The following is a 144179-nucleotide window of genomic DNA, read 5'->3' on the forward strand; positions in this document are numbered from 1 at the left end:
GTCAAACACAAGGCCCGCGGGCCAAATCCGGCCCGCCAGGCCTTGCAATGTGGCCCGCACCGCGCTGTCATCACTGCACGCACGCGCAAAAACATACCTTCTTCGTCAGCGCCAGCGGCTCCTTCTCTCTTATGCCGCGGCAACAGGCCCTTTTATAAGGTTGCACCCGTGCGTATGACGTCACACGTCAGCGACGAGGCGCAACCTTATAGTAGTGCCTGTTGCCGCAGCATAAGAGAGAAGGAGCCGCCGACATCACTGGTCTGTTGGGGGTACTTTCTGTGGGGGCTCTGTGTGTGCGGGCTGGCTACTGTCTTTGGGGGGTACTGTGTATGATGAGGCAATTGGGGGTACTTATTTTTGGGGGCACTGTTTATGGGGCAATTGGGGGTACTTTGTATGGGGGCACTGTGTGTGGGGGCTACTGTCTATGGGGGGTACTGTGTATGAGGCAATTGGGGGCACTGTGTGTGGGGGCTACTGTCTATGGGGGGTACTGTAAATGAGGCAATTGGGGGCACTTTGTGTGGGGGCTACTGTCTATGGAGGGTACTGTTTATGGGGGCAATTGGGGGCACTGTTTATGGGGGCAATTGGGGGTACTTTGTATGGGGGTTCAGTAAACCATTCGGCCCGCGATTTAGGCTGGATTTAAGATTTTGGCCCCTTCTCTGATTGAGTTCGACACCCCTGGCTTATAGGCTTCCGTTTACTAAATTGACATAGGTGACGATAATGACCCGGCAGATTTTTGTGGCAATCAATTGGTGCACACATGTGCTATTGCCTATTATGAAATCTACACTACATAAGCTCTTCTGCAAGCTTTACTTAAAGGAACAGTAACACCAAAAAATGAAAGTGTATAAAAATAATTACGACATTATGTACTCTTGCCCTGTGTGCTGGTACAGCTGGGGTGTTTGCCTCAGAAAGACTACTATAATTTATATAAACAAAGCTGCTGTGTAGCCATGGGGGCAGCCATTCAAAGGAGAAAAGGCACAGGCACATAGCAGATAACAGATAAAGCCCCATTATATTCTACAGAGCTTATCTGTTATCTGCTATGTAACCTGTGCCTTTTCTCCTTTTTTTCCAGGTTGAATGGCTGCCCCCGTGGCTACACAGCAGCTTATTTATATAAACTATAGTACTGTTACTTTAGCAAATACACAACACAATGCCACAATTGTCACCTATTACTGGAATTATTTGATAAAACAAAGAAAATGTATGAAAGTGAATAAATTATATCACTTCAAAGAGCTCTCCACTACAACCCCTGAACAAGTTACCAGATTTACTGCCAAATGCATATTTCCCCCTATTTCCCCTCCCTTTCCCACTGCATCCTCATTCTCCTGTTTCCTAACCCGTCAACCTCACAGAGCTTCTCTGTATATTCAATGTGATCACACCAGTTATGTATATAAAATACATTCTGTAACCTTTGAGCTGTGAATATTGGCATAGCTATAGAGGAAGCAGGCCCAGCTGTCTTGGAGGGCCCCGAGGGACAAGGGGCTGGGACCATGGGGTCTGCTTAATAAATACTAGCGATAGAAATCCCCCCTCCCAAGCTGCTCTCATACCTGTGGCCGGGAAGCAAGGGAATCAGAGGGGCAGGGATACTGGTGGGGGTGGGTGCAGAGTTCTCGGTAGTAATCGTTGTGTGCCAAATTCTGTTGGGGAATGATGATACTTAGAAATATAACGTTAAAAGAACTGATCACTGATATTAATGTAACCCTTCCCCTTGAAAAATATTGTGCTATTAAATGTCACCTAGAGGTTCCTTGACCCGTGCCCTCACATTCCTTAGTCACTTCTAGTATCCATAGATTTTACAATAGGGGTACATTATTACCTGTATAATACCTATATCATTTCCATGACACATATGTAATTGCCATTTTTGAATCTCAGTGCTTTTTTAAACAATCTCCTAATTATTTATGATGAATTAAAAAACAATAAACTTTCTAAATTATATTTGTGTTTACTGAATGTATATTTAACTCTTTAAGTGAGTAACTATAATGAAGCAGAAATTAATGGAGCACAAACCATGGTCCAACTTAATGAAACATCTTGGAATGTCACAAGAAAGATGCTGCAAGAGATTCCAGTCAGTAACAGGCAAATCCAAGGCAGATTAGTGCTCTGATGAAATATCCAGTGTCTGTAATAGCATCGTGGACCACATGCCTATTATGTAAGGGGTTTAGTGAAATCTCTGTTCAAGGACCCCGGGGGATATGATGTGGGCAGCAGCCAAATTCACTTCCCCCTCAGTTAAGGGCAGTGAGTAGCACACATGGTGTGGGAAGGTTGAACACTCATTGCAATTTATCAGGAACAGGGGCACAATCCACCCAGTGATCCATCTGGCTAGTATGCTGCCTCTGACAAACAGCTGATTCAATGAGTGCACCAGTGTGGGCTGTCACCGCTGGAATATACAGCAGAGCAGATCAGTTTCTAGCCACTATGCTCAGAATTCCTTATTCTTTCATGCTCCTGGGGTTGATTTTCTGTCTCGTACTTGCAACAGAGAGCAGAAGGCACAGGAAGAGGAGATGGGCAGGACAGCTGGAGGTGCAGCATATGCAGGCCAGGTAAGCACCATTACACCTAGCACATGCGTACTTCTCTTGCTCACTTGGTGCTCTCGCTGTTAACCTTGGATCTCACTCTGCAAATTTTATTATGCACAGCTTGATTTTTTCATTTCCAAATTAACCTTAACTGTCTAGCAGCTGTTGAACTGCAACTCCCAAACCCCCTGACAACATTAAGTGGCATATATTTCAGGTCAAATCTGAATTCATTTCATACTCACCTGATACTATGGCGTCTACTAAATATCTAGTATAACTAAAATAAAAGGTAAAGTGAAGCTTTAAATTATTGGAATGGCTTCAGGAAGTAATATATATATATATATATATATATAGCAAGCCTGTTTTTCTTGGTTATTGTTTACCATGCAACCACCTATTTTAAGCTGTTAAACATGTATTAGTATGTATTTAAGTAAGTATGTATTAGTATTGTGTTATAAGTGATGGCAGAATTTGAAGCTCTTGTTTCATCTCTTTTTATCTGCTATCTGCTAGGATACACAGATAACAGTGACAACATAATGAGAGTTGTAATATACTGCAATTTTGTTGCAGTCGGAAAGCAGTTTGTTTCCACTGATAGTTTGCATGTGTAATTATAGAAGTGTGTGTTTATGTGTCTGCTTATTGTTTCCTTCAGCTGGAAACTGAAACAACGTCATACAAACTAGATGTAAGAAGGCAATCACAGTATTTAAGACCAGTCTGACACTGTTCATGTTCATTTCCATCTAACACAATACTACAACATAACTGAAAACTTCTAAAGGTTATATAGAAAACCCCAAAATGTCACTGCCAGGCTCCCCAAATACATTGGCTTTACCTTTTTATTTAAGTGTGTGTGCACGCACATCATTGATTCAACAAACTGTAGCTGACAATGATTTGGTAAATATATAATTTGTATGTGAATAACTTCCATATGGAATTTTTGTGGAAACAGGGTATCCCTGGCCTGCCTGGCTTGCAATTTAATTCTGGTGCTTTTGTTATGGGAATTATATATATATAGAGAGAGAGAGAGCGAGAGGGAGAGATAGAAATATTTACATAGTTACATAGGGTTGAAAAAAGACCAGAGTCCATCAAGTTCAACCCTTCCAAGTAAACCCAGCACACCCAACCCACACCTACCAATCTATACACTCACATACATAAACTATATATACCAACATCAATACAAACTGTAGATTTTAGTATCACAATAGCCTTGGATAAATGATAGAGAGAAATTACACAGAATCAACCCTACAGTTGCTTTTGTTTGACTGTAGCACATCTTGGCAGTATATGGTTTTTAGCATTCCCTTACTGAATACAAAATAGATGTATCACAGTGTGCAAACTGGCTTTTCGTCCTGTAAAAAGAATAATGCAATCCATTAGCCTCAATTTCCCTAAGGATGTTTCCTTTCTTCTCAAACATTCACATTTGCCTTTGGAGAGATTTGTTAGTGTTAGGGCTCTGGTACACGGGGAGATTAGTCGCCCGCGGCAAAACTCCCTGCTCGCGGGCGACTAATCTCCCCGTGTACCAGAGCCCTTAGAGGTTTGTCATCAGAAACAGAGGAAGAATATAGTTTTATATATATTATATGGCTTATTTTTATTTACAGCCAACAGCACAGAATCATTTTCAGGCCAAGCATGTCACACTTGTCACATTCAGGGGGGTTGTGAATTACTCTCCAACACCAAGCTTTCTTAGCTTCTGTGAGCAAATGGAACTTGCATGGCTATTTTTCTGTTTTACTCATGGTTATTGTTTTATTACTGCATATAATACTGGAAAATGAGAAAAACATTTGAGCAATAACACTGTAATTACCATTACCTTCAATAAACACAGATGAAGGTCCATTTCTATTACGATGTTTGGATTGATGCATTGCAATATCTTTATGTAGTATTTTAAATCTTATCTATTGCTAGTATTTCAGGGGTATGTTTGCTATACAATGGAAGTGTGTGAGTCATGCTTACTTGCCATAAAGCTTTGTAGGGTTACTGGAATGTCTATTATACTTTTGCATAATGCTTTAGGGTGAAAACACACAGAGCTACTAGTAGCAGCTACTTGTCACGGCTACTAAAATAGACAATGCTGATCATTCACTGATAACTGTCTCTTCGTGTGTTTTAGCAGAGGAAATTCTCAGTATTGTCTATGGCAGGGTATTTTCTGGCATTTTGTAGCCATGACAAGTAGCTGCTACTAAGTAGCTCCGTGTGTCTTCACCTTTTACAGAGATTTTATATTGTTAAGTTGTTGCCCATTCACAAAGACACAGCACACAAATTGGGGTCACTTTGATGGGAACTATCCTGCCTTCACGCTTTTGGAATCTGTTATACTATGGCTCTGTGCAGCATCCTTTAGTAATGCAGCAGTTTTGATAATACAGTACCTGGCCAGCCTATGGCACAGGGCATTTCGGGAAGGTTTAAAAACAAAACTCTACATTTAACTCTTGCTTCTTGCTTCATTTTTCCTGGGCATTGTCTATTAAATCCACAACTTTAAAAGCTCCATGCAAATGTTCAAAACCAACACTACTAAGGTGTGATTAATCACCCATCTAAATAAACACCTTGCACCTCGATCAGCCTTTAGCTTCACAGTTCTAATCTTACAGCATCACAATCTGCAGGGGTGGATAGGTAAGGCATTGACTCCCAAGACTGCACCCCTTTGTAGGAGTTGGCCAGTTAGGGCCAGATGTGGGTTAAAGTAATTATATATAAATAAAACATACACTATTGGGCTTATTTAGCAATGTTCAAGTTTGTAAATTTTAGAGGTTTTTCTTCTACTTTTTTTACATTCAAGTTTTCTGATTTTTTGCACACAATAAATATTAAACATTCAACATTTTGATATGTAATTAGAATATTGGGAGTTTTAACGCAAAAAAAATTGAATTGCGGAAAAAATTCAACCGTTGATACCCCCTGTGTATATGTATCATATTTAAAAGCAGGAATATCTTTATAGAAAACCAAGAAGCTTTGTTTTTTATTCCATAAATGATTTAATGTATGTGAGATCCCCCGGTTTCATAATGTCTCTGCTGCAAGGAGATTAGAGTTGCCACCTGTCGGCTTTGGTTTTAATGTTCTGAAACAGATGCACCAAATACAGTTTTGTGTATGATACTGCCAGCGCTCCCAGTAGCGTTGGAGTGCTGAATTTAACATTTTCTGGGATACCCCGTAACTGTGTGGGGTAATTAATCATGCATTTTTGAGCCACTGTGCACATACTGCCACCCTAGATGAGCTGCATACTGCAGCATGTGCAGTTCCATGGGCTAAGCTAGCCACTTCTATCTGCTCAGTTTATGGACATTGCTACAGGAATATTTGTTATAATCAGACCATGGGGTTTTGGGATCCAATATCACAGAAGAAATAAAAAAATTGTATAATGCAGGAGTCAATTCACAATCTTACCTGAGGTACAGGTGATTGGGCCTGATTAGGAGGGGGATCCCCACAGAGTTCCCCATCTCTATAAGACTTTCAAGGACCTAATTTATAATGGGTAAGTGAAGAGGATCTGTACTAATTACAAACTGGATCAAGAATCATGAATCTTCTAATCTTTTGTATGTCTGTATACTGTATGGGGGCCATGTAATTACACTGTAGTCAGCATCAGGCTTGTAGGAAACTGTGTTTCTCATTTATTGGGTGCAATGTATCAAAGTGCAAAAAATAATACACAAAGCAAAGGCACAAACTCTTTGTCCTCCAATAATGCAGTGCAAACAGTTGGGCCCATCTCTGTATGTAACTGGCAACATCTGGCAGTGCTGCATACGTCAGGGATGGAAAATAGACAAGATGTAGGCACCCCCTGCCACACCCCTTTCTTTTATGTTACGACTTGAAGCACCAGGTGACAGAAAAAGCTTTAAATCCCTTTACCTAACATTAGCTTAGGGCTTCCTTGTTCCCGTGCACTGTGGCATGCACTTGATATTCTATTGAGCATAGGGCATAGAGCATAGCTTGCACTTCCCATGGGCTGGGCAAGTCCTTAGTGAAAGAGCTCTAGCACTTGAACTCGTATCCAAAGTACATGTTCATGTTCGGAACTATGGATGCATGCCATTTATTCGGATGTATTTATATAAACTCCACAATATCAACCACACCACACATATAACATGGACACCTGCACCTGAGTACTCTCTCATTTAATCAAACCTCTGACCCTAAAGCTGTTGGACTACAACCTCCAGCAGTCCCCTGATAGTTGAAGGCTGAGAAGGGGCATTAGGAGCTGTAGTTAAATAACATAAGTAAAGGTAGAAGGTTCACAGGTTGAAGTTTATTGGCCAGGATTCAGTATATCTGTGTTAACTGAGGTAGCTGGAGAACCACAGGACATTCCTAATGTACCTACTGTATATCAACCCCATATTATGAATTAATTTAATTAACCTATGTATACTTTTCTAGCCACGTGTATAAGAAGAACCATGATATCACCAAACTACGAAGGAATAAAAATGATCAGCTTCTCCGTGTGGACGAACATGATTTCACCATGAGACCTGCCTTTGGAGGTAAGAAAAAGAAGCCTGATACTCAGAAATGATTGGGTGGTGACAAAATATCATCCCACAGTTCCAGGCAGCTTGTTATTCGTTACCTAAATTGTGTGGGGAGGGGTTGTGGGGGACCTATGATTTTACTTCCATCACTGGTCATGCCCCCACACGACTCCCCTGCACAAAATCGCATGTGATTATTGACCTCCACTGGGCCCCCTGTACCCCTGTTTCTGTCATAGTACACTGCTTTAATAACTGTTGTATCTGACATGTTGTTAATCTGATGCTGACTGATATCCTTGGCATATATGCTATGATGATCATGATGTTCTAAATACTAGAATAAATATTCACTTTCCACTGATGTCCTGACAATTTTAAAAAATCATTTTAGTTGCAACACAGTCAGACTTACTGTGCTGCTTATTGAACAGTATAGTAAAACTACACTATCACAAGTCAGTTCCCCAATCAGTGGACACATTTGAGGTACAGAACAGCAAAGGTGGCTGTAGCTCCAGGGTTACACCAAGAAAGTGGTATGCTGAAGAATAATTAGCATTTGTGAATCCAGGGTTTCCAAAGAAGGCTATGTCAATTGGTGCAGCGTATTTGTGCCTAAAAAATGTAATTCCGACATTAAAAATCTTCAGCAAAATTGCGCAGTATTGTCGAAACACACACAGTTGATCACTTTCTAATGCATACAATGCAGCTTCCTTTCACAGCCATTATTAAACTGGAATTATTCGAAAAAATGATGCATTTGGGGTAAAAAAAAACAAATGAAATTACATCCAAGCTTGCACTTGTCATCATAAATTATGGTTATTGTGAGGCAACAGAGATTTTTTTTAATGTGTTTTTGTATTATTTCCTGGCAGAAATCCATGGCCATTTTTTCACTATTTTTTCAATAGTCATGTTGGTTGAAATTAACTTCAACAAATGTATCCTAAACCTCACAGCTTACACATTTGCAAAATCACACTGAGCAGCACTGGGCTAGACCCACAGCCTTTCCATGTGAGGACCTGCCAGATGAACAGATTTTAGACATTTGAGATTTGAAATTACCCAAATGCCAGTTATACAGCCCAATGGCCTTAGAGATTATACTGTAGAATGATCTTGTTCTTGGCTCTTTCCAACACTTTTAGGGTAATCAGTTTAGTCTTTTCAGTATGTGTTAAGAATGCAAAAAGAATAACATGCAAGAGTCAGCACAGAGCAGTCGCTATACCAGTCACTGAAAAAAAAATACAGGTTACAAATGATGTGCTTAACAACAATGCACACACTGCAACATAAAATTGTACTTTTGCATTCAATTTGTGCATCAGTACCAGTTGGTGTAACTGCAGATGAATTGATCCCCCCTTGGGGGACCCAGACTGTTTGAATTTGCACACGTGCAGTGGACACACACAGGTGTGTACACAGGGGGGAGTTGGAAGGGCTTGCTGTGCACACCAGGTCAGTCTGGAGATTTTTTTACAAGGGGCCCCTGCGCCATATAGATAAGCCACTGTTTTGGGCACTGATTTCTGTCAAAATACTTGTATATAGTTTTGTTTTCGCTACTCTCCTGAAAGCTTTCCTACCACCCGACCCAAAAAAACTCATCTATGCTACTTATTCATGTCTCACATATGTCAAATTATTTCTTCCATTCTCTGTCTAGGACTTCATCTAGGCTAGGAAAAAGAAACATCAGCTGCTGCAGAAATCCTGCTCCCGTTTTTCTCAGCACAACTCCATGCAAACACATGAGGAACTAATGGGCTACATGTTCCTAGTCTGTTCCACAAAAATATCCTCAAAATTGTATTTGAGACCAAGCTGCCCCCAGACAGTGCTGTAATATGCTACAGTGTTATTCAGGAATTTATATTCTCTGTACACATGTATAGAATATTCCTGCACAGGCAATAGATAGGGATTAAGCATTCTATGGGGAATGGGATGTCACTAGTTTTGGAGAAAGCATTATCAAGGGATATAAAAGAATATTTGAAAATGATTTTAATGGCGCACGTGGATAATAAACATCTGGAGCGGTAGAGCATGTGTGGGTGTCTTTGCAGGGCATCAGGATTAACTGTAGAAGCTTCCTAATGATCATACAGATTAGTGAAGGCAAACAGCAGGCATCTCTGTGTAAGTGATCAACAGCTGTTTAACTCTTAGTGAACCTGACCAGAAGCGAATGACCCTAGACTGATTTTAGCTTATCACTGTCCCTGTCAGACGCTTGCTTATGTACCATACATACTTAGATATCTTTATATAGGCTAAAAAAATTCCTGTTACCCCATGACTATCCAGCAGCTGACTACATCACAACATCAATGCCTGGGGAACCTGGGAGTTGTAGTTTAAAAATAGCTGAAGTGCAACAGGTTGAGGATCCCTAAACAAGAGCAGAATGTTCAACTATAATTTAATTATATAAATATTCTATGGGCAGTAAGAGATTAATGACTGATTAATGCCTGATGAAACACTGATGTGAGGATTAGTGGGTAATTTGAAAGAGAGAGCTTTCTCTGCATATGTGGTTGACAGCAGTCACTTGCTCAGCCAGTTATAGTTGATACACGTGTTGTGTGCATGAACTCAGGAGCCGATCTGATACAGAACCCTGTAAATCCCTTTTAATGTAAATTTTTATTGCTGTTCTGTATTGGTAAACAGACTAGAGCAAAGTATGCGGCTGGCAAAAGCCTTGTAAAAGGTACTTTAGATAAGTGGTGTCTAACCAACTCTCTGACTACTGTACATACTCAAAATATCTTGCAAGCGCTACATGATTAATTCATTTTTTAACACAAGCATTTCTGAGGGAATTTCAGGGCCACATAGCCACTACTGAGCCTAATGACCCACAACAAATGATTTCTCTGCTCTGCATTAAAATTACCCCTTAGTTTGATCAGTTATGATAAAACTTGGTTTTATCAGTTAGCACCTTAACAGAAAATCTGATTGGCTGCTATTGTGAGTTGCACACAAATGGTGCAAGCCATTTTACTGATAGTCCAATCCACTGTCTAAGGTTCATATGGACTTATTTGCTAGCATGGATGCAAAACTAGAATGTTATTTACCTTGCAAAATTTTGTTTTAAAATTCAGTAGGTTGCAGTTACGCTGAAATTCTGCAAAATATACTGCCTTGGGAGGAAAAAACAAAGCAAATAGTGCCAATTTTTTGCACCAAGAGTATTTCTTGGTGCAAAACACTATTCTAGGGGGCAGATTTATCAAAACACGAGTTTGAATCCTGAATGGGAAAAATTCGGATTGGAAACAAAAATATCACGAAAATGCTTATGAAAAAATCGTATTAGTCACGATAATATTGTATTGGCGATCCGAAAGTCACAAAATTTTCGTACCGAACGATAGTAAACAGCGGCAAAACCAATCCGATTTTTTCGCTATAAAAATACAAAAAAGTTGCGCAATCGGCAAAGAAGTCGCGAAAGCGCCAGAAAAGTTGCGCAGGGTACGAAAAAGTTGCAGAAAATACGATTGAACTGATCAAACGAACGCTCGGAGCGTTCATGGATAAGTAAATGTGCCCCTAAATGTTTGACTGCTGCTGGAACCATTAGTATGCTCTGTGTTTTGAATTACTGAATGATAAATTTAACCTCAATATGTCCCTAAAACTAACTTTACTGACATTTTTTCTGCAATAAGGCAGAACTGTGAAAATATACTGTAGGTAGTCCAGAAATGCACTGCTTTGTTGGGTTGCATAGTCCTTGCTGCTTCTGTCTCTTACACTCAGGCACGGCTTGCTCATGTCACACTCAAAACTATGGGTATGGAATACTGTGTCTGCATGGCCTACTAGGCTATGGTACCTGTGTAGTGAAGAAAGGGTGAATATAAAATATTTCCATTTTTTATTTGGGACAGTTGAGCTCAATAACTGAGAAATAGTTATTTTGTACTTTATCCACCTTTATTATTGACCACAGATCCTTGGGTACTATATGCACTTTTCAAGTGTTTGGTTTTTCTTGTTGTTTTATACAGGGAAGTGTGGAATTCTAGGGTCAAACTTAACAGTTTGTATTGCAGATATTTGTTAGCAGCCCTTTTATTTGAACCATCATGTTTTGGGATTTAATATATTGGGGCTTGATCTAAATAAACTTTATTATGGAAATACAATGGAATTAGATGCGATTCAGTATTCAGTCTACTGTATTGTAGTTACATCACAGACTTGCATACAAAATATGAATAAAGAAGTGGTGTTTTATCAACATTTTGGCAATGATTTCACTTTCTAGCCATTATTGTTGGCTACTTATGCATATAACAGGAACTGGTACAATAGGGCTTGACGCAAGCAGAGATTAGCCCTGCATGCATCAAGTCCTGTTGTGGCAGTTGTTTCCTGTTATATGATTAGGTGGTGCCATTCTCCAATTCTGTGCACCAGGCTAATATCGCGGAAGAGGCCAGAGAGTGTTGGAAATTCACCTTTATGGGTGGTTTATGCATGCCATAATGCAGTAATTCCCACTGACAAAATTATAATCAAAGCCCTCTTTCGGCCCATCAGTAAGTGGTTTGCAGGGAAAACCTGGCATTTTATCTCCAAGTTGCTTTTTTATTTTCTCTGTAAAATGCATTAATAAGATTAATAAGAAATAATTGCAATTTTGCTCCACAAACTGTGGAGTTCTCATGTTACATAATTACAAAACCAACAGGGTTAAAGATGATAAATATTTAATCTTTTGGAACATTAGAAGAAGTGGATTTTGGAGAACTTAAAGCTGCAATGTTACAGTAAGAGGTCTGAGGCAAGAGAGAGAGAGAGGGATTAAAGAGGATTACAGTAAAATGATGATTCATGTGATTCCTGTTAATCAGAATAGTTTACCTTCTTCATATCTTCCTGTTATTCAGGAGTGCAGACATCCTAGCATTAAACTTCCCGTCATTGGACTACAGGTTCACTCATAGTTGTATTTATAAGATTAATAAGATTATTATTGTTAATTAATAATATTATTACTCAGAGGTCTCCTCAAATTAAAATTACATCTTGAAGGGAAAGTTCACTTTTCAATTTTTTTAGCAGATGAAAGTAACCTAAGTAGGCAGCTACTTAGGTTACTTTCATCTGCTAAAAAAAATTGAAAAGTGAACTTTCCCTTCAAGATGTCTTTATTTTTTTATGGTAAGTGGTTTTTCAAATGTTTGAAAATAAATCTTAACAGGATGCTAGTCAGATATTTATCAACCCCTCCATTAAAAAGCTAAACACAAGACTAGAATCATCTCCACCTGACTGAATTAACCAGCAGCAATCCATGGGCTGCTGCCACCAAAGGCAGTAGCCCCAGTGCCGCCCCCTCTCTCCTGCTCCGTGTTGGAATAGGTGCAAAGGGGGCCGCATTGCAAAAAACAAACAAAATGTCACCTTTTAAAGTTACCAGAGGTGGCTTTTTGATGTTGGTGAACTGGTCGCCCACTGTCATCTGAAGCAAGGTTCTTACCTTACCTCATGGCAGGAGCATCCCTGGAAATAACACCTACTCAAAGTGAACCTTATAAAAATGAAATAAATTACCTTTCCACCTAAACCTTCTCCCCTCTTTAATATTTCTACTGATGGCATGCTTCTTAACCATGTCAACTCAGCATGTTGTCTAGGGGTAGTCTTTGACTCCTCTTTTTCCTTCTCTGAACATGTTAAAGGACAAGGAAAGGCTAAGTCACTTGGGGGTGCCAAAATGTTAGGCACCCCCAAGTGACTTTAATCGCTTACCTTGTACCCTGGGCTGGTGCCCCTGTTAGGAGAAAACAGCACCGGGGTACCTGTAGCGAGTGCTTCCTCCTTCCTGCCTTGTTCTGCTGGCAAGTTCATTTTTTTCACTGTACTGCGCGCGAGCGAAGCAGGAAGGAAGAAGCGCTGTTCTCTCTGAACAGGGGCACCAGCCCGGGGTAAAAGTAGGCGATTTAAGTCACTTGGGGGTGCCTAAAATTTTGGCACCCCCAAGTGACTTTGCCTTTTCTTCTCCTTTAACACCATGGTCAAAACCTACACAATATTACCAAAAGCCATACCTTTCTTTCACAAGCAACAGCTAAGACATTCATGCATGCTCTCATGTTCATCCTATCCCCTTTACACTACTGTAACCTGTAACTGGCCTCCCAAATTCTCTTGTCCACTACAATCTGTATCTGCAGCTATAATCCTCCTCCTCTCATTTAAGAAGGAACAGGCCCCATCACTGATGAAGTCCTTATTTTGGCTTCCCATACATGAAAGGATTTAAATTTCTTCTTATGACTTATGACTGAAGTCCTTCACCCTATACCTCACTACATCTCTTCACTTGTGTCTTATACATTCCTGGCCAACTCCTCTGTTTACTGCCTGGTCGCACCTCTACTAACACTACCATTTTCTGCCTTGCTACCCCTTACATTTGGAATGCCATCCGTAAATTCCTCTGGAAAAAAATCTTCACTTAGTCTCTTAAAAAATAAGCATAATAAAAAATAACATTTGACTCAGTACTGGCACTTTCGAGGCAGTGACAACCATGGTAAACTGTTATCCTTATAATGGTGTCTGTAAGATACCCACCCACTTAGATTTTAATCCCTATGGGAAGGGAGCTCTTTCCTCCTATTTCTTTAATACTATCTGAATGAACTATATTTTGTATTTATCTTTTATTAATGTACTGACCCTTGTTTTCTCTAGTAATACATTATTCTACTGTACAGTGCTGAATACACAAGCTTTAGAAATAAATATATACATACACACATGCAATAAGTACAAGGCACTGTTTTTATTGAACAAATAGGAAATAATTACAAAAATAATAATATTTGCTTAAAATGAACTCTATAGGACAGCAGACTTCCAAATAAGAGATTCCATACCTGTGGTAAACCATTTCTTACCACTCTAAATTATGGTGCTTATTCCACTGGTTAGTTGGTTAAGCTGCAGCAGCTGCAGACTCACAAATCCAATTATTCCTCCAATCACCAACTTTACTCAACATTTTTGCACCTCTATTGATTTAAATGTAATTTTTCCATGACGTTTAAACCAAGATGCTGCTAAGCAAGATCAGTGATTCTTAGGGGCACATTTACTAACCCACGAACGGGTCGAAATGAGTCCGATTGCGTTTTTTTCGTAATGATCGGTATTTTGCGTTTTTTTCGTATTTTTTGCGAATTTTTCGTTACCAATACGATTTTTGCGTAAAAACGCGAGTTTTTCGTAGCCATTACAAAAGCGTAAAAAGTTGCGCTTTTTTCGTAGCGTTAAAACTTACGCGAAACTTCGCACCTTTTAAGTTTTAACGCTACGAAAAAGGCGCAACTTTTCACGTAAGTTTTAACGCTACGAAAAAATCGGGCGATTTTACGCAACTTTCGTAATGGCTACGAAAAACTCGAGTTTTTACGCAAAAATCGTATTGGTAACGAAAAATTCGTAAAGACGCCGAAAAAATCGCAAAAAATACGAAAAAGTCGCAAAATGTTCGTTTTCAAGTCGGAACTTTTCCAATTCGGGTCGGATTCGTGGATTAGTAAATCAGCCCCTTAGAGTCTCTCACTCTAGGTATTGTTTTCTTTTGAATCAATTCAAGTTAGTTAATGTTGCAGTTTACTCACATGACATTGGTACTGACTGCTTTAAAGTTATCACCTTTAACTTATCTTTTAGTATATTGTAGACAGTAATATTCTGAGACAGTTTGCAATTGGTCTTCATTTTTTATTTGTAGTTTTTCAATTAACTTTACTTTTTGTAAAGCAGCTCTCTAGTTTGGAGCTTTACCAGCTATCTTCCTAGCTACCAGGGAGTGGTTTGAATGATAGACTGGTATATGAATAGGAGAGGGCCTGAATAGAAAAATAAGTTCTAAAAAGTAACAATAATAAAATGGTAGCCTCATAGACCTAGAGTTGTTTGGCTGCTGGGGTCAGTGACTCCCATTTAAAAAGCTGCAAAGAGTTAGAAGAAAATGCATATCATTCAAAAACTATACAAAATAAATAATAAAAATTGAAAAGTTGCTCAGAATTGGTTATGCCATAACATTCTAAAACTTTTAAAGGTGAACCAAACCTTTAGGAGTTCTGAATGGATAACAATGGATGAGGCAGAAAAAAGCATAGCTAAAGTACAATCTCCATCCTGCACTGCCTGGGCTGTTGATCTGTGGATAATACAGTGAGGAACATAAGTATTTGAACACCCTGCAATTTTGCAAGTTCTCCCACTTAGAAATCATGGAGGGGTCTGAAATTCACATTGTAGGTGCATTCCCACTGTGAGAGACAGCATTTAAAAAAAAAATTCAGGAAATCACATTGTATGATTTTTAAAGAATGTATTTGTGTTGCACTGCTGCACATAAGTATTTGAACACCTGAGAAAATCAGTGTTAATATTTGGTACAGAAGCCTTTGTTTGCAATTACAGAGGTTAAACGTTTCCTGTAGTTCTTGACCAGGTTTGCACACACTGCAACAGGGATTTTGGCCCAGTCCTCCACACAGATCTCCTCTAAATCTGTCAGGTTTCGGGGCTGTCGCTGAGCAACACGGAGTTTCACCTCCATCCAAAGATTTTCTATTGGATTTAGGTCTGGAGACTAGCTAGGCCACTCCAGAACCTTGATATGCCTCTTATGGAGCCACTCCTTGGTTATCCTGGCTGTGTGCTTCAGGTCATTGTCAGGTTGGAAGACCCAGCCACGACCCATCTTCAATGCTCTAACTGAGGGAAGGAGGTTGTTGCTCAAAATCTCACAATACATGGCCCCATTCATCCTCTCCTTAAAGGAACAGTAACACCAAAAAATTAAAGAGTTGTAAAAGAAATATAATGTGCTGTTGCCCTGCATTGGTAAAAGTTGTGTGTTTGCTACAGTAACACTACTATAGTTTATATAAATAAGCTGTTGTGTAGCCATGGGGGCAGCCATTCAAGCTGGAAAAAAGGAGAAAAGGCACAGGTTACATAGCAGATAACAGATAAGTTCTGTAGAATACAATAGTGTTTTATCTGCTAAGTGCCTGTGCCTTTTCTGCTTTGAATGGCTGCCTCCATGGCTACATAGCTGCATTCTTTATATAAACCATAGTAGTGTTTCTGAGGCAAATACACCAGTTGTACCATTGCAGGGCAACAGTACATTATATTGGAATTTCTTTTATACACTTGAATTTTTTGGTGTTACTGTTCCTTTAATACAGTGCAGTCGTCCTGTCCCCTTCACAGAAAAGCACCCCCAAAGCATGATGTTACCACCCCCATGCTTCACAGTAGGGATGGAGTTCTTGGGATGCAACTCATCCTTATTTTTCCTCCAAACAGGGCGAGTGAAGTTTAGACCAAAAAGTTCTACTTTGGTCTCATCTGACCACATGGCTTTCTCCCATGCCTCCTCTGGATCATCCAGATGGTCATTTGCAAACTTCAGACGGGCCTGGACATGTGATGACTTGAGCAGGGGAACCGTGCAATGCATGATTTGAAACCATAACGGCGTAGTGTTCTACCGACCTTTGAAACTGTGGTCCCACCTCTTTTCATGTCATTGACCAGCTCCTCCCTTGTAGTTCTGGGCTGATTCCTCACCTTTCTTATCATCAATGATACCCCACGAGGTGAGATTTTGCATGGAGCCCCAGTCTTAGGGAGACTGACAGTCGTCTTTAGCCTCTTCCATTTTCTTTCTGATTGCCAGATTCAAATACTTATGTGCAGCAGTGCAATACAAATACATTCTTTAAAAATCATACAATGTGATTTCCTGAATTTTTTTTTAAAATGCTGTCTCTCACAGTGGGAATGCACCTACAATGTGAATTTCAGACCCCTCCATGATTTCTAAGTGGGAGAACTTGCAAAATCACAGGGTGTTCAAATACTTATGTTCCTCACTCTATTTACCGCTATATTTTCTGGCATAATGTGCAGGAACTGCAGGAGGGGACAATGGCATGTTGCTCAAGGTCAGTAACAGATTAGTAACCGGAGATAAATCTGATTATTTTTATCAAAGGTTGACCATTAATTTTAAAGAATCCATTTCTTCAGTAAATTGCAGAGAATATTGTTCAGGGAAAGGGTCAGTAACCTGGTCAGATAGAGGAATATTATCTTTCCATGTGCATGCAAGTGCAGTGATGAAGATATTGCAGCCCTTTCACTGTGATATGAAGATTAAGTCACATATTAAATCAGTTTGCAGAGATAAAAAAAAAGAGATTCATTGTTTGAAATAATTTAGAAAATGAGAACATTGAGCATCTCATTAACCAGCAGTTACCAAAAAGCTTTGAAACTGCAGTAAATAAGGGCTCTGATTTTATTACGAAAAAATCCTCTTTGGTGATAAAACTATGAGATGAGATAGTCCCCAAACTCAAGGTAAACACAATGAAAATAACTCTACAGACACATCAAACAGAGTAACGTAGGGCAGAAAGTACATGTTGCCTATATTTGGCTGTTGCAGGCATTCCTTATCCAGATCCCTCGCTCTCCTATTAGGCACTGTATCTGATATAACCAAAATGTTTTTTCATCTTGTGTTTCCTTCAAAAACAAGATGCAAAGACAAAATACAGCAATTTTAAACTACTCCTGTCTTCAAATAGCTCTGTAATTGCAGTGCAACTGAAGTTTGCCCAGTAGCAGCAACCCATAGCAACCAATAAGATGGTTTCTTTTTAAGGGCTCTGGCACATGGGGAGATTAGTCGCCCCGTGTGCCAGAGCCCTAACAGGTGACCAGGAAATGCTACCTGTTTGCTATGGGGTTCTGCTCTTGGGCAAACTTAGTGCCTTTTATTACATAACCCCATTAATGTCTCATCAGCTGTGGTCATCCATTGGCTTCCTGTGCATACTAGGAACAGAAGTAAAACTGCCATTGAACCAAATTTGATATCATTACTTTTAATTATTGTTTTTTTGTAGTAATAAGTAAGCAGAAATCATTGTAAGAAGTCTGTCATCTTTCAGGAGTTTTCTATTTTTTTCAATTAAGTAATGGCTATATGAGGCCTTCTGAGCCTGAGGAAAACAAGTTGATACCGGGATACAAGAACAAAACATAGAAATATTCATCTGTGCTTATTTCGATTGTGGGCCTCTGTTGCTTCAAGTGTGTTCATATCTGTCTGAATCCCCATATAAACAAGCCAAGCGTAATATTAGGAGATGACATGCTTTACAGTAATAAGATAGACCATTAGTACAATTGTGTTTCAGCTCCAGTGATTTTGCTGCAAGAGAAAAGTAACCCTATTATTAATATGGATGATTTTGTTAGCTACATAAAAGTAAATAGCATTAAAGCTCAGTCAAAGAAGAGGCTGTATTACACTAAATAAAAGTATTCCCATGCATTACATTATTTATAGTTTGTGTTGGCATGCAAACACGGGAACACGTGTATTAAGGACAAATAGGTAACGGCAGAATTATTCATCGTAGCAGATTCTACACTGTGGGAGCTATTTCTGAAGTGTTGATAAGTAATAAGTATGACTTGGTCACACATCAACATTATCACCCATTTAGAAAGCTTAAACACTTTCCACTGAAGTTAAAGGAAAGCAAAATACCAGTTAAATTAATAAGGAAATTATTATCTTGGCTCACAAGAATTTTTTCAGCCATAGTAAATAGTAATGGGATATCAGCTAGTCTGAGCTGGTAGTATACTATATGTATAGAAAGCAGAAAACTTGTGGTTTTAAAAATTAGGTAAATCTGTATACTTGATTATTTTTTTCAACATTATCACTTAATAACAAGGCCATCATAATGAGAGCCTTGTGGCTATGAATGACCCATGCAGAGGCAGACATGCCACTTACCATTTTGTGCTACTTATATACTGGCCATAACAGAACTGAGGCTGTGGAATCAGACTAGCTGGCAACATAAAAAATATTTTATCCAGACCCAGGCCATTTGCAGTGGGCTGCCAAGCTTGCTCTCAGTGCCATCTGTGGCTCACAATTTAGTTTTTTAAAAAACATTTCCTGATCCCTTTCATGCTGTATTCTAAGATTGTTGGCAGCACAGTTGCTGTGTTTTAGGCAGTTTTATTGCTATGTAAGGCTAAGGGCTCTGGCACACAGGGAGATTAGTCGCCCGCGGCAAAACTCCCTGTTCGCGGGCGACTAATCTCCCCGGATTGCCATCCCACCGGCAAAAATGTAAATCGCCGGTGGGATGGCATACGTGGCGGCCTCAAGAGGAAACTTGCGCAATTTCAGTGAAATCGCTCCGCCGCGTATGCCATCCCACCGGTAATTTACATTTTCGCTGGTGGGATGGCATTTCGGGGAGATTAGTCGCCTGAGACACAGGAGATTTGTCGCGGGCGACTAATCTCCCCATGTGCCAGAGCCCTAAAAAAGGGTCAACACTGATCAGGCTAGGATACTACAAGTGTAAATGTTGTTGTACAGTGGCTAAATAATGTGCAAAAGCCTGACAGATGAATTATCCCTGGGGATCAGGAACTAGACTGGAGCAGAGAAAAGCTCGAATAGGATATTATTGCAAATAAACTTGGAAGAGGAATAGAAAAAAGCACTGATCAGAAGCAAGATGAACCTATAATAATGGCCAATTCTGGGGTTATATGATACCCATGACTAGAACAAGAAATCTTGGCACCTTGTTAAACCCCACAGAAAACCATGACCCTAACAAAAAAAACTGTGATGCTCAGCCTGCACAACATCCACATACTGCACCAAATATAAGATGGAGTAAACCTCATAATATACATCAACACAGCTGGATTGTTACCACTCTTAATTTTTATCTAACCATAGAAAACAGAACCTTCAGAATCATGTGCAGACAATAACTCATGTACAGATAATCACTGCCTCCCTTTTTTACAACTTGTCCCTAGTTCTCATATTTATTCTACTCATTAGGGAAATAAACACTCATGTTCAACATATAACCAAAGGCAGGGGTCATTGTACTAGGGGAGAGAAGTGGAATGGAAGGAGAATTATTTACTTCTAGTATCCATACTTATGAAATACAACTATAATAAGCTTTTTTTTCTCTGTTTGTTATCTCAAGCATAATAAAAACAAGTTTGTTCAAAATTAATTAAACTCACATAGCGAATGCTTGCTTATTTATTAATCTGGTAAACACGTGTGAATAAAAAAAACTTGAATAAGTAGGATTTTCAAGTTTACAAACCCGAATAAAACTCAAAAACACAATTTATCCAAATTGAAAATATGGCTTGATTTTGCCTACCACAACTCCCATTGATTTCTATAAAAACTCGCAAGCTTTTAGATGGCATTTTTACATTTGAGTTTTTGTGGTTCTTGCACTAATAAATACCAGACATTCGAGTTTTTTTATCCATAACTTGAATTCAATTTATTTTAGCACAAAAAAAACTTGAATAGAGGAAAAAATCAAACTCAACCATTGATACATCTGCTCCTAAATCTTACTCTCCCTGTTGTGGAGATAGAAAATAATACAATTTTCATGCGCTTATTTAGTTTATACAGTACCTGTGCACACTGGTTTCTTCGCTCAATAAATCTTTATTATACCTTGTGTCAATGTTTTAAAGGCCCCCCCCCCAGTGATTATAATCACTTACCTGATTAGTTACCCTGGATTGGTGCTCCTGGGCTACTCCTTAACTGGAAAATGTGGTCTTTTAAATATTATTTCTGGTATGGTCCTAACCTCTAGCACTCTCAATCTAATGTATGGCCAGCATTACTAAGTTGTGTTTTGTAAGTGTTCATTAGCGCTACAGATGAAAGATGCATTTTGGCGGCTTAGAGGTAAACTATGTGCTAAATGTAAAAAATGATGTCTAGTTGAGCCAAGTTGTACGTAATGCACCATTAAAGCTTGGTTCATCTATATTTTAGATATGATGGTTCAGACTCTATGTTTCCTAACCTCAGAACAGGTCTAGAAGAATCTTAAATAGTTCCATGCTAGATATTATACAGGAAACCAAACCTAGACTAAACTGATTTCACAATGTGATTGGCTTGAAGTCCCACTCCAAGAAAGTGTTTTAGACTGTATCCATAGCCATCTATGTCTAGTATAAATAAATCTAAAGCAACTGGACTTGTTAAGTAATCATTGAAGATTTTTCACTACTCATCCGAGCAGCTTCTTTAGTTCAACTGACTGGTATGGGAAGTCCTAAATTTCTTCAGTTCAACTGACTGGTATGGAAAGTCCTCAGCATATGTACTCTTCCACTAATCCAATCCAATCACATATAGATATACCATGACCTGGATGAATGAAAATCTTCATAGTCATAGCCATCTATAGTCACTTAGAAACATCTAATTTTCTTTGCTGCAGGTCCTGCAATTCCTGTGGGTGTTGATGTACAGGTTGAAAGCTTGGATAGTATTTCTGAAGTTGATATGGTACGTTTTATCAGCATTTTATTACTCTTAAACCATAAAGTCATTATGTTAAATGTGTTGCTATGTAATGGATTTTAGGCATCAACATTGAGTAAAGGATTTTCAGTTATTATGTAAAGAACTGATAAGTATGTGGTCAAAGACACGGGGATCTCTATATATAATTGTCTGTAAGCTCTTTAAATTGGTATCCTACTTCTTAGTGTATTCTAGGGGATGGTCATTTAATGTCTAATATAGAATAATTAAAACAGGTTATTCCCAGGAAGTAAAAAAATAAAGACAAGGGGATGGGGTGAGAGGTCCCTGACCTCCACCTTTAACATTATTATTAAATCAGCCTCACATTATTTAAGGCTTAGAATACTCCATAGATTAGGGATACATGGGTAATAGGCATAATATTACTGTCTCACCTGGTTAAAATGACGGCTTCATAAATATCTGCGTTTAGATTTGCACTGATTGCAGCAAAACAGATGCCCTGCTTTGTTGTCAATAAGCAGAGTCGTCTCACATCTTTTCAGTACCAGTTGTCTTATTGATGCTTTTGGCCTTTATCAGAGCAACCATACTGACAGGTACAATTCCCAGCCTTAAACTGTTCCTTCTTTCACTTTCAGAAAAATGTACTACAGGTATGGGATCCATTATTTGTAAACCCATTATCCAGAAACCTTCGATTGCAGGAAGGTCATCTCCTATAGACTCCATTTTTAATCTAATAATTTACATTTTAAAAAATTATTTCCTCTGTAATCAGAAAACAGCTAATTTTACTTGATCCTAACTAAAATAGAATTAATTCACACTGGGGGCAAAACAATTGTATTGGGTTTATTAAATGTTTAAATTATTTTTAGCAGACTTAAGGTATGGAGATCCAAATTATGGAAAGACCCCTTATCCAGAAAATCCCAGGTCTCAAGCATTCAGTATAACAGGTCCCATACCTGTATCATTTCCCAGTTATTGTTCTTCTACAATAACGATTTTAGATATAATCTGTATCTTAACAATTCTGCTAATAGGTGACTATTTAGTTTTCTTTATAACGCTATAAATACTAAAATCCTTATTTATGAGTTATGAGGCATATAGGAAACCTGTAGCTTAGCTATTGGTAGATGTAGGCTTCATAATTGTCTATATTGGTAAATCTCATAGATTACAAGTATTATTTGCCCCATAGTAAACAATAGCACTTGGGACCCTAGCATCTAAAGCCAGAGATCCATAAAATCAGGAAGCAGTTTTTGTAAAACTATAAATTGCATTTTGAAACAACTTACATCCATTGCCATTAAACCTCTTTCTTGAAGCTTTGCCTGTTTGTGATCGATATATTATTTTTCTGATCCCTCAGGTAAGAGTACTTGTGTAACAAATCTCTAGGGTGGAAAGAGATAAGCATAACACAATGTACTTGAAAAATGTGGGCAGCGCAATATATCAGATAACAGCATTTGCCTACTAAAAACATCCAGTATTAACAGACTTAACACTATCTCATGTCTCCCCTCCTGGAGATTTCCGTTCTCCAGCTTTCTTTGCCAATTTTTTTTTCTGTTGACATATCCATAGCGACAAGTCTAACTATGTTTAAGCATGTATGATAATAGATCAGGGTATGACTAGGAGACAAATATATACTATTTTTGAATACTCTCTTATAGTCACTCTAATAAGAATATTTTTTATGACATTTAAATCAAATGGCTTTAAGCAGAATTTACTAATATAGTCACACTGAAGGTCAAGAAAGCCTTAAGGTAATGGTAAAACAACTTGCAATGAGCGAGATAGCCCTAGGGAAATTAATTTTTGAATATGATTTTGTATTTTATTCAGGATTTTACAATGACATTATATCTAAGGCACTATTGGAAGGATGAAAGACTGTCATTCCCCAGCAGCACCAACAAAAGCATGACTTTTGACAGCAGGTTGGTAAAGAAGATATGGGTACCTGATGTCTTCTTTGTTCACTCCAAAAGATCCTTTATTCATGACACAACTACAGATAACATCATGCTCCGAGTGTATCCAGATGGACATGTCCTGTACAGTATGAGGTAAGTTTTCACTTTTTAAAAACATTTAAAATAAGCTTAAAATTTGCATAAAAACAAATGAGAATTCTATTCATTAATAAAAGGTCAATGCATCTAGGATGTTGGCATCTATTGCTGTGAGACCCCCTTATGGTGGTTGCTCCATGGTTCCCCTGCATTAATATGTGCACTTGCACATCATTTTCAGGACAAATGGGTACTCAATGCATCTATGCAAAAATGCAAGGGGAAGTCTTAGACATAAGTAGCTTTAACAAATGGCACATACTGTATTCGTGCAATGACTGAAGCTAATTTTGATTGGTTGCAACTATAATTAGTGGCAAATGAACCCGTTTGTTTGAATGCAGTATTTAGTACAGATATGAGATCTATTATTTAGAATTGTTGGGGACCTGAGGTTTTCCAGATAAGGGATCAATCCATAACATGGATCACCAGCCCTTAAGTCTGCTATAAATGATTTAAAGGAGAAGGAAATGTAAAAACTAAGTAAGCTTTATCAGTACGGTCTATGGAATTACAGCCATAAGCAATCACAGTCCTCTATCAAAAGAAACACAGTATTTCTTGTCTCCTTTTTTGGGAACATGTTCTGCGAGATCAGACTTCCTCTCTTTTAGGATTCCTTCAGGTTTGGGCCTTGAGTCTGCTCAGTTCTCTCCCTCTCCCCCTCCCTTCTCCTGCTCCCCCTCCCATAAGAATGCATAAGAACTCAGTTCCCCCACCCTTAGGAATGTGTGATCTGGGCTTCCAACGGCTATAACTGCAGCAGGAAGCTACCAAGACCAAGCTAAAATGGCAGCTGCTATCAGAAGGAGCTTCTCGGGCTCTTTACTCAGGTATAGTAAAGCTTTCTGCTGAATAAATATAGCGTTCTAGGTGGCACTAATGTGGCAAATCTATTGGCAGTAAAATGCCAAAAAGACTTTCCTTCTCCTTTAAACATTAAATAAACCCAGTAGGCTTGTTTTGCAATCAATAGGGATTAATCTAGCACAGTCACAATCAAGTATACAAGCAACTGCTTGATTTTTACAAAGAAAAAGGAAACCACTTAATAATTAGAATGATATGCTTAAAATGGCCTGCATGGGAGTTAGGCATCCCATAAGTCTTTCTGGATAAAGGGTTTCTGGATAATAGATCCTATACCTGTTCTAATATATTTCCTGTTTAAACTGGCATTTACTAACTATTCTGATTTTACAGTTGAACATGTTTCAGCTTTTAATGTTTTAATTAAGAGTATTAATTTTCCATACAGATAGAAGTCTAATAAATGTAATGGAACTTATTTTTGGGTCTCATATATAGGGAAACTATTGTACTAGTTGCCTGAAGGTTAAACAGGGAAAACGCCTTCATGTAAATGCATTTATGTACTGACTACAACACCAGGGTAGTAACACAGTATTTAAATGGGTTACTCTAAAACATATATAGATTGTGCGCCTTTCTTTGGATTTCCTATCAGAATATGTTACTGAATTGTATTTCTACCCTTAAGTCATAAAAGAGGTTCCTGTCTGCTGGGCCTTTAGGCCACATGCCACCTTCAGGAGCTGTCTGCATGTGAAGCCAGCATGTGACATTGCTTACTCACACTGCTAAAAAGAGCCATAAGCAAATTTCAGAATAAATTCAAAATCTACAGCTTCTGTCATGAAGTATCCTTGACGGAAGAGAAGATGAACAGTGGCAGATGCAAATATGACATCTACATTTCATCTGCAATAGTCAAACATAATTATTGTTTTCCATATGGTTCATTGCTATTACTTCTTTTTTTTTCCAGAATTACAGTGACAGCAATGTGCAACATGGATTTTAGCCGATTTCCCCTGGATACTCAGACGTGCTCCTTGGAGCTGGAAAGCTGTAAGTGTAGCCTATACCCTTCTGGTATCATTTCAGCAATAATATATGTATATACTCGAGTATAAGCCTAGTTTTTCAGCACCCAAAATGTGCTTAAAAAAAAGTCACCCTCGGCTTATACTCGAGTCGGGTGCCATGGGTCCCTCCAGACTAGCACCCTCTGTCCTTTGTGTGCAAATTAGGCCACCCGCAACCAGACCCTCCAGTGAACATCCAATAAGAAATATCACAGGAATAGCAGTGGTTGTAAATATGTAGAATCTTACCCCCACATCAGGTGGGTCGAGGTGCTCATGCCCCAGACCTTCAGCTTACGGAGCCATACAGGAATACACAAGGGAAAACCTTCAGTGCCCTGGCCGCTCCCAAATTCATCTTCTTCTACCATCCACCTGTCCCACTCTGCACTAGACATTGCACTTTATACAGGGCCGGATTTCTGTTTTGGGCGCCCCGAGGTCGCCCCCTCCCCACCCATGCGCATGCGCGAAAGCGCCCCCAGTGCGCATGCGCGAAAGCGCGGCCCCCAGTGCGCATGCGCAAAAGCGCGCCCCCCCCCCCCGTGCGCATGCGCGAAAGCGACCCCATCAGTGCGCATGCGTTCCTTAAAACGCCCATACGGAGCAGTGGGGAGAGGTCCCGACTGCTCCGTATGGGAGCCAAATTTAAATTTTTTTTGGCAGCGGGGCGGCATGCCGCCCCTAAACTTCTGCCGCCCCTAAACTTCTGCCGCCCTAGGCCCGGGCCTTTGTGGCCTCTCCACAAATCCGGGCCTGACTTTATATTCTATAGAAACTATACATAGCTTTGAAGGACTTTAACTCTTTGTGTTTTAGCTTGGTTGCTGATTGAGCTAAGGGGGTAGTACTCTTTGTTGATACCATATTGTTTTTGTTGACCCTCTTCTCCACTTACAGAGCTAGTTTACTGTTTTTCTTTGAAATAAATATTTAAAAACATATACCCCACAGATGCCTCATTTAATGTAATTTTATTGGAATTTATTTTGATCATTGAAACTTAGCAGCACCTGCTGCATTTCCCATGCTAGGCTTATACTCGAGTCAATATATTTTTCCAGTTTTCTTAGGTAAAATGAGGTACCTCGGCTTATATTCGGATCGGCTTATACTCGAGTGGTATATTTAAAACTCAGTCCCTGTGTATAATGTATAATGAAGCCATGGGATTCTTAATAAATCAGATAAAAGTGAGTGTAGGACTGGCCAGACCGAGGATGACTTTGACATAGTTGGCGAGCTTGAAGTATATTGCAATATATGAACAAACAATTCCCTGTATGTTTAAAGGGGAGAGCATTTCTTAGTAGCTTAATGCACAGAATGTCTTTATGTTCCATATATATTGATAATGGGTGGGTGCAGAGGACTTCTTGTTTTGTCTATATGAATTTTGTGGTTACAGTGTCATTGTACCCCTGCTTATAAATCCACACAACCCAGCGAAGTTAAACTTTATATTTGTAAAGCTGTCTAAAGAAGCTGAAGGGATTAATAATATTAAAATAAAAAACAGTACACAAATTAAGAGCAAAAGCACAAATGTAATGGAAAAAGAGCAAAGCAAAAAAGAACAGTACAATAAAGAGAATAAGAGATAGGAACATCACTAAAAACAGATAAATATGATGGACCAATAAGAAAGGGAGGATAAATATAAGGGAAAGATAATACAGGGTGAATAACTAAGGCCAATAGAAAATTCAAACCGTTGACAAAAAGGAAGATAACTATGCAGAATCATAAGGATATAGAATTTAAAAGTAAAAGATAATTAGAACTGGGTATCAGGAATTGAAAACAGAATACATGGTAAAAGCAAAACAAGAGAAAGTAAAAAACAATATGTAAGGGTAGAGATAACATTCTAAAATATGCTTCAAGACGATTTTGCCTGTGGTGATGTTGGCTTTTCTTCCTTTCCAGATGCTTACACAGATGAAGATTTGATGCTGTACTGGAAAAAAGGAAATGAATCTTTAAAAACTGACGAAAAAATTTCCCTATCTCAGTTTTTGATTCAGAAGTTTCACACTACATCTCGACTTGCATTTTACAGCAGCACTGGTACCATTGCTAAATTAATTTATCTTGCTCATTCCAAGAGTTCTAATTTTGTGAATTACTTTCTAGAACTGGACCGTGCATCTTTCGACCCACCTATTATTTAGTAAGGAAAAGCTTCTCATAGTTGCCCCTTGCACACATTTGTGGTTTATTATGTGAGCTGCAAGATTCATTAGCGGGTACCCTTTACCAATTTCAATTTCCCCCCTCCCCGCAAAAAAAACAAAAATAAAAAATCAGACCACATATTGTGATCACACAAATCACAAATTATTCAATATATGAATGCAAATGCTGTACCTGACACTACACACACCTAGAAGGCTGCATGCGCACTACAGGTAATTCAGAGTTGTATGAGACCTATTTCACACTAGTTACTTCTCATCTGTGCTGCAAAACTGTCCATTCATTTTGCAGTGGATTGATGACAGACCAGGACCTACTATAAAAAATAAATTTTGTTTCTATCAAAAGAGGATAAACATAATTCAATTCTTCTGTTACTTACAACATGAATAAAATGAACCAGTGGTTTTCATAGCACCAATTCATTTATATTTCCCCAACCAATGGAAATTGTGATGGTGGTGGTTTCAGCCTTGTCGAAATAGGCACAGTGTTAAGTGTAGAAACATTCAGGATATAATATCCCACCCTCTTTAAGAACATCACCTATTTATGGCTAATTCATGATGGCTACATTCAACTTGGTTATCAGAACTATGCCTACAATTTACAATTACTTTCAATGCTTTTTTAACTATTATAATGCTGGGGCCCAGGTTTCACGGTAATGTTTATTGAGGAATAAAAATGGTTGCCTGAGGTAAGCAACTGGACAGCATCAGTGCTACGCTTGAGCAAAACAGTGTTTGGTATTATGCTGACAGGTACAATTTGTATAAAGTGCAATTCCAGCATCTTGTGCCTTAGTAGCCATAAAAAAAAATCAAAGAAAATATGTCCTATTTTTCTCCATGTCCTTTCTAGTGAGTGTTATTCATTTCAATGTATCAGGACAATGCATATTGTTGCTTCAGGGATATGTCAATCAGCCTTTGCCAAACCAGCAGTTTATTTTGTAGTGTCAGTTTAACCTGAAGCACCAATATGCGTTCTCTTGATGGAACAGATTTACTCTGAGGCAAAGAACCAGGGTTAAGTAAGTTATTATAACAGAGAATCGTAGCTTTAACTTTTGCCTCATCCCAGTTTTTGAAGTAAGGTATGGAATCTTTTATCTGGAAACTTGATTTCCAGAAAGTTTAGAATTGGTAGATGATCATCTCCCAGAGTGCTTTTTAAGCAAATAATTCAAATAAGAATAAGGGAATCTATCTTCAAATTGAATATGTAATATATGCTTCATCTAAGCTTCAAATAAGAAACTTTTTAAATATAATCAATTTAAAAAATAATAAAGTTACTCTTCATTCTGCCCATCTCAGCAATCTTTCTCTCTCTACACAGTAGGTGGACTCAGGTTTTGATAGACAGTTAGGTCTAATGCACCCTTTGGGGGGGGGGGGGTTGTACCTTCTGCCTAGAACATGTATTAGAGCTCACTCTTTCAAAATAACCAGCTCATTTCATTTGTTGAGTCACCTAATATGTGAAGAGCAGCTGAACAGAGAGGGGCTGCATGGGGGGCATTACTATTACCAGGCCTGGATTTGTGGAAAGACCACAAAGGCCTGGGCCTAGGGCCGCACCAAAATGTAAAACTTTTCTTCCCATATGGAGCAATGGGGACCTCTCCCCCACTGCTCCGTATGCGAGCATAAGGCCCAGTCCGTTCGCGCATGCGGGGGGCAATGGACGGGGGGCAGCCTCGGGGCGCCCAGATTACAAATCCGGTACTGACTATTGCATCTGCATTTTTTTTCTCTTTATTTAGCACATAAGGCTGTGCAAAATACAGCATCAACAGAAAGAAAATAAAGTTGTATATATGTCCCAGTAACTTACATGTGTGATTTTCTTTACTCACAGGATGGTATAATCGTCTTTACATCAATTTCACATTACGGCGTCACATCTTTTTCTTTCTGCTGCAAACATATTTTCCGGCGACCTTGATGGTTATGTTGTCTTGGGTGTCGTTTTGGATAGACCGTAGAGCTGTTCCTGCAAGAGTCTCTCTGGGTATGATGTCCTTTTTAATAGCGATGAGTGAATCTATCCCATTTCACTTTGCTGAAAATTTGCGAAACGGCAAAAAACTGTCAATGGGCATCATTTTTTATTTGCATCAATTTTGTCTTACGTACTCGCAACTCCTACAGCACAACTTTTTTGGTGACAAATTTTCTTTATGTGCAACAAATATTTCTTAAGTGTGACAAATTTTTCTTATGAGCCCACCTGTCATGGAAAAAAGTTTTCTTTTAAAACGCATGAGCTAATAGAGCTTACCCAGCAGAATCCTGCATTGAAATCCAGTTCTGAAAGTTCAGAATCAGGCACAATGCACTGAGATGGCTGCCTACATACCAATATTACACCTATACATTTTTGGTTCAAGAATAACATTTTAAATGGTAGAGTGAAATATTTGCTATGGAAACAGTGTAATTTATTAATAAAAAGTATTTTTAAAGTCAATGGGTGTTTTTTTTCTCTGCAAATTTTTTGTTGCAACAAATCTTTACACACTTTCTGGAAAAAATTTGCCAATGGCGAAATGCAGAATTTTGCTGCAAATCCATGCCTGGCAAAAAAAATTTGCTCATCACTATTTTTTAATATGTGCAATAATATGTGCAATGTAATGAGTGCTTCACTACTTTCTTATACTTTGTAAAGTGTAATATGTATTATAATTTCTAGCTTCTGGGCTGTATACCATCATTTGGGTAATTTCAAAGTGAATAGAACTGTAACTTTGGAGTAATAGCAGAGGTGACCAATCGTATGAGATGTAGAACAAATTTAGCAGCGTGGTGTACGGTCAATCATTGCTGGTCCCACTGTCATACCATGAGTAGTTGATGATAATGTTGTGATAGGAGTAACAGACATGTTACTTAAACTGCTATGATTTAAATGTGCCTGAAAAGAAACCTGACTTTTTCACAGGTATAACCACGGTGTTGACTATGTCTACCATCATAACGGGAGTAAATGCCTCCATGCCCAGAGTCTCATACATCAAAGCCGTGGACATTTACTTGTGGGTTAGTTTTGTGTTTGTCTTCCTATCGGTGCTGGAATATGCAGCCGTGAATTATTTGACCACTGTGCAAGAGAGAAAAGAAAGGAAAATGCGGGAAAAGGTAACATTTAAATTACTTAACCTAATTATTTCTATTCACCAATGATTCATTTGCTTCATTACCCTAATCTGCTACTTTTCAGCTTCATCATCAGTTAGGGGCCCATTTAATAACCGCTGTTTTTTTCCCCGATTCTAATTTGTAGCAAAAAAAAGTTACAACTTTTTCAAGATTTACTATGTGTCCAATCTGAAAAATCTAAAAATCTGAATCTGACAATTCACCAGCCAAGATCATATAGAAGTCAATGGCAGATGTCCCTTCCCTTTCCTGAAAGGTCCGTCTTTTGCCTCGGAACTTGCTGATTTTTGTGTGACAATTTGAAAAATTCAAGTTTTTGGGGCGACAATTCGAAAAGTTTTCCCGCACAGACTTTTTCAGTTTGGATTTTTTAGTAAATGTCAGACTTCATGGAAATGAGTTTAGTCTAATTTTTTTTAAATAAAAATATGAGAAATGTTAGAGTTTTAATAATCTGCCCCTTAGTTTCTTTTAACTTTGTGATTTATAAAAGGAAACTATACCATCAAACATTGCAGGTCTATAACATTACATCACATAAACAAGCTCATATATAAAAAAATGCTTCATATAAAGACTTTAAATGAAAAATATACTTTCTAATAGTATGTGCCATTGGATAATCACTTACAGAATAATTGCCATTTGAATTACTAAAAGCTTCATTGCTAATTGCTAAGCAGCAATATTTACTGATATGTATTTTGCATTTTAGTAATTTAGTGAGATTTCCAGACCATTTATACAATAGTGAGTTAAAATTTTTATGATAAAAATGATATGTTGGTTATTTGAAATTATTCTAGTATACTGCAATCTCCCTGCCCTGTATTTACATAAGAATGGGACCATGCCTATAAAATGTGCTACACTTTTCACCTGGAGCTAGAACTAGTAAAGGGCTATGCACAGTTAGCTATCAGAAAAGCAAATAAGAGCTCATAGAAGGTTGTTTGTTCAGGGGCAGAACTAGGGGTAGGCAGAAGAGGCACCTGCCTAGGGCGCAATGCTGGGGGGGGCATCAAGAAGGTACCTCTCCTGTGTACCCCCAGTCCATGCTCCAATTCAACCACTGCTTGTCATTTCCCACCCCCCAGGTCACTGTGCGCATGGGTGAGGTGGCCGACCAGGCTGCCTAGGGCAGTCTGATATAGAACGTTTTTTCCTGTCTTCTTCATCTTACATTGGCCATAACAGAGAAAATGTATTTATTTCTTTTTCGTTTCAGTTCCCATGCACATGTGGAATGTCCCACACAAAAACCATGATGTTAGATGGGATGTATGGTGATTCCGAATCCAATAGTCTGGCTGGTTATACCAAAAGCCAGATTGTTACAGAAGATATTGAGAAGCAAGACAAGATGGTTGTGCACTTGGCTATGAGTCCAAATTCTAACACCTCTCGTAAAAAAGGACTTAAAGGGCAAGTTGGCTTACGCATCGTGGCAAATAACCATGCCATTGACACTTACTCTAGGTTGATTTTTCCTGCATCATTTATATTTTTTAACTTAATATACTGGTCTGTGTTCTGCTAGATACAAACAAAATTGAATTCTTTCAAGCAAAAATTTTTTCATGACTGCATGGAGAGCAACTGCAAACCACATGGATATATGGTAATTGCCTTTCCCAGTGTAATTAATAAATACTTCTTAGAAAAACAGCCATTATTCAGCCATTTCTAAATTATACAAACAGTATATATATATATATATATATTACACATCCATTGTAAAGCTGCAAGAAAAAAATAGCAAAATTGATATTTATGTCTTTAATTTATGTTAAATTACATTACAGAAGAGTATTAATCTTTGCATGCTTTCTCTGAGCACCTGTATAGCACTTTCAGAAATAGCGATTACATGTTCTTTTATCTGCAATTTTTACATATTTCAAATAAAGAATATGGCAATTCACAATGTAGAAAGTGGGTACACTAGATGGAAGGCTGGCTATGACTCTTGTGCACCTTCTTTTTGTGAATTAACGCTCCCTTTAACTTCTTTTGGGATGTGTGCACAAAAATGATCTTTTGTGCTACTGTTGTGTGTGGGCAGAGGTGGGTCGGTTAGAAAAAGTGCTAAATTATGTATTTTTATATAAAAATTCTCAAAGACCAGCACGCATCTTAGAGACAGCATTGTATATTTATATACTAAAGAAAGGTAAAATAAATATGTTCCCCAAATATCTTAATCACCTCACAGTCAGCTAGAACGTATGTTAGACCATACAGGTATGGGAAACCTGTTGGAAAACAGATCTGTCCAGTTTAAAAATGTCTGCTGCTAGTTCACTACGTTGGCAGGTAAACAGGAGCCAGGTCTTCCGTTCACTTCTAGCAGTCCCTATCAGTCCACTGGAAAGTGTTCGTGCTTGTGTATGGACCATGTCAATTCCGCTACCTTTAGATGTAAAAAAAAATGGTGTTTGCTAAATGTGCTAACTATTTAATTTTAAATTAAAATTAGAACAGAGATATATATATATATATATATATATATAAAACAATATTTGATTATTCTTAAAGGAGAAGGAAAGGTTAGTAAAGAGTTAATTTCAAAATGCAGGCATACCTTCAGTTGTCTCAATAGTGCCCTTAAGTCTCCCCATATTTCTCCCGTTCAGAGGATCAGAAGCCAAACAGTAAGGAAAAATGCTGAGCTGGGTAGAAAAGATTCCCATAATGCATCGCTCATGCCCAGACTCAGGGACTGGGGACGGCGCATGGGCAGAAACAGGAGGCTCCCCCTAGCGTCTGCAGCGGCAGCATGAGACACAGGTGTTGGTAGGGGGGAGAGGCAAGGGGGACGTGAGCGGCGGTGCTGGTAAGGGGGAGAGGCAAGGGGGACAAGCGGCGGTGCCGGTAGGGGGGAGAGGCAAGGGGGACATGAGCGGCGGTGCCGGTAGGGGGGAGAAGCAAGGGGGACAAGCGGCGGTGCCGGTAGGGGGGAGAGGCAAGGGGGACAAGTGGCGGTGCAGGTAGGGGGGAGAGGCAAGGGGGACAAGCGGCGGTGCAGGTAGGGGGGAGAGGCAAGGGGGACACGAGCGGCGGTGCTGGTAGGGGGGAGAGGCAAGGGGGACACGAGCGGCGGTGCTGGTAGGGGGGAGAGGCAAGGGGGATGCAGCTCCAGACAGTTGCTGTGGAGAGAGAGGCACAGTGAACGTAGAAGCTGGCGGTGGCCATGTTAAAGAAGGCGGCGCTGTTCACTGAAACAAGTATGTAGAATGTAGCAATGTATCTCAGTAAATCTTTCATTAGGCAAGCTAGAAATATAGCGTTTTTTCACAGCAATAGTAGTACTATTTAATAGTGTGGTTAATAGATTTTGACTTTCCTTCACCTTTAAGGGTCAAGGTTTAACCTTTACATAAATTTTTATGTGGCTAATTCAGGTGCTTATGTTACTCACATAATCACCTTGACACTTTTGCACATGCCTCTTCCTTCTTTTGTCTTCGTGCCACTTGCGCAGAAGACAGTGAAAAGCCAAACTTTAATAAAAAAACTTTTTTTCACTCTACTGTGCGTGCGCTGGTCCAGGAATTCCTAAGATAGACAAGAGAAGGGAGAATATTGCACGTTTGCAGCTACCCTGGGCTGGTGCGGTTTTCTCATAACAGGAGCACCAGCCTGGGGTATAAGGTAAGTGATTACAATGCCTGGGCACCCCCCCAGTGATTGTACCTTTCCTTCTCCTTTCAAGTTTATTTTTATACAGTGAAAAAAAGATACATGGGTTATAAAAATATTATCCTTGGAACATTTATCAGTGGAAGGAATATTTGTAATCTAATAATTTTTGATAATATCAAAATAATAACTATGGATAATGCAAGTTCCAAGGCTAATGACATATAAACCACCATACATTAATTTTTATACACCACCTTGTAACTAGTAAACTGTGACACATTATTTGATTGATTCTTAACTTTTGGTATGAAAACATTTATTTATGTACATGTGTACAATTGTATTAGTATGTATATATGTATATATTTTTTATATTTTTTTCTCATGTAATACTTAATGTAAATGGGAAAATGTCAAAGCTACAGATTAAAAGCTGTAAATATTTATTGTTTGATCCGTACACCTTGTCAGAAGCCTAGGTGTTACTTGTTTAGAGCCACCAATAAAGTTCAATAGAAATATCTCACTTGTGTTACTTCTTTATGAAAAAGCTAAGCATAGTGTCCCAGATTTCATCATTTTTGTGCATTCATGTGACATCACTGAACATGGCCACCCTCCTGGTGTGGGTGGCAAAGTGCTCGTATTGGGCATTTATAAAAAAAACCTATGATTTCCCCCAGCCAGAGTAGGGTTCCATTAGCCTGCACTCGAGTGGGGGAACCTGCACCTTGCATTCATAAGGAATCATACTTGCAATACCAACAGATCATGGTGCTGAATAATTTACAGAAGAACCTTGTGCATGTTAAAGGAGAACTAAACCCTAAAAATGAATATGGCTAAAAATGCTATATTTTATATACTGTACTTACTGCACCAGCATCTCAATAGCAGCAATGATCTGGGACTTAAAACTTGTCACAGGAGCTCCTCATCTCAGAAAGCGACTGTTGAGAAGCTAAGCTTAGGGGTGATAAATTATTAAGTAGAAAATGAGGTTGGCCTGTAATATACGCTGATGCTACAGGGCTGATTATTACATTTTGATGCTATTTGCGCAGGTTTCTGAGCTGCCATGTAGTAATTATATGTATTAACTACTAGTCAGCCTTATATTGTATCATACAAGCTCCCATAAACAGTATGGCCACAGTTTATTGCTGTTTGGGCCAACAGCCAGAACAATCAGAACAGAACAAGAAGTAAACAAGTTCTGTGGCTCCTAATTTTCAAACCTGTCTGGTAGATGAACCAATCAATACGCATAGTACATAAGTACAGTCATATGAAAAAGTTTGGGAACTTCCTTTTAATATATAACATGCCTTATGGAAACAGTAGTATTTCAGCAGTGACATAACATTTATTGGATTAACAGAAAATATGCAATATGCATCATAACAAAATTAGACAGGTGCATAAATTTTGGCACCCCAACAGAGATATTACATCAATACTTAGTTGAGCCTCCTTTTGCAAATGTAACAGCCTCTAGACACCTCCTATAGCCTTTGATGAGTGTCTGGATTCTGGATGGCAATATTTTTGACCATTTGTCCATACAAAATCCCTTCAGTTAAGTTAAATTTGATGGCTGCCGAGCATGGACAGCCTGCTTCAAATCATCCCATAGATTTTTGATGATATTCAAGTCGGGGGACAGTGAAGGCCATTCCAGTATATTGTACTTCTCCCTCTGCATAAACGCCTTTGTAGATTTCCGACTGTGTTTAGGGTCATTGTCTTGCTGGAATATCCAACCCCTGCGTAACTTCAACTTTGTGACTGATGCTTGAACATTAGGTTGATATTGGGTTGAATTTATCTGACCCTCGACTTTAGCAAGGCCCCAGTCCCTGAACTAGCCACACAGTCCCACAGCATGATGGACCCTCCAACAAATTTGACAGTAGGTAGCAGGTGTTTTTCTTGGAATGCAGTCTTCTTCTTCCGCCATGCAAAGCGCCTTTTGTTATGACCAAATAACTCAATTTATGTCTCATCAGTCCAAAGCACTTTGTTCCAAAATGACTGTGGCTTGTCTAAATGAGCATACAACAAGTGACACTGTTTGTGGCATGAGTGCAGAAAGGGCTTATTTCTCATCACCCTGCCATACAGATGTTGCACTGAATTGTAGAACGATGTACAGATATACCATCTGCAGCAAGATGTTCTTGCTGGTCTTTGGAGATGATCTTTGGGTTTTCTGTAACCATTCTCACAATCCTCCGCATATGCCACTCCTGTATTTTTCTTGGCCTGTCAGACCTGGGTATTACAGCAACTGTGCATGGCCTTCCATTTCCTGATTACATTCCTTACACTTGAAACTGACAGTTTAAACCTCTGAGATAGCTTTTTGTAGCCTTTCCCTAAACCATGATTCTGAACAATCTTTGTTTTCAGATCTTTTGAGAGTTGCTTTGAGGATCCTATGCTGTCACTCTTTAGAGGAGAGTCAAACAAAAGCACAACTTGCAATTGGCCACCTTTAATACCCTTTCTAATGATTGGACACACCTGTCTATGAAGTTCAAGGCTTAACAAGCTAATCCAACCAATTTGGTGTTGCCAGTAATCAGTATTGAGCAGTAAAGCTGATGCCACACGAGGTGTAGGGCTGAAATTTTCGGCAAGCGGAAAACCGCTTGGCGAAAATTCAGCCCTACGCCTGCTACTTGTGCCTGCACCCGAATCAATGGAATACGCTCGGGTGCAGGCACATGTAGCCGATATATGCATGAAAATGCGAGAGAATGCAGTCTGGCATTTTCATGCATATATCGGCTACATGTGCCTGCACCTTACATGCATTCAAATTAGCAAAATTACAAGGGTACCAAAATTTTTGCACAGCCAGTTTTTCACTGGCTTCACTAAAAATCTTTGTTCAGGAATCACCCCAATACTCAGATGCTGCTGGGAAATTAAAGAGATACCACTGTTATTTTTCTTGTTGAAAGTGGAGTAAATTATTATGCAGGCTGAAAGGGGTTCCCAAATGTTATCATATGACTGTATCTCTCTGGATTGTAGGGCCGGCATACAAGCACTAAATATGTTATCAATACAGGTATGGGACCCATTATCCAGAATGCTCAGGACCAAGGGTATTCCAGATAAGAGGTCTTTCCATAGTTTGGATCGTCATACTTTAAGTCTACTAAAAAATCAATAAAACATTAATTAAATCCAATAGAATTGTTTTGCCTCCAATAAGGATTAATTATATCTTAGTTGGGATCAAGTACAAGTTACTGTTCTATTTTTACAGAGAAAAAATCTGCTCTTTTCTGTTCCTTAAGTTTCGCTGACTCCCTGTCCTGTTTTTTTTAATTGCCCAATGCTATAGAAACGAAGTGCTACTCCACATGCCTCTTTCATACATATAAAGTAAGGTTGAAAAAAGACACATGTCCATCAAATTTAACCTTTTATGTCTATATACAGTGGATATAAAAAGTCTACACACCCCTGCTAAAATGTCAGGTTCCTGTGCTGTACAAAAATAAAATCAAAGATAAATCATTTCAGAACTTTTTCCACCTTGGGTATGAGTCTATCAGCATGGCACATTTTGACTTTGCAAGAGTTGCCCACTCTTCTTTGCAGAAACACTCCAAATCTGTCAGATTGCGAGGGCATCTCCTGTGCACAGCCCTCTTCAGATCACCCCGCAGATTTTCAATCGGATTCAGGTCTGGGCTCTGGCTGGGCCATTCCAAAACTTTAATCGTCTTCCGGTGAAGCCATTCCTTTGTTGATTTGGATTAAAGGTGGAAAAAGTTCTGAAATGATTTATCTTTGTCTCATTTTTGTACAGCAGGAACCTAACATTTTATATGCACTTTATGCCTTACCACTAGCTCGAGATCCAGAAGAAGGCAAAACCCAATCTCAAAGCCTCTCCAATTTGCCTCAGAGTGGAAAAAATTCCTTTCTGACTCCAAGACCAGTCCCTGGATCAATTATGGGAGCTATCTCCCATAACCCTGTATTCCCTCACTTGCTAAAAAAACATCCAACCCCTTCTTGAAGCTATCTACTGTATCAGCCAGTATGACTGATTTAGGGACAGAATTACACAACTTTAAAGCTCTCACTGTAAAAAAACCCTTTCCGAATATTTAGACAGAACCTACTTTCTTCTTATCGGAATGGGTTCCCTTGTGTATGCTGGAAGGACTTACTTATAAATAAAGCATTAGAGAGATTGTATGATTCCCTTATACATTTATACATAGTTGCTGCATGGAATTGCTTACTACTAGGGATGCACCGAATCCACTATTTTCGGAATTCTGTTGAACCCGAATACTGAACCAAATCCTAATTTGCACATGCAAATTAGGATATGGAAGGGTAAAAGAACATTGCATGTGCAACACGCAGAAAAACATTTTAAACTTCCATGTTTATGTGACAAAAAGTGATTTTAAAGGAGAAAGAAAGGTAAAAACTAAGTAAGGTTTATCAGAAAGGTCTATGTAAATACAGCCATAAGCACTCATAGAAACGCTGCACTGACGTCTCTGTCAAAAGATACAGGATTTCTTGTCTGTTTGTTTTCCTCTGCCAGAGACACGCAGCTCTCTCCTCCCTCCATTCCTGTTCCCCCCCTCCCTCAAGAATGCTAAGAACCCGCCCCTTAGGAATGTGGATCTGAGCCAATCAGCAGAAAGCTGACTCATAGTCTAACTAACTGAGCATGTCACACTGGTCTGGGTCTCGGGGCAGGAGGGAGGCATTATGGGAACTTAGTTTACACAGCTGAGCTTTTTTTCTTCCTGTTTGGCTCCTGATCATCTGAACAGGTGAAATAAACAAGGCAAACCTGGCACCAGGTAAACAAGGCACCTGGGCCAGATGGAATACACCCTCGGGTACTGAGAGAGCTAGGGGCAGAATTGCAGTGGCCCTTGTTTCTGATATTCTCAGACTCTCTTTCATCAGGTATGGTACCTAGGGATTGGAAGAAGGCGAATGTCATTCCCATATTTAAAAAGGGAGTAAGATCTCAGCCTGGCAATTATAGGCCTGTAAGTTTGACATCCGTGGTGGGCAAGTTATTTGAAGGCTTGTTAAGGGATCACATTCAAAATTATGTAGTGGAGAATGCCATTATGAGCAGTAATCAGCATGGCTTTATGAAGGACAGGTCATGTCAGACCAATTTAATTGCTTTTTATGATGAGGTAAGTAAGAAGTTGGACAGTGGGGATGCAGTAGAAATAATTTGGATTTTGCCAAAGCATTTGATACCGTTCCCCATAAACGACTGCTTTCTAAGCTAAGGTCTATTGGTCTTAGTGAAGTTGTTTGCACATGGATAGAAAACTGGCTACAGGATCGGGTACAGAGGGTGGTTGTTAATGGTACATTCTCTACTTGGAATAAGGTCCTCAGTGGGGTCCCTCAGGGTTCTGTACTGGGTCCACTTTTGTTTAACTTGTTCATAAATGACTTAGGGGAGGGTATTATGAGTAATGTATCAGTGTTTGCAGATGACACAAAACTCTGCAGACCAGTCAATTCTATCCAGGATGTGACATCCCTGCAGCAGGATCTTGACCAACTGGCAATCTGGGCAGCTAAGTGGCAGATGAGATTTAATCTGGATAAGTGTAAGGTCATGCACCTGGGATGTAAAAATATGCAAGCCCCGTATACCCTTAATGGGACTGCACTAGGCAAATCCATAATGGAGAAGGACCTTGGAGTCCTTGTAGATAATAAACTTGGCTGTAGCAAGCAATGCCAGGCAGCAGCTGCAAGGGCAAACAAGGTTTTGAGCTGTATTAAAAGGGGTATAGATTCACGGGAGGAGGGGGTTATTCTTCCCCTTTACAGAGCGCTGGTAAGGCCCCATCTAAAATATGCTGTTCAGTTTTGGTCTCCAGTGCTCAAACGGGACATTATTGAGTTAGAGAGGGTCCAGAGAAGGGCAACTAAGCTGGTAAAGGGTATGGAAAGTCTCAGTTATGAAGAAAGACTGGCCAAGTTGGGTCTGTTTACACTGGAGAAGAGGCGCTTAAAGGAACAGTAACACCAAAAAATAAAAGAGCTTTAAAGTAATAAAAATATAATGCACTGTTGCCCTGCACTGGTAAAACTGGTGTGTTTGCTACAGTAACACTACTATAATTTATATAATAAGCTGCTATGTGGCCATGGGGGCAGCCATTCAAGCTGGAAAAAAGGAGAAAAGGCACAGGTTACATAGCAGATAACAGACAAGTTCTGTAGAATACAATAGTGTTTTATCTGTTATCTGCTATGTGCTTGTGCCTTTTCTCCTTCGAATGGCTGCCCCCATACTACACAGCAGCTTATTTATATAAATTATAGTAGACTTTCTGAAGTAAACACACACCTTTTACCAGTGCAGGGCAGCAGCACATTATATTTTAGTTACTTTTATACACTTTCATTTTTTGGTGTTACTGTTCCTTTAAGAGGTGACATGATAACTATGTATAAATATATAAAGGGATCATATAATAACCTTTCTAATGTTTAATTTACCAGTAGGTCCTTCCAACGGACACGAGGGCACCCACTTCGTTTAGAAGAAGGGAGGTTCCGTTTAAATATTCGGAAAGGATTTTTTACAGTGAGAGCTGTGAAGTTGTGGAATTCCCTCCCCAAATCAGTCGTACTGGCTGATACATTATATATGGGGAGACTTAAAGGCACTATTGAGAGAACAGAAGGTATGCCTGCAGCTTGAGATTAACTCTTTAGTAGCCACAAGGATGTTACATTCTGGTTGGAAAGGTTAACAATTCTACCATCACCCCATCTTCCCAGGCCCGGTGCCTTGGGGTTATCCTTGATTCTGCCCTGTCCTTCACTCCTCATATCCAGTCACTTATCAAATCATGTCACTTTCACCTAAGAAATATTTCCAAAATACGATCATTTATCACCCAAGATGCTGCCAAAATTCTTATTCACTCTCTTATAATATCTCGGCCGGACTACTGTAACTCCCTATTAATTGGCCTTCACCTCCAAAGACTGTTCCCTCTCCAGTCCATAATGAATACTGCTGCCAGGCTCATACACCTCTCCAACCACTCCTCCTCTGCCGCGCCACTCTGCCAATCCCTGCACTGGCTTCCCCTACCATCCAGGATAAAATTCAAACTAATGACTCACATTCAAAGCAGTTCATAACTCTGCCCCACCCTACATCTCGGAACTTATGTCTAGACACCATCCAACCCACTTATTACGCTCCTCTACTGACCTGCTCCTCAACTCCGCTCTCATTCCCTCCTCACACACTCGCATTCAAGACTTTGCAAGGGCTGCCCCCCTTCTCTGGAATTCGCTCCCACAAACTGTCAGATTTTCTCCCAATCTCTCTGCCTTCAAGAGATCTCTAAAAACACATTTATTTAGAGAATCTTACCCTAATCTATTTTAACATAACCTCAGAGTGCTGCTAAAAGCAATAACCTGTGCCACACCTCTCACAACTCTGGTCATGCCCATTCCCACACCTTGTGTCTCAACCCTTTCTCCTTGTAGATTGTAAGCTCTTTTCAGCAGGGCTCTCTTCACCTCTTGTATCGTTTATTGATTGCTTTATACAGTGGCTTGCAAAAGTATTCGGCCCCCTTGAACTTTTCCACATTTTGTCACATTACAGCCACAAACATGAATCAATTTTATTGGAATTCCACGTGAATGACCAATACAAAGTGGGGTACACGTGAGAAGTGGAACGAAAATCATACATGATTCCAAACATTTTTTATAAATAACTGCAAAGTGGGGTGTGCGTAATTATTCAGCCCCCTTTGGTCTGAGTGCAGTCAGTTGCCCATAGACATTGCCTGATGAGTGCTAATGACTAAATAGAGTGCACCTGTGTGTAATCTAATGTCAGTACAAATACAGCTGCTCTGTGACGGCCTCAGAGGTTGTCTAAGAGAATATTAGGAGCAACAACACCATGAAGTCCAAAGAACACACCAGACAGGTCAGGGATAAAGTTATTGAGAAATTTAAAACAGGCTTAGGCTACAAAAAGATTTCCAAAGCCTTGAACATCCCACAGAGCACTGTTCAAGCGATCATTCAGAAATGGAAGGAGTATGGCACAACTGTAAACCTACCAAGACAAGGCCGTCCACCTAAACTCACAGGCCGAACAAGGAGAGCGCTGATCAGAAATGCAGCCAAGAGGCCCATGGTGACTCTGGACGAGCTGCAGAGATCTACAACTCAGGTGGGGGAATTTGTCCATAGGACAACTATTAGTCGTGCACTGCACAAAGTTGGCCTTTATGGAAGAGTGGCAAGAAGAAAGCCATTGTTAACAGAAAACCATAAGAAGTCCCATTTGCAGTTTGCCACAAGCCATGTGGGGGACACAGCAAACATGTGGATGAAGGTGCTCTGGTCAGATGAGACCAAAATGGAACTTTTTGGCCAAAATGCAAAACGCTATGTGTGGTGGAAAACTAACACTGCACATCACTCTGAACACACCATCCCCACTGTCAAATATGGTGGTGGCAGCATCATGCTCTGGGGGGCTTCTCTTCAGCAGGGACAGGGAAGCTGGTCAGAGTTGATGGGAAGATGGATGGAGCCAAATACAGGGCAATCTTGGAAGAAAACCTCTTGGAGTCTGCAAAAGACTTGAAACTGGGGCGGAGGTTCACCTTCCAGCAGGACAACGACCCTAAACATAAAGCCAGGGCAACAATGGAATGGTTTAAAACAAAACATATCCATGTGTTAGAATGGCCCAGTCAAAGTCCAGATCTAAATCCAATCGAGAGTCTGTGGCAAGATCTGAAAACTGCTGTTCATCTAATCTGACTGAGCTGGAGCTGTTTTTCAAAGAAGAATGGCAAGGATTTCAGTCTCTAGATGTGCAAAGCTGGTAGAGACATACCCTAAAAGCTGTAATTGCAGCAAAAGGTGGTTCTACAAAGTATTGACTCAGGGGGCTGAATAATTACGCACACCCCACTTTGCAATTATTTATTTGTAAAAAATGTTTGGAATCATGTATGATTTTCGTTCCACTTCTCACGTGTACACCACTTTGTATTGGTCTTTCACGTGGAATTCCAATAAAATTGATTCATGTTTGTGGCTGTAATGTGACAAAATATGGAAAAGTTCAAGGGGGCCGAATACTTTTGCAAGCCACTGTATGTTACTCTGTATGTCCAATTTATGAAACCCACTTATTGTACAGCGCTGCAGAATATGTTGGCGCTTTATAAATAAATGTTAATAATAATAATAATTAATTGGGCTGCATAGTTTTGTGACATCTACAAACACTCATACATTACTTACAATACCTTCCCCTAATTGCATTTCACAAGTTAAGTAAAAGTGGACCCAATACTGAATCTTACTCCAAGTAGGGAATGTACCATTAAGAACCACACTCTTCACTAAGACCAACAGACCTTAGTTTAGAAAGCAGAGGTTTGTGGGGCGGTGCATCACATGCTTTGGAAAAGCATAGCTTGCATGGTATCCATGCATTAGGGCTGTGGGCTGGTCAGATACTGTACATAATTGCCATGCTGATTACTGCTCAGAATGCCATTCTCCAACACATCATTTTAAATGTGATCCCTTTACAAGTCTTCAAATAACTTGCCCAGCACAAATGTCAAACTTACTGGGCATACGTACCATACCAGATGAAAACTAGCGTGAGAAAGTCAAAAATAGAGGCCAGTCCAAAACTGAATTCAGCTCTCTCAGTACCCAAGGGTGTTTTCCATCTGACCCCAGTGGTTGGCTCCTCAACAACCTGTAACGTAAAATGATCATGCAACAAGTTTATTAGCTTGTTCCCATTTACTGTTCTAGCAGTAATGTTGCTCCAGTTAATCTGGGTTATTAAAATCCTCCATTATCATTACTTGCCCCAAACCAGCTGCCTTTTCTATCAGCCTCTTTCTCTTCACTTACATTATGGGATCTATAGCATACCCCCTCAATTCATTTGCCATACTATCTGTGCAAAGCTCCACTCATAAGGCTTCAGCTCCCTCATTTTTCATTACTTCCTCATTAATATTGGCTTTTAAATCCTGCTTACAAGAAAACATACCCCTGCTCCTTTTCCATTGCCTCTGTCCCTCCAAAACTATATTTATTGCCCAATCATGTGAGTCATTTAGTCATGTTTCAGCAACACCAATTACCCTTATCCCTTACTATGCCCACTACCTCATCTAAACTATCTTCCACAGAATTACTCACTGCTCCCCATGCCTGGTTTAACATTTCCTCCAACCTCTAACCATACTCCACCATACCCCAAAGCAGCGGCACCATCATCACTGAAGTCTTTCTCTCTACACCAATCTCTCGACTATATTATTTCATTCCATGGCACAATTAAGCCAATATGCGAATTACAACATTTTAATTTAAAGGGATTGGCATGAAAAGCCCCACTGCATGACTAGTCTTCCTTTTTCCTCCATCATATGGGCAGGTTCCACTGCCTCAAGGACAGGGTCATTGACACCCCTCCAAGTCTCAGGGTCACTAAGATAAATGCCAAAAGCGTCAAAAAATATTTGCCATGGTAAATAGCTGGGAAATTCAAAATTCATAATTATAAAAAAACAAGATCAATAAAAAAGACGCTAATAACAATTCCCCATTAAGATATTTAGGTTAGCTACATGATTAAATGATTACATTACTAAAAAATGTATTTCGAGCAATTTTCAGTTATCATCAAAACACTCAAATAAAATTCTAGCATTTGTGTTTTTGTCTAAAAAAATCGATTTCCTTATAAGCAACAAAGAGAGCGACTGTATATAATTCGTCAAAACAGAAAGGCAAAAGCCCTAATACAAAACTGCTTAATGTGCCATAAATTAATTGATTATATTTTAGGGCATCCTTTCACAGTTCCGCCAGTCAGTATTTCACAAGCGCAATACTATATTTTATTTCCGTGTTTGCGTTCCGCATAACCGGAAATTACGTCACAGCAACTAGTCGGCGCCTAATAACCTAGCAACGGCGGCTTTTCAGTCGAGTTCAACAGTTTTATGAAGAGAAAGGTTCGTATGGTCGCGGTGGGGTAGCGTAGATCCCGTACCTCGCTTTCTCCCTGCTGATCTTTGGTCTGATATTGGAGAAACAGTGGTATGGGAGTGTGACAGTCATTACTTAGTGCCGATAGCAAGGGGGCACTAATGTGAAGTTTAGCTGCTATATCTTTATGCATATAGCAGTGGCCACTGATCTTAGGTTTTATGATTGCATCAATTTGCGAATAATAGGGCCAATAATCTGAGGTTCACTTTGGGTTTTAATGGTCATATCCTAATGCAAATACTGTTGGCCACAAAGAGATTTTAGTCTGATTGTCTTTACTGATGTGTGCGCTAGCTATCAGTTATGCTGCCTGGCCCCAGAAGCAGAGTTCTCTCACTCCCAACAAGCAGGTACTACAAGCATTCTGCAATCTGTGTGTAATCCCTTTTTGGTACATTGGTCAAGACAGCACCACTGCATTCATGTCCTTTTTATTCATCAGCGCAAGGTCTCCCACCCACTGACTTACACATTAAATATGCTTGTTGTTTCTTATTAGTTATTGCCTTTGAATGTGTAAGGAAAAAACAAGCTCGGAGCAAACATGGCCTATCGGATGTCCAAAGAGGAGCTGGATGAACAGTTTGAACAGTTTTTGAAAGAGGTAATTTGAGTATTTTGCTATCCTGTCATTGTTTCTATTGTATCTTCATTTTTAACATTTTGTAAAGGTTTATTGTTGATTAGATGCTTTAGGGCAATGGCATTTGTAGAATATGTCACCTATGTAAACTGCAGTTATAGGCAGGCAACAAAATGCCTGATAATACTATGTTGAATAGAATTTTAATCACGCTTTCACTACTGCATTTTGAAATGATACTAGTCTTGCCAAGGCATGGGCCAAGTGATTACGATCATATTCTATGGCAAGATATTTTTGGGCATTTGATCAATCCAAAGGTTATTGTGTTTAGGCTTTTTTGAGATGAGTATATAATAAAGATTTTTCCTTTTAACTATTGGAAAGGCCTGTTTTTGGATTATCAGAGTGCCCTTCCCCTGGTTTTCTTTGTTTGATGTTAAAGGTTTGTCCGTTCCCTGGAGCTGAGGGTTTTGGGGTTGGAGCACCTGGACCATTTTGTTTACTTTGTTAAGCTTTCTACAGATTATGAGTGCCCTTTTGCTAAATCTATATATGAGATTTTAGGACAATGGCACACAGGGTATTTTCTCCCCTGCCTGCCATCTCATGGCCTTAATTTTACACAGGTGACAAAAAAAGCCCTGTATGACATTGCCCTAAATATAGATGAGGTTAAAAAAGGCACCCATCCATTAACTTCAGCCTTTAAAGGAAAAATAGGAATTCAAATGTAGGAAGGCTGTAGATGGTCTTAAAGGAGAAGGAAAGGCAAAGTCACTTGGGGGTGCCAAAATGTTAGGCACCCCCAAGTGACTTTAATCGCTTACCTCGTACCCCCGGGCTGGTGCCCCTGTACGGAGAAAACAGCACCAGCCCAGGGTACCTGGAGCGCAGCGCTTCCTCCTTCCTGCTTCCTTTCTGAGAATGCCAGTGGTTGGCGCATGCGCAGTAGAGTTAAAAGCAAACTTTTCTGTTAAAGTTCCGCTTTTCACTCTACTGCGCATGCGCGCGCAGGGAACCCGGAAGGATCGCTGCTACCCCGGGCTGGTGCGGTTTTCTCCGTACAGGGGCACCAGCCCGGGGTACGGGGTTAGCGATTAAAGTCACTTGGAGGTGCCTAACATTTTGGCACCCCCAAGTGACTTTGCCTTTCTTTCTCCTTTAAGTGTGACTTAAAATATATTTTATGAATTCTAGCAAACAGGGTTGTAACCGTATTCTTTAACCAGAAGTTCATTTTGTATTGTTGATACTGATAAAGGGAGAAATGCTGCCCCAGTCACCATTTCATTTTCAATAATGGTTGACTTAGTTACAATCTATTTGATTGGGTCTGCCATGTCATGGGGACTATACCAGATTCTTTTTGGTTGAAGCCCACTCTGTACTCCACTTTTCTTAAAATAACAATGTTGTCTTTCAATTATTCTGCTATGGTTGAATAGAATATATATGACAAAACATTAGTATTCACCCTAAAATCGGTACTGCGTGGACTTGAGGGCTTTTAGGGGTATCCAAAACTGTAATTGTGCAGTTGTGAACTTATGATCATACAGTATGCTCTCTCTGCCCCTTCTCTAGTGGTGTAACTACCATCCAGCAAAGCCCGCCAGGGGACGAGGTTCCCAGATCGTGGGTTCTGTTGTATGGTAGTTCCCCCTTTCCAGCCACTTCTACTCTTTAAACTTTACTGACTGCTCTCTTCTTTGCTGTGGCCGGGTTGTGGCTGGGTTTGTCCAAATAATGGAAACAGGGTAAAAGATGAAGCAGTGAACTATTTTCTTTTTTCATTGATTGGCAAACCACTTTTACCAATATATGCTGCACTTCTGAGAACTTCATTTTTTTCATGTGTATTTTAATATTTTAATAATTTTTTTATGTAGTAAGCCAGTCACTTATTGAGGTGTGTTGTGATAAATGTAAGTATATTACATATTTGATAACTTCAGCTCATTCACTCACATTTTTTATATTAGTATTGTAGCATGGTAATAGTTTGTATCTATCCAAACAATATATTTTTATTGTCTTTCTTGTACATAAATCCTTAGTTATCTACGGCATCATCAATTTTATTTTACTGTAGTTGGGTCTAGTTCGGTGAACATAAAGTTCTAGAAAAGGGACCCGAGTTACATTAATTATTTGAGCAGTGTTTAGCGTCCTGATACTTCCTATTTGTTTTTGTGTATCCACAGAAAGAGCATATCAGAAACCTTGCCATTCCCTGCGCCATCTTCAAAGCAATTTTTTTTTAACATGCATATGAGCTGGTTTGCACATGTATGCTATTGTGTGTGTTGTTTTGGGCACTAAACTCTTTACTGTGAGGGCCATTGTGTTTGATTTGGGGTTTGAAATCTTTTTGCAGGGAATACTTTGCTGATTCAAATAATACATTGTCATTTTGCTTTTTATAAAGTGTTCTTGATACTTAAAATTTGCTGCTGTTTAGTCTCTTTCAGATGATTCATTTGAAGGTTCCAAAAGGTCTTCTGTGCTTGAAAATCTTGGAAAACCCAGAAGTAAAAAAAACAACAAAAAGGACTCTTCCCCTTGGTGGACTGCTGAAGATGATTCTGATGATAGAGGTAAATATCAGAAATCAGCATTTGCAATGTTATGACATTTATTACTTCAAAACCCTAGAGAGGACATTTATCAAATCACATGCGGCAAGTGATACTGCACAAAGGGGTGCACAATAGTGTTCCTTAGTGCTCATTTGCAGAGCATTAGCAGAGTATTTGAGTACAGCCTGCACCATGCATCTTGCACTAAATCCAGACCAAGGTGCAAGGAGCAGTGCTGTGGGCACAACACATTTGTAGCCACTTGCCCTAATTGGTGCTCCCTAAGGCTAATGTCAGACGAGGCGTAGGGCGGATATTTTCGGCAAGCGGAAAAACGCTTGCCGAAAATTTCGCCCTACGCCTTCTACATGTAGAAGGCGTAGGGCGGAATTTTTGGCAAGCGTTTGTCCGCTTGCCGAAAATATCCGCCCTACGCCTCGTCTGACATTTGCCTTACTTATGTATCTGAATGAGGCAAGCTACAAAGTGCTAAAGAAATAGTGTGAGTCTTTGCATAGTCAATAAGGCCTTAAAGTTATTTAATGTGAAGGAAAATTAAATTGCTACATATAATCAGAAAAATGGTATGTGGTTTCAATGAATATAGCGCATTAAAATGGTATGTGGTTGTTCAATGAATAAAGCGCAAAGAAAACATTTAAAACATCACTTGCTGCCAAAAATTACTGCAATCAAATTGTGTTATATTTGCCTATTGCCTTGAAATGCTCTTCTAAATGTACTAATAACTAGTCTGTTTGCCTGGTGCTAGGGTTCGGCATGTGGTGGAACGAGTGGACAGATTGTTGGGAGGGGCTGGGGAAGACCCGGCGGTCTTGGTACACATAGGTACCAATGACAAAGTTAGAGGAGGGGGGGAAGTCCTCAAGAATGATTTTAAAAAGCTAGGTGCGAAGTTGAGGGCGAGGACTTCCAAAGTAATTTTCAGATATTACCTGTGCCACGAGCAACATTAAGAAGGCAGCGGGAGCTTAGGGAGATTAATGCGTGGCTGAGAGATTGGTGCAGGGAGGAGGGCTTTGGGTTTCTCCAGAACTGGGCTGATTTCTCAATCGGCTACAAGCTCTTTGCCAGGGATGGGCTGCACCTCAATGATGATGGGGCAGCTGCTTTGGGGGAAAAGATGGCTAGCGGGTTGGAGGAGATTTTAAACTAGGAGTGGGGGGGGGAGGGTGCAGCGGGAAATTCTGTGGTAGACAGGATAGATGAGGTAGTGGGCATAGTAAGGGAAAATGGGGTAGGAGACTTGCTTTGGGATACTGATAATGGCAGGGAGGCCCATAAGTTGTTTACACGTCATTCTCACGCCGGAACCAGTATTAAATGTATGTTTACCAATGCAAGGAGTCTGACTGGTAAAATGGGAGAGCTGGAGGTACTGGCGTTGGAGCGGAAATATGATGTGATTGGTGTTGCTGAAACTTGGTTGAATGAGTCTCATGACTGGGCTGTTAATATTGGGGGGTATACATTGTTTCGGAGGGACAGGGGCAATAGAAAAGGAGGAGGAGTGTGTCTGTTCGTTAAGTAGGAATTAAAAGCAAATATTAAGGAGGAAGTGATGGGGGTAACAGAGGGAGCTGAATCCTTACGGGTTGAGCTTCTCACAGATAGTAAAGAATCTACCAAGCTAATTGTAGGGGTATGCTATAGACCCCCTAATGTAAGCGAAGAGGAGGAGGCCCAGCTCCTGTTGCAAATAGAAAAGGCTGCTAGTTTGGGGCAAGTGATAATAATGGGGGATTTTAATTACCCTGATATTGACTGGGGCAATAGTACTGCCAGGACAGTAAATGGGAACAAGTTTATAAACTTGCTGCATGACAACTTTATGGCACAGGTTGTTGAGGAGCCAACCAGGAACCATGCTATACTAGATCTAGTGATCTCTAATGACCCAGAACGTTTAGCAAATGTGCAAGTGGTTGAACCCCTGGGTAATAGTGACCATAATGTTATTTCATTTGATGTTTGGTGCAGGAAACAAATTTACACGGGGGCAACTAAGACACTAAATTTTAGGAAGTCAAATTTTAGCTCCTTAAAGGCAGCGCTTCAGGGCATAGATTGGGGCATTATGTTTTCTGATAAAAACACAGAGCAGAAATGGTTGTCATTTAAAATGATATTAAATCATTACTGTTCTCAATTCATTCCATTAATAAGAAAAAGTAGAAGTGTTAAGAATCACCCTATGTGGCTTAACTCTGAGGTAAAGAAGTTAATAGGGAGAAAAAGGAAAGCTTTTCAGAAATATAAGTCAGAGGGGACAGTAGCTGCGTTTAATGATTATAAACACTATAACAAGTGTTGTAAAACAGCAATCCGGAAGGCAAAGATAGAAAATGAGGAGTGCGTCGCGGCCGAGGCCAAGACTAACCCCAAAATAGTTTTTTAAGTATATTAATAGTAAAAAGATGCAGGTTGAGGGTGTGGCCCCATTGAGTTATAGTAACAATATGGTTACAGCGGATACAGAAAAGGCAGATGTGCTTAACCAGTTCTTTTCTTCTGTGTATACAGTAGAGGAGCCAGAGGGCTAAGTCCCACCTAAGAGCTGCACTGTTGCCTCAGCTCCAAATACACAGTGGTTGGCACAGGATATGGTGCTTAAAGGGTTACACACGATAAATGTAAACAAGGCACCTGGGCCAGATGGAATACACCCTCGGGTACTGAGAGAGCTAGGGGCAGAATTGCAGTGGCCCTTGTTTCTGATATTCTCAGACTCTCTTTCATCAGGTATGGTACCTAGGGATTGGAAGAAGGCGAATGTCATTCCCATATTTAAAAAGGGAGTAAGATCTCAGCCTGGCAATTATAGGCCTGTAAGTTTGACATCCGTGGTGGGCAAGTTATTTGAAGGCTTGTTAAGGGATCACATACAAAATTATGTAGTGGAGAATGGCAATATGAGCAGTAATCAGCATAGCTTTATAAAGGACAGGTCATGTCAGACCAATTTAATTGCTTTTTATGATGAGGTAAGTAAGAAGCTGGACAGTGGGGATGCAGTAGATATAATCTATTTGGATTTTGCCAAAGCATTTGATACCGTTCCCCACAAACGACTGCTTTCTGAGCTAAGGTCTATTGGTCTTAGTGAAGTCGTTTGCACATGGATAGAAAACTGGCTACAGGATCGGGTACAGAGGGTGGTTGTTAATGGCACATTCTCTACTTGGAATAAGGTTCTCAGTGGGGTCCCTCAGGGTTCTGTACTGGGTCCACTTTTGTTTAATTTGTTCATAAATGACTTAGGGGAGGGTATTATGAGTAATGTATCAGTGTTTGCAGATGACACAAAACTCTGCAGACCAGTCAATTCTATCCAGGATGTGACATCCCTGCAGCAGGATCTTGACCAACTGGCAATCTGGGCAGCTAAGTGGCAGATGAGATTTAATGTGGATAAATGTAAGGTCATGCACCTGGGATGTAAAAATATGCAAGCCCCGTATACCCTTAATGGGACTGCACTAGGCAAATCCATAATGGAGAAGGACCTTGGAGTCCTTGTAGATAATAAACTTGGCTGTAGCAAGCAATGCCAGGCAGCAGCTGCAAGGGCAAACAAGGTTTTGAGCTGTATTAAAAGGGGTATAGATTCACGGGAGGAGGGGGTTATTCTTCCCCTTTACAGAGCGCTGGTAAGGCCCCATCTAGAATATGCTGTTCAGTTTTGGTCTCCAGTGCTCAAACGGGACATTATTGAGTTAGAGAGGGTCCAGAGAAGGGCAACTAAGCTGGTATGGAAAGTCTCAGTTATGAAGAAAGACTGGCCAAGTTGGGTCTGTTTACACTGGAGAAGAGGCGCTTAAGAGGTGACGTGATAACTATGTATAAATATATAAGGGGATCATATAATAACCTTTCTAATGCTTTATTTACCAGTAGGTCCTTCCAACGGACACGAGGGCACCCACTCCGTTTAGAAGAAGTGAGGTTCCATTTAAATATTCGGAAAGGATTTTTTACAGTGAGAGCTGTGAAGTTCTGGAATTCCCTCCCCGAATCAGTCGTACTGGCTGATACATTATATAACTTTAAGAAGGGGCTGGATGGATTCTTAGCAAGTGAGGGAATACAGGGTTATGGGAGATAGCTCTTAGTACTAGTTCATCCAAGGACTGGTCCGATTGCCATCTTGGAGTCAGGAAGGAATTTTTTCCCCTCTGCGGCAAATTAGAGAGGCTTCAGATGGGGTTTTTTGCCTTCCTCTGGATCAACTAGTAGTTAGGCAGGTTATATATAGGCATTATGGTTGAACTTGATGGACGTATGTCTTTTTTCAACCTAACTTACTATGTTACTATGTTTTGAGACATTTCTTTCCTTTTTTTTAAAAAAAAAAAAAAGGTAAATTTTTTATTGATTTTACAACAACACAAAATACAAAACAGTGTTTGATATACTGACATTGGAATGGTGCCAAGTCGAGGATACTATCGCTAGGCATTGCAGTTTTCACTATATAGGTGATTGCGTTTAGTTATGTCAAGTTGGTCACACTTGTTCTAAGTATCTAAGTTGTCTTTACTGCGTGCGTGCGTGCGTAGCCTAACTCTGGCTGCGTTGGTGGGTAGTGTTTCATCTGTGACTCCAAGCAAACAAGTTATTGGGTCCACTATCTGTGGCATACTCAGTTTGCCTGCCAGAGTCTGTTTTGGGACATTTCTTTCCTAACACTTCTATTGACATGATAGCTCTTAAATATTATACAGGTTTGGAATTCATATTTTCGGAACACGTTATTTAGAAAGATCCAAGTTATGGAAAGGCCATCTCCCATAGACTACATTTTAAGAAAATCTCATTTTTAAAAATGATTTCATTTTCCTCTGTAATAATAAAACAGTACCTTGTGCTTATACTTACTAAGATACAATTATTCCTTATTAGTGGCAAAACAATTGTATTGGGTTTAATAAATGTTTAAATAATTTTAAGGTATGGGGATACAAATTACGGAGAGATCCCTTATTCGGGAAACCCCAGGTCCTGCCAAAAAAGCCATTCTTTCACAATGGAAATCCTTGGCCCCCCCCAACCCTACCGTTCTGGAGAACTCTAGTCAACAACACCCTTACCAACCAGAAGCTGACTTACCTCGCACGGAGTTGTCCAAAAAAATTTCATGCAATATGGGGCCCCCGGTTGATCTCTGAAGAAAGTGGCTCGCAAAGCATCATGGTCAGCCAGAGAATGGATAAAACTTGAACTTTATTTACATTCTTAAAAACCCAGAACGCCTGGTTGATCTTCCATGAAACCCCAGAAAACTCGCAGAATAGTTATATCAACACGGGAGCACTTACCGTCACTCATCCACGTGTTCTACTCACGGACCAACTCCCAATGGCCCCAAAACAAATAGATAACATCCAGAAAAAGCGGAGCACCACGTGGTGAAAAAATAAAATCAGTCTTTATTTTGTCACATTAAAACGGCACATGTACAGCATCAGGACTTACGCTTAACGCGTTTCGTGACCTCACGTCACTTCATCAGAAGCTTAGTAAGCTTCTGTAAGCTTCTGATGAAGTGATGTGAGGTCACGAAACGCGTTAAGCGTAAGTCCTGATGCTGTACATGTGCGGTTTTAATATGACTAAATAAAGACTGATTTTATTTTTTCACCACGTGGTGCTCCGCTTTTTCTGGATGTTAACCCCAGAAAACTCGACAGACTGTTTATCACAACAATGAAGATAAACTGGTTCCAATCTCCCCAGCTCTACACTCTGCCTTTCTTTCCTCTTCCTTACTCTTTCACCCTGCTTCCCCTCTGATTATTGTCCTTTTGTACTTTTATGTTAAGTTGAAAAATGCAAAAATAAAAACTTAAAAAAAAAAACAAAAAAACCCAGGTCATGAGCATTTTGGATTAAATGTCCCATACCTGTACAGTACTGGATTCTCTTTTAACCTCATAATATTCTGTTTTCTTGGTGTTTGTCTTTGCTTATGTTTCTTTCAGGTGAGGGTGGATACTGCTTATCTGCATGTTTTCTCTTCTAGATTTTTGTTTTTTTTTCTGTATTCTCTTCCTTCAGTAGTTTATTTCCCCTCTTTCTTAAGCAGCAAAGCCACAAAAATATTTAAAGAAGCAACAAGAGAATAAGGAATCAATTCTTACTAACAAAACTAAATGGAATATTGGCAAGACGCGTTTCTCAAGCTGCCATGCTGGTACAAACTTACTGTGTTTTTCAATGTATGATGCTAGTATATAATAAAGAGGTATTATTACAATATTTACAGTTATCAAAGGGACAGTTCATGTTTACCTTTTAATATGATGCAGTGACTATTTACAGTTGGTCTTTATTTTTATTTTTTGTGTTTTTTTTTTAGTTATTTAGCCCTTTGTATAGCATCTTTCCTGATTGTAAATTCAGCAGCTGTCTGGTTGCTAGGGTCCTGTTTTCTGCAGCAACCAAGCAGTTGTTTAAATGACTGGAATATGAATAAAGGGGGCCTGAATAAAGAGATTAATAGTAAAATGTAACGGTAAATTAATACAGTGGGTATAAAAAGTTTACACACCCCTGGTAAAATGTCAGGTTCCTGTGCTGTACAAAATTGAGATAAATCATTTCAGAACTTTTTCCACCTTTAATGTGACCTATAAATTGTACCACTTGAAAAACAAACTGAAATCTTTTAGGTGAAGGGAAGAAAACCAAAAAAACTAAAATAATGTGGTTGCATACGTGTGCACACCCACTTCTAACTGGGGATGTAGCTGTGTTCAGAATTAAGCAATCACATTCAAAATCATGTTATATAGGAGTCAGCATACACCTGCCATCATTTAAAGTGCCTCTGATTAACCCCAAATAAAGTTCAGCTGCTCTAGTTGGTCTTTCCTGACATTTTTGTAGTCGCATCCCATAGCAAAAGCCATGGTCCACAGAGAGCTTCCAAAGCATCAGAGGGATCTCATTGTTAAAAGATATCAGTCAGGAGAAGGGTTCAAAAGTATTATCAAGGCATTAGATATACCATGGAACACAGTGAAGACAGTCATCATCAAGTGGAAAAAATATGGCGCAACAGTGACATTACCAAGAACTGGACGTCCCTCCAAAATTTATGAAAAGACGAGAAGAAAACTGGTCAGGGAGGCTACCAAGAGGCTTACAGCAACATTTAAGGATCTGCAGGAATATCTGGCAAGTACTGGCTGTGTGGTACATGTGACAACAATCTCCCGTATTCTTCATATGTCTGGGCTATGGGGTAGAGTGGCAAGACAAAAGCCTTTTCTTACAAAGAAAAACATCCAAGCCAGGCTACATTTTGCAAAAACACATCTGAAGTCTCCCAAAAGCATGTGGGAAATGTTGTTATGGTCTGATGAAACCAAGTGTCACGATCAGTATCCCAGAACCCAGAACAGACTCCAAGGACCCGGTCTCGGCTCACGCTTCTGCCTATAACCGCCGCCTTTTACGTCGGGAGGAGCCCTTCGCTACTCGGATGCCGCCAGGACTTGTTGTGAGAGACCCGAGGAGAGAGTTCTGAGCAGGCACGGGAACCAATTGTATGACAGGAAGGTGGGGGAACACAAGCGTAGTCAGGACGGGCCGGGGTCAGCAACAATCGGGCAATGCAGTACAATGTCAGGATCCAGTAGAATAGTCGGTCAGGCAATGGTCGGTCCAGGCAGCAGGCAAGGTCAATACAGGCAGCAAACAAGAGAAGGTCGGGTACAGGCTAAGGTCAAAACACAGCAGGAACACCAGAGAAACACACCCAGGAACTTACAGGAAGCAGAACCTACGTTGGGCAATGATTTCAAGCTAGAAGCACCTTAAATATTTGAATTTGGCGCAATCGTGACGTCATATGCACGCGCCGAGCGTAGATGCGCATGCGTAGAGGCGCCGGACGCGAGCGCGCAAGCGCACAAGGCAGCGGCCTTACAGGGCCGCACGTCGCGCGTGCCCGCGCCTAGGGAGAACCGGCGGGCGTCCCCGCAACGGAGGAGGCGGCGGCAGGCGTCCCCGCCGCCCCACTAGACCACCAGGTACCCTTACACCAAGGTTAAACTTTTTGCCCATAATTTCAAAAAATTGGCGCAAAAACAATGCTGCACATCACCAAAAGAACACCATACCCACAGTGAAGCATGGTGGTGGCAGCATCATGCTTTGGGGCTGTTTTTCTTCAGCTGGAACTGGGGCCTTAGTTAAGATAGAGGGAATTATGAACAGTTCCAAATACCAGTCAATATTGGCACAAAACCTTCAGGCTTCTGTTAGAAAGCTGAACATGAGGAGGAACTTTATCTTTCAGCATGACAATGACCCAAAGCATACATCCAAATCGACAAAGGAGAAGAAGAAGAAGATTAAAGTTTTGGAATGGCCCAGCCAGAGCCCAGACCTGAATCCGATTGAAAATCTGTGGGGTGATCTGAAGAGGGCTGTGCACAGGAGATGCCCTTGCAATCTGACAGATTTGGATTGTTTCTGCAAAGAAGAGTGGGCAAATCTTGCAAAGTCAAAATGTGCCATGCTGATAGACTCAGACCCAAAAAGACTGAGTGCTGTAATAAAATCAGAAGGTGCTTCAACAAAGTATTAGTTTAAGGGTGTTCACACTTATGCAACCACATTATTTTAGTTTTTTTTGGTTTTCTTCCCTCCACCTAAAAGATTTCAGTTTGTTTTTCAATTGTGTGGTGCAGTTTATAGGTCACATTAAAAGTGGAAAAATTTCTGAAATTATTTATCTTTGTCTCATTTTTGTACAGCACAGGAACCTGACATTTTATCAGGGGTGTGTAGAATTTTTATATCCACGGTAATAAGCTTGAAATAGTTTTTCAGCTGCTGAATTTGCATTGGCGAGCTGGAAAGAAAACGTTCTTCTAGTATCTTAGTGCTAAAACATTGCACCAATTAAACAACACAAAACAAAGCACATACTAATGCATGGGATGATTATTGTAAATGTAAATCTGTATTGTTTAATGATATAAAGTACTTAAGGAAAATGTGATCTATATGGATTTTTAAACGGTTATTAACTTTTGTGCTTGCTTTTAAAATTGTAAATGTGAAAAGTGTAATGATGATGTGTTTTCCAGTTTTAATTACAAAACAGTAGTTATGCTGTCCTTTTGACTTTGACCTCACTGGTCCAAGATCCTGTTTGGAAATCCATCATTTATCTTCGTGCAGGACTCTGCATTTTTAATTAAGAAACCTTAGCAAGGCAAAGGAAACGACTCTATAACAGTTTTAAAAAAAAATTCAAAAAATGGTATATTGCAGAAAACCGCTGAGCATTATTTAAATATTCATGGAAGTGAAATAGAAGTATTGGAAAATGGGTGAGGAATAATTAGTTGGGATATTTTACTTATGAACTTGGTCATTTTGTAGTTGTTTGCTAGACTAATCAGCTGATTTTCTTATTTGTCCCTTTCCACTTTCATACAATATCCTGCTGTCCTGCATACCTTTCCAATAGTACTAGAACCAAAGCCCTCTAGTTTGTCTCTCAACAGGACGCTGGATAAATGTTTAAAGTTGGAAAAATATTACAAGTCAAAAAAGGAGGCTAATATAAGTTTACAAGATGATTCATGTTCTTCTGACAGCACTGAAAGTCCTGATGGTAAAATATTTTAACATTGCAGTATATGAAATTATTAAAGAAATCTTAAAGTAAAAGTAACACTAAAAATTTTTAACTAAAAAATCTATTCTACCCTCCCCCAATAATTGCCATATCCTACAAACCATTTATTATTTTGAATGCTGTGGTACAAAAAAGAAAGGCGATACGGCGATGCAGGGGAAGCGTCTACTATGCAGATCGAGCCTAGTCTTCCTTCTGTATAGGAAGGAGTCAGGCTAGACTTGATCAATTGATCACCGCATAGTGGACGCTTCCCCTGATACTTCACCTGCATCACCGTATCGCCTTTCTTCAAATGACCGGAAGCCAAGTTTTAACAGGTATTTTGTACTACAGCATTCAAAATAATAAATGCTTTGTAGGATAGGGCAATTATTGGGGCAGGGTAGAATAGATTTTTTTAGTTAAAAATATTTAGTGTTACTTTTCCTTTAAGTCTTAAAACTACAGCAATGTGCTAGATATTAATGTTTATATATGTGAATAATATACACCCTGCTGTAAAATGGATATTATAAGTCTCTGAGGGATTCCATGACCATATAAAGACACAAGGCCAAAGATCGAGTACTTCTATACCGGTCATGGAACTCTGAGGTGACTTCCGATATCCTCATATTTTACAAGGTGGGGTATTTTATTTATTATTTTATTTATTATTTATTATAATACGCAAGTTTCAGTGAGTTGTGTGACAGAAATTAAATCACTAAGCACTAAGTATATTCAAATCCAACTGATAGATATGCTACCATCAATATTCAAAATACTAAGAAGAATATAGAGCTTAAAGTCTAAGTAAAAAGCAAGATAAACTGAAACAATTACTGGTCAGCAATTCTTCACCTCAAATGTAATCTGTAGAGATACTTGAGCATTCCATCTTGTATTGAATTACAACTGTCACAAATTAAAATCAGCTTTTTTTCTACTGGAAAATTTTACATCTTGCTAATATTTCTTCCTCTGCCTCTTTAGAATTGCTTTCTACATCTCGAAGCTTTATAAAATCAAAGAGAACATCCCACCCAATTAAAGAAGAGGAGGAGGAAATCGAATATATTGAAGAAATTCAGTCAAATCATGACCGTGTGTCTGCGTCAATTGATAGAGACAGCCTAGATGTTGATGGTAAAAAGCTTTCATTATTTACTATTAAAGGAACAAAACAAGAGTGTTTATATGCATTTCAATAATATACCTTTACCTAGCAAAAGAAAAAATAATGAACTCTTTGGAAACAGTACTGAACTGTAAGGGTAATGTGTCACTGAGAAATTAGTCGCCCACGATAGATCTCTGCTGCCATGAGCGAGTAATCTCTCTGAAATGCCTTTCCTCTGGTTTGCCTGAGGTAGCAGAGATCTGTCGCATGCGACTAATCTCTTTGTGGGACATTAGACTTACTGTACTGTAAATAACTTGCTGTGTAGCCATGGGGGCATGCATTCTTTCAAACTGAACAGTACAAAAATGTAGCACCGTGTGTCGGATGGATATCTGGCTAAAAATTAGGCAGATATCTATTGAATAGGTTTAAATGTTCTGTCATGCGAAGACAACAGTGGCTTGTTGATTCAGTCGTTGACCAAAATTTCTCCCTTGGCCTGCATTATGATTTGATAGCTGTATCAGCCTGATTTGGCCTGGCGCATTGGTGACCAACCACTTGTTTGGCCTGTAGATTAGCAGGGGTCAAATCTCAATTAATACCGTAATTGATAATTAGGTCTGAGCTACATGCTAACTATTATGTAGGGAAATATAACAATACCTTTCTTTGCTATAGTCTGTGAAAGCCTTATGTTCTGTTATGTTGGAAAAATCATTAAAAACTTGACCACGCTTTTGCTTTGGTATTAAGTCCTCACACGGATATATCGCAGAGCCATATTTTGCAGTAATAAAAGATTTTTGGGAGGTTATGTACAAGATACTATATTAGAACATAAGCAAAAGTCAAGATATGCAGGTTCACCTCACTACTGACGTACATAAGGGTATTCAGCGGTGGTTACTTCTTCTCCTATCTGTTACCAGGTCACTGGATCCTTTTACTGTTTTCCAAAATGTTATTTAAAGCAAAAAATTACCACTTGAGTCCAGACAGTTCTCAGCCTGTAGATATAAGTTTACAATTTTTTTTCTGTACTTTTTTTTTATTTTGCTGCAGCAGTTGCTTATAACACTGCAGGGAGGTGCGACTATGTGAGATTGGTGTGTGTAAAAATATGTTAACAATTAGCTTACTAATTATATTATATAGCGAGTGACCCATGCAATTGTTAATTTTCTCTCTGAGAAAGCAGCTTTGTTACTGAGGTGTAAAAGATATAGTACAAAGGTTTAATAAGGGTATCAATCTACACAACTTAAATTTCTTTATGTAATGTGGACTTGGATGAGCTAAGCTATTGACTAAGCTGCTTGCTCACTGCCATGGAGACGTCAGGTTGAACAGCTGCAGAAAACAGTACCTGACCCATTTAACCCCTGGTCGGGGATTGATCTGTGGCTTGGAATGCTACTATATCATAATCTGTAGCTCAGCTTTAAACCAGATAAGGGTTTTTTTTTACTCCATGGGCATAAAACAATGATTAAAATAATGTGGCTTGCTAAAATGTTCTCTACAGTGGTACTTTTCTCTAAAAATATGTTTCTTCCTAAATTGGGTTTATTTTTAAACCCCTTTAGAATCTGTTGTTGCATCTGGACCAAATCAAACTGTTCTTGGAGTTGGACTGGACACTTTAGAAGAACAAGAAGAAAAAGAGCGTTTTTTTGCTAGATTTGAAAATGGAGCCTCATCTACAATTGATTATTCTAAATTAAACAAAGAACTGGATTCTACTGATTCATCCAAGCTTACAGCTTTAATATGGTATAAGTTACTAAATGTTTTAGAATCATATTATAACAATTACAGTATCTATGAAGTAGCTACCAACAGTAGTGTCACAATAGCTACTTCTGTTACTAATAAATGACACTGAAAATGACCCCAGATATTAGTGTTTACATAGATTTATAACTTTATAAACTAAGGGAACAGTGCATCCAATTACTATTAACTACTATTATTAGTATTAATATTATGAACTTATAAGGATGATTAGTAAATCAAGTAATTTACTGTCTGTGATTCACTTTGCAATTTTAATTGACCTTTCCCCAGATGTAGATGTCACATTTCCAGGCTGTCTTCTGCCTTTCTTTCCCCTTTCTTAAAGAAGAAGGAATCACTGGGGGGTGCCAAATGTTAGGCACCCCCCAGTGATTGTAATTGCTTACCTGAAACCCGATTGGCCTGGGGAGCGACCCTCTTTCTTTAGCAGTGATCCCTGGGCCCTTGCATGCGCAGTTAAGCGAAAAGGAACACACACTCACACGCTGGGTGTTTCAGGTAAGCGATTACATCCACTGGGGGGTTCCTAACATTTTGGCACCTCCCAGTGATTGTAACTTTCCTTCCTTATTATGTGAGGTGCTCCATATTATAGTTCCCTTCCCACCCATCCCACTCACTTGCATCACATGACATGTTAAAGCAGGTTGATGTATGATATGGTAGGGTCTGTTTTGTAAGGGCACACATAAATACCTTTGGAGCCCAGCCTGTATGTTTTTGAAAGGCAGATGGACTACCTGGAGGAAACCCTTTCAGGCTCTGTGATTATGCCCTGATCATAATCTAATCCAGCACTGCAAGGGAATAATACCCCACCATGCTGTCCTACATCTACTTCAAGTGTTAAATGCATGTAGCTGGTAGTAAATCTTGTTTTTATTTAACCAAAACTTGCCACAAAGTCAGGAATTCAAAAATAACTTCTTGGTTTGGGGGCACTGAAATCAACATCCAAGGGGTTGGTGAGCAACATGTTGCCCCCGAGCCACTGGTTGGGGATCACTGGTGTATGAGAACAGTGCATCATACAAGCCAGTACTTAAAGGAACAGTAACACCAAAAAATGAAAGTGTATAAAAGTAATAAGAATAAAATATACTGCTGCCCTGCACTGGTACAACTGGTGTGTATGCCCCAGAAATTTATATAAACAAAGCTGCTGTTTAGCAACGGGGGCAGCCATTCAAAGGAGAAAAGGCACAGGCACATAGGCGATAACAGATAAACACTATTGTATTCTAGAGAGGTCATCTGTTATCTGCTATGTAACCTGTGCCTTTTCTCCTTTTTTCCAACTTTAATGGCTGCCCCCATGGCTACACAGCAGCTTATTTATATAAACTATAGTAGTGTTACTGTTGCAAACACACAACTTTTACCAGTGCAGGGCAACAGTACATTATATTTTAATTACTTTAAAAAACTTTCATTTTTTGGTGTTACTGTTCCTTTAATGTTTCACTAAAAAATATCCAACAGCATATACTTTTAGAACAACTGTTTTATACATGAAATGTTTTATGTGATTTATTTATTTTTTTCTGTTTTGGTTGTAGTTTTCCTTTAAATGGCGAGAAATTGGCTAATTAAAATTTTTTGTTTATTTTATCTTTATTAAACAGCCATAACGAAGAACCAAAATCTGTACAAGATGATAAAAAGGGAGAACAAATAGATTGTTCAGGTAACAATTACTATATCTGTAAAATTTCCTGGCAAACAATAAATAAATAATATATGCAGGCAAGGAAATTATTTTGCCAGATTTAATGAAATAGTAAAAAAGGAGCAAAAGTATCCTTGTAGGACTGTCATGAACCAATTTTGCCCCTTAAACTGGGATCACCAATTTATTCTGATATAGATCAGTTCTACTAGAGTTATATAAAGATCTCTACTGACAAGGCAGAGGTGCCATGGGAAGGTTTGTATTATCAGTGACCCTGCAGCAGTGAATTAATAAGGTATAATAAGCCTGGCAAATGTATCTGTTTTTTTGTTTTTTTTTCAACAAATATCTCTGGTTGTTTCATCTTGTCTACCTATAGTTCTTACTATAAATTTTGTGGTTTAGATTAGCTGAAGTTAGAATTTATATATGTAACATAAGTACAAACATCCATAGAAGATGGATGGCCTCAAGCCAGTACCAAGACTGCCCATATTTTCTTTAAAGATATATTTTTGTTATTGTTTTAAATGTTAAAAACAATTAACAAACATAACATAGAAAAGTGTGGCAGACTAGACTACTACATATATTTAGATATTGGTAACTGTTGGACCGCTGCACTGGTTGTTTAATACAGCCCAGTGAAATAACTTGCCACACCTCAGAAAAATAAAAAGAAATACCATGATTGTGGTGATATGGTGTCACAGATCTGCAGACATAGCAGTTAAAGAATCTGGAGGATATTATTCAGTAAGTTGGGGAAAACAGACTCTCCAGTGGCATACCACCATGTATAAAGTGCTTCCTGGATTAAAGACCAGTATCTTATCCCATTGTTTTCCCCTGGCATGCTTTATTTATTGCAGTGTTTTTCAACCTTTTTTGGGCAAAGGCACACTTGTTTCATGAAAAAAATCACGAGGCACACCACCATTAGAAAATGTTAAAAAATTTAACTCTGTGCCCAGCAGCAGTGCCCCCCTAGTACATTGGTGCCAAGAGCAGTGCCCCCCTAGTACATTGGTGCCCAGCAGCAGTGCCCCCCTAGTACATTGGTGCCAAGAGCAGTGCCCCCCTAGTACACTGGTGCCCAGCAGCAGTGCCCCCCTAGTACATTGGTGCCAAGAGCAGTGCCCCCCTAGTACATTGGTGCCCAGCAGCAGTGCCCCCCTAGTACATTGGTGCCAAGAGCAGTGCCCCCCTAGTACATTGGTGCCCAGCAGCAGTGCCTCCCAGTACATTGGTGCCAAGAGCCAGCCCCCCTAGTACATTGGTGCCCAGCAGCAGTGCCCCCATAAGTCAGTGTGCCCCGTGGCCCCCCCTAATACATTGGTGCCCAGCAGCATTTTACTCTTCGGCGGCTTCAGCAGCATCTTCCCCTCACGCGCGCCGCCTCTGCACTTCTGCCTACACGCGACCGCACACAGGCCCTTTTATAACGTTGCGCCCCGTGCGTACTCACGTCACCCGCAACCAATGACAGGGCCCGGATTTTTTTTTTGAAAGTAAAAATTGCGGCCCTGCCTACGGCACACCAGGCAACATCTCGCGGCACACTAGTGTGCTGCGGAACAGCGGTTGAAAAACGCTGATTTATTGCTTCCTTGGTCAGAGTTGGCTATGAGCATTAATTTGTCAACAAATGTAAGCTTTCCTTCTGATTCAAAGTAAAAGTATTGGTATATGCAAACTTTCAGAAAAATGTAAAAAGAAATGAAATCCACAATAATCATTCCTTTTATATTGTATGTCTCTCTCATAAAAATGCTTTACTAGCCTACGATTGCTTTATATGTTACTCTGTATGTCCAGTGTATGAAACCCACTTATTGTACAGCGCTGCGGAATATGTTGGTGCTTTATAAATAAATGTTAATAATAATAATAATAATACAGGTACAGCTGCAGTACATGAGAGAATATTCTTTTGGTTTGCCTACTGCCCATGTGAGAGACCAAGAGCACACTGATATTAGTGGGTTGGAGCCTTTGGTAACCAGAGGGCCTGTTTATATCAGAAATACGTATTTGAAAGTGCTAACCTGCCTGCCTGATGTTAAAATGTAATATCACTGTTTACATCTTACTTAAATTAAATTTTAAGGCGAAATACCCTTTTTAATGTATAAAACATCCTTAGGTGTCCTCACGAACTGTTTGTGGCTTTTGTTTTCAATTTGCTATGTAAATATTATTTTATTGTGTTTCAGGAAGCTATAGTGAAGACTTTGAAGATGACAGGGATTCTGGCCATTATAAGAACAAAGAGGAAACAAATTTTGGCTTAAAAAAAGTAAGTTGACTATTGTATTGTGAGAAGAATAATCATAAAATCAGCTTCAGCAACATTTAGCCTAATGAATACACAGATACTTCAGTCTTTCTCTGCTGTGCTGAAATCTAACTACCATTAAAACCATGCTCATCATGCAGGCACATTTCTCTGCAGTCAGATGCTCAAAATATCCCAATAAAAGTATTTACGTCAACGTGCTCCTTGTACTTGTGTATATCTACAGACAGTGCAGCTGCCTTCCAGTTGCCTTCCATGCTGCTGTACTTAGAGACTTGGGAACCCTGTAGCTTCTGCCACCTCTGCCCAAATACTGACCGATAGCTTTAATTATGGCTTTGCAGGTATATAGTCAGACTCAAGCTCCTTAAACGGATAGCGAGCACAATACCATATGTTATGATGACTTACACTGACTTTTTAAAATGTTTTTTTTTCTTCTGCAAACTAGAAAGCGTAATTATAGTATAAGTTTATTTGTTGGTATGTATTGTTTTTTACAATGTGTGTTGCTTGTCCTTAGTTATGTATTCTTTCTTTCCAGGAAGAAGATAAACCTGGAATGTTGGCCAAAGGTAATTCTTCCTTACCTTTGTGCTATGGAGAGCTTATTTATTTGTATTTATAATAGTACTGAAACACGGCAGATGGGCAAGAATTTTTAAGTGTGAACATGTTTGAATTTCTGTTTTAGTAATGTTACTAGATTCATTGGATTCACCAATGGACACTCAAAAGAATTATCAGCAAGCAACAAGAACTCACATGTCACATGGGACCGGAGAGGTAATGGACACAGGTAAGCAGAATAAATTAATGGAGCTATTGTGACGCTTAGGAAACAGAAGACTGCATTTGTGACCATGTATGTGTCACTTACTTTGAGCATCTTCACAAAAGAAAATTTTCTATGCTCTAGGTTTTTTTTGTTTTCTTAATGTGGTGGGTAGAAATTTGATCAAGTCAGTCCAGATTGGTCATAGTACAAGCAATTTGCATTTGTTAAAGTTACTGATGTGAACAGTGTCAAAGAATTTTAAAATATTTAGCATTGTAAAATAATTGAAGATTAATGTCTTTATATTATTTATATTCTAAGGCTGATGCCACAAGGCAAGTCGAAAAAAGCTTGCAGAGAATACACCCCGTTACTCTACCTTGTACCTGAATGAATGAAATACGCTTGGGTGCAGGCACATGCAGCCGGTATCCGCCAAAAAACCCAAGACTTCATATCTTCGGCAGATATCGGCTACATGTGCCTACACCCGAGTGTATTTTATTCATTCCGGTGCAGGCACAGGTAGGAGCGTATGGCAGTATATTCGGCAAGTGATTTTCGGCTTGCCACAAATATATACGTCATACGCTCAGTGTGGCACCAGCCTAAGGGCAAAGGCAAACAGGGAGATTCCTAGCTTTAGGCTGATGCCAGACGTGGCGTAGGGCTGATATTTTCGGCAAGCGGAAAAACGCTTGGTGAAAATACAGCCCTACGCCTGCTACTTGTGCCTGCACCCGAATGAATGAGATACGCTCGGGTGCAGGCACATGTAGGCGATATATGTATGAAAACGCGAGATAATGCAAAGTCTCTCGCTGAAAATATCAGCCCTACGCCACGTCTGGCATCAGCCTAACAGCAGTGGCTGGATTTTGGCCTAATTGGTAACCAGTCTAATTGCCTGTGCAAGTCAGGTGATTAACACTCAGAAACGCATCAGTAAGGCTGATGCCACACGTGGCGTTTTTACGCTGCATATTTTCTCAGCCTAAAAACGCCGCACAAAGCACACAGGCCCTGACTATGGCGTTTTTCAGCCTAGTACTGGTGACGTAGCAAATCCCATTTCCCATGGTGCTAATAGTGCGAAATAGTAAAAACCGCAGCGTATTTCCGCTAGGTCTGGCAGCTGCCTTTGTGTATACGTAGGAATAGGTTGCTGTGCAAATAACGGCGTATTTCGGGAAACGCTTGAAAAATCCATGGTAAGGCGTTTTCTAGCGTATTTACGCATCATCTATGGATGATGATATTGTGCGTTTTTCAGCCGCCGAGAGAATTAGAAAATACGCAGCGTAAAAACACCACGTGTGGCATCAGCCTAAGCTCCTTGTGCCATCGCCTTAACTAGATTTTGTAAGGAGGATCCCTGGAATAGCTGCATGTTTTGTTTACACAATCATTTTAATCCTACAGGGACAGAAAGTCATTTACATCTGACAAGCTCAACTGTGTGGTTGTAAATGGCCCTCAAGGGTTTTATTACCTCTTTTCTATTGGACTGGGGTGATCAGAATTATTTTGGGATATTATGAGAGGGAGTAGCCTTAAACATAAACCTGTTGACTGAAGATATATATACACTGATTGATTAATTTTTCAGACCTTTTAGCAGTGGTTCATGTATCACTCAATCTACCACCATAAATGTAACATTATTTGCTTGCATGCCACATATATTCAGTGTTCTCATAAAATGATCTGTCTGTGTGTGTGTGTGTGTATGTGTATGTATATATATATATATATATATATATATATATATATAATTTATTTATGCTTTGTCCTTAGTTGTTTCCAATGCATACAGTAATAGTGATGTTGAAGCATTGCAAATAGCATACAACCGTATACAGTCAATGGAAGATACTGACGAACACAGAAGTGATAAGGCAATAGAACATACAAACACAATCCTTGAAGATATCCCAAACTCAAATGAAAAAAGCCTCAAAAAATTATCCACTGCTGAGTCAGGTATGTGGTACAGTGACCTAATTTCCCTTACACATTTCTTGCCTTTGCTTCACTTTATATAAGATCTTCTCCTATGACTTAGAGTAAGTTTCTGGTCCAACACCTTCAGGCAATATGGTGTAAATGAGTATCTCTTTGATTCAGAGGGTGTATTTAGAAATACAGCAAGTTAAAACTACTGTAGATTTGTGAAAGAAAATGATGCAGTTAAAAAAGTAACTAAATATACAGACACATGCAAGCATTTTACTACTACAAGTGTTGTCCAATACATAGGGCTCTTCAAGTTCTGTGAATGTTTATAGCAATTCATATACTATATGTATGCAGTATTTCTTAATCAAATAACGTATAATACAAATGTCTAGATATACCCACAATGGATGAATTGATGCAGCCTATTAGAGGGAAAACACCCAGCGAGCTTGACTATGATGTAAATTCTTTATGGTAAGTTTATGATAAATAACTTAATTTCTTTTTTCCTGTCTGTAGTAATGTACTTGAATTAGTATCCACTACATAACTTTCATCTGATTCTTGCACAATGCCTTAGTGATCTATTCCCTATTCACCTTTGTTATGGGAATCCGTTGCTCAGAACAATCTGTTGCTTGATCTTGTCTTGCCTTCCCTAGATCATCAGAAGCTGTACAATTAGTTTAACTACAAGACATAGGCAACACTCTTTCAATGCCTAAACATTTCACAGCAGGCACAGTATTGTCCCCCTCAGCATTTTGCCCTTTAGGCTAAGGACCCACAGAGCTTTTCAGTCACCAGCGATAGATCTCTGCTATTGCAGGCGACTAACCGCTCTGAAATGCCTTTCCACCGGCAACAGTAGGAGTTGTTTCCTTCTGCAGGCAACATTGCACGACTTTGGAAAACCGAAGCGATGCAAAGAACTTTCCACCGGCTGCTGCTATTGTTGCTGGTGGAAAGGCATTTCGGAGCAGTTAGTGACCTGCGATAGCAGAGGTCTGTCTCTATATAATAACAAGTGACTAGTGATATGGAGTCTTGAGAGGTGAATGCAATAAGAAATGTGCCGGTCATAGGCAAAAAAAAATGTTTTTTGTAAATGTCTGCCTGGCTTTTAACTATATGCAGGGCAGCTTCTTTCATCTCCAGAAAAGTTTCTACACTTCAAGCACAGAGATGGAGAGTAAAAACATACCTGCAGATGAAAGAAATTGCAAAATGTGCATGTTCTGGCAAATTTCATAAGATCTGAGCCTAATCTTCATTTAGAGACATCTGTTGGTTATCTTTGGTACTGAATGGTTTTGAGTTACTCTGAATATTACTCTGAAGGTGATATGAGACCACATTGTTTAGTACCATCTGTTGGTTAGATATCTTCCTTTAAATAAATATGAAAGTAGGCAATTTCTCTTTGTCTATTAAACTAAAATAGCTCTTGTGCAGCTATACACAAAGTGAGTTATATCTGCAGCATATTTTATGATTTTCACACTCAACTGTTTCCTGAACGATCAAGGAACTTGGACATGGACATTAGCTATTTCTCTAAAGTTCTGGTGCTCTGTTCTGAGCATTGCCTGGCTTAAACAAAATGAGTGACAAGGTAAAGAAGGTTTTAAAGGGGGGTCTTTGAATGCTAGAATGGTTTTTGCACTGAGAATTTGTAATCAATGTAATTCCTAACACCACCTTGTCCACTATTAATACAATTTTTTTTTAAAACAAGGTAAATTTACTGATTTTCATGTAACAAAATTTTGTTGATATGTTTGTGAGCAGATAATGGGGACACGTTGAAAATTCTTGTGTATATGTTTATAGTGGCTCCTTATAAACAAGATATGTATTATTTTCCATTAGCCGCTTGAAGACAGATTACAATACACACCAGTACACAGCTAATATGGTTCAAGATAAAGATAAGTTACACAATATTCTACAATGGAATGCTGAAAAAATGCTAGAGAAAAGTTTGAGTTCAGACAGTGAAATCCAATTTATAAACAGCAGAGATCCACTGACTCTCAAAAACTCAGTTGGAGAAGAAAGATTGGGTCATCAGGCTTATACCATTCATCAAGATGAAAGAAATAGCCATGTAAGTTCTGTCTCTCATTCTTTAGAATGTAAAGCATCCTGATTTTTGTTTAGTGTGAAATGCTAATTGTTTGTACACATCATTTTTGGGGAAAATTAGCTGTAGTAGGCATGTAAGCACAGTATCCACATCAGGCAAAAACACAGGTGGTTTATTTAGGGCAAATTCTTCCCAACATAAAGCTTACAGGAACACAGTTCATCAAGAAACAGTTCAGCAAACTTGTTCAAAACTTGTCCCATCCCCTTTCTGGGACTCTCACTTTTAGGGTAACTTCCACACTCTGGATCCTTTTTGGGGTTTCTCACCATCCCCAGTTTTGCACATCCACGGTGACTCTCACACTCGTGAACACTCTGGCTTCACCTTAAAGCTAATGCCACACTGGTGTATTCTTGGCAAGCCGGAAAACACTTGTCAAGAATACACCCCGCTACTCTACATTTACCCTACCTTGTGCCTGCACCCGAATGAATGAAATACACTCGGGTGCAGGCACGTGTAGCCGTTGTCCGCCAAAAAACGGGAGACTTTGTATCTTTGGCGGATAACGGCTACATGTGCCTGCACCTGAGCATATTTCATTCATTTGGGTGCAGACACAGGTAGGAGCGCATGACTGTATATTCGGCAAGTGATTTTCGGCTTGCCGGAAATACACGCCATACATTCAGTGTGGCATAAGCCACACTCTTGCTGACTCTTCTCAGCTCTCACACCTGGTCACAGCTCCCTCTGCTCCTTGCAGCGGCAGGAGGCACCCCCAGCCCCTCTGGGAGTTCCTAACACAGGCAGCCTTCCTGCCCTGTGCCCCGCTCTGAGAGACCTTTTCTCTGGGTGACCCTTCACTTGGGTATTTATCACTTCTCTAGGTGACTCTCCACTTGGTCATGGCTCTCTGTGCTTCTTGCAGTGGCAGGCGGCACCCCCAGCTCCTCTGGGAGTTCCTAACACAGGCAGGCAACCTTTCTGCCCTGTGCCCTGCTCTGAGAGTAAACCCCTCTCTGTGAGTAACCCACTAATCACCAATGCTGTGTAATCCCACAGCTCTTTTATTTGCTGCTCATCTGCAGTTTAAAGGAGAAGGAAAGGCTAAGTCACTTGGGGGTGCCAAAATGTTAGGCACCCCAAAGTGACTTTAATCGCTTACCTTTTACCATGGACTGGTGCCCCTGTTAGGAGAAAACCGCACCAGCCCACGGTACCTTCTTCCTTCTCTGCCTAACATTTTGGCACCCCCAAGTGACTTAGCCTTTCCTTCTCCTTTAATCAAGCAGCTACCTACAGCTGGCCAGCTAAAAATACTAACTGGAGTACAAAATGGGGAACCTGTCCTACTAACCCTCCATTTACTGCAAGACTAACTTATCTGGCTTTTCCTAAGCCGCTTCCATGAGCATTAGCTGCTGCAAAACCAGGCATTATCCCTGGTGCTACATGTTTCCCATCTTTTACACTGGTGGAAAATACACCAAATAGTGTTTTTATTCCTTGTATCTCTCACAGTAGCTAGATTAAACATTTCATAGAGCTAACTGTAAAAAGGCAATGGTATAGTTTACGCTTTGCCAAAGAACTGGTTGTGAGTGTCGTTTTCATATTGCACGTTTATGAGCTAATTATGAAAAAAAAAATTATTTCATACATTTTATAAATTGTCTGTAATCCATATCTTTCTAATAGGACTTGTTGAATCTTGATCATAATGTAAATACTTTTGCCAATGTGCCTGGCCTCAAACTGAATAAGGACAAGAGTCCTACATCACTTCCAAAAAGACCTCAGAATCTGTATGCACATGTTCGAAGCTCTGGATATGGGAAAAGCAGCACACGATTAAAAGCACCTGCACTTGCTTTGAAATTCAATTCAGGAGAATTACCTGTTGAAAGAAAAGATACATCACCTAATAGAAAACATAAAGGTACTGTAAAGGTTTTAATTTTTTCTCAGTGTAATAAAACTCTTCATGGAAAACCAGATTTTACAAAATGTTTTGTCCCTTTCTCTCTACTGCAACTGCTAGGCTGCTCATGCATGCTCTCATCCTATCCCGACTTGACTACAGTAACCTGCCACTAACCGGCCTCCCTAACTCCCAACTATCCCCCCTACAGTCTATATTAAATACTGCTGCCAGAATTCTCCTCCACTCATCCAGGAGAGTTCAGGCCCTTCCCCTGCTAAAGTCCTTATCGTGGCTTCCCATTAAACAAAGAATATCTTACAAACTCCTTCTCTTAACCTTCAAAGCCCCCCATTCCTCTGTGCCTCTCTACATCTCTTCTGTTGTGTCTCCATACGTTCCTGGCCGACTCCTTTGTTCCTCGCAGAGCAAGTGCTTGGTTGCGCCCCCCACTACTACTGCTGTTTCCAGCCTTAAACCTTTCTGCCTTGCTGCCTCTTACATTTGGAATGCCCTCTCTGAGTTCCTCCAGAGAGAATTCTTCCTCAGTTTTATTAAAACTAAACTTAAAGACTACCTCTTAGAGCACTTGCACAGCACCTGATCTGGGAACTAGCACTTACCGTGTATACTCGAGTATAAGCCGATCCGAATATAAGCCGAGTTACCTAATTTTACCTAAAAAAACTGGAAAAACGTATTGACTCGAGTATAAGCCCCTCAATTTCATCGACCAACCAACGACCGTATTGCATGTAGTTTGAGTACACTCTTGATAAATACAGATGAGAGGACATATCTGAATGAGCCTAGATACCCTACATGTAGCATTTGACACTATCTCCATCTTTGCTATTGGAAGTGTGGGACCTAGGTGGAGGCAGGAGTTTAGGGGACCTACATAAATAGCAATTTCAATATATATGTTTATAGGTAAAACAAATCACATTCTGGACGTTTTTTGATGGACAGCTGTGAGGCCCAGGAACATCTTGTTATGGATTCTGCTAATCAGCACCTAATAAACATGTCTCGCTTACCACAAACATTTGAGCAAACCCTTAGCACACACGATTCTGCATTAGAATAAAGTACGTACGACAACGAATTTGAGGGCAACGCATCCCTTAACGGCTCACTGTAACACCAGGGTACATTTCCACAGCTGTAAAGAGCGTGTGCCTGCCAATCCTACACTGCCCCCACAACTATCATTCCACTTCATGGCAAGCGATTTTCAAGCTACAGGTTTGAAACCAATGCCCATATTTGCTGACTATGTTTGCTACGCGCTTACAGTTCAGCGCCATCTAGTGGCCGCAAAGCAATAGCACCAAGACGCCTCTCGGTTGCGTCACGCTAAGCCGCGGGCCCTGCTGCTGTGGCAGCAGACTTTTATTCTACACATCTTTAGGCTAGAAGGCCGAGAAAGGGTGTGTGGTGCAGCGATCAACTCGTCTGTTACGGAAAGGCAATCACTAGCGGCCGAGAGGGCGGGCACTGCAGCTCATTACCCGGGCAGTGAGACGTTACGGGGTGAAGGAATATCACGCATGCGCGGTATGTGACCTCATGCGACTTTAACCATTTGGGTCTGGCGGAGGCGGGCGCCACACAATGGAGTCGGACGGGTGGGTTAGTAGAAATCGCGGAAGGAAGCTTTCACATATTGGTTATACCGTATATACCCGAGTATAAGCCGAGGGTCACTTTTTAAGCACATATTTAGGGCTGAAAAACTCTGCTTATACTCGAGTATATACGGTATATTGTAGTGTCACCTACTGTGTCCTACAGCACTTATATTTGCCTATTTGTGTCTGTAAGTTACCCTCCCATCTAGATTGTAAGCTCTATCCTCTTGTGTCTTTGACTCTTAATTTATTGCAACTGTATCTTGTATTTATTGTTATACTTTGTATTTATCTATTATTATCTTAATAACCCCCTGTTTGTATAAATGTAGCCTCCATTGAAGGCTATGGCCCTTTTCCTTTTTTCAAAGCTAAACCTGGTGAAAAATGTTGCTCATCACTAATGTTAAAACTTACATAATGAACATTAAAGGAATAGTAACACCAAAAAATTAAAGTGTATAAAAATAATTAATATACTATGTTCTATTGCCCTGCACTGGTAAAAGTTGTGTGTTTGCTTCATAAACACTACTACAGTTTATATAAATACCCTGTTGTGTAGCCATGGGGGCAGCCATTTAAATTGAAAAAAGGAGAAAAGGCACAGGTTACTAAGCAGATAACAGATAAGTAGCATAGATTCCCATTGTATTCTACACAGTTATCTGTTATCTTCTTATGTAACCTGTGCCTTTTCTCCTTTTTTCAATTTAAATGGCTGCCCCCATGGCTACACAACAGCTATTTCTATTAACTACAGTAGTCTTTCTGAAGCAAACACACAACTTTTACCAGTGCAGGGCAACAGTACATTATATTTTAATTATTTTAAAACATTTTTATTTTTTAGTGTTACTGTTCCTTTAATGTTCATTACAAACAAGACACTAGGGGGCACATTTACAAAGGCACGAATGCTCCTAGCATATTTTCGCCGATTTTTTCGGTGTCTGGACGACTTTTTCGTACGCCGCACGACTTTTTCGGACGTTTCCACGAAAAAATCGGAAAGGTTTTACCACTGTTTACAATTGTTCGGTACGAAAATTTCGTGACTTTCGGATCGCCAATGCGATATTTTCGTGACTAATACGATTTTTTCGTAAGCATTTTCGTGATATTTGCGATCTTCAGACATTTTCGTTTCCGATCCGATTTTTTCCCATTCGTGATTCGGATTCGTGGATTAGTAAATGTGCCCCTAGGGCTCATTTTTAAAGACTGTGCAAATGTGTTCTTTTGCAGTAAACCATGGCTACCAATAAAATGTTTGCTTTCATTATTCAACCTACAGCTACATGAAAAAAGCCATCACTTATTGATTGGCGAGGGTTACTACCCATATGCAAATTTGCCGACTGTTTATAATTGAACCCCACCTGTTTAAAATTTGATACAGATGTAGTACCTTGTGTATTGAGGCATAGGTCACAAGTTCCAAAACCTACAATTAATCCACCATCTCTATAAAGTCTGAAATAGGACAAATTCGTTTTCAGGTTGAAGTTTGCCGTAATGGCTTATTACTTACTGTGCCTGGCATAGATCCACTTTTTTTGTAAAATGTAAAGGCCATAAAATGCACTTAAATTTGACTTGTCCAAAGCATAAGGTATGTTTGGTGTGCATCAATTTGAAATTTGTTTGCTTTGAAATGCAGGTGCATTATCTTCCACCAGGATCCTAAGGTTTGCAGGCACTGAAACTATTCCAAAGCAAAGCAGAAATGATTATACTGTACAACACAAAGAGAAGAGTGTTCTACAAATGGATTTCGATAAAACAGAAACTGTGCTTCAGCATGATATGGTAAGGAACTACCTATATTTTATAGCTCCAGGGGCAAAAAAATAGGGCTTATTTACGACCACAACTGCAGTTTCAGCTGTGCAAAAATGTATACAGTCAGTGGGTGTATTTATACCATTCATTAAAGGTACTTGCATTCAAAGCTGCACTTCCACATAATTGTGCTTAATGTTTGCATCCTCTTCTGATAACTAACAAGTCTACGTTATAATACAGGAGGCCCTCAAGCTGGTGTTAATTCTAGTGTTTCCACAGTGGCCTGATTCAATACATGCATGTCAGTATAGCACCTACTGCCAAAAATTACAACATCCAAACTTAGACTCACAATTTTGCTTGTTTTTTGACACACTGGGTATAATTTTGTGATGAAAAGTCCAATAAATAATGTGTATATCTCTGCACAGACTCACCCCTTCTTATGTGCTCTCACAATATCCAGGGAAAGAATTAGAGATGGGTGCTGGTCATATTCATGAAGTGCTCCACTGCTACAGTATAACACCTTAGGGAAAAGGATAAAAGCCGCACTCCTTTCTCTGAAAAAAATTGTAGTTATTATGTCCTGCCTCCTGGTGGATGGAGCTTTACCCCCATTGGCCTCCTGTGTCCCCCAGTCAACTGCAGAGAAAGTCTCTGCTACATAATTAGCAAAATTAATTTTTTTTATCATGGTGCAAATTTAAAGTTCCAAAAAAAACATTAATTTCTTTCTTTTTTTTTTTTTTTTTTTACTTAGGTTTTGTTGTTTTGCAGGTCAAAAATCTTTTTTTGCATATCATTAGATGTTAGTGTTAGTTAGTAGATGTATGCTACTTTAAAATCATTGTGTTTCTTTGCAGACTGATTCTTTTAGAAGTGCATCCGGATTCCATGTAGATAGCAATGCTCCTCAGTCCTTAAACATGAGTGATGCTGAACTCAATATGTTTTTGAAACTGCAGAACATAGAGCAAAAATTAAACTCAGATCAAACACATTCTAACATTCTTAGAGAAGAGTTCTTAAAAAAAGAGGAAGAATTTCTGGAGAAAATAGAAGACTTAAAAACAAAATATGAGGTAGAACTTCAGCAGCATAAACAGGAAAATTATATCCTTCTAACAAAGGTATGTTTATTTCTAATAATAAATATATTAGAATAATAATGTCTTTTGTCTTCAAAAGAAACTTACAGGCAGCTTTGTTTAAATGTATTCAATAATCTGTGCTTCATAGCCTACTGTTTGCCTTGTACCTTAATATTTTCTAACCACAGAATTATTCTTATCTGTTCTTAAGGGTGTATGGGCACATGTGACATTTTGTCATGTTTCTCAAGTCTAAAAACAAAAAGATTTGCCTTTACAAATACGGTAAATGGATTTTACAGATTATGACACACTTGCTCATTTGTTATTTGAGAGTTGTGGCTGTTTCCTGAGAGACTGTGTGTGTCATATATGCCCCACCAAAACAATGACGAAAGGGGGAAAAGGCATTTGCCCCTGCAAAGCCCATAAATACTTAATATGTATTTTCACTATACCCCTATAAAATATAGAATGCATAATGTACACATAATATATACAGTAATGCTAAACCAAGTGTTTTTTGGGGGGAACATCACCAATTTTAATTCACTACTGTTGCAGTATTTTTGTACACTCGACAGACAGAACTAAAAGTATTTTAAATTCATTTATAATAAAATTGCTGTTAGTTAACCTACATTTTTCAGTAGTTGTTATTGTTTGTAACTTTATGCATTTTGTTTAGTTACACGCTATGGAAGATAAAAGCATAAATAAGGTAAATCTTGGTGACCCAAAGGATCCTGTGACAGATGAGAAGATACAACAAATACGCAAAGAAATAGAGGAGCAGGAAAAACTCCTCCACGGTTATCAGCAGGTATTTATCCTACATGTTTCTGTGTCTATATCAGAAGCAATACAAGTATGTCACACACAAAACATTGGAAGGAATGGGAGCAAGGGATCTGGAGTTAAGATAAGAGGCAATTTTCCACATTTCATCTTCAGTCAGGGAAAAGAGAAAATAAATAATTTGGCAAAAGTTTTTTGAAAGCTAAATTCATGAGTGCATTAAAGTAGGTTGTTAATGCTGTGCAAGGTCTAGTGTTTAGGTCCTAAAGGGGTGTATTGGAATTATAGGCCTATATAGGAGTATAAAAAAGGCAGATTGTCTCTAGGTGTAATTTAGACTTCATATGTCACGGTATGTGTATGTCTGGGGGGCTGTTTGGAGGAAGAGAGGGAGGTAGTATGAGTTTGAAGGTGAGTTTGTTAATATATCGAATATTCCAGTGAATTAAGTCAGCCCACAAAGAAACTTGAATCAATGGACACTATTATACCTATATATATTATGTAGCTTATAAATATTGAGAACATAAACCTGTATTTGGATTCTATGCAGTTAGAGAGTTCAGGGGAGCATTTATATTGATATTATAAAAAAATGAGATCATAGCTCCACACTTGGGCCACACTTTATAAGCTCACATACTTTAAGGCCCCTCGTTAGCACTCTACCCTTTCCTTGACAGCAGTTGCCCCTGTTCCTTTTATTGATTTCCTGTGATTTGTTGCATTTATATGTATAAAGTGATCTTTTCAGTCTTCACTGCCATTCCTCCCTAGCAAATTTTAAAGGAATTCACAAATACCATTTTTTTATGTGTTTTTTTTTATTATGCTGCCTTTTGCTGTCTGTTTTTTTTCAGGAGAATGAAAGACTGTATCAACAAGTCAAAGAGCTTCAAATCAGAAATAAGCAAAATGAAGAATTAATGTTCCAAGAAAATCAGTCATTAAAAGCTAACCTTCTTTCTCTAAGGTATATTAAATGAGAGCTAAAAAGAAATATGCTCCTTGCTTTGTTTTTGGCTTTGTATTGGAGTGTTCTAGCTGCTTCTTTTGGATGCTATTCTTTGCTCTACTGGTTCTGACTACACAGACTACTGAAACAATGTAGAAAGATCCATCTCTTCCCGAGCCACGACTCCATTTCCCACAGTAGCTAGCATGTTATGTGATTAACAGCCCTGTAAAGGAGGGTTGCAGAGGTGTCCAACACTTTGTTACAAAGCAGTCTTGGCTGGAGGAGAGCTTGACTGTAGCTACATTAATTCAGGGGTACATGTATTCAGAACCAATAGTTCCAGGAATAGCAATGGACAAAGAGATACTGTTGCTAATAGAAATTACTTTTATAAATAACTTTAAAGTGTTAAAAATGTGCAATATTTATTGCAAATGTGCTTAGAATTAATTATCGTTTTTATCGCAGTTATCATGAGTAATCAATTTGAATTGTATTTGTTTTAGAGAGCAGCTGAGTAAAGTCACAATAAGCCACCAGCGTCCACAAGATAATTCTGAAAAATGTAATAGTCAGAGCTTTACAGACTTATTGGTTGAACTGCGTACTGTCCAGGTAAATGTCTTTTATTCATATTATGCATCATCTTTCCTACATACTTAGTAAAACTGTGTTTTAATTCCTGCCTGATCCTGAATATAAACACTTCTCTTTCTCGCTAAACCATTAAAGTTTAAGATCACACCAAGGGATGCACTTGACTTCCAGCATAGTTTCACTTCTTGGGCTCACATAATGGAACCAATTGGTTTTTATTTAGACCCCCTTCTATAATATATGTTAATATTAGCATTATTACATGACACGTCATGTTGATATTTATGTTGTTGTATATTCCTACCAGTGAACTTTTTGTATTGGCACTAACAAATTACATTTGAATCCCAAAGAAGCGAGAAGCCAATTTGCTTGATGAGATTTCCAGGCAGAAGCAAGACAAACAGGCTCTGGAAGTAGATTTGATGCAGATGAGGAAGGAAAGAGACAATGTAAAAACTCTGCTCTCTCACACCTCCGGTAATTTTTTTCCTCTTTTTTTCTTAGAAAAGTATTCCCATTACCCATTCACTTAGTCATAGGGATCCACATAAAACACATTAAAAACTTGGGTCAAAAAATCCTACAGATCTCTACAAAATAAAATATATTTTCTTAAGGAAGATATACTTTCTTAAAGCGGACCTGTCACCTAGACATAAAAAACTGTATAATAAAAGTCCTGTTCAAATTAAACATGAAATCCAAATTCCATTTTTTATTAACGCATCCATAGCCATTATAAAGACATTCAAAAATCCCAGCTGTCAATCATATATTGCTTGCCCCACCTCTATGCCTTAGGCATAGAGGTGGGGCAGACAATAACTTTAACTTTCCATTCAGCACTTCCTAGATGTCGCTGCACTCCTCACTCTACCCCTCCCTCCTTACCATCTAATTGTGTAACGAGTGCATGGGTTTGAGCATCTGGCCCTCAATTCAATCACATAAACAAGATTTTGGCATGATGTAAAGCTTCTCTAAATAAGTGTCCACAAAATGGTGCCTGCCTGCTTGCTGGAATTGTGTAATTCCAAGACTGAAGGAAACAAGATTTAGATTATTTATATAGTGTAAGTGAAGTTTATTTTGCTCAACTAACATGGTAGAACTAAATTTGGAATTATTTCTCAAAGTGACAGGTCCCCTTTAAAGTTATAAACAGTTTCGAAGCACACCAGCTGACTATGGTAAAGAGCAATGTCATTTAGGATCTGTGATTTGGAATGCTTGGGACCTGTGATTTACCAGAAATGGATTATAATGTAATTTGGATTTCTATACCAAAAATTCTTTAAAACGTTAAATAAACCAAATTGATTTGCCTCCAGTAAGAATTCATGCAGCTTAGTTACCATCAAGTACAAAGTATAGGTATGAAATCCGTTATCCAGAGACCCATTATCCAGAAAGTTCCGAATTACAAAAAGGCTTTCTCCCATAGACTACATTATAAGCAAATAATTCTATATTTTTAAAATGGTTTCCTTTTTCTTTGTAATAATAATCAGTGCCTTGTATTTGATCCCAACTACGATATAATTAATCCTTATTGGAGGCAAAGCAATCCTATTGGGTATAATTAATGTTAAAATAATTTTTCAGTAGACTTGAGGTATGGAGATCCAAATTACAGAAAGACCCCTTATGCGCAGAGCCCCAGGTCCCGAGCATTCTGGATAACAGGTCCCATACCGGTAATAATAAAACAGAACCTTGTACTTGATCCCAACTAAGATATAATTAATCCTTATTGGAGGCAAAACAATCCTATTGGGTTTATTCAATAGTTAAATGTTTTGATATTGTGTCACAACACCACTTCAGACTATATTTACTATTTATCTGTTGAACAAAGCCACCAGTGATAATTTGTGCTGTAAAGAAAACTGATGTTTGAACTGTAAACCTTTGAAACTACAGTTGCTGGGCTACTTTAGGGCTCTGGCACACGGGGAGATTAGTCGCCCACGACAAAACTCCCTGTTCGCGGGCGACTAATCTCCCCGAGTTGCCATGACCCGCCATCCCACCACGAAATCGCCGAAAAAGACTCGCAAGGCTTTTTCTGCGATTTCGGGAAATCGTGCTGCCGCATGTGCCATCCCGCCGGCGACTTACATGTTCGCCGGTGGGATGGCGGGTCATGGCAACTCGGGGAGATTAGTCGCCCGCGAACAGGGAGTTTTGTCGCGGGCGACTAATTTCCCCATGTGCCAGAGCCCTAAAGGGACAGTTTACCCTCATTTCAACATGAATAGGACTTATGCTGAACCTACATTATTTTTTGCCTATTATTTTAGTTGCTAAAAATGTATAAGGGTGTTTTTGTTATTTCTAAATTGAAACAGGGAAAGCTAGTCCATGTTTGTTCCTTACAATTTAGATAATTTGATGACCGATGCTCAGATAATCCTCCTTCCATGTTGCAGTTTCTATGAGTGATATGTTTCTTCCTCTCCTGGTCCAATCATATTTTATTTGTAATGCTTTATTACTGTATACATTTCACTTACTTGCAGGCTTTTTGGTGTTTAAAATAATTTTTTTAAATTGAATTAAAAATATTGAAAAATAAACAAAACTTCAAAATTACTTTGTTAGGTGATAAATCTTATGAAATGAAAATGATGGAAGAAACTTATAAACAGGAAATAAATGTCTTAAACAAGAAACTTAAGTGGTTTGCAGAGAACCAGGAACTTTTGGATAAAGATGCCAATCGACTCAGAGATGCCTATGAACAAATAGAGATTCTAAAGATGCAGGTATTTTGCTATATACACCAGATAGGCTACTGTTTAATCCCATGAAAAATATATAACGTATAGCAGTATAATGTTTAAAAGAACAGCATGACTTTTAAAAATGTAGCATTCTTATTGTGATTTTTTTTTTGTAGGTTGAAAAACTTAAAAATGAAACTGGAAATCAGTCTGTACAGCAACAAAAGCGTGCAAAAGAAAGAGCTGCTGATGCAAAGCGCATTCAAGATCTTGAGCGACAGGTGAGGTTTTGCAGATATCTAAAGTGCCCTGTAAAATGAAAAGGTCATTCTGAAATACAAAAGGTAACTTCAGAAATGCATTAGAAGCTAGTAAATTTTACAGCAATGATAACAGTACATGTTTCGAGCTATGCTCTTTTTCAAGTTTTAAAAAACACTTGAAAATGATCACAGCTCAAAACATGTAGTTTTACAATAAAACACATTGGGGCCGATTCACTAAAGGTCGATAAAACAAGCGCTATTTATAGAATGCGTATAAAATTTTATCGCTTCTTTTTTTGCGACTTAAAGCTCGGTTCACTAAAAGGACCGGCATCATAATTAAGACGCAATGTTCTTTGCGTTATTTAACTTGCAATGAGCGTTTTTCTTGCGTTATTTCTCGCTGCGTGCGTTATTACCCGCTGCGCACGAGCTGTATTAGTGCACGATTTTACACACGTATCCATTACTTTCGGAAAACTACTGTTCTGAAAATTACCATTTCCCTGAAAACTGGAGGATGCATCACTCCACTGCAAAGTCCATATTGTGTTGCCAAAAGCTCACGAACCACAATTTTCTTTAAGTACCGCCTGCCCCAAGTAGGTGTTAATCTTCGCACAGACTAATGCAATATTTAGTGCGTTTAACGCTTCATATGTGTTTGTGAATCATGCGTTAGTATTATTTCTATGCGAGAATTAACGCAATGCGAGGTAAATAACGCATTGCATTTTTTTGTGCATGCGATATGCATCTTAACGCATATGAAATTACTTTGATGAATCGGGACTTAATTATTGCATGCTTTTTAACGACAAAAGCATGCAATAAGCTTTGACTGTTTTCAGAGGGATTGCATCCAATACGCACCAAGATGCAAAAGAAATTGAAGCTGCAGTCTGCTCCTTGGATTATGGGTGAAGACACACAGAGCTTACTATTAGCAACTACTTGTTGTTACATGAGGCAATTATCAGTATTGTCTGTGCAGGATATTTTCTGGTGTCTAGTAGCCGTGACAAGTAGCTGCTACTAAGTAGCTCTATGTGTCATCACCTTAAGGGTTTGGCACAAGGCAGAGTGCTGTCAGACACTCTGTATTTAATGGAAAGAGGTCTGGGTAACATTACTAATTTTTGTGTGTGTGCCTTTCACAGGTTAAGGAAATGGAGGGAATTATTAAGCGAAGACACCCTAATTCAATCCCTGCTCTGATTTTTGCTGCTGCAGCTGCTCCTGAATGTGATGATAAGGATTCAGCCAAAAAAAATACCATTGCATTTTTAGAAAGAAGAGTTAAAAAGTTAGAAACTGATCTTGAAAGTAAAGATGATGAATCAAAGAAAAGTCTGCGCACCATGGAACAGCAATTCCAAAAAGTCAAGGTAACTTTCTTAAATGTTGTCTTAGAAGATGGGTAACTCAGAAAAGCGCCCAAGCACCATAAGACCTGTTCCACATACTCAAATTATCTAATAATTCTTTACTAATACAAATGCAATGCAAACTCAAGAATATGTAGAAATAAAGGGGACCTAGAGCTTTTTGTAATACATTCCATCTTACTTAAAATTTCATCAGTGAACTGTTTCCTTGTTAACTCATTTGATAAAGTAAGCTGTTTTCAGTGTTTTCTCTCAGTCCAACTGAGTTGTGCCCTGAAGATCTGTCACTGAAAATGGTCACTACTTGAAAACACCCCCATACCTTGTATTCTGCTTTCACTTGTACTTGCAACTCTGCAGTTTGGGTCTCATCGCCTTTTTCCTTTATATCATCCATTGTTTTAACCTCAGTGTCACTGCCTGCTCTTGGTTTTATTATTATTTTTATTTTTCCATACATACTTTTATATTTTGTATACTGGAACTTTTATTCTTTATCCTTACCAAGCATGGACTGGGATTAAATATAGGCCCTAGCATTTCAAGCACACAGTTGCCGAAACAGCCCCCAACCAACACTAAATAATGATTGTCTATGGCAGCCCCTCTGACTTTTCCAGAATTCACACATTGCCAGTCTGAGCCTGATCTTTACCCTTTCCTCTTATGTGGGAGTGGTTAAAACTTTTAGTTTACTACATACATTATCATTTTGTAGAAATATATAGGATGTATATATGTGTCTGTGCAGAGACTACAGCATAGCAGAGTTGTTAGGGACTGGCAGATTCATATTTTGTCAACTGTCATCATTTGAGTCTCAATGGAATGTTTAGTTTTTCTGTGCATGCGTATTACTTTCTCACACTTTTTATCTTTAGATTCAGTATGAAAGTAGAATAAAAGAACTTGAAGAATTGCTTACTCACAAACTTATGAATCCCCCTCAAAAACCATTTGACAATTCAACAAAAGCCCAAAAGTTTGAGGATGAGCTGCTGATATGCAAAGAGACTCGCCAAACAACAATACAAAACCTTCAAAGGCAAATAGATTTGCACAGGAAAAAAAATTTAGTTTTAGAAAAAAATGAAAGGAAGAAAGAAGCCAATTTGTCTGACATTGGTACTAAAGTAGAAGAGCATTCTAATAAAGATCTACTTGCAAAGATCAGCCAAGAACTGATTGCCAAACGTATAGAGATTCAAGACCTCACAAAAACTGTTGAAAGACTTCAGAAGGAAAGAATGATCATGCTTTCTGTAAAGAACCCTTTAATCAAAGCTGCTGATAAGAAGAGTTCTCAAGCGAGAACTGATATCTCTGCCCTTGGTAAAAGAAGTATTAGAGACAATATGAATTTTCCTGGAACTTTAGATGAGAAACAGTATCATCCAGGGACATTTGCTGATATTCATATCTCTGATGCACAAGCAGAAAATACAGCATTAAAATGTGAAGTGGAAAGACTGTCTTTAAAGATAAATGAACAGAAGGAGACATTTCAAACCTTGTTATCTCAAGCAGAAAACACTATAAAGAGGTTTGTAAAGGCATGAACAGTTTGCTATACTTATTAATATGTACCATATATACTCGAGTATAAGCCGATCCGAATACCTAATTTTACCAAAGAAAACTGGAAAAACTTATTGACTCGAATATAAGCCTAGGGTGGGAAATGCAACCGCTACTGCTAAGTTTCAATAATCAAACAAATAGATAAATAAATAGATAACTTTAGGGAAAGAAAAATGCTACAGCAGCAGACAAAAGCAAGTTTGGGAAGGCTAAGGAAGCTGCCATACTAATTATCAAGTACTTGGACCCCAGTGTACAAGTCCCACCACAGTACTACAATAGTAGTTACAAGGGCAAAATAATTCTTGATGCTGGACTTAGTACAAATTTAATTTTTGTAAATAACAAGTTATTGTACCAATTACTTAATCTGGCTCGTTGTGCAGATGGATGTGCAGATGTAACGCACTCGTTGCACGCACCCACCCTCCCTCCCTTCCTCCACTTGTGTCCGTTCATACCTCCCTCCATCCACTTGTGTCCGTTCATACCTCCCTCCCTCCACTTGTGTCTGTTCATACCTCCCTCCACTTGTGTCTGTTCATACCTCCCTCCACTTGTGTCCGTTCATACCTCCCTCCCTCCACTTGTGTCCGTTCATACCTCCCTCCACTTGTGTCCGTTCATACCTCCCTCCACTTGTGTCCGTTCATACCTCCCTCCCTCCACTTGTGTCCGTTCATACCTCCCTCCCTCCACTTGTGTCCGTTCATACCTCCCTCCCTCCACTTGTGTCCGTTCATACCTCCCTCCCTCCCTCCACCTGCGTGCATACCTGCCGTTGCGCGCGCTCTGGAACACTGAATGGAAGCTTTGTGGATAAGTGGCATGTTGTGAAACTCCAGCACATAAATTGTGAGTGAGTCACACTGGGTACATTAGCAAGTTACCGGGTAATGCCTTTACTCTTCATGAGGCAGCACTGACAGACTTTTCCAAGCCTTTGCCTCTGTTCATGGAGCTCTAACCAGGCTGAGATGACATTTATTATCCTATCCATAAAATTTTCAGTTATTCAGCTTGTTTCCTTCTTACTTCCTGCAATGGGTGGTATGGGGGTGCTATGTTTTACCAAAAAAACCTACCTACATCACACTGAAATAAAAGGGAATACATGATCGAGCACTAGCTGGAGGCTGGTTTCTAGGTTCATACCTCCCTTCCACCCTCCACTTGTGTGCATACCTGCCGTTGCGCCTCTGGCTGACTCTGGCGGGACGTAAGTGCTGGCTGACTCTGGCCAGACATAAGTGCTGGAGGCTGGTTTCTAGCTTCATACCTCCCTCTCTCCACTTGTGTGCATACCTGCCACAACAAACCGCAACAAAACAGTAGGGACGCTCACAATGTTGTGCACAAAATAACCCTGGCGTGCTGAATGCGATTGGTGCGCACCCCCCCCCCCCCCGAGGCCGGACGTCAGTGCGTGCTTGTTTCTAGCTTCATACCTCCCTCCCTCCCTGCACTTGTGTGCATACCTGCCGCAACAAAACAGTAGGGACGCTCACAATATTGTGCACATATTAACCTTGGCGCACTGGACGCAATTGGTGCGCACACCAAACCACCCCCCCCCAGGCCGGACGTAAGTGCATGCGCACGCGCGCGACCAGCCCTCCCTCCACTTCTCCACTTGTGTGAATACCTGCCGCAACAGACCGCAATAAAACAGTAGGGACGCTCACAATGTTGTGCACAAAATAACCCTGGCGCGATGAACGCGGTTGGATGAACAGCGAGAGTCAGCCGGAGTCAGCCAGAGGCGCAACGGCAGGTATGCACGGACATATATACTCGAGTATAAGCCGAGGGTTACTTTTTCAGCACATTTTTAGTGCTGAAAAACTCTGCTTATACTTGAGTATATACGGTATATGGCTTTCCTAATCAGATTTGCTGAAGCTTTACTTTAGGGCTCTGGCACACGGGGAGATTAGTCACCCAAGACAAATCTCCCTGTTCGCGGGCGACTAATCTCCTCGAAATGCCATCCCACCGGTGAAAATGTAAATCGCCGGTGGGATGGCATACGCGGCGGCGCGATTTCACTGAAATCGCAGAAGTTTCCTCTCAAGGCAATGCCTTGATTATGCGTAGGCGTATGCCATTCCACCGGCGATTTACATTTTCGCCGGTGGGATGGCATTTCAGGGAGATTAGTCGCCCGCGAACAGGGAAATTTGTCGCGGGGGACTAATCTCCCCGTGTGCCAGAGCCCTAAAGGTAAAGAAAAGTGAACTCACTGTATGATGCTAAAATATTAGGCACCCTCCGGTGATTGTAACCGCTTACCTGATACCCCAGCTCCTGTTAGGAGAAAAATGCACCAGCCTGGGGTAGCTGTGAGCGTTCCCCTTTCATCTGTCTTTGTTCTTCCAAATCCCGGGGTCAGTGCATGCACAGTAGGGTGAAAATGTTGCCTTTCTTGTTAAAGTTCAGCTTTTCATTCTACTGTGCATGTGCAAACATCGACGGCAGAAGAAGGAAGAGGATCACTGTCTCACAGCTACACTGGGCTGGTGCGGCTTTCTTCTGACAGGAGTTTTAGCCCGGGGTTTTTAAGGTAAGAGATTAAAGAAGAAGGAAGGGGATCACTCTCACAGGTACCCCAGGCCAGAACAGAACCACAAGACAGAGAGAAATCAGCTGGTCTGCTTCAAAGTGGAATGCATACAAAATTGGCTGCAAGTCATTGTCGCAGGCAGTTTGTGACTTTTAAAAGTGTGTGTTTTTTTTTTTTTTTTTGCTGTACTATAAATGGGAGGTACTTGAGTTTCTCCCTAGCAATAGAATTACATGTACAATTTAGCTACTGCTACATGGTGCAGAGCAAGGGTGGCTGGTAAAACATATTTCCAAAGTGCTTAGCAAAATAGATGTTTATATAATTATTTATTGGGTAGTATTTTCTGTTTTTCAACAAAAATCTTTATATTTTTAGATTAAAAGAAGAAGGTTCTGAGCAAGCTTCTGCCCTGAAACTCTTACATCAGAAAGAGGTAGAAAAACTTATTTGTCAGCATGCCATTGACCATTCATCATCTAAAGTTGCTGAATTAAGCAGTAAAACATCTACACAGGAGGTAAAGAATGTTATTCAATTACAGTCTTGGTTACAATCTTGTTTAATTTATTTTTGCAGCACTATGCATGTTAAGTAGGTATGTCTTGTAGGTTGTCACAGTTTTCCCCTGATATCTGCTGCTCAGGTAAATTACCCATTAGCCATAGTTACTAATTTTTACCAAATGTTTTTATCTGCAGAGGTGTTGTCCTGGTCTGTGTGTTGTAAAAGAAAGTCCTTAGCACAGTTCTAGCAGTATCTGACATACAGCACAGGGTTCTCTTTGCGTATTATGATCATATGAAGATATGTACATGCAGTCGAAGGCTGTGTCAGTGTATGTCTTAATTTCTTCCACAATATATATATATACAAAGTATTACCAGGCTGGACCTGCCTCTTCAAAATCTCATTTAAACATAAAGGTGAAGGTATGAAGTTTAGTCCTCTGCCTTTGCTTTCTGGAAGGCTTTCCATTAGATGTTAAAATATTGTTTCTTCAGTTGACCCAGAAGAGTGCTAGTGAGGTTGGATGCATGGCTCGCTGTTAGTATTCCAATTTCTACTACAGAGCTTTTTTGGGTTGAAGTCAGTGCTCAGTGCAGATTAGTCAAGTTCTTATCTCTGTGTGACAATTTCACCTTAAACTGTTATAAAGCTCACAACGTATGTAATTTCTGCTTCAGACCTAATATTTAAGTTTATTAACAGATTTTATATTTTCGCTATTTATCAGATTGAGAATAATTTAAATTATTTTAAATTAGATACTCATAAAGCATCTTCAAACACAAGTGAAGGAGCTGCAGAAGGATAGAGAATCACTTTCTATTTACCGAATACGAGAGGAAACTCTTCAAAAAGAGGTACAGTACATAAATTTATTTTTTTATTTAGGCCAAGTACTACTCCCTGTGATACCCGCTGCAATTGGTGGAGTTATGTGTAATCTAGGTAGTACAGCACCAATGTCAAACTAACAGGCCTATGGTTTTTAGAAATATGGGGTCTCTTTTTGAATAACGGCACCACATTAGCAGTTCACCGATCTCGGCACCATGCCAGATATCAAACCATCCTACAATAATAGGTAAAGAGTATTTGTATTTCCTGGTCTCTCTTAAATCTATTCCTGAGTCAACCAGCTTTCAGTAGGGTTTATTAAAAAGGAATCCTTCATTAGCTGGTTCCCTGGTTGTGTAAAACAGATGAAAAATAACATTACATTACATTAACATTTATTTATAAAGCGCCAACATATTCCGCAGCGCTGTACAATAAGTGGGTTACATACATTGGGCATACAGAGTTACATATAAAGCAATCAGTAACCGATACAAGAGGTGAAGAGGGCCCTGCCCAAAAGAGCTTACAATCTACAAGGGGAAAGGGTTGAGACACAAGGTGTGGGAATGGGCATGACCAGAGTTGTGAGAGGTGTGGCACAGGGTATTGCTAAACTAGATTAGCGTAAGCTTCTCTGAATAAATGTGTTTTTAGAGATCTCTTGAAGGCAGAGAGATTGGGAGAAAGTCTGACTTTTTGTGGGAGTGAATTCCAGAGAAAGGGGGCAGCCCTTGCAAAGTCTTGAATGCGAGCGTGTGAGGAGGGAATGAGAGAGGAGTTGAGGAGCAGGTCAGTAGAGGAGCGTAACAAGCGGGTTGGATGGTATCTAGAGATGAGTTCAGAGATGTAGGGTGGGGCAGAGTTATGGACTGCTTTAAATGTGAGGGTCATTAGTTTGAATTTTATCCTGGATGGTAGGGGAAGCCAGTGCAGGGATTGGCAGAGTGGCACGGCAGAGGAGGAGCGGTTGGAGAGGTGTATGAGCCTGGCAGCAGTATTCATTATGGACTGGAGAGGGTATAGTATTTGAAGGGGAAGGCCAATTAATAGGGAGTTACAGTAGTCCAGGCGAGATATTATAAGAGAGTGAATAAGAATTTTGGCAGCATCTTGGGTGATAAATGATCGGATTTTGGAGATATTTCTTAGGTGAAAGTGACATGATTTGATAAGTGATTGGATATGAGGGGTAAAGGACAGGGCAGAATCAAGGATAACCCCAAGGCACCGGGCCTGGGAAGATGGGGTGATGGTAAAATTGTTAACCGTTATAGATACCTCGGGAACAATGTGGGCGTTGGATGGGGGAAAGAGAACCAGTTCAGTTTTAGAGAGGTTTAATTTAAGGTAACGTTGGGACATCCAAGTGGAGATAGCGGACAGGCAGGAGGAGACGCGAGTTAGAAGCTCTGGGTTGAGATCAGGAGAGGAAAGATAGATCTGAGTATCGTCAGCATAGAGGTGGTACTGAAAGCCAAAAGAACTGATTACTTTGCCAAGTGAGGAGGTATATAGAGAAAATTGTAAGGGGCCCAGGACAGAGCCTTGAGGAACCCCGACAGAAAGAGGCAAGGGAGAAGATGATTCCCCATTGTAAGAGACACTGAAGGATCGATCTGAGAGATAAGATGAAAACCAGGATAAGGCAGTGTCACGAAAGCCAAGAGAGCGGAGAGTCTGGAGGAGAAGAGGGTGATCCACAGTGTCAAAAGCAGCAGAGAGATCGAGAAGTATTAGTAGCGAGTAGTGTTTTTTGGCTTTAGCCGAAAGGAGGTCATTTGTTAGTCGGGTTAGAGCAGTTTCGGTGGAGTGTTGTTGTCTAAAACCAGATTGTAGGGGATCCAGGAGGTTATTGTCAGAGAGGAATAGCGTCAGTCGGTTGTATACTAGGCGCTCAAGCAGTTTGGAGATGAATGGGAGTAGAGAGATAGGTCGGAGGTTAGTAGGATTGGAAGGATCAAGGGAGGGTTTTTTCAGAATAGGGGTTACCAGTGCATGTTTCAGTTGGGAGGGAAAGATTCCAGTAGAGAGCGAGAGATTGAATAACATTTCCAAAACTTGTTTTTCCCCTATTCTTAACCAATTTACCTTTCTCTGATACTAAGGGTTCTATCCATTCCTGCTTATTTTTTTATTTACATACATAGGGCTATGACAGGTGTAGCTATTGTCACCAACAGGAAATTGCCTTTGTAATGCAAAGGAATGGGTCTCTCCACATGTAAACCAATTTTAATGCAAGGATTCTGCTAAAAAATATGGAGTGCATTTTCCTGTGATTAAGCCAGCAGTCCCAATTCTTCGGCATTATATTGTGAAAATCTTCTTCGGTGACAAATACAGTAGCTACATCTGTCATTGGTCTAAATATGTAATTAGTAAATAAAAAATAAAATTCAGAAAGGGGTGCAACCCTTGGTACCAGAGTAAGGCAAACTGCTTACTGAGAGCCTGTGTTGGCTACACAGAGAAGTTATTGGTGTAGAAATGCAAAAGTATGTAGCCTGTAGCTCTACACAGGCTGACACCATTCCTGTCAATGGAGCTACAGGAATGAGTGCATGACAGATGAGCCACATTTCTCAGCCTTTGTAGGAAAGACTGGCGGAGGACAGTGTATGATCCACTGCATAGGCGGATTTTCAATAAGACTAAGTTCCCTAGACTTCTTTGGCACCTTTAAAAATAAATAAACTTACTCCGTTCCTGCACTCTACTGGAACCTTTTAATACCTGGGAAATCTTGCTTTTCTGCAAACTCCAGTTCTGTTTTAATTAGGTGTGCTCTGATTGGATCTTTCTTTTTGTGGCTTTTCCAATCAGAGCACAGCTCTCTTGACAGACGGTAAAATTGACCAATCAAGGCACAGATGTAGGCAGGGCTGGGGAGATATTACAAACTGAAGGCAGTGCAGAAGGATCAACTTTACCAACTCTGAACTTTTGCTGCAGATTTTATCCCACTCCCACAGGTACTATACTGTATATGTTCTAAAGGCTGAATCACTAGCTAAATTAAATAGTTTTGTTGTCATCTGGCATCTATACTAACCCTATCACCCTTAGTTCAGTCCAAAATTAACTATTTCCCCCTGAAAAAGCTAATTGTGCATGGAAAACAGAAGTGCATGTATGAACACCCTAAACATCTTAGGGTGAAAAAATCACTCCCATCCGCACTTTTGCACAGTATCCCCGGAAGTCAGTGGCAACTGCAAAAGATAGTTGGGAGGTTCACTTTTAAGTCTGCAGTGAATCCACTAAGGAGTGGTTAAACGTTTTCAAGAAAAAACTCTTGTTCCCCTGTCCTTTGGCCTATGGGGCAGATTTCAGGTATTATACTCACACTTTTCAGAATAATAATAGGGAATGAAAGTGAACTAGACTAGAGCGTTAACTGCAATATAACTCTGAGGGTACAGAGGGTAATTTGCTCTGTATGCGATAGGTTTATAGCACATCAGATTCATCTTACACAAAGCAAGAATTACATATCTGACAAGTAGAACAGAGACCTATGTGTACAAGTAAATATGCAAGAAGAAATTTGCTATATATTTTTTTTTCAAAATTAAAGATAATGTTAGTGTGTGTGTGTGCGTGCGTGCGTGCGTGCGTGCGTGCGTGCGTGCGTGCGTGCGCGTACTTGGTACAGGTATTGGACCCATTATTCAGAATGCTCAGGACCTGGGGTTTTCTGGATACGGGATCTTTCCATAATTTGGATCTGTATACCTTAAGTCTACAAATAGGTTATTTAAGCATTAAATAAACTAAATAGGATTGTTTTGCTTCCAATAAGGTTTAATTTTATCTTAGTTGGAATCAAGTAAAAGAGAGAACAGAAATCATTTTTAAAAATTAGAAATATTTGCTTATAATGGAGTCAATGGGCCTTCCTGTAATTTGTAACTTTCTGGATAACGGGTTTTTCAGAAAAAGGATCCCATACCTGTAGGAGGCTTATACCTTTTTCAGTGTGTAAGTGATTCAGAATGGCATTTGGGTGATGGGCCTGATAGACTTTTTCCTCATTTGCTTTCCAGCCGCATATAGGCCTAATGCCTAGAGCAATACATTGGCACACCAATATTAAATCATCTCTCACTTTAATCAGCATGTTCAAGTTGATCATTTGATTCTTAGTCTTTTTTGGGGTTTTTATATTAAAGGTGGCAAAACTCTTGGAGGAGTTAAAAGAAGCAAAAGAGCGTTACAGTCCAGAAATGAAAGACTTTTTAGCACTGGAAAATAAGATAAAATATATGGAAAAAAGACATTTACAGAGGGAACAGGAGCTTCAACAGGTAAGGTCCTATGTTGATACACAAAAGTAACTGAAAAGTATTACAGAAATTATGCATCACCAAAAATCTCTTTTTGTGAATCACTAGTAGGCTGGCCTGCTCAATGTGATACAGTGATACAGGTATATATTGCATGTAATAACATTTATGCCTGTTTGTGTGCTCAGCTAATTGTACTTGTTTATATATCTGGTATTATATTAGATTCTGCAAACCAACTGAAATCCTCAGTTTTATCAGAATATCATGTCAGCTGGAGGGCTGATCTATGCTGGCTTGTGTCCTTCAGTGCCAGGCATGGAAATAGAAGTGCAGGGAACTGTGTATGCACAGAGCAGACAGGATTGCATCTCTGATTGAACTGAGGTGGCCAACTCAGAAAGATATACAAGAGACATTTAATCTGATTTGCAAAAAAATACAAAAGGTATTATGAAAAACTCAATTTTGAAACATTAAAGAAAAACTTTTTTTTAAAAAAAGTGCTTTTACTGAAGTTTTCAGAATAGCAATTACATGATTGTGTGAAGCCTTCTGGAATAAGAAGGTATTTCTGTGTTTCATGCTACACACATAGCACTGCCTTAAACCAAAAATGAAAGGCTTTAAAGAATAAGTAAGCCTTTAAAATAAGTAAATGTAAAATTGGTGAGAGTGCTATTCTAAATATGTTTGCAATTTACATGAATTCTATTTTAATTTCAATGATTATTTAGTCTAATAAGGAAACTATGTTCTGTTAATATGAATTAATTTTGTTACAGTAGCGCCAACTGCTGGTCAGTTTACGACAAGGTACTTGAGAAGACACAAACTCCTTGCAGATAGTGCCCTGACTTGGATTGAACTCAGGACCCCAGCGCTGCAAGGCAGAAGTGCTACCCACTGAGCCACTGTGCTGCCCGTTCTTAAATATTTATTTAAAAAAATTGAAAATAATATTAAGTTATAGGTTTTACGTGAAGATTAGATATTTGCCAAGATTATTGCTGAATTCTAATATAGCTGTAAGCTTGAAAAACAAAACTTAATTCATCCATAGTTTAATCAACTCCTTACAGATACATGAGTGAAACAGAAAAATGCAACCCAACAATGAGGTGCAAATATTTATTTCGTTGGAAGCGCATAAAAATAAAGAAACAAAGCAAAAAACAAAAATATAGTGCAGATCAATGGAGTAATACTTTGTTTTGTTTTGGTTTTTTTGGTTTTTGTTTTTTTGTTTGTTTTTTGCTTTGTTTCTTTCATTTTTATGCGCTTCCAACTAAATAAATATTTGCACCTTCTGAGGCTCATCTAAAGGGGAGTTGACACCAACAGGAAGCAGCACGAGACTACGGTCTTCAGCACACTGAACATTCTATTTACACACGGATTTTACACCAAGAAGCGCTGGGTTTTGAGTGTGTTCTTCCACTCTTAAATAACCCAACAATGAGGGGTGTTCCAATTTGTCTAAACCTAATTCGGGAATTTTGCATTTTGTTTTACTCTCTCCTTTTGCAGGTTATGTGGAAGGGCCAAGTAGTTGTGCTGCCTATGTAATAACTAAAAGACTCTACAGTTCTTGTGCATATGCAGTAAATGATACACAGTAACATATCAATTATAACAATTTAAGGAATTAATCCAAAAACAATTTCTTTTTCAGATAATACAGCAGACTCATCATGTGGCAGCAGATGAACAAATTCAAGAGACAGACAAGTGGAAAAAACTTGCACAACAGAAGAATACAGAACTAGAAAAATTCCGAACGGAGCTGGATGCAATATTGGATGTTCTGAGAATGCTCCAAAAACAAGGTGTTGTTATTCCTGCAGTGACCTCTCAAAGAACGGTTACATAAGCCTGCTGGAGAGTACCACCTGCTTTAACTTACCCCCATAAGTTATAAGACACTCTGTACTATATATATTGCATATATTATATATATTGCACTAGTATATATAGTCTGTAAATATTTATTATATATATAAATTATACAAAGAAACACAATATTTTTAACAATTTATTTAAACAAATGTGTTTGCATAAAATTTTTTCAAAAAGTCTGTCGCTTTATTTACCATATTTCTATTAATAAACAACTACCATTTTATCCACTCATCTAGTACAGTACAGAAATGTCCTTTCTACAAGTAAAAAGGAAGACACAAAATTAATGGCACACCAATGTTAAAAATAAAATCAAACTTTATTAAATTGATTTAAAAACAATCCATGAGTTAAAAAACAAGAAAAGAGTGGAAAAATCAAGTGTTACAAATGTACAGGGCAATCTTAGTACCTATAGATTCAAACACGGTCAAGAACCGTTCTATCAGCGGCTGATGTTTCTAAGTATAGCAGCTAAGCTAGCAAAAGGTTGCAAACTCTTAAAGGAGAAGGAAAGGCTACTAAAGAGTTAATCTCAAGCTGCACTTACCTTCAGTTGTCTCAATAATGCCCTTAAGTCTCCCCATATATTGATTGTTCAGAAGCCAAGCAGGAAAAAAAAAATGCTGAGCTGGGTAAAGAGGATTCCCATAATGCATTGCTCCTGCAAGGACTTGAGGACCAGGACTGTAGGCGGCGCATGCGCAAATGACCCTATTCAGCACAAGCAGGCACCTCCCTTCAGCACAAGCTGGCGCGCTCCAGTTGCCATGGCGACGTGCTGTCTGCATGCAAGAGGACACAGCCGGCTTGTGCTGAAGGGGAGCACGCGCATGGGGTGACAGGTTCTTCAGTCTGTGCTGGAGCGGGGATGCAGCCAGCAGGTGTGGAGACGGGAGAGGGGGTGGTTGACTGTGCCGGTTGGTGTTCTGTGCAGGAGTGGGGATTTGGGGGGCACAAAAACGCAGCAAGCAAGTGCTTGAGGAGCAGGGGGGAGGGTTTGCTGACAGACACAGCCTGCAAGTGCTTGAGGAGCAGGGGGGGAAGCCTGGCTGGGGACGCATGTGCAGTAAAGAGTAGTGAGGTAAAGGAAGTGGGCATCCCTATTAAAGATTGTGGCTCTGTTCACTGAAAAGAGTCTGTTGTATGAAGTAAGTGTATCTCCGTAAATCTTTCTCTAGGCAAGCCAGAAATATAGCGTTTCTACATAGCGATAGTAGTACTATTGAATAGTGTGCTTAATTGATTTTTACTTTCCTTGTCCTTTAAGAGTAACAATCCAAGTCACTCATAAAAGGCTACCTGCAAGGACATTGCACCAATTCCGAGTGTATCAATCAGTCTTCATGTCATATGCAAGCGGCCGTACGGTAATGTTACAATATTGCAACTCCGTTTGCAACAATTGTTACTATGACATGTTTGGCAGCTCTCCCAGGCTGCTCTCAATGTGGTTCAAACACTGGGAGAATAGTGCTGTGTTCTGGCAGTTATAGATAGTAAAACCCCAAATCTTACAAATATTCAGACGGAGGTAAGTGTGTCTCAAAATAAACAACCTACCGTAACAAACAGCTGAATTAATTTAAGAGGCTATATATACTGTGAGAAATAGCTTCAATTTGATATATTGAGCAAATTTGTTTATACCCATTAGGGCATTAATTTCTCCATGTTTCCAAAAATTATTCGACATCAATTGGCAGATGATACACTGCTCTCACATTAAGTCTCAAACTATATTTAAAATTCAAATTATTCAGATTCAAAGAGACGACGCAGGTGGATTATATCTCCTTGGAGGTAAGTGTGCTAGGCATATAAAGTAATTACGGGTGCCCCTATTCAGAGCCTTACGTTGTTCTCAATTATATCCTAAGTTAACACGGTACACCTTTTTACAAATAGACACCCGAATGTGTTAATTCAGGCTGGGTACCTTGGATGGTTAAGATCGTATTATTACCGGTAAGTTACTAGTTCAAAGATTTCCCCTCTATCTCACCCCCACAGATGCCAAATAATCAGGAAGAAGGGAACACACTCACTGATATACACACGCAGTAGTGGAATTAAGGGCTCTGGCACACACGGAGATTAGTCGCCCGCGACAAATCTCCCTGTTCGCGGGCGACTAATCTCCCAGAGTTGCCATCAGTTGCCATCCCACCGGCGAAAATGTAAGTCGCCGGTGGGATGGCACACGCAGCGGCGTGATTTTCGGCAAATCGCCGAAAATGACTCGCGAGGCAACTTTGGCGATTTGCCGAAATCGCCTGCGCAGCGTGTGCCATCCCACCGGCGACTTACATTGTCACCGGTGGGATGACAATTCGGGGAGATTAGTCGCGGGCGACTAATCTCCCCGTGTGCCAGAGCTCCAAGGGCTGCAAGAGTAACGGCTCAGGCACTGTACCCCAGATGGCTAACAAGCCCCTAGCTGCTATTATGAAGATAGATCAGAAGCTTTCGCTCCTAAGCTGACATTCACATAAGCGTCATTGTATTATTCACTGAAATGGTATAGTTAGAACATGACAACCATGCCTACTAACAAAATTCTATATGCCTCGGTATGGCTGTATTTAAATTAAATTAATGTATCCATCAACAGCCGCAGCTGGCCTACACACCATTACCTCATTGTGCCTTCCACTACACATTCAAATTACCTCAGCACGACTACATACATGCGGATGCACCAGATTATGAGCGTCTGATTAGTTGGATCTAGTCATCCACGGCCACAAGCAACTTGAGGACCATTACCTCATGGTGCCTACCACTCTGCATGCAGGTTACCTCGGCACAACTACATACCAGATATACAGGAGTGCGCTGGCGTCAAATCAGTTAGAACTAATCATCAACAACCACAAACAGCCTACGAGCCAATTACCTCATTGTGCCTACTACCATATATGTAGCTTACCTTGGCACGACTTCATACCAGATATACACGAGTTCACTAGCGCCAAATCAGTTAAAACTAACCATCAACAACCACAAACAGCCTAAGAACTAATTACCTCATCGTGCCTTCTACCATATATGTAGGTTACCTCGGCACGACTACACAAAAAGGGTACATAAGATTGCGAACGCCGACGGGCATTTCGCTCATGGCTTTATCAAGGCGAATTAGACTTCCGCTTCCCTACAAATCAATATAAATTCTTCTCAACCAATCACAACATTTCCTCTATTCCTATCAATCCCCTTTCTGGGGCATCATTAACCCTTATTTCCATGCATTCAAATTCAGATTACCAGAGCACTGATTTATACACATTGGGTCGACTCTTATCTTGTCTCATACTTGAGATAAGTAGTGAATCAATGAAAATATATGAGAAGTGAAAAAATATATGAGAAGTGTAAAAAAAAAAAAAAATGGGGATCCACAATGAACCACATTGAGAGCAGCCTGGGAGAGCTGCCAAACATATCATGGTATTAGTAACAATTGTTGCGAATGGAGTTGCAATATTGTAACATTACCATACGGCCGCTTGCATAGGACATGAAGACTGATTGATACGCTCTGAATTGATGTGATGTCCTTGCAGGTAGCCTTTTATCAGTAACTTGGATTGTTACTTTAAAGAGTTTGCAACCTTTTGCTACCTTAGCTGCTATACTTAGAAACATCAGCCACTGATAGAACTCCAGTCTGGTCTGTTCTTGACCGTGTTTGAATCTATAGGTACTAAGATTGCCCTGTACATTTTTAACTCTTGATTTTTCCACTCTTTTCTTGTTTTTTAACTCATGGATGGTTTTTAAATCAATTTAATAAAGTTTGATTTTATTTTTAACATTGGTGTGCCATTAATTTTGTATCTTCCTTTTTCACTTGTAACTATATTATACACATATTGTGCACCCAATTCTCTTGTGCGAGGTTATTTCTTTTTCTGTAGAAATGTCCTTTCTGGCTAATGGTATAATCTGGTAAGCATAGCAATGTAGGAATAACAATGTTCAACAATTTGAACACAGGTGGTAGAGTTCCCAGACCTAGACGTAAAATAAATACAAAGAGTGGCTGAAGTGTAGAAAAAAATGTAGGAGGGGAATGCTGGTTGAAGAAAGTACACTTCGAGGTCAAGCCAGGAAAAATAGAAGCCTATTCAAGCAGGATTGGACTGGGGTGTACGAGGCCCACCAGGGCTGCTACTCCAGGGGCCCCCATACACCCTGGGGCTCTGATAATCCACACAAAGAGATACACACCCGACAACCTAAGCGTCCATCAACACAGGTTCACGGAACTCACACACCTGCCCTCGGTTATTATTACTTCCAGGACTGTGTTGCACTTACACAGCTAACTTGCACCTAATGGACTGGATCCGAACAAAATTTTCAGTGCTGGTATGTTGGCATCAGCGTCTGAAATACGTATAACTGCAATTCCTATAATATGAATGAAAATAGCATCTGCATTGCTAAATGACAAGAATATTTTGGAGTGTGCTAGTTAGTGGGTATTTGCAGTTAAACTGGGCTTGTGAGGGAAAACAAACAGCAATCTTCTATTTACTGATGAATGTTCGTCAGATGTGCTACTCTCTACTTACTAGGGTAATGTATACACATAGCGTAGCCTTTAGTTAGATGTAAATAGCCACTATAGATCAAAATATAAATTGTGGTCTGGAATTCCACTGAAATTGCTTTCTGGAACACGATTGCAGGCTAAAAGCTATGGTACATGTGGCATTTGGTCAGTGATGGGCTGTGAATATAAGCTCAAGTAAATGGGAAACTCCCCTCAGGTAGCAGAACCCGGCAAGTTACCAGGGGTGGCAAAAAGCTGCCCCTTGTAACTTAAAGAGACGAAATTCACATTTTTAAATCGCTAAACACGGGGGGCATCAACTTGGCCGCCTCAGCCGGCTAGGACCCCGGAGGCAGCACTGCGGGGAGGGTAGCAGTATTCTGATTGCTGCCACAACTAGAGCCCCTAAGGACACAACTCGAGTGCGGTCAATTGAAACAACTGGACTTTGGAACAATCTATCAATTGATATCTAAAGGAAGTAATGACATACCCGATGGGAAGAACTCAATCTATTTTAAAGAAGAAATGTACAGTGGTGTGAAAAACTATTTGCCCCCTTCCTGATTTCTTATTCTTTTGCATGTTTGTCACAGTTAAATGTTTCTGCTCATCAAAAACCGTTAACTATTAGTCAAAGATAACATAATTGAACACAAAATGCAGGTTTTAAATGAAGGTTTACGTTATTAAGGGAGAAAAAAAACTCAAAATCTACATGGCCCTGTGTGAAAAAGTGATTGCCCCCCTTGTTAAAAAATAACTTAACTGTGGTTTATCAATTTCAATTTTCAATTTCAATATCAATTTCTGTAGTCACCCCCAGGCCTGATTACTGCCACACCTGTTTCAATCAAGAAATCACTTAAATAGGAGCTACCTGACACAGAGAAGTAGACCAAAAGCACCTTAAAAGCTAGACATCATGCCAAGATCCAAAGAAATTCAGGAACAAATGAGAACAAAAGTAATTGAGATCTATCAGTCTGGTAAAGGTTATAAAGCCATTTCTAAAGCTTTGGGACTCCAGCGAACCACAGTGAGAGCCATTATCCACAAATGGCAAAAACATGGAACAGTGGTGAACCTTCCCAGGAGTGGCCGGCCGACCAAAATTACCCCAAGAGCGCAGAGACAACTCATCCGAGAGGCCACAAAAGACCCCAGGACAACATCTAAAGAACTGCAGGCCTCACTTGCCTCAATTAAGGTCAGTGTTCACGACTCCACCATAAGAAAGAGACTGGGCAAAAACGGCCTGCATGGCAGATTTCCAAGGCGCAAACCACTTTTAAGCAAAAAGAACATTATGGCTCGTCTCAATTTTGCTAAAAAACATCTCAATGATTGCCAAGACTTTTGGGAAAATATCTTGTGGACCGACGAGACAAAGGTTGAACTTTTTGGAAGGTGCGTGTCCCGTTACATCTGGCGTAAAAGTAACACAGCATTTCAGAAAAAGAACATCATACCAACAGTAAAATATGGTGGTGGTAGTGTGATGGTCTGGGGTTGTTTTGCTGCTTCAGGACCTGGAAGGCTTGCTGTGATAGATGGAACCATGAATTCTACTGTCTACCAAAAAATCCTGAAGGAGAATGTCCGGCCATCTGTTCGTCAACTCAAGCTGAAGCGATCTTGGGTGCTGCAGCAGGACAATGACCCAAAACAAACCAGCAAATCCACCTCTGAATGGCTGAAGAAAAACAAAATGAAGACTTTGGAGTGGCCTAGTCAAAGTCCTGACCTGAATCCTATTGAGATGTTGTGGCATGACCTTAAAAAGGCGGTTCATGCTAGAAAACCCTCAAATAAAGCTGAATTACAACAATTCTGCAAAGATGAGTGGGCCAAAATTCCTCCAGAGCGCTGTAAAAGACTCGTTGCAAGTTATCGCAAACGCTTGATTGCAGTTATTGCTGCTAAGGGTGGCCCAACCAGTTATTAGGTTCAGGGGGCAATTTCTTTTTCACACAGGGCCATGTAGGTTTGGATTTTTTTTCTCCCTAAATAATAAAAACCCTCATTTAAAAACTGCATTTTGTGTTTACTTGTGTTATCTTTGACTAATAGTTCAGGAAGGGGGCAAATAGTTTTTCACACCACTGTATATGGTGTGGCAGAGTGAGGGATATTTTGTGGGCAAAGAGGCAATATTTCTGTCTGTAGCACTAGGGTAATGCTAGCAGGCAACCATGTGCATTGGTATCCAGTTAACCTAGCTGTTGTGTTGAAAAAGGGTCTGCCTTCAACTGAGGGGGCTGCCTGTGAGAGGAGAGAGGAGCTCCTCAGTGAAACTGCTCTGAACTGAAAGCCACAGTTTACCAAACCCTTGAATATTGCCCTTGTGTTACTTTATGCCAGGATCAGAAAAGCTGACCGGCATGTTAGAGAGGGAAAATCCTGTGCTTAGTTAGCCTACGGAACGAAGTAGGATTTTGGTTTGTTTCTTTTTAGTGTTAGCCTTAATGGTGCGGCCTGTTGTTTGATGTGCAAAACTTGAATTAAAGTGAACATTCTGCTGCCAATCTTTGCCAATCGGCCACAATGGCAATTTGACTATACAGTGACTGGTCTATGTGCCTAACAAGGATAATTTCACTATAAAAATACCAGATCTCACACAGGACATGAATTACCTATTGTGCTTTCACATCACAATCTTGTCTGAAAAATGTTACTCTCGGTTGTGATTAAGTTGACTGTGCTTTCAAGCTCTAAGTCATTTGTGATAGAGAAAAAGTAGCCGAGATCAGAAAATGGTTCCAGAGTCTGTCCTGTTTAAAGGAAAAAGAAAGTCAAAGTCACTTGGGGGTGCCAAAATGTTAGGCACCCCCAAGTGACTTTAACCGCCTACCTTTTACCCCGGGCTGGTGCCCCTGTTCGGAGAGAACAGCACCAGCCCGGGGTAGCTGCCTGCGCTTCCTCCTTTGCGATTCGCTGTGCGCACATGCGCAGTAGAGTGAAAAGCCGAACTTAAACATTAAAGTCGGCTTTTTCGCTCTACTGTGCATGCCCAGCCACCGGCAGTTTAGAAAGCGGAAGATGGAAGGAGGAAGCGATCCGCTCCAGGTACCCTGGGCTGGTGCTGTTTTCTCCGAACAGGGGCACCAGCCCGGGGTACGAGGTAAGCAGTTAAAGTCACTTGGGGGTGCCTAACATTTTGGCACCCCCAATGACTTTGCCTTTCCTTCTCCTTTAAAGAGAAACTAAACATTAGAGGGTCGGTGTCTCATTTGTTTTGCATGTAGGGATATTGAGGCCTGATATACATGAGGAATTGTATCCAGTCCTTATAGTCCTTTTATTTGAAAGATGTTACTGTCACTTTTTACAAACCTGTTATTATAAAGGAAATTGCCAAAATGGTGAACATTTTATAAGGCATACTCGATACATAATGCACAGGGCCCGTTTCATTTGTTGTTGGTGGGGTTAGGTTGCATATGCTTCTTATTCCTAGTGTACTGCAGGACGTACAGCACTAATAGTGTAAAATACCTTTTTATTAAAATCTCAGTATGTTTTAAAGAGGACGAATTGTTTCTATTGTATTTGTCAAGCAAAATAAACTTTACTTATACACTATATAAATTCTTTTAATCTTATTTTATTCAGCCTTGGAATTCACAATTCCAGGAAGCAGGCAGGCGCCATTTTGCAGATGCAGCTGGGATTTTTAAATGCTTTTATATTGGGTATAAATGTGGTAATAAAAAAATGATTTTGGGTTTCATGTTTAATTTGAAAGGGGCTTTTATTATACAGCTTTTTATGTCTGGGTGACAGGTCCACTTTAAATTGCACTCATATTTCTTGTATAGTAAAATCTATTGGATAAAAATGCCCTAATAATTCAGCTTCCCATTTCAGCAGTTTGAATGTCAGTGTGCTGGGTCCTCTTGCTGCCACTGCATGTTTACCAGTTTGGTGAAGTCACAGCCTAATGCGTTTCATCTGAGGCCAAGCCCAATATCTCAAAATGTTTATACCGCACTGTGTTTATTTGTTTTGCCATGGTTATTATGTGCCTCCACTTTCCTACTGTATAAAAATAAAGCCTGATGCCTACATATATTAAGAAACCTACTTTTAAGCACATTGTAGAAGCACTTGAGTTGACTTCTTATTAACTCCAGGTATGACTATGTTTGTCCTTGTGTCAGCACTGAAGGCAAGTTTTCTCAGTACTCTATAGGCAACTGCCAAGATCAGGTTTGTATCTTCCCTCCTTGCTGCCTGTCAATAAACAGTAGCCCATAGTTGCTGTCTGTGCCCCTCTACTTGATCATTTTCTGTTCTTATGCAAGTTCTACCCAACTCTTCCCAAACACGATGCTCCATTTTAGTACCTTTAGTACCTGCCATTACAGATGAAGTAACTGAAAAGTCAACAGTTAGCTTTTAAGTCCTTGTCTAGAAGCGGTGTTGTGGTGATCTGTCTCCTATAAGTGTGCCTGCGTGTGAAAATCCTTTCTGCTTTTCCCATGAATTGACCCATAATGTCTCACCTCTAACTAATCTTGTCAGACAGGTATTACCTCGCTGCCTCTATTTTTTCCCTTCTTTTCCAGGTGTGGGATCCACCAGTACAGACAGTTGCTTTTTTTACTTATATGATGTCATTGCATAGTGCTGGCAGCAGATTTTTTGCCTATTGGCTGTGTCTCCTGTCAGTCTGACATTGCTTCCTGTGCCTGTGACAGAGTGCTGAAAATCTAATATAACTGTATGTTCAATTTGTGGTATGCTGAGTCTGTTTGCCTATGCCATTGCAAGGGAAAAATTAACCAATGACCTTTCAATTTATGCAACTGGTTAGAGTGCACAAGCAACCAATGAATAGGTCCAATAAATACGGGAAAAGCCTGGACCTGATGATGTAAGCATATAGAAAGTTCTCAGTGTGTCAGGTACAAAATAGGCCAGGACTATTGCTGGCCCCTGGCCCCAATTTCCTAAGGGAACCCACATGCTGCCATCACACACACCCACTGAATGGAGCACTAGCAAACTAGCTAATTTGCGCTTTGTATATAGAGCTTTGTGTCTTTTTTAAATACAGTATCTTCATCTATTCCAGTAATTATATGTTTTGCCCACTAGAGAATACTATATTATATAAAATAAGCATGTACTGTCCTAACTACAGGTTCCTTTTATCCATATCCACAAGTGAACTGGGTTTCTCTCTGTGCTGAGAGTTAAATCAGTTTATATTTGACCCCCACAAGGCAAGGATTCAGAGAGAGACCACTAGAAACCATAGCTAATAACATAATAGATGAGGTTGAATAAAGACTTGTCCATCAAGTTCCCTTTTTTCGTGTCCCAGTGAAACTTAACTACCCTTCTGTTGTGCTCTTCTTAACAACTTAATACAGTTGGATCATAATGGGTGCCCATGCAGGCCTATCTGGAGAGGGCACATCAATGCACCAATATGGTCCCTGCCTAACGACATTTCCAAATCTGCTTAATAGATCTGGCCGATTTTCAGCCAAATATCTATGGGGGAGGCAGTCAGGACAACGAAGGCACAGAATCAACTGCTCAAATCTTTCGTAGTAAACACACAACTTTTACCAGAGCTGGGTAACACTATATTACACTTAAATTACTTTAAAACACTTTTGTGTTACTGTTCCTTTAAAACAAGGCTGCTGACCAGTCCTGTGCTTCTGCACTGTGATGTCACAGCTTGTTTTCTGCAGCTTCAGTAGAAGGCTGCAGGCCAGTCATGTGCTTCTGCATTGTGACGTCACAGTGAAAAGTGCAAGTTTATTATCATCAATTCCCATCATCTTGTTCAGTCTCCTCTTGACAGTTGACAGATGAAGACTTCTTATGAAGACATTAGTGAGTATATTTCTATTTATTTTTAACTTTGGAAAATCTTTCCATTTATTATTTCACTATTGCCCTGTATTACCAGCACCATAGAGTTAAAATCCCAGGGCAACCTGTCTCTTTGCTAATATTAGTTATGAATGCCCTCTCCCGTGACCAATCGGGAAAAAGACTAGGGTTTCTAAATGTCCCGCCTCCGTTTCTCATTGGCTGCTGCAAATAGTCGTCATTCAGCAGTTGGGAAGTCACATGAGAAGGAAGGATGGGTTTGTGGTGTTTGCGTCTCCCCACAGCAACCGGAAGGGGGAGCAGCGGGTCAAATTAAGGTAAGAGAAGGGTGAACCCTCTCTTATTTTCCCTAAATAATGTAAATGTGTTTCTGAAGGTGTTTTTAGAAGGTGCTGTTGAATTATCTGGGGAATGTGTGGTACTGCGGAGTTTTAAGCATGGGTTGGGCATGGCTGACAGTTGGCCAATAGGACAACTAATATTGGCTATAACATAAAAAGTGTTTTATTGTTGATGTGTTTTATTTTTTACTGTCAGCTCATCTCAGACCTCGATTGCCCTTTGCTCTCATAGTCTTGTTCTTCCTTCAGTCTCCTGCGTGTTGGCCCACTCTCCTCTTATGGACAGCCCAGGCTGCCAGTCCACTAGCATTAAAATCATTTGATTTTGAAACGTACATGGGTGGCCAAATATGCTAGGTAACAGAAACTAGAGCAAGGAGGGCCCCTAAAAATTTGTTTGTTGTATGTTATTTCTATCCGGAGATGCTGGATGCTGCTTCCTCTCCCCCCACACAGCAGTTATTAGTCTGTCCCAGAACCCAGTTTAGAGTTATAATTCCAGGGCAAATTGACAGCCATTATTAGTTATCAATCACCTCTCCACTGACCAATAGAGATACAGAGCTGTTACTAAATGTCCCGCCTCCGTTTCTCATTGGCTGCTGCAAATAGTCATCATCTAACGGTCCTCCTCAGACCTGTGAAGGAGCTTTCGGCAGTTGGGAAGTCACATGAGAAGGAAGGATGGGTTTCTGGTGTTTGCGTCTCCCCACAGCAACCAGAAGGGGGAGCAGCGGGTCAAATTAAGGTAAGAGAAGGGTGAACCCTCTCTTATTTTCCCTAAATAATGTAAATGTGTTTCTGACAGTTTTTAGAAGGTGCTGTTGGATTATCTGGGGAATGTGTGGTACTGCGGAGTTTTAAGCATGGGTTGGCCAATAGGACAACTAATATTGGCTATAACATAACAAGTGTTTTATTGTTGATGTAACAATAAAAAATAGGTAACAGAAACTAGAGCAAGGAGGGCCCCTAAAAATGTGTTTGTTGTATGTTATTTCTATCCGGAGATGCTGGATGCTGCTTCCTCTCCCCCCACACAGCAGTTATTAGTCTGTCCCAGAACCCAGTTTCACAATCCCTGTCTTGCCAGGACTTTAGAGTTATAATTCCAGGGCAAATTGACAGCCATTATTAGTTATCAATCACCTCTCCACTGACCAATAGAGATACAGAGCTGTTACTAAATGTCCCGCCTCCGTTTCTCATTGGCTGCTGCAAATAGTCATTTTCTAACGGTCCTCTCCTCAGACCTGTGAAGGAGCTTTCAGCAGTTGGGAAGTCACATGAGAAGGAAGGATGGGTTTGTGGTGTTTGCGTCTCCCCACAGCAACCAGAAGGGGGAGCAGCGGGTCAAATTAAGGTAAGAGAAGGGTGAACCCTCTCTTATTTTCCCTAAATAATGTAAATGTGTTTCTGAAGGTGTTTTTAGAAGGTGCTGTTGGATTATCTGGGGAATGTGTGGTACTGCGGAGTTTCAAGTATGGGATGGGCATGGATGACAGTATTGTTGATTTGTTTTCATTTTAATTTGGCACATAAGTGTCCTTGGGCCATTCTAAAGTAAAGTAAAAATATAAGGACAAAGTTGAAAGAGGCAGAGAAGCATGCACTACAAAATGTAATGTAAAGGACATTTTAACTATTATTAATGATATTATATTATTATATAATAATACCATTATTATTTTATTTATTTTATTGCCCTGCAGGAAAATGTCTTACACTCAGATGTGTGTAAAATTGCTTGTATAATGCCTTTTTTATGAAACACCTGTGATATTGTGGCTAGGCCATTGTAATCCAAGCAGTGAAGGTTAAAGGGAGTATATGTAAAATCAGTGGGTGTTAATGTGCCTGCTACCCCAGACTGGCACTTCCCTTTCAATATAAATTACCAGTACAATTGTTTTGGTTGTAGAGACATTTAGTTTATCTTTATGGGTATGTAGGACTACCAATTCTGCATTTCTATTCTAACAGGAGGTCTACCTTTCTTTACTGTAGATAAGATTTTATGCTTTTAAGTTCAATAATGAATTGTTAGTTACACTTGTGACTTTTAGATCATTTTCTCTTTTGACCCCAGCCTTGAGGGTCATTAGGCGCTTTTTTGAGGTGACTTGAATTATTTTGGTTTTTTATTGGATTTTTTGAAGAATGACTTCTATTTGTAAATGTCTTTTGATATCATGTTGTATGTATAGAGTTGTAGAGACATTCAGTTTAAATTTATGTGTATGTAGGCCTTCAAATGATGCATTTCGATTGTAACAGGATGTCTACATTTCTTTACTGTAGATATGATATTATTCTTTAAAGTTCAATAATGAATTGTTAGTTACACTTAGTGGATGTCAAAAGAGTTGGTTATGTTGGGTGTCCTTGCCAGACTTTTATACTATTCTTTTCTCCTTAAGGGTCATTTGTTAAGGTGATGCAGTGTCAGTATAGTTGCAGACTATCCATATGTGGAGCTTGTCATGTTATGTTCACCTTCATGGATATGTGAAGCAACAGAGGACGGATTGGGGTGGCGTCAGTGGGGGGCATATGTGTGCCTGGCGCATTTGCCTTGCACACTGGTCCCCCATGGCCCTTTACTTCACTCTAGGGGTATGCTAGAGGAAAGTAGAGGGTCACACTGACATTTAAGGCTTGTGCCATGGTCATGTGGAAGATGACAGTGCACAAGTCGACACTGCATAGGACTATTTCTGGAGGTGCAGCACGCTGTGTGACCACGCAGAAAGTGCTATGCCTGTTTTGCTTTGTCTTCTTTTTAGCAAATGACCCAAGTGTAGTGAAGACTTTTGACTTTAGTGCATTTAATATTGAGATGTGTAGAGTTTGCTTGTGACTTTTAGATCATTTTGTCTTTTGACCCCAGCCATGAGGGTCATTAGGGGGCTATTTGCAGGTGACATGAATTGTGCAAGACTTTGATACTATTCTTCTCTCCATGGGAGTCATTTGTTAAGATGCAGTGTCAGTATAGTTGCAAATTGTCCATATGTGAAGCTGGTCATGTTATGATCACCTTCATAGATATGTGAAGCAACAGAGGGCGGATTGGGGTGGCGTCAGTGGGGGGCATATGTGTGCCTGGCGCATTTGCCTTACACACTGGTCCCCCATGGCCCTTTACTTCACTCTAGGGGTATGCTAGAGGAAAGTAGAGGGCCACACTGACATTTACGGCTTGTGCTATGGTCATGTGGATGATGACAGTGCACAAGTCGACACTGCATAAGACTATTGCTGGAGGTGCGGCATGCTGTGTGAACACGCAGAAAGTGCTATGCCTTTTTTGCATTGTCTTCTTTTTAACAAATGACCCAAGTGTAGTGAAGACTTTTGACTTTGGTGCATTTAATATTGAGATGTGTAGAGTTTGCTTGTGACTTTTAGATCATTTTGTCTTTTGACCCCAGCCATAGGGTCATTAGGGGGCTATTTGCAGGTGACATGAATTGTGCAAGACTTTGATACTATTCTTCTCTCCATGGGGGTCATTTGTTAAGATGCAGTGTCGGTATAGTTGCAAAATGTCCATATGCCATGTTATGATCACCTTCATGCATATGTGAAGCAACAGAGGACGGATTGGGGCGGCGTCAGTGGGGGGCATATGTGTGCCTGGCGCATCTGCCTTGCACACTGGTCCCCCATGGCCCTTTACTTCACTCTAGGGGTATGCTAGAGGAAAGTAGAGGGCCACACTGACATTTAAGGCTTGTGCTATGGTCATGTGGATGATGACAGTGCACAAGTCGACACTGCATAAGACTATTGCTGGAGGTGCGGCACGCTGTGTGACCACGCAGAAAGTGCTATGCCTGTTTTGCTTTGTCTTCTTTTTAACAAATGACCCAAGTGTAGTGAAGACTTTTGACTTTAGTGCATTTAATATTGAGATGTGTAGAGTTTGCTTGTGACTTTTAGATCATTTTGTCTTTTGACCCCAGCCATAGGGTCATTAGGGGGCTATTTGCAGGTGACATGAATTGTGCAAGACTTTGATACTATTCTTCTCTCCATGGGGGTCATTTGTTAAGATGCAGTGTCAGTATAGTTGCAAATTGTCCATATGTGGAGCTGGTCATGTTATGATCACCTTCATAGATATGTGAAGCAACAGAGGGCGGATTGGGGTGGCGTCAGTGTGGCATATGTGTGGGGCATATGTGTGCCTGGCGCATCTGCCTTGCACACTGGTCCCCCATGGCCCTTTACTTCACTCTAGGGGTATGCTAGAGGAAAGTAGAGGGTCACACTGACATTTAAGGCTTGTGCTATGGTCATGTGGACGATGACAGTGCACAAGTCGACACTGCATAAGACCATTGCTGGAGGTGCAGCACGCTGTGAGACCACGCAGATAGTTCTATGCCTTTTTTGCATTGTCTTCTTTTCAACAAATGACCCAAGTGTAGTGAAGACTTTTGACTTTAGTGCATTTAATATTGAGATGTGTAGAGTTTGCTTGTGACTTTTAGATCATTTTGTCTTTTGACCCCAGCCATGAGGGTCATTAGGGGGCTGTTTGCAGATGACATGAATTGTGCAAGACTTTGATACTATTCTTCTCTCCATGGGGGTCATTTGTTAAGATGCAGTGTCAGTATAGTTGCAAATTGTCCATATGTGGAGCTGGTCATGTTATGATCACCTTCATAGATATGTGAAGCAACAGAGGGCGGATTGGGGTGGCGTCAGTGCGGGGCATATGTGTGCCTGGCGCATCTGCCTTACACACTGGTCCCCCATGGCCCTTTACTTCACTCTAGGGGTATGCTAGAGGAAAGTAGAGGGTCACACTGACATTTAAGGCTTGTGCTATGGTCGTGTGGACGATGACAGTGCACAAGTCGACACTGCATGAGACCATTGCTGGAGGTGCAGCACGCTGTGTGACCATGCAGATAGTGCTATGCCTTTTTTGCATTGTCTTCTTTTTAACAAATGACCCAAGTGTAGTGAAGACTTTTGACTTTAGTGCATTTAATATTGAGATGTGTAGAGTTTGCTTGTGACTTTTAGATCATTTTGTCTTTTGACCCCAGCCATGAGGTTCATTAGGGGGCTGTTTGCAGATGACATGAATTGTGCAAGACTTTGATACTATTCTTCTCTCCATGGGGGTCATTTGTTAAGATGCAGTGTCGGTATAGTTGCAAATTGTCCATATGTGAAGCTGGTCATGTTATGATCACCTTCATGCATATGTGAAGCAACAGAGGATGGATTGGGGCGGCGTCATTGGGGGGCATATGTGTGCCTTGCGCATTTTCCTTACACACTGGTCCCCAATGGCCCTTTACTTCACTCTAGGGGTATGCTAGAGGAAAGTAGAGGGCCACACTGACATTTAAGGCTTGTGCTATGGTCATGTGGATGATGACAGTGCACAAGTCGACACTGCATAAGACTATTGCTGGAGGTGCGGCACGCTGTGTGACCACGCAGAAAGTGCTATGCCTGTTTTGCTTTGTCTTCTTTTTAACAAATGACCCAAGTGTAGTGAAGACTTTTGACTTTAGTGCATTTAAAATTGAGATGTGTAGAGTTTGCTTGTGACTTTTAGATCATTTTGTCTTTTGACCCCAGCCATGAGGGTCATTAGGGGGCTTTTTGCAGGTGACATGAATTGTGCAAGAATTTGATACTATTCTTCTCTCCATGGGGGTCATTTGTTAAGATACAGTGTCAGTATAGTTGCAAATTGTCCATATGTGGAGCTGGTCATGTTATGATCACCTTCATGCATATGTGAAGCAACAGAGGACGGATTGGGGCGGCGTCAGTGGGGGGCATATGTGTGCCTGGCGCATCTGCCTTGCACACTGGTCCCCCATGGCCCTTTACTTCACTCTAGGGGTATGCTAGAGGAAAGTAGAGGGTCACAGTGACATTTAAGGCTTGTGCTATGGTCATGTGGACGATGACAGTGCACAAGTCGACACTGCATAAGACCATTTCTGGAGGTGCAGCACGCTGTGTGACCACGCAGATAGTGCTATGCCTTTTTTGCATTGTCTTCTTTTTAACAAATGACCCAAGTGTAGTGAAGACTTTTGACTTTAGTGCATTTAATATTGAGATGTGTAGAGTTTGCTTGTGACTTTTAGATCCTTTTGTCTTTTGACCCAAGCCATGAGGGTCATTAGGGGGCTATTTGCAGGTGACATGAATTGTGCAAGACTTTGATACTATTCTTCTCTCCATAGGGGTCATTTGTTAAGATTCAGTGTCAGTATAGTTGCAAATTGTCGATATGTGAAGCTGGTCATGTTATGATCACCTTCATAGATATGTGAAGCAACAGAGGGCGGATTGGGGTGGCGTCAGTGGGGGGCATATGTGTGCCTGGTGCATCTGCCTTGCACACTGGTCCCCCATGGCCCTTTACTTCACTCTAGGGGTATGCTAGAGGAAAGTAGAGGGTCACACTGACATTTAAGGTTTGTGCTATAGTCATGTGGACGATGAAAGTGCACAAGTCGACACTGCATAAGACCATTGCTGGAGGTGCAGCACGCTGTGTGACCACGCAGATAGTGCTATGCCGTTTTTGCATTGTCTTCTTTTTAACAAATGACCCAAGTGTAGTGAAGACTTTTGACTTTAGTGCATTTAATATTGAGATGTGTAGAGTTTGCTTGTGACTTTTAGATCATTTTGTCTTTTGACCCCAGCCATGAGGGTCATTAGGGGGCTATTTGCAGGTGACATGAATTGTGCAAGACTTTGATATTATTCTTCTCTCCATGGGGGTCATTTGTTAAGATGCAGTGTCAGTATAGTTGCAAATTGTCCATATGTGGAGCTGGTCATGTTATGATCACCTTCATAGATATGTGAAGCAACAGAGGGCGGATTGGGCCGGGTCAGTGGGGGGCATATGTGTGCCTGGCGCATCTGCCTTGCACACTGGTCCCCCATGGCCTTTACTTCACTCTAGGGGTATGCTAGAGGAAAGTAGAGGGCCACACTGACATTTAAGGCTTGTGCTATGGTCATGTGGATGATGACAGTGCACAAGTCGACACTGCATAAGACTATTGCTGGAGGTGCAGCACGCTGTGTGACCACGCGGATAGTGCTATGCCTGTTTTGCTTTGTCTTCTTTTTAGCAAATGACCCAAGTGTAGTGAAGACTTTTGACTTTAGTGCATTTAATATTGAGATGTGTAGAGTTTGCTTGTGACTTTTAGATCATTTTGTGTTTTGACCCCAGCCATGAGGGTCATTAGCGGGCTATTTGCAGGTGACATGAATTGTGCAAGACTTTGATACTATTCTTCTCTCCATGGGGGTCATTTGTTAAGATGCAGTGTCAGTATAGTTGCAAATTGTCCATATGCAGAGCTGGTCATGTTATGATCACCTTCATAGATATGTGAAGAAACAGAGGGTGGATTGGGGTGGCGTCAGTGGGGGGCATATGTGTGCCTGGCGCATTTGCCTTACACACTGGTCCCCCATGGCCCTTTACTTCATTCTAGGGGTATGCTAGAGGAAAGTAGAGGGTCACACTGACATTTAAGGCTTCTGCTATGGTCATGTGGATGATGACAGTGCACAAGTCGACACTGCATAGGACCATTGCTGGAGGTGCAGCACGCTGTGTGACCACGCAGATAGTGCTATGCCTTTTTTGCATTGTCTTCTTTTTAACAAATGACCCAAGTGTAGTGAAGACTTTTGACTTTAGTGCATTTAATACTGAGATGTGTAGAGTTTGCTTGTGACTTTTAGATCATTTTGTCTTTTGACCCCAGCCATGAGGTTCATTAGGGGGCTGTTTGCAGGTGACATGAATTGTGCAAGACTTTGATATTATTCTTCTCTCCATGGGGGTCATTTGTTAAGATGCAGTGTCAGTATAGTTGCAAATTGTCCATATGTGGAGCTGGTCATGTTATGATCACCTTCATAGATATGTGAAGCAACAGAGGGCGGATTGGGGTGGCGTCAGTGGGGGGCATATGTGTGCCTGGCGCATCTGCCTTGCACACTGGTCCCCCATGGCCCTTTACTTCACTCTAGGGGTATGCTAGAGGAAAGTAGAGGGTCAAACTGACATTTAAGGCTTGTGCTATGGTCATGTGGACGATGACAGTGCACAAGTCGACACTGCATAAGACCATTGCTGGAGGTGCAGCACGCTGTGTGACCACGCAGATAGTGCTTTGCCTTTTTTGCATTGTCTTCTTTTTAACAAATGACCCAAGTGTAGTGAAGACTTTTGACTTTAGTGCATTTAATATTGAGATGTGTAGAGTTTGCTTGTGACTTTTAGATCATTTTGTCTTTTGACCCCAGCCATGAGGGTCATTAGGGGGCTTTTTGCAGGTGTCATGAATTGTGCAAGACTTTGATACTATTCTTCTCTCCATGGGGGTCATTTGTTAAGATGCAGTGTCAGTATAGTTGCAAATTGTCCATATGTGGAGCTGGTCATGTTATGATCACCTTCATAGATATGTGAAGCAACAGAGGGCGGATTGGGGTGGCGGCAGTGGGGGGCATATGTGTGCCTGGCGCATCTGCCTTGCACACTGGTCCCCCATGGCCCTTTACTTCACTCTAGGGGTATGCTAGAGGAAAGTAGAGGGTCACACTGACATTTAAGGCTTGTGCTATGGTCATGTGGACGATGACAGTGCACAAGTCGACACTGCATAAGACCATTGCTGGAGGTGCAGCACGCTGTGTGACCACGCAGATAGTGCTTTGCCTTTTTTGCATTGTCTTCTTTTTAACAAATGACCCAAGTGTAGTGAAGACTTTTGACTTTAGTGCATTTAATATTGAGATGTGTAGAGTTTGCTTGTGACTTTTAGATCATTTTGTCTTTTGACCCCAGCCATGAGGGTCATTAGGGGGCTGTTTGCAGGTGACATGAATTGTGCAAGACTTTGATACTTTTCTTCTCTCCATGGGGGTCATGTGTTAAGATGCAGTGTCAGTATAGTTGCAAATTGTCCATATGTGGAGCTGGTCATGTTATGATCACCTTCATAGATATGTGAAGCAACAGAGGGCGGATTGGGGCGGCGTCAGTGGGGGGCATATGTGTGCCTGGCGCATTTGCCTTACACACTGGTCCCCCATGGCCCTTTACTTCACTCTAGGGGTATGCTAGAGGAAAGTAGAGGGCCACACTGACATTTAAGGCTTGTGCTATGGTCATGTGGATGATGAGAGTGCACAAGTCGACACTGCATAAGACTATTGCTGGAGGTGCGGCACGCTGTGTGACCACGCAGAAAGTGCTATGGCTGTTTTGCTTTGTCTTCTTTTTAACAAATGACCCAAGTGTAGTGAAGACTTTTGACTTTAGTGCATTTAATATTGAGATGTGTAGAGTTTGCTTGTGACTTTTAGATCATTTTGTCTTTTGACCCCAGCCATAGGGTCATTAGGGGGCTATTTGCAGGTGACATGAATTGTGCAAGACTTTGATACTATTCTTCTCTCCATGGGGGTCATTTGTTAAGATGCAGTGTCGGTATAGTTGCAAAATGTCCATATGTCATGTTATGATCACCTTCATGCATATGTGAAGCAACAGAGGACGGATTGGGGCGGCGTCAGTGGGGGCATATGTGTGCCTGGCGCATCTGCCTTGCACACTGGTCCCCCATGGCCCTTTACTTCACTCTAGGGGTATGCTAGAGGAAAGTAGAGGGCCACACTGACATTTAAGGCTTGTGCTATGGTCATGTGGATGATGAGAGTGCACAAGTCGACACTGCATAAGACTATTGCTGGAGGTGCGGCACGCTGTGTGACCACGCAGAAAGTGCTATGCCTGTTTTGCTTTGTCTTCTTTTTAACAAATGACCCAAGTGTAGTGAAGACTTTTGACTTTAGTGCATTTAATATTGAGATGTGTAGAGTTTGCTTGTGACTTTTAGATCATTTTGTCTTTTGACCCCAGCCATAGGGTCATTAGGGGGCTATTTGCAGGTGACATGAATTGTGCAAGACTTTGATACTATTCTTCTCTCCATGGGGGTCATTTGTTAAGATGCAGTGTCAGTATTGTTGCAAATTGTCCATATGTGGAGCTGGTCATGTTATGATCACCTTCATAGATATGTGAAGCAACAGAGGGCGGATTGGGGTGGCGTCAGTGTGGCATATGTGTGGGGCATATGTGTGCCTGGCGCATCTGCCTTGCACACTGGTCCCCCATGGCCCTTTACTTCACTCTAGGGGTATGCTAGAGGAAAGTAGAGGGTCACACTGACATTTAAGGCTTGTGCTATGGTCATGTGGACGATGACAGTGCACAAGTCGACACTGCATAAGACCATTGCTGGAGGTGCAGCACGCTGTGAGACCACGCAGATAGTTCTATGCCTTTTTTGCATTGTCTTCTTTTCAACAAATGACCCAAGTGTAGTGAAGACTTTTGACTTTAGTGCATTTAATATTGAGATGTGTAGAGTTTGCTTGTGACTTTTAGATCATTTTGTCTTTTGACCCCAGCCATGAGGGTCATTAGGGGGCTGTTTGCAGATGACATGAATTGTGCAAGACTTTGATATTATTGTTCTCTCCATGGGGGTCATTTGTTAAGATGCAGTGTCAGTATAGTTGCAAATTGTCCATATGTGGAGCTGGTCATGTTATGATCACCTTCATAGATATGTGAAGCAACAGAGGGCGGATTGGGGTGGCGTCAGTGCGGGGCATATGTGTGCCTGGCGCATCTGCCTTACACACTGGTCCCCCATGGCCCTTTACTTCACTCTAGGGGTATGCTAGAGGAAAGTAGAGGGTCACACTGACATTTAAGGCTTGTGCTATGGTCGTGTGGACGATGACAGTGCACAAGTCGACACTGCATGAGACCATTGCTGGAGGTGCAGCACGCTGTGTGACCACGCAGATAGTGCTATGCCTTTTTTGCATTGTCTTCTTTTTAACAAATGACCCAAGTGTAGTGAAGACTTTTGACTTTAGTGCATTTAATATTGAGATGTGTAGAGTTTGCTTGTGACTTTTAGATCATTTTGTCTTTTGACCCCAGCCATGAGGTTCATTAGGGGGCTGTTTGCAGATGACATGAATTGTGCAAGACTTTGATACTATTCTTCTCTCCATGGGGGTCATTTGTTAAGATGCAGTGTCGGTATAGTTGCAAATTGTCCATATGTGAAGCTGGTCATGTTATGATCACCTTCATGCATATGTGAAGCAACAGAGGACGGATTGGGGCGGCGTCATTGGGGGGCATATGTGTGCCTTGCGCATTTTCCTTACACACTGGTCCCCAATGGCCCTTTACTTCACTCTAGGGGTATGCTAGAGGAAAGTAGAGGGCCACACTGACATTTAAGGCTTGTGCTATGGTCATGTGGATGATGACAGTGCACAAGTCGACACTGCATAAGACTATTGCTGGAGGTGCGGCACGCTGTGTGACCACGCAGAAAGTGCTATGCCTGTTTTGCTTTGTCTTCTTTTTAACAAATGACCCAAGTGTAGTGAAGACTTTTGACTTTAGTGCATTTAATATTGAGATGTGTAGAGTTTGCTTGTGACTTTTAGATCATTTTGTCTTTTGACCCCAGCCATGAGGGTCATTAGGGGGCTGTTTGCAGGTGACATGAATTGTGCAAGACTTTGATACTATTCTTCTCTCCATGGGGGTCATTTGTTAAGATGCAGTGTCAGTATAGTTGCAAATTGTCCATATGTGGAGCTAGTCATGTTATGATTACCTTCATAGATATGTGAAGCAACAGAGGGTGGATTGGGGTGGCGTCAGTGGGGGGCATATGTGTGCCTGGCGCATCTGCCTTGCACACTGGTCCCCCATGGCCCTTTACTTCACTCTAGGGGTATGCTAGAGGAAAGTAGAGGGCCACACTGACATTTAAGGCTTGTGCTATGGTCATGTGGATGATGAGAGTGCACAAGTCGACACTGCATAAGACTATTGCTGGAGGTGCGGCACGCTGTGTGACCACGCAGAAAGTGCTATGCCTGTTTTGCTTTGTCTTCTTTTTAACAAATGACCCAAGTGTAGTGAAGACTTTTGACTTTAGTGCATTTAATATTGAGATGTGTAGAGTTTGCTTGTGACTTTTAGATCATTTTGTCTTTTTTTTTCCAATAAAAATTTTATTGATTTTAATAACAAAAGGGGAAGGGAACAGAAAAAAGAAGGGGGGATGTACATATATAGGTAATTTGCATACAATATTTGTCCAGTTGTACATTAATGAACTTATTACTGTAGGGGTGAGGGGAGGGGAGGAGGTGGGGGGGGGATCCCTCTAGCGGACTAGCTTATGGATTGTTTATAGAAGTCCGATTCTTTGAATGATAGCCAGCGGAACCAGATTGTGCTGTAGGTGTCGTAGTTTTCTGGGGATGATAGGGAGCGTTCTTCAAATCTGTGTATTTCCTCAATTTTCCTGTACCAGTCTTGTAGTGTCGGCGTAGCAGTTTGTTTCCATTTTTGTGGTATCAATATTTTGGCTGCATTTAGTAAATGTGGTTCAAGTGAGTTTCTAAAGCTGGACAATGGTTTATCTATGTGAAATAGCAAGACATACTCAGGAGCATTGGGTATTTCTATATTTGTAATATGACGTATTGCTTTCCTGACATTCTCCCAGAAAGGTTGGATAAGTGGGCACGTCCAAAATATATGTAGCAGTGAGCCTTTTTCTTTGTTGCATCTCCAGCAGGTATCGCTGGTATGTTTATAGATAAGTTTCAATTTGGAGGGGGTATAATACCATCTCGTGACAATTTTGTAATTTGTTTCTTGGATCCTGCTACATCTGGAGCTTTTGAGTAGTTTGTTCATTAGGTTGCTTAACTGTTCCTCTTGGAACTGTATTCCTGTGTCTCTCGACCATGATTCAAGAAACCCAGGTTTTGTGAATGCATGTGGTTGCCTTAGGTTCTTGTATAGTTGGGAGATGGTGTGTGTAGGTGGTAATGACATGGCATTTAAGGTTTCAAACGGAGATAGGGATCTACCCAGTGTGGATGTGCCTCCCAGACTTTGGTAATAGTGTTTTATTTGTGCGTATTTCAGGTGGTCCATATTGGAGAATGGTTTGATTGCTTGGAATTTCCGTTTATCTATAAATTCTCCTTTATCCATAAAGTGTAGTAGTTGGAGGTTGTCTTCTATCAGCCAATGTGTAAAGTAGTTTGGTTGTTGTCCTGTGGGGAAGGCTGGGTTGTTGATTAGTGGCAGGAGGGGAGATGGGAATTGTGTTAATTTGTATTTTAGGCGACATCTATCCCAGATTGCGAGGGTATTTGCTAGTAATGGGTGGTCTGTGTATCTAATTCTTCTGTATCTTTTGTCTAGCCATGGGAGATGGATTAAATAGCTGTAGGTCGCTTGTTGCTCTATTGCGATCCATAGCTTGGTGTCGGCATGGTGGGACCAGTCAATGATATGCCCCAGCACAGAGGCTAGGTAGTACAGTCTGCAGTCAGGTAGTGTTGCCCCGCCTTGTGTTCTGTCTTTTGTTAGTGTTTTGTAGCGGAGTCTGGGTTTTTTACCCTGCCATATGAATCTAGTGATGGTGGCTTGGATTGAGTCAAATATGGATTCTGGGATATGTAGAGGTAGAGTTTGGAAGATGTAGAGGATCCTGGGTATTATGTTCATTTTAATGACGTTCATTCGTCCAAACCACGATAGGGGTTTGTTTAGCCAATTGTCTAGGTCTTTTTTTATAGATGATAAGAGGTTTTTTAGGTTGTTGAGTGTCCAGGTTTCGTAGTCTTTGGAGATTTTTATTCCTAAGTATGTTATGGTGTGGGAGGCCCATTTATATGGGAATTTTTGGGATAGGGCCTGTATGGTTTGTGGGGTAAGAGATATGTTTAGGGCCATGGATTTCGTGAAGTTTATTTTGAAGTTGCTGAGGTATCCAAAGTTTATTAATAGTTGGTTGAGAGTTGGGATAGATATAATTGGTTGGGTGATAAAAAATAGCAGATCATCTGCATATGCTGCGATTTTGTGGTGGCGGTTAGCGATGGTTAAGCCTCTTATATCGGGGTTTAGTCGGACGTGGCATAGGAATGGTTCAAGTGCTATTATAAAGAGTGAAGGTGATAAAGGGCACCCTTGTCGTGTACCGTTTTGGATGTTTATGTGGTTAGATAGGGCGCCATTTACTCGTATGCGGGCGTGTGGGTTGTTGTATAGGGCTTGTATCCATTGTATTATTTTAGGGCCTAGTCCAATATGTCGGAGACATGCGAACATGTAGGTCCAGTTCACCCTATCAAAGGCCTTTTCTGCAACCGTTGACAGTAGCATTAGCTTGGAATTTTGTTTTTTGGCCATATATAGAATGTTTATTAATCTATTTGTATTATCTCTGCCTTCTCTACCTGGTGTGAAGCCAACTTGTTCCGGGTCTATTATTTTGTGTAGTATATTTTTTATCCTGTTGGAGAGAATTTTTGCAAGGAGTTTAACATCTCCATTTATTAGGGAGATGGGCCTATAGCTGCCAGGTTCTTGGGGGTTTTTTCCTGGTTTGGGTATTAAGCTGATGTGGGCTTCTAGGGATTGTTTGCTAAACCGGGACCCCGTTTGTATATCTTGAAATGCCTTAAGCATGTGGGGGAGTAATTTATCTTTGAATGTTTTGTAGTAGAGAGTGGTATATCCATCTGGTCCTGGTGCTTTACCTGTGGGGGTTGTTTTCAGGGCTGTTTCCAGTTCTTCTGTAGTTATATTAGAATCTAATATATCTGTGTCTATTGTTTGTATGCGTTTCATGTGGGATGATGTAAGAAATTCAGAGAGGCGTTTTTTGAAATCGGATTGTGTATTTGTAGATTCATCTGGTAGTTGATATAGATCGCTGTAGAATGTTTCAAAGGTATTAAGTATTTGTTCTGTGATATAGGCTGTGTTTCCATTTTTTAGTTTTATAGAAGGTATGTAGTTTTGGTTTTGTCTTTGTTTTAATACTCTAGCAAGTAAGCGGCCACATTTGTCTCCATGTTCGTATAGTTTATGCCTGAAAACTGTAATTGCTTTCTGTGTGAAATAGTTGAGATTGTTCGCTAAATTTTTCCTTGTTTCTGTTAGTTGAAGGAGTGTTTGGTCTGAGTGGGTGTCTTTATGTGTGCGTTCTAATTGTTGGATTTGTGTGATTAAGTCTGATCTCGTTTTTTCTTTTTCTTTTTTGCGTCTAGCTCCATGTTTGATCAAGTGTCCTCGTATTACACATTTATGTGCTTCCCAACAGGTTAGTGGGGTTGTGTCAGGGTTGGAGTTTTCTTTAAAGTAATTTGTTATTTGATTTGCCAGGTCTTCCCTGATATCTCCGTCCCTTAGGAGGGCTTCATTAAGACGCCATGTGTTATGCTTTATATTGGGAAGTGGGGTTTGTAGTGTAAGGGTAGTCATTGAGTGGTCCGACCAAGTTCTGGTTAGTATTTCGCTTTTTATCACCTCGTGTAAGGAGTGGTGGGATATAAAGATGTAGTCAATCCTAGAGTACTGGTTGTATCTATGTGAGTAGAATGAATAGTCCCTCTCTCTGGGATAGAATATACGCCAGGGGTCTATTAATTGAATCGAATGGAGGAGTTGTTTACAGCGGGCTATTTGTTTGTGTGGGATGCTTGAATGGCCCGTAGAGCAGTCTAGTTTTGGGTCGAGGGGTATGTTGAAGTCCCCTCCTGCCACTAGTGTGCCTTCTGCAAATGTTTGTAGAGTGTCGATTATGCTGGTAAGTTCTGTTGCTTGTTCCGTGTTAGGTAGATATATGTTTGCAAAGGTGTACGTGCGGTTCATATAGGTGCCTTTTATGAAAATGTAGCGCCCCTGGGTGTCGCTTTTTTTGTCTGCTAGTGTGAATCCAAAGTTTTGGGAGAGAACAATTGCTACTCCCCGTACTTTGGTGGGTTGTGGTTTGCTGGTGTATATATCTGGAAAGTGCCTGTTATTCCATCTGGGGGTAGAGCCCTCTTTGAAATGTGTTTCTTGGATAAAGGCCACATTGGCTTTGTGTTTCTGTAGATCTGATGAGAGAAGGATGCGTTTTTGCGGGGAGTTTAGGCCGTTTGCATTAATGCTGCTAATTTTGAACGTGCCCACTTTTGGTTTTGTTGGTTGCCACATTGTAGTTGTCTTAGTGGGTAGGTTTGAGCGTTCCGTCTAGGGGGGGCTGAAATGGGTGGAGGTAGGTGTTTTGGGGTAGGTGATTAGTGGAGGGTAGGTTTGGGGGGGGTGCAGGGTTCAATTACGTCACTACTTAGTGTAGGCCGTTGGCACTACTCCAGTAGAAACTACTCCGACGTTCCTCTGGGGGGGGGTCTGGTGTTAGGTCCAAGGTTTCGTGTGCTCCGGGGGGCTCCTGCTCCTGGGAGCGATGGGTTTTGATCAAGGATGTCCTATATGTGGTGGGTTATGGTATGTGTCTGCCAAGGAGTTGGAGCTCTTTATTAGGGTTAGAGCTATATTATAGTTTAAGGGGTGGGTGAAACCTTGTACCGCACACCAGGCTGCACAAAATACATTCAGAGACAGGTTAGCATGTTTACATATTATTATAAGTGATGGGAGAGACTAGCTGTGTCTCTTTTCCAGTTAACCGCAGTGCTAGTAATATAACCTTAGGAAATACATCTGTATATATAAGGAGAAGAAGAAAAGGAGAGAGAGAAAAAGGGGGGGAGGGGGGGACCAGGGACTCTGTTATAATTAGCCATGTTTTGTAGTATGGTCTAGCAATGCTTACATTTATATGTATATCTTGAGAAATAGCTATTCTGCTTTCAGTGGTATGTATCATACAGGTGTACCAGGCATGCTTTATATATATGGCATATAGTTATGTTGCTTTGTGGGATGGAGCAATCTGACTTGGTCCTTTTTTTTTTTTTTTTTTTTTTTTTTTCTTGTCAATAGCAATGTTAATAGTGCGGGGGAGTAGGGAGAGAAGGGGAGGGAGGGAAGGGGAAGGAAGAGAGAGGAGAAAACAGCAAAGAAAGAAAAAAAATTCAGATGTATACATTAGGTAATATATCCATTCTGTTACCGGTGGTGTTTGTCCCGCCAGTATAACTGACATTCTGTAGATTTACTTAACTATACCATACGCTTGAAGGTTAATGTGTCTGGTAAAGACTAAAAGGTGAATAGATGTGAAACATAAATATAACTTTGTTAAAGCTAAGCCTGATAGTTGCGACAGCATGTCGGTGGGCATGTTAGGTAGTATATCCATTCTGCTGCCGGTGGTGTTTGTCCCACCAATGTGACTGACATTCTATATGTTTACTTAACTATACATACGTTTGAAGATTAATGCGTCTGGTAAAGACTAAAAGGTAAATAACTGTAAAACATATATATAACTTTGTCAGGGCTTAGCCTGATAGTTACGACAGCATGTCGGTGGACATAATAGGCAGTATGTCCATTCTGCTGCCAGTGGTGTTTGTCCCATCAATGTGGCTGACATTTTGTAAGTTTACTTAACTATACCATGCGTTCGAAGATTAATGCGTCTGATAAAGACTAAAAGGTAAGTAACTGTAAAATATAAATATAACTTTGTCAAAGCTTAGCCTGATGGTTGCGACAACATGTCGATGGAGCTGTTCAGACACTGGGTCGCCCTTTTAGAAATTTATCCCAGGTTGCCGGTAAGTCTCACATGTCCTGGTAGTTGCGGTGTTTTAAGTTCGTAGAGGATCCGTGTGGTTTCTGCGTTGGTAGCGCGGTTACCTGTGCATGGTTCAGGCCGGGTCTGTGTTCTCGGGTAAGGTTGGAGTCTGCTCTGCCCTTTGGATCCGCTGACCTGGTGGGTTTGGTGTGGTATCCATGCTGGGGTCGTCTGAGTAGACAAATTTACTCCAATCTAGGATATCAAGAGGTGGGAGGTCGAGCTTGTGGGAAAATAATGTTGCATCAGATGGCTCTTTCAACAAATATGTTTTCCCTGCTTTCTGCGCGAGTAGGGCGAAGGGGAAGCCCCATTTATAGGGTATATTTCTTTCGCGTAGTAGTGTTACTACATTGCGTAGCATGCGGCGTTGAAGTACCGTGGTATAGGATAGGTCTTGGTAGATTTCTATCTTTTCTCCCTCTATTTGTAGGGTTTTAGCTTCGCGCGCTTTTTGTAGTATTTGTTCTTTTGTTGTAAAGTTATGGAATGCGCACAATACATCTTTTGGTTTGTTTGGACGGCCGGCTGTTACCCTGTGTAGTCTGTCTATGGGGATATCAGTCCCGGCTTCTTGTCCTAGTAGTTGGTTAAACAAATCCATTAGTACTTGCCGTAGTTCGGCGTTTGCGACATCACCGGGGATTCCTCTGATACGGAGGTTGCAGCGGCGGCTTCTGTTTTCTGCATCCTCAAGGAGGCGGCGTAGGTTGAAGATGTGTCGCCCTTGCGTGGTGAGCCTTTGTGAGTTCTCTGTTACTGTTTGAGTAAGTTTGGTGTGCTTTTCCTCTAGGTCGGTTAGTTTCGTGTTGATTGTTTGCAGTTCATTTTTAAGCACCTGGGTTTCTTGCTGCTGACTCTTTTGGATATCGGTTAGCAGGCTTGCCATATCTGCCTTCTGTGGTAAGGCGGCAATTAGTTTTAGTATATCGGCATTGCTTGGTGGGGAGGTGGTAGGTGTCAGCGCATCAGGTGTATCGGAGGAGAGTTCTTGCTCCAGGGCCTCTTCCGCCATTTTGGATCCTTCGTCCGAATCTGGCGACGGTGGGTTTTTGTTGAAAAAGTGGCCTATTTCTTTATCTTTTTTTGTTTGGTTGGTTTTTTGGGAGGCAGAAGAGTTGGTGGACTTCTGTGCCTTCCCCATCGTGCGGGATAAGAGGCGTTGTGAGATCAATATAAGTCCCGAGAGCAGGAGCCCATCTAGAACACGTCCGTCTCAGGCAGCCATCAGACCACGCCCATCATTTTGTCTTTTGGCCCCAGCCATGAGGGTCATTAGGGGGCTGTTTGCAGGTGACATGAATTGTGCAAGAATTTGATACTATTCTTCTCTCCATGGGGGTCATTTGTTAAGATACAGTGTCAGTATAGTTGCAAATTGTCCATATGTGGAGCTGGTCATGTTATGATCACCTTCTTGCATATGTGAAGCAACAGAGGACGGATTGTGGCGGCGTCAGTGGGGGGCATATGTGTGCCTGGCGCATCTGCCTTGCACACTGGTCCCCCATGGCCCTTTACTTCACTCTAGGGGTATGCTAGAGGAAAGTAGAGGGTCACACTGACATTTAAGGCTTGTGCTATGGTCATGTGGACGATGACAGTGCACAAGTCGACACTGCATAAGACCATTGCTGGAGGTGCAGCACGCTGTGAGACCACGCAGATAGTTCTATGCCTTTTTTTTATTGTCTTCTTTTTAACAAATGACCCAAGTGTAGTGAAGACTTTTGACTTTAGTGCATTTAATATTGAGATGTGTACAGTTTGCTTGTGACTTTTAGATCATTTTGTCTTTTGACCCCAGCCATGAGGTTCATTAGGGGGCTGTTTGCAGGTGACATGAATTGTGCAAGACTTTGATATTATTCTTCTCTCCATGGGGGTCATTTGTTAAGATGCAGTGTCAGTATAGTTGCAAATTGTCCATATGTGGAGCTGGTCATGTTATGATCACCTTCATAGATATGTGAAGCAACAGAGGGCGGATTGGGGTGGCGTCAGTGCGGGGCATATGTGTGCCTGGCGCATCTGCCTTGCACACTGGTCCCCCATGGCCCTTTACTTCACTCTAGGGGTATGCTAGAGGAAAGTAGAGGGTCACACTGACATTTAAGGCTTGTGCTATGGTCGTGTGGACGATGACAGTGCACAAGTCGACACTGCATAAGACCATTGCTGGAGGTGCAGCACGCTGTGAGACCACGCAGATAGTTCTATGCCTTTTTTTTATTGTCTTCTTTTTAACAAATGACCCAAGTGTAGTGAAGACTTTTGACTTTAGTGCATTTAATATTGAGATGTGTACAGTTTGCTTGTGACTTTTAGATCATTTTGTCTTTTGACCCCAGCCATGAGGTTCATTAGGGGGCTGTTTGCAGGTGACATGAATTGTGCAAGACTTTGATATTATTCTTCTCTCCATGGGGGTCATTTGTTAAGATGCAGTGTCAGTATAGTTGCAAATTGTCCATATGTGGAGCTGGTCATGTTATGATCACCTTCATAGATATGTGAAGCAACAGAGGGCGGATTGGGGTGGCGTCAGTGCGGGGCATATGTGTGCCTGGCGCATCTGCCTTGCACACTGGTCCCCCATGGCCCTTTACTTCACTCTAGGGGTATGCTAGAGGAAAGTAGAGGGCCACACTGACATTTAAGGCTTGTGCTATGGTTATGTGGATGATGACAGTGCACAAGTCGACACTGCATAAGACTATTGCTGGAGGTGCGGCACGCTGTGTGACCACGCAGAAAGTGCTATGCCTGTTTTGCTTTGTCTTCTTTTTAACAAATGACCCAAGTGTAGTGAAGACTTTTGACTTTAGTGCATTTAATATTGAGATGTGTAGAGTTTGCTTGTGACTTTTAGATCATTTTGTCTTTTGACCCCAGCCATAGGGTCATTAGGGGGCTATTTGCAGGTGACATGAATTGTGCAAGACTTTGATACTATTCTTCTCTCCATGGGGGTCATTTGTTAAGATGCAGTGTCGGTATAGTTGCAAAATGTCCATATGTCATGTTATGATCACCTTCATGCATATGTGAAGCAACAGAGGACGGATTGGGGCGGCGTCAGTGGGGGGCATATGTGTGCCTGGCGCATCTGCCTTGCACACTGGTCCCCCATGGCCCTTTACTTCACTCTAGGGGTATGCTAGAGGAAAGTAGAGGGCCACACTGACATTTAAGGCTTGTGCTATGGTCATGTGGATGATGACAGTGCACAAGTCGACACTGCATAAGACTATTGCTGGAGGTGCGGCACTCTGTGTGACCACGCAGAAAGTGCTATGCCTGTTTTGCTTTGTCTTCTTTTTAACAAATGACCCAAGTGTAGTGAAGACTTTTGACTTTAGTGCATTTAATATTGAGATGTGTAGAGTTTGCTTGTGACTTTTAGATCATTTTGTCTTTTGACCCCAGCCATAGGGTCATTAGGGGGCTATTTGCAGGTGACATGAATTGTGCAAGACTTTGATACTATTCTTCTCTCCATGGGGGTCATTTGTTAAGATGCAGTGTCAGTATAGTTGCAAATTGTCCATATGTTGAGCTGGTCATGTTATGATCACCTTCATGCATATGTGAAGCAACAGAGGACGGATTGGGGCGGCGTCAGTGGGGGGCATATGTATGCCTGGCGCATTTGCCTTGCACACTGGTCCCCCATGGCCCTTTACTTCACTCTAGGGGTATGCTAGAGGAAAGTAGAGGGCCACACCGACATTTAAGGCTTGTGCTATGGTTATGTGGACGATGACAGTGCACAAGTCGACACTGCATAAGACCATTGCTGGAGGTGCAGCACGCTGTGAGACCACGCAGATAGTTCTATGCCTTTTTTGTATTGTCTTCTTTTTAACAAATGACCCAAGTGTAGTGAAGACTTTTGACTTTAGTGCATTTAATATTGAGATGTGTAGAGTTTGCTTGTGACTTTTAGATCATTTTGTCTTTTGACCCCAGCCATGAGGGTCATTAGGGGGCTATTTGCAGGTGACATGAATTGTGCAAGACTTTGATACTATTCTTCTCTCCATGGGAGTCATTTGTTAAGATGCAGTGTCAGTATAGTTGCAAATTGTCCATATGTGAAGCTGGTCATGTTATGATCACCTTCATAGATATGTGAAGCAACAGAGGGCGGATTGGGGTGGCGTCAGTGGGGGGCATATGTGTGCCTGGCGCATTTGCCTTACACACTGGTCCCCCATGGCCCTTTACTTCACTCTAGGGGTATGCTAGAGGAAAGTAGAGGGCCACACTGACATTTACGGCTTGTGCTATGGTCATGTGGATGATGACAGTGCACAAGTCGACACTGCATAAGACTATTGCTGGAGGTGCGGCACGCTGTGTGAACACGCAGAAAGTGCTATGCCTTTTTTGCATTGTCTTCTTTTTAACAAATGACCCAAGTGTAGTGAAGACTTTTGACTTTGGTGCATTTAATATTGAGATGTGTAGAGTTTGCTTGTGACTTTTAGATCATTTTGTCTTTTGACCCCAGCCATGAGGGTCATTAGGGGGCTATTTGCAGGTGACATGAATTGTGCAAGACTTTGATACTATTCTTCTCTCCATGGGGGTCATTTGTTAAGATGCAGTGTCGGTATAGTTGCAAAATGTCCATATGTCATGTTATGATCACCTTCATTCATATGTGAAGCAACAGAGGACGGATTGGGGCGGCGTCAGTGGGGGGCATATGTGTGCCTGGCGCATCTGCCTTGCACACTGGTCCCCCATGGCCCTTTACTTCACTCTAGGGGTATGCTAGAGGAAAGTAGAGGGTCACACTGACATTTAAGACTTGTGCTATGGTCATGTGGATGATGACAGTGCACAAGTCGACACTGCATAAGACCATTGCTGGAGGTGCAGCACGCTGTGTGACCACGCAGATAGTTCAATGCCTTTTTTGCATTGTCTTCTTTTTAACAAATGACCCAAGTGTAGTGAAGACTTTTGACTTTAGTGCATTTAATATTGAGATGTATAGAGTTTGCTTGTGACTTTTAGATCATTTTGTCTTTTGACCCCAGCCATGAGGGGGCTGTTTGCAAATGACATGAATTGTGCAAGACTTTGAAATGTTATTATCTCCATGGGGGTCATTTGTTAAGATGCAGTGTCAGTATAGTTGCAAATTGTCCATATGTGGAGCTGGTCATGTTATGATCACCTTCATAGATATGTGAAGCAACAGAGGGCAGATTGGGGTGGCGTCAGTGGGGGGCACAATTGTGCCTGGCACATCTGCCTTTAGCACAGGTCCCTCATGGCCCTTTACTTCACTCTAGGGGTATGCTAGAGGAAAGTAGAGGGTCACACTGACATTTAAGACTTGTGCTATGGTCATGTGGATGATGACAGTGCACAAGTCGACACTGCATAAGACTATTGCTGGAGGTGCGGCACGCTGTGTGACCACGCAGATAGTGCTATGCCTGTTTTGCTTTGTCTTCTTTTTAACAAATGACCCATTTGCAGTGAAGACTTTTGACTTTAGTGCATTTAATATTGAGATGTGTAGAGTTTGCTTGTGACTTTTAGATCATTTTATCTGCTGTTTGCAGGTGACATGAATTGTGCAAGACTTTGATATTATTCTTCTCTCCATGGGGGTCATTTGTTAAGATTCAGTGTCAGTATAGTTGCAAATTGTCCATATGTTGAGCTGGTCATGTTTTGATCACCTTCATAGATATGTGAAGCAACAGAGGGCGGATTGGGGTGGCGTCAGTGGGGGGCATATGTGTGCCTGGCGCATTTGCCTTACACACTGGTCCCCCATGGCCCTTTACTTCACTCTAGGGGTATGCTAGAGGAAAGTAGAGGGTCACACTGACATTTAAGGCTTCTGCTATGGTCATGTGGATGATGACAGTGCACAAGTCGACACTGCATAAGACCATTGCTGGAGGTGCAGCACGCTGTGTGACCACGCAGATAGTGCTATGCCTTTTTTGCATTGTCTTCTTTTTAACAAATGACCCAAGTGTAGTGAAGACTTTTGACTTTAGTGCATTTAATACTGAGATGTGTAGAGTTTGCTTGTGACTTTTAGATCATTTTGTCTTTTGACCCCAGCCATGAGGTTCATTAGGGGGCTGTTTGCAGGTGACATGAATTGTGCAAGACTTTGATATTATTCTTCTCTCCATGGGGGTCATTTGTTAAGATGCAGTGTCAGTATAGTTGCAAATTGTCCATATGTGGAGCTGGTCATGTTATGATCACCTTCATAGATATGTGAAGCAACAGAGGGCGGATTGGGGTTGCGTCAGTGGGGGGCATATGTGTGCCTGGCGCATCTGCCTTGCACACTGGTCCCCCATGGCCCTTTACTTCACTCTAGGGGTATCCTAGAGGAAAGTAGAGGGTCAAACTGACATTTAAGGCTTGTGCTATGGTCATGTGGACGATGACAGTGCACAAGTCGACACTGCATAAGACCATTGCTGGAGGTGCAGCACGCTGTGTGACCACGCAGATAGTGCTTTGCCTTTTTTGCATTGTCTTCTTTTTAACAAATGACCCAAGTGTAGTGAAGACTTTTGACTTTAGTGCATTTAATATTGAGATGTGTAGAGTTTGCTTGTGACTTTTAGATCATTTTGTCTTTTGACCCCAGCCATGAGGGTCATTAGGGGGCTGTTTGCAGGTGACATGAATTGTGCAAGACTTTGATACTTTTCTTCTCTCCATGGGGGTCATTTGTTAAGATGCAGTGTCAGTATAGTTGCAAATTGTCCATATGTGGAGCTGGTCATGTTATGATCACCTTCATGCATATGTGAAGCAACAGAGGACGGATTGGGGCGGCGTCAGTGGGGGGCATATGTATGCCTGGCGCATTTGCCTTGCACACTGGTCCCCCATGGCCCTTTACTTCACTCTAGGGGTATGCTAGAGGAAAGTAGAGGGCCACACCGACATTTAAGGCTTGTGCTATGGTTATGTGGATGATGACAGTGCACAAGTCGACACTGCATAAGACCATTGCTGAAGGTGCAGCACGCTGTGTGACCACGCAGATAGAGCTATGCCTGTTTTGCTTTGTCTTCTTTTTAGCAAATGACCCAAGTGTAGTGAAGACTTTTGACTTTAGTGCATTTAATATTGAGATGTGTAGAGTTTGCTTGTGACTTTTAGATCATTTTGTCTTTTGACCCCAGCCATAGGGTCATTAGGGGGCTATTTGCAGGTGACATGAATTGTGCAAGACTTTGATACTATTCTTCTCTCCATGGGGGTCATTTGTTAAGATGCAGTGTTGGTATAGTTGCAAAATGTCCATATGTCATGTTATGATCACCTTCATGCATATGTGAAGCAACAGAGGACGGATTGGGGCGGCGTCAGTGGGGGGCATATGTGTGCCTGGCGCATCTGCCTTGCACACTGGTCCCCCATGGCCCTTTACTTCACTCTAGGGGTATGCTAGAGGAAAGTAGAGGGCCACACTGACATTTAAGGCTTGTGCTATGGTCATGTGGATGATGACAGTGCACAAGTCGACACTGCATAAGACTATTGCTGGAGGTGCGGCACGCTGTGTGACCACGCAGATAGTGCTATGCCTGTTTTGCTTTGTCTTCTTTTTAACAAATGACCCAAGTGTAGTGAAGACTTTTGACTTTAGTGCATTTAATATTGAGATGTGTAGAGTTTGCTTGTGACTTTTAGATCATTTTGTCTTTTGACCCCAGCCATAGGGTCATTAGGGGGCTATTTGCAGGTGACATGAATTGTGCAAGACTTTGATACTATTCTTCTCTCCATGGGGGTCATTTGTTAAGATGCAGTGTCGGTATAGTTGCAAAATGTCCATATGTCATGTTATGATCACCTTCATGCATATGTGAAGCAACAGAGGACGGATTGGGGCGGCGTCAGTGGGGGGCATATGTATGCCTGGCGCATTTGCCTTGCACACTGGTCCCCCATGGCCCTTTACTTCACTCTAGGGGTATGCTAGAGGAAAGTAGAGGGCCACACCGACATTTAAGGCTTGTGCTATGGTTATGTGGATGGTGACAGTGCACAAGTCGACACTGCATAAGACCATTGCTGAAGGTGCAGCACGCTGTGTGACCACGCAGATAGAGCTATGCCTGTTTTGCTTTGTCTTCTTTTTAGCAAATGACCCAAGTGTAGTGAAGACTTTTGACTTTAGTGCATTTAATATTGAGATGTGTACAGTTTGCTTGTGACTTTTAGATCATTTTGTCTTTTGACCCCAGCCATAGGGTCATTAGGGGGCTATTTGCAGGTGACATGAATTGTGCAAGACTTTGATACTATTCTTCTCTCCATGGGGGTCATTTGTTAAGATGCAGTGTCGGTATAGTTGCAAAATGTCCATATGTCATGGTATGATCACCTTCATGCATATGTGAAGCAACAGAGGACGGATTGGGGCGGCGTCAGTGGGGGGCATATGTGTGCCTGGCGCATCTGCCTTGCACACTGGTCCCCCATGGCCCTTTACTTCACTCTAGGGGTATGCTAGAGGAAAGTAGAGGGTCAACACTGATATTTAAGACTGGTGCTATGGTCATGTGGATGATGACAGTGCACAAGTCGACACTGCATAAGACCATTGCTGAAGGTGCAGCACGCTGTGTGACCACGCAGATAGTGCTATGCCTTTTTTTACATTGTCTTATTTTTAACAAATGACCCAAGTGTAGTGAAGACTTTTGACTTTAGTGCATTTAATATTGAGATGTGTACAGTTTGCTTGTGACTTTTAGATCATTTTGTCTTTTGACCCCAGCCATGAGGGCCATTAGGGGGCTTTTTGTAGGTGACATGAACTGTGCAAGACTTTGATACTATTCTTCTCTCCATGGGGGTCATTTGTTAAGATACAGTGTCGGTATAGTTGCAAATTGTCCATATGTGGAGCTGGTCATGTTATGATCATCTTCATAGATATGTGAAGCAACAGAGGGCGGATTGGGGTGGCGTCAGTGGGGGGCATATGTGTTCCTGGCGCATTTTCCTTACACACTGGTCCCCCATGGCCCTTTACTTCACTCTAGGGGTATGCTAGAGGAAAGTAGAGGGTCACACTGACATTTAAGGCTTGTGCTATGGTCATGTGGACGATGACAGTGCACAAGTCGACACTGCATAAGACCATTGCTGGAGGTGCAGCACGCTGTGTGACCACGCAGATAGTGCTATGCCTTTTTTGCATTGTCTTCTTTTTAACAAATGACCCAAGTGTAGTGAAGACTTTTGACTTTAGTGCATTTAATATTGAGATGTGTAGAGTTTGCTTGTGACTTTTAGATCATTTTGTCTTTTGACCCCAGCCATGAGGGTCATTAGGGGGCTTTTTGCAGGTGACATGAATTGTGCAAGACTTTGATACTATTCTTCTCTCCATGGGGGTCATTTGTTAAGATACAGTGTCGGTATAGTTGCAAATTGTCCATATGTGGAGCTGGTCATGTTATGATCACCTTCATGCATATGTGAAGCAACAGAGGGCGGATTGGGCCGGGTCAGTGGGGGGCATATGTGTGCCTGGCGCATCTGCCTTGCACACTGGTCCCCCATGGCCCTTTACTTCACTCTAGGGGTATGCTAGAGGAAAGTAGAGGGTCAAACTGACATTTTAGGCTTGTGCTATGGTCATATGGATGATGACAGTGCACAAGTCGACACTGCATAAGACCATTGCTGGAGGTGCAGCACGCTGTGTGACCACGCAGATAGTGCTATGCCTGTTTTTCTTTGTCTTCTTTTTAGCAAATGACCCAAGTGTAGTGAAGAATTTTGACTTTAGTGCATTTAATATTGAGATGTGTAGAGTTTGCTTGTGACTTTTAGATCATTTTGTGTTTTGACCCCAGTCATGAGGGTCATTAGGGGCTATTTGCAGGTGACATGAATTGTGCAAGACTTTGATACTATTCTTCTCTCCATGGGGGTCATTTGTTAAGATACAGTGTCGGTATAGTTGCAAATTGTCCATATGTGGAGCTGGTCATGTTATGATCACCTTCATAGATATGTGAAGCAACAGAGGGCGGATTGGGGTGGCGTCAGTGGGGGGCATATGTGTGCCTGGCGCATCTGCCTTGCACACTGGTCCCCCATGGCCCTTTACTTCACTCTAGGGGTATGCTAGAGGAAAGTAGAGGGTCAAGATTGACATTTAAGACTTGTGCTATGGTCATGTGGATGATGACAGTGCACAAGTCGACACTGCATAAGACCATTGCTGAAGGTGCAGCACGCTGTGTGACCACGCCGAAAGTGCTATGCCTTTTTTGCATTGTCTTCTTTTTAACAAATGACCCAAGTGTAGTGAAGACTTTTGACTTTAGTGCATTTAATTTTGAGATGTATAGAGTTTGCTTGTTACTTTTAGATCATTTCGTCTTTTGACCCCAGCCATGAGGGCCATTAGGGGGCTTTTTGTAGGTGACATGAACTGTGCAAGACTTTGATACTATTCTTCTCTCCATGGGGGTCATTTGTTAAGATACAGTGTCGGTATAGTTGCAAATTGTCCGTATGTGGAGCTGGTCATGTTATGATCACCTTCATAGATATGTGAAGCAACAGAGGGCGGATTGGGCCGGGTCAGTGGGGGGCATATGTGTGCCTTGCGCATTTGCCTTACACACTGGTCCCCCATGGCCCTTTACTTCACTCTAGGGGTATGCTAGAGGAAAGTAGAGGGTCACACTGACATTTAAGGCTTGTGCTATGGTCATGTGGACGATGACAGTGCACAAGTCGACACTGCATAAGACCATTGCTGGAGGTGCAGCACGCTGTGTGACCACGCAGATAGTGCTATGCCTTTTTTGCATTGTCTTCTTTTTAACAAATGACCCAAGTGTAGTGAAGACTTTTGACTTTAGTGCATTTAATATTGAGATGTGTAGAGTTTGCTTGTGACTTTTAGATCATTTTGTCTTTTGACCCCAGCCATGAGGGTCATAGGGGGCTTTTTGCAGGTGACATGAATTGTGCAAGACTTTGATACTATTCTTCTCTCCATGGGGGTCATTTGTTAAGATACAGTGTCGGTATAGTTGCAAATTGTCCATATGTGGAGCTGGTCATGTTATGATCACCTTCATGCATATGTGAAGCAACAGAGGGCGGATTGGGCCGGGTCAGTGGGGGGCATATGTGTGCCTGGCGCATCTGCCTTGCACAGTGGTCCCCAATGGCCCTTTACTTCACTCTAGGGGTATGCTAGAGGAAAGTAGAGGGTCAAACTGACATTTAAGGCTTGTTCTATGGTCATGTGGACGATGACAGTGCACAAGTCGACACTGCATAAGACCATTGCTGAAGGTGCAGCACGCTGTGTGACCACGCCGAAAGTGCTATGCCTAATTTGCATTGTCTTCTTTTTAACAAATGACCCAAGTGTAGTGAAGACTTTTGACTTTAGTGCATTTAATTTTGAGATGTATAGAGTTTGCTTGTGACTTTTAGATCATTTCGTCTTTTGACCCCAGCCATGAGGGCCATTAGGGGGCTTTTTGTAGGTGACATGAACTGTGCAAGACTTTGATACTATTCTTCTCTCCATGGGGGTCATTTGTTAAGATACAGTGTCGGTATAGTTGCAAATTGTCCATATGTGGAGCTGGTCATGTTATGATCACCTTCATGCATATGTGAAGCAACAGAGGGCGGATTGGGCCGGGTCAGTGGGGGGCATATGTGTGCCTGGCGCATCTGCCTTGCACACTGGTCCCCAATGGCCCTTTACTTCACTCTAGGGGTATGCTAGAGGAAAGTAGAGGGTCAAACTGACATTTAAGGCTTGTGCTATGGTCATGCGGACGATGACAGTGCACAAGTCGACACTGCATAAGACCATTGCTGGAGGTGCAGCACGCTGTGTGACCACGCAGATAGTGCTATGCCTTTTTTGCATTGTCTTCTTTTTAACAAATGACCCAAGTGTAGTGAAGACTTTTGACTTTAGTGCATTTAATATTGAGATGTGTAGAGTTTGCTTGTGACTTTTAGATCATTTTGTCTTTTGACCCCAGCCATGAGGGTCATTAGGGGGCTTTTTGCAGGTGACATGAATTGTGCAAGACTTTGATACTATTCTTCTCTCCATGGGGGTCATTTGTTAAGATGCAGTGTCAGTATAGTTGCAAATTGTCCATATGTGGAGCTGGTCATGTTATGATCACCTTCATAGATATGTGAAGCAACAGAGGGCGGATTGGGGTGGCGTCAGTGGGGGGCATATGTGTGCCTGGCGCATTTGCCTTACACACTGGTCCCCCATGGCCCTTTACTTCACTCTAGGGGTATGCTAGAGGAAAGTAGAGGGTCACACTGACATTTAAGGCTTGTGCTATGGTCATGTGGACGATGACAGTGCACAAGTCGACACTGCATAAGACCATTGCTGGAGGTGCAGCACGCTGTGTGACCACGCAGATAGTGCTATGCCTTTTTTGCATTGTCTTCTTTTTAACAAATGACCCAAGTGTAGTGAAGACTTTTGACTTTAGTGCATTTAATATTGAGATGTGTAGAGTTTGCTTGTGACTTTTAGATCATTTTGTCTTTTGACCCCAGCCATGAGGGTCATAGGGGGCTTTTTGCAGGTGACATGAATTGTGCAAGACTTTGATACTATTCTTCTCTCCATGGGGGTCATTTGTTAAGATACAGTGTCGGTATAGTTGCAAATTGTCCATATGTGGAGCTGGTCATGTTATGATCACCTTCATGCATATGTGAAGCAACAGAGGGCGGATTGGGGCGGCGTCAGTGGGGGGCATATGTGTGCCTGGCGCATCTGCCTTGCACACTGGTCCCCAATGGCCCTTTACTTCACTCTAGGGGTATGCTAGAGGAAAGTAGAGGGTCAAACTGACATTTAAGGCTTGTGCTATGGTCATGTGGACGATGACAGTGCACAAGTCGACACTGCATAAGACCATTGCTGGAGGTGCAGCACGCTGTGTGACCACGTAGATAGTGCATTGCCTTTTTTGCATTGTCTTCTTTTTAACAAATGACCCAAGTGTAGTGAAGACTTTTGACTTTAGTGCATTTAATATTGAGATGTGTAGAGTTTGCTTGTGACTTTTAGATCATTTTGTCTTTTGACCCCAGCCATGAGGGTCATTAGGGGGCTTTTTGCAGGTGACATGAATTGTGCAAGACTTTGATACTATTCTTCTCTCCATGGGGGTCATTTGTTAAGATGCAGTGTCAGTATAGTTGCAAATTGTCCATATGTGGAGCTGGTCATGTTATGATCACCTTCATAGATATGTGAAGCAACAGAGGGCGGATTGGGGTGGCGTCAGTGGGGGGCATATGTGTGCCTGGCACATTTGCCTTACACACTGGTCCCCCATGGCCCTTTACTTCATTCTAGGGGTATGCTAGAGGAAAGTAGAGGGTCACACTGATATTTAAGGCTTGTGCTATGGTCATGTGGACGATGACAGTGCACAAGTCGACACTGCATAAGACCATTGCTGGAGGTGCAGCACGCTGTGTGACCACGCAGATAGTGCTATGCCTTTTTTGCATTGTCTTCTTTTTAACAAATGACCCAAGTGTAGTGAAGACTTTTGACTTTAGTGCATTTAATATTGAGATGTGTAGAGTTTGCTTGTGACTTTTAGATCATTTTGTCTTTTGACCCCAGCCATGAGGGTCATTAGGGGCTTTTTGCAGGTGACATGAATTGTGCAAGACTTTGATACTATTCTTCTCTCCATGGGGGTCATTTGTTAAGATGCAGTGTCAGTATAGTTGCAAATTGTCCATATGTGGAGCTGGTCATGTTATGATCACCTTCATAGATATGTGAAGCAACAGAGGGCGGATTGGGGTGGCGTCAGTGGGGGGCATATGTGTGCCTGGCACATTTGCCTTACACACTGGTCCCCCATGGCCCTTTACTTCATTCTAGGGGTATGCTAGAGGAAAGTAGAGGGTCACACTGATATTTAAGGCTTGTGCTATGGTCATGTGGACGATGACAGTGCACAAGTCGACACTGCATAAGACTATTGCTGGAGGTGCAGCACGCTGTGTGACCACGCAGATAGTGCTATGCCTGTTTTTCTTTGTCTTCTTTTTAGCAAATGACCCAAGTGTAGTGAAGACTTTTGACTTTAGTGCATTTAATATTGAGATGTGTAGAGTTTGCTTGTGACTTTTAGATCATTTTGTCTTTTGACCCCAGCCATGAGGGCCATTAGGGGGCTTTTTGTAGGTGACATGAACTGTGCAAGACTTTGATACTATTCTTCTCTCCATGGGGGTCATTTGTTAAGATACAGTGTCGGTATAGTTGCAAATTGTCCATATGTGGAGCTGGTCATGTTATGATCACCTTCATAGATATGTGAAGCAACAGAGGGCGGATTGGGGTGGCGTCAGTGGGGGGCATATGTGTGCCTGGCGCATTTGCCTTACACACTGGTCCCCCATGGCCCTTTACTTCACTCTAGGGGTATGCTAGAGGAAAGTAGAGGGTCACACTGACATTTAAGGCTTGTGCTATGGTCATGTGGATGATGACAGTGCACAAGTCGACACTGCATAAGACTATTGCTGGAGGTGCAGCACGCTGTGTGACCACGCAGATAGTGCTATGCCTTTTTTGCATTGTCTTCTTTTTAACAAATGACCCAAGTGTAGTGAAGACTTTTGACTTTAGTGCATTTAATATTGAGATGTGTAGAGTTTGCTTGTGACTTTTAGATCATTTTGTCTTTTGACCCCAGCCATGAGGGTCATAGGGGGCTTTTTGCAGGTGACATGAATTGTGCAAGACTTTGATACTATTCTTCTCTCCATGGGGGTCATTTGTTAAGATACAGTGTCGGTATAGTTGCAAATTGTCCATATGTGGAGCTGGTCATGTTATGATCACCTTCATGCATATGTGAAGCAACAGAGGGCGGATTGGGGTGGCGTCAGTGGGGGGCATATGTGTGCCTGGCGCATCTGCCTTGCACACTGGTCCCCCATGGCCCTTTACTTCACTCTAGGGTATGCTAGAGGAAAGTAGAGGGTCAAACTGACATTTAAGGCTTGTGCTATGGTCATGTGGACGATGACAGTGCACAAGTCGACACTGCATAAGACCATTGCTGGAGGTGCAGCACGCTGTGTGACCACGCAGATAGTGCTATGCCTGTTTTTCTTTGTCTTCTTTTTAGCAAATGACCCAAGTGTAGTGAAGAATTTTGACTTTAGTGCATTTAATATTGAGATGTGTAGAGTTTGCTTGTGACTTTTAGATCATTTTGTGTTTTGACCCCAGTCATGAGGGTCATTAGGGGCTATTTGCAGGTGACATGAATTGTGCAAGACTTTGATACTATTCTTCTCTCCATGGGGGTCATTTGTTAAGATACAGTGTCGGTATAGTTGCAAATTGTCCATATGTGGAGCTGGTCATGTTATGATCACCTTCATAGATATGTGAAGCAACAGAGGGCGGATTGGGGTGGCGTCAGTGGGGGGCATATGTGTGCCTGGCGCATCTGCCTTGCACACTGGTCCCCCATGGCCCTTTACTTCACTCTAGGGGTATGCTAGAGGAAAGTAGAGGGTCAAGATTGACATTTAAGACTTGTGCTATGGTCATGTGGACGATGACAGTGCACAAGTTGACACTGCATAAGACCATTGCTGAAGGTGCAGCACGCTGTGTGACCACGCCGAAAGTGCTATGCCTTTTTTGCATTGTCTTCTTTTTAACAAATGACCCAAGTGTAGTGAAGACTTTTGACTTTAGTGCATTTAATTTTGAGATGTATAGAGTTTGCTTGTGACTTTTAGATCATTTCGTCTTTTGACCCCAGCCATGAGGGCCATTAGGGGGCTTTTTGTAGGTGACATGAACTGTGCAAGACTTTGATACTATTCTTCTCTCCATGGGGGTCATTTGTTAAGATACAGTGTCGGTATAGTTGCAAATTGTCCATATGTGGAGCTGGTCATGTTATGATCACCTTCATAGATATGTGAAGCAACAGAGGGCGGATTGGGGTGGCGTCAGTGGGGGGCATATGTGTGCCTGGCGCATTTGCCTTACACACTGGTCCCCCATGGCCCTTTACTTCACTCTAGGGGTATGCTAGAGGAAAGTAGAGGGTCACACTGACATTTAAGGCTTGTGCTATGGTCATGTGGACGATGACAGTGCACAAGTCGACACTGCATAAGACCATTGCTGGAGGTGCAGCACGCTGTGTGACCACGCAGATAGTGCTATGCCTTTTTTGCATTGTCTTCTTTTTAACAAATGACCCAAGTGTAGTGAAGACTTTTGACTTTAGTGCATTTAATATTGAGATGTGTAGAGTTTGCTTGTGACTTTTAGATCATTTTGTCTTTTGACCCCAGCCATGAGGGTCATAGGGGGCTTTTTGCAGGTGACATGAATTGTGCAAGACTTTGATACTATTCTTCTCTCCATGGGGGTCATTTGTTAAGATACAGTGTCGGTATAGTTGCAAATTGTCCATATGTGGAGCTGGTCATGTTATGATCACCTTCATGCATATGTGAAGCAACAGAGGGCGGATTGGGCCGGGTCAGTGGGGGGCATATGTGTGCCTGGCGCATCTGCCTTGCACACTGGTCCCCAATGGCCCTTTACTTCACTCTAGGGGTATGCTAGAGGAAAGTAGAGGGTCAAACTGACATTTAAGGCTTGTGCTATGGTCATGTGGACGATGACAGTGCACAAGTCGACACTGCATAAGACCATTGCTGGAGGTGCAGCACGCTGTGTGACCACGTAGATAGTGCATTGCCTTTTTTGCATTGTCTTCTTTTTAACAAATGACCCAAGTGTAGTGAAGACTTTTGACTTTAGTGCATTTAATATTGAGATGTGTAGAGTTTGCTTGTGACTTTTAGATCATTTTGTCTTTTGACCCCAGCCATGAGGGTCATTAGGGGGCTTTTTGCAGGTGACATGAATTGTGCAAGACTTTGATACTATTCTTCTCTCCATGGGGGTCATTTGTTAAGATACAGTGTCGGTATAGTTGCAAATTGTCCATATGTGGAGCTGGTCATGTTATGATCACCTTCATAGATATGTGAAGCAACAGAGGGCGGATTGGGGTGGCGTCAGTGGGGGGCATATGTGTGCCTGGCGCATCTGCCTTGCACACTGGTCCCCCATGGCCCTTTACTTCACTCTAGGGGTATGCTAGAGGAAAGTAGAGGGTCAAGATTGACATTTAAGACTTGTGCTATGGTCATGTGGACGATGACAGTGCACAAGTTGACACTGCATAAGACCATTGCTGAAGGTGCAGCACGCTGTGTGACCACGCCGAAAGTGCTATGCCTTTTTTGCATTGTCTTCTTTTTAACAAATGACCCAAGTGTAGTGAAGACTTTTGACTTTAGTGCATTTAATTTGAGATGTATAGAGTTTGCTTGTGACTTTTAGATCATTTCGTCTTTTGACCCCAGCCATGAGGGCCATTAGGGGGCTTTTTGTAGGTGACATGAACTGTGCAAGACTTTGATACTATTCTTCTCTCCATGGGGGTCATTTGTTAAGATACAGTGTCGGTATAGTTGCAAATTGTCCATATGTGGAGCTGGTCATGTTATGATCACCTTCATAGATATGTGAAGCAACAGAGGGCGGATTGGGTGGCGTCAGTGGGGGGCATATGTGTGCCTGGCGCATTTGCCTTACACACTGGTCCCCCATGGCCCTTTACTTCACTCTAGGGGTATGCTAGAGGAAAGTAGAGGGTCACACTGACATTTAAGGCTTGTGCTATGGTCATGTGGACGATGACAGTGCACAAGTCGACACTGCATAAGACCATTGCTGGAGGTGCAGCACGCTGTGTGACCATGCAGATAGTGCTATGCCTTTTTTGCATTGTCTTCTTTTTAACAAATGACCCAAGTGTAGTGAAGACTTTTGACTTTAGTGCATTTAATATTGAGATGTGTAGAGTTTGCTTGTGACTTTTAGATCATTTTGTCTTTTGACCCCAGCCATGAGGGTCATTAGGGGGCTATTTGCAGGTGACATGAATTGTGCAAGACTTTGATACTATTCTTCTCTCCATGGGGGTCATTTGTTAAGATACAGTGTCGGTATAGTTGCAAATTGTCCATATGTGGAGCTGGTCATGTTATGATCACCTTCATGCATATGTGAAGCAACAGAGGGCGGATTGGGGCGGCGTCAGTGGGGGGCATATGTGTGCCTGGCGCATCTGCCTTACACACTGGTCCCCCATGGCCCTTTACTTCACTCTAGGGGTATGCTAGAGGAAAGTAGAGGGTCACACTGACATTAAGGCTTGTGCTATGGTCATGTGGACGATGACAGTGCACAAGTCGACACTGCATAAGACCATTGCTGGAGGTGCAGCATGCTGTGTGACCACGCAGATAGTGCTATGCCTTTTTGCATTGTCTTCTTTTTAACAAATGACCCAAGTGTAGTGAAGACTTTTGACTTTAGTGCATTTAATATTGAGATGTGTAGAGTTTGCTTGTGACTTTTAGATCATTTTGTCTTTTGACCCCAGCCATGAGGGTCATTAGGGGGCTGTTTGCAGGTGACATGAATTGTGCAAGACTTTGATACTATTCTTCTCTCCATGGGGGTCATTTGTTAAGATGCAGTGTCAGTATAGTTGCAAATTGTCCATATGTGAAGCTGGTCATGTTATGATCACCTTCATAGATATGTGAAGCAACAGAGGGCGGATTGGGGTGGCGTCAGTGGGGGGCATATGTGTGCCTGGCGCATCTGCCTTGCACACTGGTCCCCCATGGCCCTTTACTTCACTCTAGGGGTATGCTAGAGGAAAGTAGAGGGTTACACTGACATTTAAGGCTTGTGCTATGGTCATGTGGACGATGACAGTGCACAAGTCGACACTGCATAAGACCATTGCTGGAGGTGCAGCACGCTGTGTGACCACGCAGATAGTGCTATGCCTTTTTGCATTGTCTTCTTTTTAATAAATGACCCAAGTGTAGTGAAGACTTTTGACTTTAGTGCATTTAATATTGAGATGTGTAGAGTTTGCTTGTGACTTTTAGATCATTTTGTCTTTTGACCCCAGCCATGAGGGTCATTAGGGGGCTTTTGCAGGTGACATGAATTGTGCAAGACTTTGATACTATTCTTCTCTCCATGGGGGTCATTTGTTAAGATGCAGTGTCAGTATAGTTGCAAATTGTCCATATGTGGAGCTGGTCATGTTATGATCACCTTCATAGATATGTGAAGCAACAGAGGGCGGATTGGGGTGGCGTCAGTGGGGGGCATATGTGTGCCTGGCGCATTGCCTTACACACTGGTCCCCCATGGCCCTTTACTTCACTCTAGGGGTATGCTAGAGGAAAGTAGAGGGCCACACTGACATTTAAGGCTTGTGCTATGGTCATGTGGATGATGACAGTGCACAAGTCGACACTGCATAAGACTATTGCTGGAGGTGCAGCACGCTGTGTGACCACGCAGATAGTGCTATGCCTGTTTTGCTTTGTCTTCTTTTTAGCAAATGACCCAAGTGTAGTGAAGAATTTTGACTTTAGTGCATTTAATATTGAGATGTGTAGAGTTTGCTTGTTACTTTTAGATCATTTTGTCTTTTGACCCCAGCCATGAGGGTCATTAGGGGGCTATTTGCAGGTGACATGAATTGTGCAAGACTTTGATACTATTCTTCTCTCCATGGGGGTCATTTGTTAAGATACAGTGTCGGTATAGTTGCAAATTGTCCATATGTGGAGCTGGTCATGTTATGATCACCTTCATGCATATGTGAAGCAACAGAGGGCGGATTGGGCGGCGTCAGTGGGGGGCATATGTGTGCCTGGCGCATCTGCCTTGCACACTGGTCCCCCATGGCCCTTTACTTCACTCTAGGGTATGCTAGAGGAAAGTAGAGGGTCAAGATTGACATTTAAGACTTGTGCTATGGTCATGTGGACGATGACAGTGCACAAGTCGACACTGCATAAGACCATTGCTGAAGGTGCAGCACGCTGTGTGACCACGCAGAAAGAGCTATGCCTTTTTGCATTGTCTTCTTTTTAACAAATGACCCAAGTGTAGTGAAGACTTTTGACTTTAGTGCATTTAATTTTGAGATGTATAGAGTTTGCTTGTGACTTTTAGATCATTTTGTCTTTTGACCCCAGCCATGAGGGTCATTAGGGGGCTTTTTGCAGGTGACATGAATTGTGCAAGACTTTGATACTATTCTTCTCTCCATGGGGGTCATTTGTTAAGATACAGTGTCGGTATAGTTGCAATTGTCCATATGTGGAGCTGGTCATGTTATGATCACCTTCATAGATATGTGAAGCAACAGAGGGCGGATTGGGGCGGCGTCAGTGGGGGGCATATGTGTGCCTGGCGCATTTGCCTTGCACACTGGTCCCCCATGGCCCTTTACTTCACTCTAGGGGTATGCTAGAGGAAAGTAGAGGGTCACACTGACATTTAAGGCTTGTGCCATGGTCATGTGGACGATGACAG

The 144179-nt window shown here is 41.0% G+C and overlaps 2 protein-coding genes across 3 annotated transcripts; both read left to right on the forward strand.

Annotated features, from left to right (window-relative positions):
* The first annotated feature begins 2192 nt into the window (after positions 1–2192).
* Positions 2193–33503, forward strand: LOC100486148 (gamma-aminobutyric acid receptor subunit rho-2). Its single transcript, XM_002940315.5, has 9 exons — positions 2193–2621; positions 7098–7204; positions 21613–21680; positions 23532–23755; positions 25554–25636; positions 27583–27723; positions 29719–29871; positions 30805–31001; positions 32251–33503. The coding sequence occupies exons 1-9, from the start codon at positions 2428–2430 to the stop codon at positions 32560–32562; spliced, it is 1479 nt and encodes a 492-aa protein (XP_002940361.1). The 5' UTR covers positions 2193–2427; the 3' UTR covers positions 32563–33503.
* Positions 33504–45655: 12152 nt separating this feature from the next.
* cep162 (centrosomal protein 162kDa) lies at positions 45656–95416 on the forward strand. 2 transcript variants are annotated; one of them, XM_012963525.3, is made up of 27 exons: positions 45656–45745; positions 46282–46386; positions 48830–48965; positions 59605–59757; positions 61324–61510; positions 63160–63221; positions 65423–65505; positions 66050–66080; positions 66200–66304; positions 68081–68266; positions 68635–68716; positions 70115–70352; positions 72036–72276; positions 75556–75704; positions 76547–76813; positions 77463–77597; positions 78433–78545; positions 79037–79145; positions 79481–79607; positions 81735–81898; positions 82033–82137; positions 83283–83510; positions 84392–85053; positions 88033–88174; positions 88923–89021; positions 93174–93308; positions 94963–95416. In XM_012963525.3, exons 2-27 carry the CDS (start codon positions 46327–46329, stop codon positions 95158–95160), a joined length of 4197 nt encoding a protein of 1398 aa, XP_012818979.2. In that variant the 5' UTR covers positions 45656–45745; positions 46282–46326; the 3' UTR covers positions 95161–95416. The 2 variants fall into 2 exon arrangements, with proteins under 2 accessions (XP_012818979.2, XP_031758223.1); XM_031902363.1 differs by lacking the exon at positions 45656–45745 and adding an exon at positions 45780–46132.
* Positions 95417–144179: the final 48763 nt, after the last annotated feature.

Source organism: Xenopus tropicalis, chromosome 5, assembly GCF_000004195.4.
Source record: "Xenopus tropicalis strain Nigerian chromosome 5, UCB_Xtro_10.0, whole genome shotgun sequence".
NCBI classification, from domain to species: Eukaryota; Metazoa; Chordata; class Amphibia; order Anura; family Pipidae; genus Xenopus; species Xenopus tropicalis.

Bases quoted from the DNA above. Each gene is read 5' to 3' on its own strand.
- LOC100486148 (XM_002940315.5), top strand. From the start codon at position 2,428: ATGAGTGCACCAGTGTGGGCTGTCACCGCTGGAATATACAGCAGAGCA. The intron at 25,637-27,582 runs GTAAGTGTAGCC...CTTCCTTTCCAG, and splicing joins CTCCTTGGAGCTGGAAAGCT to ATGCTTACACAGATGAAGAT. The intron at 31,002-32,250 runs GTAACATTTAAA...TTTTCGTTTCAG, and splicing joins AAAGGAAAATGCGGGAAAAG to TTCCCATGCACATGTGGAAT.
- cep162 (XM_012963525.3), top strand. From the start codon at position 46,327: ATGGCCTATCGGATGTCCAAAGAGGAGCTGGATGAACAGTTTGAACAG. The intron at 68,267-68,634 runs GTATGTGGTACA...ACAAATGTCTAG, and splicing joins ATTATCCACTGCTGAGTCAG to ATATACCCACAATGGATGAA. The intron at 72,277-75,555 runs GTACTGTAAAGG...TTTGAAATGCAG, and splicing joins ACCTAATAGAAAACATAAAG to GTGCATTATCTTCCACCAGG.